Source organism: Lonchura striata, chromosome 3, assembly GCF_050655825.1.
Source record: "Lonchura striata isolate lonStrDom1 chromosome 3, ASM5065582v1, whole genome shotgun sequence".
Taxonomy (NCBI): Eukaryota; Metazoa; Chordata; class Aves; order Passeriformes; family Estrildidae; genus Lonchura; species Lonchura striata.
Window position 1 is genome coordinate 110,368,493 of NC_140705.1, and position 106,009 is coordinate 110,474,501.

The following is a 106,009-nucleotide window of genomic DNA, read 5'->3' on the forward strand; positions in this document are numbered from 1 at the left end:
AAATCTTTTCCATGTCTCTGTTGGCCTCTCAGGTCAGGTTGATTGCAAGCTCATGGACGGACACGTGCGTGGTGCCCTGGCATTAACAGCGGCACTGGGCTGGGCCAGGTGTGTGTTGGTCTGCCCAGGTGGTGCAAACCAGGGGTCCAAAGGCAGTCTGACCCGTGCTGGAGGCTCTGCCAGATCTGCTGGGCTGCAGAGCCCCAGCACTGTGCTCCAAGTCTCCAGAAACAACAGCGGTCCGGGCAAAGCCACTGCACATCTGCACCAGCGACAGCTCTGCAGCTGGAAAACTTGGCCAAGTCATCGGAGCATCCCAGATCCAGACTTGAGTTGGTGGGGAAGACGTGGATATGGTCTAGCACAAGCTGGTAGTAACAAAACATGGTTAGTTGAGAAGGAGGGTAAGCATAGGGATCACCCCTTATTTTTTATGGAAACCAGATTTTGTAAATACTTGCAAGGTCATATGAAGGCACCACTAGCTCGTGGAGCCAGTTAAATTGACAGCAGATGGATGAAAGGCACAAGGAACTCCAGGATCACTTCAGAGGGAAGATAGGTATTTTCAGGGAGAAAGCTCTGCTTCTTACTTAACAATGTGGGGGGGAACAACATTCTCAGGTTTCTCTGGGAGAGAGATGAGAGGGCCGTTGGTCACAATTCTTGAAATATAAAACACATCCCTGCCCTTTGTGGATTAGTAAATTATGGTGCTATTGAGAAATGCTACTACACTATTAATACAGAACATAGCACATAAAGTGTCAGGGAAGAGGAAAAATTATTCTAATAAATGAAATGACGCACAAAGTTTCAAGTCCTACCACTCATAATTTGCCAAGACTGAAAACTGAGGGAGCCAAATAACTTCTGATAGGACCTACCAGGTGCATCATAGGATGAGTCCTGGAGCACAGATTGAGATAGTCTGTTCTCTCAAGTAACAGTCTTTATTAAAAACAAAGTCTGTCCTATTTCATAATAAATTATGATCCATTCAGAGCTGGGCTGCTTATTTTATTTTCTGTTTATCTCCTTTCCAGGGACTAAAATTGTACATTAAATGCCTTTGTGTAGTAGACTTTAGCAAGGTGATGGAGGTTACTATGGCCAAACTCAGCTCTGTCATTTAAGTATAGAACTCTTCATCTTAGAACAAGACCCAAGGAAGGGTTTGTGGCTCACATTCCCAGGCACAGGGCAATGGTTAGGAGAAGCTGTTGTTATGTTTCTTATGTTACAACAGAAAAGACATATTGGAACACTCAACCAAAGACATGGGGAGGGATTGAAACAAGCATAACTGAACAGGGAAACTGAAACAAGGAACCAGTCAAGTCATCCAACTTATTTTTAACCCCCGATCAATCAGCAGATAACGGATTACAGCACGGCTTGAGTCAAGTTGGTGGGAATTAATCAAGCTGGCACAGCCGCTGTGAAAGATGTGTGGAGCAGTGCCCTGGGGCAGCCATAAATGGATTGAATTGTACTTTTGATGTTTAAAAGGATGAGTGGGCCTGGCTTCACATTGCCCGGACAGCTGCTGAGCAGCAAAATTCCTCTAACAGAACCCACAGTGATGCATATGGGTTATAGGACAATATAGCAAAAACCAGAACCATACACACATCCATGAATCCCCACAGCCCTGCATTAGTTACCAGCTGCTTTTCTCCCCTCCTGCTGTGCAGGCTGGTTAGCACTGTCAACACAAGGCATTCTTTGGAAAAATGCTGGTGAGCTCGGGGAGCTGTTCCAGATACAGCCATCACAGTGAGGTTGTAGGGCTGGTTGCAATGAGTTGCTGATGCACCTGACACATCTGAGTGAGGTCACACCAGATGAAGGCAGGAAAGGGGGAAGTTACCTTGTCCTGTTGGAGAATCTGCCCTGCCTCAATGGCAAGGCTTTATTTAATGTCACGATGTCATATTTGTGGTGGTGGGAAGACAGTGAGGGAGAGCTGAGTGATGGCCCAGGGAGCTGCCTGCTCTGAGGAGCCACTGGTGCTCCCCCAGGCCTTCTCTTTCTCCCCTCCTTCGTTCTCCAGCAGGACTTGCCTGGAACTGCCCAGCAGCCAGCATGGCTCTCAGCAGTTTGGCTTTGGTTTACACTCAGCAGCAGATTCACACACTCATCCATCTCTGCAGAAATCATGTTCAGGCTGGACAGACCATGCAGAAACCTGGTACCTGCTGTTCCTAGCAGAGGCAGGAAGCTGCCAGGGCAGGGAGCCTGTTCATAACCCAGCCAGGCACAGCTGCTCTGCAGCTCCGCCGTCACCCACAGCACCATGCAGCACTACACAAGGGACAGTGGCATGGCTCTTGGTCACTCAGAGGAGGAAACCTGAAAAACAGATATGGACAAACTCAAATTTCTTCATGTTCACTGCATCCACCTGCAAGGCACCAGCATGGCCATATCCCTCCCCTCCAAACACACAGAGCCCAGCATGCTGAGGAGGGAGAACATCAGCAGGAAGACCACCAGAGTAAACATGAGACAGCAGGAAGACCACCAGAGTAAACATTCCCCAGCAAACTGGAGTGAGTGTGTGTTGCCACCTAGCTCCATGGCATTTCTGTGCCAGCTGAAAGAGTATGTTTTTTTCTATCACCAATTTCCCTTCTTTACCTTTGTAACTTGTAATGGAAAAATGCGTGGGCAGTTTCCATTATGCCTGTGCTGTTTCAGACAAATTAAGGGGTTGGCTAAGAAATCACTGGTTTCATATTTCATAAAGAAAACACACACATGCATATATTTAAATGTCTATGTAAATTAATTTAGGATATCCTCTAGTCATGTGCTGTACAGCAGTTTGCTGCTGAGCAGTGCCTGCAGGAAGGGTCCCAGAGCAGAGGATTTCCTTGCCTCCTGCACAGGCTATGAGGCTATTTTTGCACTTGTACAGGGGGAAGAAGGGCCAGGAGGCTAAAATGGCAGCAGTCATTCTTCAGCTCTGCCTCTTACTTTATGAGTGGCAGGTTTATTCATTTTTCCTTTTCAGCTGCACTGCGAAAGCCACAGAGGCCTTTTATGACTGTGCTAATTTTCTATCAGTTCAGGGAGTTATAAAGTTTTTCTTTATTTATTGTCTATCACAAAAAGGATCTGGGGGGGATTTTTAAACATACAGAGAACACAATTATATAAGGGGTTCAGAATGTTATATTCTGGAAGTGATAGCAATATTGCACAGGTCAGACTGGCCAAACTGAACACAGCTAAGCGTGGGTGGCTCTAGTCTTCAGAGAAGTGCTTAGATAATATTTCCTTTTTAAAACTGGGCAAACAGTATTACATGTGTTAAATGTCAGAGCTTGCTGTTTATTATGGGTCTGACCAATGCTTTGCTTAAAGTGGAACAGTGCTTCACTTATGGATTTCAGGAGGACTCTGGTAAGACTCTGAAACATGCCTGAAGCAAGAGACGGCATGTGCACACCATGGTGGTGGATACAGGATGTGAGTCAGAAAGTTTGGAGAGCAGAGAAGGATTGGGAACCATTTCCCAGTCCAGGCACCATATTCCAGGCTAGCTCCTGCCTCTGCACAGCTGTGCTTGACCCATTTGCTGTGCTTAGCCCATTCCTTTGTCCCCAGCTGCAAGCTGCACTCATTCTCCTTTCCACACTTCCCAGGGGCAGCTCTTGAGAGGATGTTGCCCAGCCATGGAACATAGAACATGGACACAGCTGGCCTTGGAAAAGCCCCATCAGCCTCAGTAGGGCTCACTGAGCCAGGTAAGGAAATGGAAGAAGTGCAAATGAACTGGACCATGCAGACACAGGGATTCCTGTATCTCACAGTTTCTGGCAGTGTTTACCATCAAGCACTCAACAGGGAGCACCTTCTAATCACAGTGCAGCCCAGCTTCATACACCGTCCTGCTTGCCAAAAATGAGGGCAAATCTTAAGCAGCATTCCAGCACTGCTGCAGTTCCTGTTACCCCAAAAAGGATGGGGGATCCAGCCTGGCATATCTCCATCCAGGAGTCAGCTCCCACCAGGAGGCAGAAGCACAGCTCCATCTCATGTGCAAATGTCCCAGCTATTCCAGTACGACCAGTAAATGACAACTTGGAGAACAGCAAGGTCTGCCACTACTGCCTGCATCAGTAACCACATCTGAACACCCTGAATTCAATGCCTCAGTTCTCCTACACATCTCTTATCATACAGCCTGCCTGGGAAACACCAAGAAAGGGTGTGGAAAAAGGAGGAGCCTCTTTGAGTTGAGAGGATGCAGTAACAGGAATGGGAAGAATCTCAGGTGTGGAGAGGAGAGTACAGTGCACTGAATTACAATGTGGCCTCATTAAGGGTGATCCCAATTTAAATCAGCATGTGGATAATGATATCCTGAAGGAGGGTGATCTCAGAGAGGGGCAAGTCAAAAGGAACAAAGCAAGTTTTGAAAAGGAGCTAAGCAAAGAAAACAGAATGTCTATGTCCAAAGCAGGCTAAGGATTTCCCTGGCCTGGCTATCCACTGACAGAGCCATTCCCCAGATATTTCACCATGTGTTAAATCACCACTAGGTACACAATCCCAGAAAAGCCAAATTAAAAGGTGCAGCTGGTAGGTGTAAGGGAAGGAAACATTCCTGAGCCATTTTCCTGAATAAAAGCACCCATGGCCACGTGTTCAGAGAGGCCGTGGCACAGCGGTGGCTGCACCACAGCTTCCAGCTGCCCACAACAGCTCCGTGGAGGTGGTTAACCTTGACAAATAACTGTGTTTTGCCCTTGCCCATAGTGGCACAGCTCTCAGTACTTCTGTAATTTAGTGTGGCTTTTGCTCAAAAGGTCAACCCCCCTCCTCTGACCCCCGTAGCAGCCACCCAGGCCAGCGGGTTTGCCCTGCTCCCAGCACCACTGGCAGCACAGCAGAGCACTGGCTTGGGTCTCTTTTCCCACAAGAAAAGGGGGACATGGCCTCCTCTTCCAGCACACAGACAGAAGCCACTGGAGCAGCACAGGCTGGAGGTGGGGGAGGAAGCTGAGTCAACCTCAAACACAACCGCATCCATCATTGCTGGGGTGGGGGGGAAGGCTGGGCTGTTTCTGCTGCCGGTGGCATTGCCCCATGGATTCAGTCTGTGAGCCAGAGGGAAAGCAGTGGCACGCTCCGTGTCTGACCATGCAGCACTGATGGGGAGGAGGAAGGTGGGAAGCTCTGAGAGCTCGGCACTTTTAGATCCAGCTATATACAAGAGCCAGCACTGCCTTTCTGAATCTCAGTCCTGGGATGGAAGCAGCACCCAGACAGGCACACGGGGAGCTGGGGCTGAAGGAACACATGGAAGCAGAGCCCAGCTTTGATGTCTAAGTCACTGTCAGGGTGTGTTTGGTCTGCATTTGAAAGGAGGTGAGGCCAGACAATTCCAGCTTTAGAAGAGAAAATCTACAAGGCTAGGGAATCTCACAGGACTATCTGCTCCAGCTGACACTTCCAGGCTGGCAATTCTACCATGAGCTCAAGAAGCAGTCTTGAACAGAGCTTGAACAGGATAGAGCAAATTTAATAGAAACTGTGATATCTTTTCCTTCTCAAGAATATCCACCTACTTCTCCCACAGATTGCCTTCTGCAAAACTTCCCAATGCTTTCAGCAGATGTAGAGCTGCTCTCCAACATCTTCAAATCCAGAGCCCTCTACAGAGAATCATGGCTTGGGTTGGAAGGGAGCTCAAAACTCATCTAGTTCCACCCACCCTGCCATGGGCAGGGACAACTTCCACTGCACCAGGTTGCTCAGAGCTCCATCTAACCCAACCTTGAAAGGTTCAGTAGCAGCAAAACCTAGAAGGGAAACAGCAGCAATATGACTTCCCCATAGCTTAGTCACCACCATGTCACTGCACCCCCAAAAATGCCAGGAGCTGCCAGCCCCTTCTGAACCATCAATCCCAGCTTTCCTGCCCACTGGCTGAGTTTTTCAGGTCAGGCCAGGTGTGGACTTCAATGAAAAGGCTTGAAAGACTTCTCTAGGAGACACTCATCCAATATGTTTGCTGCTAGCCCTGGGACACAGAGGACAAGTGGCAGCCCCTCTCCTACCATGAACTTGCCCTGTGTTGGCTTTTCAAAGGCCTCACTGCATCCCTGAGCTCTCAGGTCTGGCAGCACAGCTTAGCACCACCAGCATGGCCCACCACTGGCCACTGCATTGCCCTTATTCCAAAACACTTCTTATGTCAATTTTTTTTTCTTTTTTTAATGGAAAGAGAGACAAAGTCCGGCCCCCCTGTATGAAGATAATTTGTCTCTTCTGGGTAAGTTCCAGCACGAGGAGTGTACTTTATACATATGGGCTCACTTTCATGTTTGATTGCTGGACTAAGAGCATATTGTTGTCCAGCTCAGGGGAGGGAGGAAAAAAAGCAAAAACCACAGAAATCAGGAAAGCATTAGGTAGACTTAGCTCAGAATACATCTTCTGACGAAATGGAGAGCAGTGCTTTTTCATATAATTAGACCATCTGCTGGAAGTCAAACAGAACAAATGGTGATGCTTTCGGCGCTGTGGGAGCTGTGCAGTCCCCAGGAGATGATCACACCTTCCCCACAGCATTGGCTGTCACCCCTGAACAGGTTGTGAATGGAGACTGTGGTTTAGGAAACCCTCAGAAGCTCTTTCACTGCATTGCAGTTCCAAATGCCATTCCTCAGTCACAGAATCACAGACTTCAGAGATGATCCAGTTCCACCCCCTTTGCCATGGACAGGGACACCACGCTCAGAACAAGGTTGCTCAGGCCCCCATCCACCCTGGCCAGTCAATGAAGGAAGACAAAATGTGAAAACAAACCCTGATTGATTAAAAAATGTTTGAACATTATCTTCAAATTTGCATAAGGTGAGCAAAACGCTGCATTTGGCAGTAAAGGGACAGTGGCACAACCAGCAGGAAAGCAGATCCAGTGAGTGGGACTGTACTAAACACTGGAGGGAAAACACTCTGTACTGACACATAGCATCAAAGAGTAAATTATTCTGCCCTTCAGGTAATGTTTCTTTCAACAACAGCCTTTTCTCTAATGGGAGTGGCACGAATAGCATTGAAACAGGCAGGCACAGCAAAGGGAACTTGAGCCTGACACCCATATTTCTGCTCAGTGCAAGCAGTGGAGATAGAAAAGGATCAGAGCCTTCAACCCCCAAAGCCAACAGCAAGGCTCAAATCATCCGTAGCCCAATCTGGTTTTTCAGGAATCAACTCTTTACCAAGAAGAAACAAGTAAACATTTTCCATCCTCTTCTCTTCCTAGACATTAAGCAAGAGTAACTTGTAAATTGCTTCCAGCAACTTCGAGACAGCAAGGGAACAAACAACTATCAACAGGCATTACACTCATTGCTTCACACGAAAACAATTACGAGGCTGAAGGGATCCTGACAGGCAATTGGAAAACAGTTCTTTTTATGCTAAATTTACTGTATTTTAGTCCAATTTTCCATGATTTAAAGTGTGCGATGCAATAAAGAGCTGGAATGCCTTCTTTTGTCACAATATTTCACACCCAAGGCCTCAAAGCACTTTTGTGAATCAACCTCTGCAATAGTTTTGCAAAGCCAATGATTTAGGAAGCAATGAACTGGAAATAAAGGGCAGTTTCCACAGCTGTTGGTGGTCACAGAGGAGCCTATAAAAAACCAAAGCAGTGTCCCAATATCTGGGCTCCCTGATCCCGTGCCCTCCTTGGGCAGACGTCTGCTGACAGCCCACCAAGATCTCCTCACCTGGAGCTGGATCTCCTGCCCTGGCTGCATTGCATCCCAGCAATGAAAGAAATGTGGAAAGAAAGGTGAGATGGGTCCATTGAGGGAGGAAAACATGGGAAGTGAAACACTGCACATTGTACAGTATTCTTCCTGGGAAGAAAACAGTGTCCATTGTCTTGGCATCACTGCTGAGGAGACCACAGCTAACTGGGACCATTTGAGGGTCCCAGTTCAATTTCCCTGGACAAGCTGCCCCGCTGCAAAAGCCAGTTGTAACCAGCACCAACTACCAGGGGTAGACAAAGGCTTAAAGCCTCAGCAGACAGGAGGATGTGCTGGTTTTGGGGTATCCCACACACATATGGGTGAGATTTTTTTGCACTTCCGTGGAGAGGAACTTGCCTGTAGCCATAGGCCATGGTTACTCAGATTCCTTAGATTATCAGCACATAGTCAAATGTTTTCAGGGTTAAGCTGTTAGCTTTACTATATGCCTAGAGCAGAGCCCTTCCTGAGATCATTCACAGAATCCTGGAATCGTTAAGATGGGAAAAGACCTCCAAGATCAAGTCCAATCTTCAGCTGAATACCTCCATGTCCATCGCCATTGGCAGGATTTCTGGTCAACATGGGGAAGGAGTTGAGGCCTTTCTACTAACACAGACTTTCTCAATATGTTAAAACCAAAATCAGTGATGTACTGAGGGTTCTTATGAGCCACAATCAGCCCCTACACAGTGGGACAGGACAGGCTTAATCAGCAGGATCACAACCATACCTTGGTGTGGTTCTCCATACTCAGAATGTTTCTACGCCACTATTACAAAACATCTCTAAGTCCCTCTTGGGGATCTCAACTCAACAAATATTCATTACCTAATTTCCCCATAGCTTTTAAAGCCTGATAGTAATATTAGTAAAATTCATGGTGTCAAGAGAATTAACCTGGCTAAAGTCAGAGAGGAAGGGCTGTGGCAAAACTGGGACCTGATTGAAAATCCCTTTTCCCATAGGACTTCGTCTTTACTTCCAAAAGCATAAGCACTACTATGAATGATCACTAAAACACAAGTGGTATTAATGCTGATGTTTCTGAAGATTCCAGTAATTGAGTCTCATGTCCACCAGTGGTTTAGACAGAAACTGAGCAGCCAATAAGGCGTGTGAGGCAAAAACCAGTTTGTGCCCATGTTAAACACTGTACACACCTCAAAGCAGCACACAGACAAATCCTTCAAAGAACCAGGAATGGGTGGATGCAGATAGTGCACGTGGTGCAGGATTTGCCTCTCTGCAATGTGCCATTCACAGATGTCACATTGTCCTGCATCCAGGAGGGCTTTGTTCTCTGGAGTGAAACCTCAGCCTTCAGTTTGTTAAATGCAATTGCAGAAGCTGAAAGGGTGAGGCACACATATGATAAAAGCACACAGGACATGTATTCCATCACAGGGGATTGCTTAGGTCCAGCAAAGCCCTTTGGATGGGCACAGGTTGGGACACAGCCCCAGCCACCACCTCCCACCTGGTGCCAGACAGCGCTCAGGCACACAGTCTGTCCTCCAGCCCCTTTTAAAAGATAAATTTGGAAGTGGGAAAGAGAGGGGAAGGGCAATGAGTGCTTCTAAAGCTCCCTCAAGAGAAGCTACCTGTTGCAGAAGATAGATAAATATGATTATCCATAAATAATACAGCCAGGATGAGAACAGTTCTCCCAGCTAGCCGGACAACGCCCCTGCCTACGGATGGGTCCAGGGGTCAAGTGGATTGTTCCATCTCATCCCCAAAAGATGTATGGTTCACCCTGCACCTGTACCCTCCCCTAAAACATCAAGTGCCTGTAACCCCATTGGCCCAAGCCTTGTTCCAACCCACATTGAAGCTCCTTGAAAAGGGGGCTTCGAGGGGCCACGTGGCCTCTTGGAACTTCCTCCCCTCTCTTGGAACTTCCTCCCCTCTCTTGGAGCTTCCCCTCTCCTTGAGCATCCTTTTGTCTCTCCCCCACCTCCTTAAGCCTCGCCATGTCTGGCAGCACGAGGCAGAACCTTTCTGCACCCCCAATGAACCTCTTTCCCCAAGAGCAAACTTCAGAGATCTCTTGCCTCAATCCATCCACACCATGCCAGAGCCAGCAATTTTCTACAGCTGCCAGCACAGGACACCTTTAGCCTGCAAACAGTGCTGACAGCAGGATGCAGAGCCCACGGAAGCAAGGGCTGCAGCACGTCCTGGCTCCAGCTGGGCAGTGTTTTCCTGACCCCTCTGCTCAGCAGACTGAAAAGTCTTCCCTGGGATTAAACACCTGCCCAACCATGAGAGCCACAGCGGGACAGGAGGCTGCTGGCCAGCACAGGTTCCTGCCTCTCTTCTGCACTGGGCTGATCAGCTGCCTCATGCTTGGGAAAAACAAGGATGCCTATGGAGCAGCACCAGGGGAGGGAAAAGGGGGAGCAAACACCTGCAGGCGCTGCTTCTGCTGCTGTGGCTGAGATGTCTTGACCTCAGAGAGAAACCTGCTGTATCCCCACAGGGTCTGGAAGGGAAAAAAAGCTACAACTTAAAATCAGCTTCCAGGGTCAGCTGTTCCTTTACATCACCATTGCTCACAAGTTTCCGTCCCACAGCTGTGACCACCTTTCGTGATGTAGGTAGACACTCAGAAAAGCAAGCAGAGGTCAGATCCCCTTTGTTCTCCTCACGCAGACTGTCTCTTTTCCTTACCCCCTGCCTCCAGCCAGATGTGCTCACTGCCTCTCTCCTGCCAGCTTTTGCGTTCACCCTGGTGTTCATTCAGCAATTCAATTCAGGAAGCTGATCCAGCTGAAATCCTCAGCAAGGAAAAAAAAAAGAGGCTTCCAAGCACTGCCTTTGAACACACACACAAGAAAACCTTCCTAATTTGCTTCAAAAAAAAAAAAAAAAGAAAGAAAGTGATTGAAGTGTCTTCATTAAAATTTCCTTTTATGTTGAAGAGAAGTGCCATAAAAATACCAACCTTCTAACACCATAAATTGAGTTGTAGAGGAGATGATGCCTTTACCAAAAGAGGCTGTATGGAATTCATCACTGGTTCAGTCTTTTAAAATAAATCAGCTGGCAAAGTTGTGACGTGACCTACTTAATTTGCTGTCTTGAAAGTTGATGAGCATTTAAAATTTGTTCCCAAAGCCTGGAAAATGAGAGAAGGGGGGAAATGCAGGCACCATGTCCAAACCCCTGAGTTGAGATGCTGCCTTCTTTCGGACACTACAGGAATCAGTGGCTGCAGCAGCACTGCCTGGGAGAGGAAAGCTTTGCTCCAGTGGCCCTCTCAAGGAAATCCAGTCATTGTCCTGACTTAAAGCTGTTTCTAGAAGAGATTTGTTATCTTGAGAACTTTCCAATAATGGAAAATTTACACCTGAGCAAGCCATCTTCCACACCACTGAGTTTTTGCAGAAGCCTCCTTCCTTTCTGCCTCCAAGGCCCCCTTTTCTAGAGGTGACAGACACAGTGACCAACACCTTCCCTCTCTCCATGCACTGGTGGAGCTGGAGACTGTCACTGTCCCACGCCCTTAATCTTGCAGCTCCTTGCACTTTCTCTCTTGCTGTCTTCTCACTTCCCCATTTTTATTCCCTTTCCACAAAATGTGCAGCCCAAACCTTTCTCTGCCAGGGTTCACTTTTGTGGACATGTTTTTGTCCCAATGCAGCACAGCTCCAACACACTCCTGCACGTGTGTCAGGTTCAGTTCAAGCTCTCATGCTGTCAACCCACCCTTTGGAAAACTATCCACAACTCGCTCAGAATCCATTTGCCTCTGTTACTATTGTCATAGCCTAAGACTACACAGACTTCCATATTAAAAACAACAAAAAAAATAATCAAACACAATACCCGTCTCTCAAAAATCCCAAATCCTCCCACTCTTTCCCAGGTGAGACACTGAAAAACTCCCCTGATGCCACCAGAATCACAGCACTGCACCAAAAATGTGTCTCAAGGGCTCCAGAAAACCAAAGATTTGGCAAATAGGTCTTGGTGCTTTGACTAAAGATCCTTAACAGGTTTATAAGTATGTTTGGTAATTTTATTTGTAGGGAGAGAAATCAATTACATCTACCTGGTTGTATTTATAGCAGCTTAAACTCCTTTAAGATTTCATTTATTCTCCGATTTGATAAGATTGTGGCCCTTTAATAAGCTGAAGTATTCATATCCTTATGACAATCTGGCACTGGAATTGTTTACTTTAGCACTGCAGATTGCACAAGAGACATGAAAGGTTTCAGCGTAGCTGGAAAGTCACTTTTGATGAAATCACCCATCGCTGCAGGGGCTGCATTCTTTACAGTCTGTGCATACTGATGATATGTGTCTTTGGATGCATTTTGGCAACCCCATGCCATTTTCAGAAATCCATCTGGGACACAGGAACAAAGCAAATTATACTAACATGAGGAAGACAGAGCTGGCACAGCTACTGGGTGGAATTTCTTTAAGGAAGCTCAATCACTTATTAATTTTGCTGGCAGGAAAAGAGAGGAAAATGATTGTTCCTGTTCTCAATGAACTTTGTGATATTGTTAAATCCCTCAGACAACATATAATTCATGGCAAAGCTGTGGCAGAATTCCTTTGCGCTTATCCACAGTGTGGCTCTCCCCCAAAACACAGATCTCTGCCCTCATTTCATACACAAAAATTGCCCAGATGAACAATAGCTCTAACTTTAGAGAAAAATCAGAACACTTGCCCTTATTTTTTTTTTTTTTTTTTTTTGCTTCAAAACTGCCAAAATTTATTATTATTATTCCAGCAGTGGAAAAAATGCATCTTTTCTTGCAGTAAAACACAGAAGCAGACTCTATGCTGTGATATGGACTGGGAAGTGACTTTTGAAGAGTTTTCCGGGTAATGGCTTGAGCTTTGCCTTGGAAACCCTGGAAGGGAAAGCCCAAATTATGCCCCATACCTGGCAGTGCCAATGGCATCCAGCAGTGCTCTCAAAGCAGCACGAGGGCACATCCCTGAGCCCAGAGCAGAGTGAGGAGCTGGCACTTACTCCAGCTCTGACCACCAACCCAGCCTAAATCTCCTCCATAGGTGCTGGTGGATATTTCAGTTGTACCAGCCATGGATGTAGCCCCAGACTGCAAAATCATAATTAATACTTATCCCAGCTTTGCATTTCTTTTGGAGAAGGGCCGTGAATCACTGAAGTGGAGCCTGGTAGAGGAAATCCTCAGCCACAACAAAAAATGTTTCATGCTTTATCTCCCCCCTCAAGTATTTTAGCAGGAGACGATTTTCCTCCCAGTGACAACAATAACTGCGCTCACTGAGGAAAAATATGTGGAACAGGAAGACCTACATTCCTTGTGTGAAAAATAAGAGTGGTCTGTGCCAACTGCATTTTTCAGGAACAGCTCATCCACATGAAAAAATGGCTGCTGTGATAGTGTCCTGAACAGTGGGGCAATGGTAATATGTTACATAACTGAGAGATGGGAAAAGTAGAGGGAAAAACAAGGCTTGGTCTTTGTTTATTCCTAATATTCCATTATTAATATGTCCCTTTGACTCACATTTGAATGACTGCATCTTCCCCACTCTCTGCTCCCTCTGCTTTGTGTAGCAACTGTACCTTGTTCCTAATTTCACCATTCTCAGAAATTTTATTACACTGTTTTTAAGAATATTCCTCTAAGAAATCCTGATGTATTGGGGTCTTCAGGGCATGGATTTGGAAAGCTCATGCTTCAGTCATTTAGGTATAAACTTAACTTAATCTGTATGTCCCTAAATTCATTCAGTTCCCCCAAAGGGTATGGCTTAAGTGCAGCCTGGTAGTCCAGACAACTGTATTGTGATGATGATAATGATGATGATGATGATGACAAATTATTTTCATTGTTGTTAGTGTTACTACTGTTGTTGTTAGTTTTATTTTGATTATTATTTTTAAAAGAGAGCTCAAAAGGGGGAATAAAGATCTAGGGAATATTTCTTAACCCAAGATTAGCTCAATTGGTTGGAGTATGGTGCTCATAATATGAGGGTTGTGAGTTCAATCCCACTTAAGAATTGGACTCCATAATCCTTGTGGGTCCCCTCCAGCTGAGAATATTTTGTGAATCTGTGGACCTCTTCTAAATGAGGAAGAATGACAAGGACATCAGCCTCACATATGAGCTAAGGCAGCGCACGTTACAAAATTGGGTATTTAAAACACGAGGAGAACACAATTCCTACCTTCTGTCTGAGCACCGTCGTCTTCAGAGCAGGACCTCATGGACGTTTCCCAGTTCCAGACTCCCTGATGGCACCAATGCAGGTGCTTGTCCCACATCCAGAGGGTTTGCCCAAGTCACCCATGGCCATGACAGCAAAGGCAGTGTCTCCTCTAAATAAGGGTGCTTGTGACTCATTCCCATCGTGACAGATCTGCAGGAAACACAGGGCAAAGTCAAAGGCAGAAGAAGAAACTTTGCTGATGTGTGAAGGAGGAGTGGCAGCACAGGGGCTCAGAGGGGGCATCAGCACCAGCTGAAGGAGCAGAGGCTGAGCTGTGCCAGTCCTCAGCTCCCTTTCAGCCATTAAAATGAGTGAAGAGCAAGACTGGATAAACATCAGCCAAAAGAAACCTTGGAGGCAGTCAGAAGGCTACTGCTCCATACAATATAGACCATGTTTCCAAATTCCAAATACAAATATTACACTTGGCAGAGACACTCCTTTGCTTTGCTGTGCGAGAGGTATAAATAGCTGGGCTGGTATTAAAGCATTAAATGAGGGGTTTTTTGGTTGGGTTGGTTTTTTTTTTGTTAGTTTTTTTTTTTTGGTTGCAAAATATAAAAATGGTCCTAGCTCTTCATGGAACAAACACACACTATATTCCTGTGCCTGAATTTTTGTTGCTAATTACAGAAAATACCACGTAACCAAAAAACAATGTCCAAGAGCCAGACATGAAAAACACATCTTTCCTCTATGAAGTCATTTTTTTCAGAAAGCTGTCTGGAGGAGGGCATCTGGATCACCATAGAATTGACATGTGTGCATACATGCTTAAGTGGCCTCACAGAACAGCAGTTTCTGCTCACGCTGCAGTGTGGAAAGCCCCATGTCCCAACTGAGGAAGAGTGAGTGAGACAGAAGTTTAGAGTTGATCCTGGTTTAGGGTGTTGGTCACAAGTGCTTTGGCTGATCCTGGATTCCCTAATTATTTCCTGATTACAGACACAAGATTACGCTTTGTACTGCGTACAGTGATAATTATGGGCATGAGGCAAATCCCAGCAACCATTCAAGCCTCTCTATCTCAAGATGAGAAGATACTTGAAGGCTAAAAGGCACTTTCATTTGTTCTTTGATAAATCTGAGTGTGCATAAATATGAGAGCACTGCAGGGCCCTCACTAGGCAAATCCCCACTGCTTCTTTATCACAAATATCTAGCTGGCTTAACCAATAACTACCCGAATGGATAAAAGAGTTACTTTTAAGGATAGATGCAGATTGAACTATCTGACATGGATATAACATGAAACTACTGTCTTAGATAAACCAGAGATGAGAGTTCAAATACTGTTTAGCAAAGAAAAGGGTTATCAACTTCAGACAGCACAGAAGGCTGTCTATTCCCACTGAACTCAATACTTATTTCCATTAAAAAAAAAAAACTTACTAAATATTCCCAAGATTTTTCCAAGTGTTACAAGACCACCAAACCAATAGAGCAGACATTGACTGAAAATGTGAGATTAGTGATTAATAATCACAACTTCAGCAGCCCACAGAAAATGAATAATGCTTATTGTTCAGTTGCAGGGATGTTAAAGGGAATGGCACAAAAAATCCTTTGTTTAATAAAAGATATTTTGCTTGTGAGTGGACATGGGAGATGTGATTATTTAATGTGTCATGCTGAACCTTTCCATTCATTCATTCCACCTCAGCAGTCAGGTGAGAGAAACCAAGGAGGGTCTCACCTCACAAATGCTTTGAGGCTCAGATGTTGGAACAGCATCAGATCAAATGCTGCTGCTGATTACCAGTAAAAAGTACAAAAAGTACAAAATCACTTTCTCCTCTAATCCCTCATGGTTTTGCTGATGGCCAGACCCACTCATCAGAAGCAGATGACTATGCACTGCATTACATCTTTATAAATAGCTTGGTGACTATTCTTCTGGTTATTTCCCTTTGTACTACTCTAGGTAAAAATATTGGTCACCACTATTGTGACCAATATATGTAGGGAAAAATACTCCTACCACCAGTGGCTGGTGGAACAGAATAAGAATGACTTTCAAAGCCCCACAAAAATATTGGTAATTTTAGCTCCTGACACCAGTGCATTTCAGGAAGTGTCCAACCAGTAACATCATCCTACAGCACTGCAGCCAATCTCAGTTGAAAGACTTCTGCTTATCTCACGATCAATAGTTCTTGAGCTCATTTTCAGTTCACATTTTTGGCTGTGAGAAGTAGCTTGTTTTTCAGCCAGCATGCTAATCCCCAGAAAACATGCTTAGAAAGAGCTGAGTTAGACGTATACAGCTCTGGACTCATTTTCTACAAAAACAGCATCCCTCAAAACAAAGGTGTGGGACAAAACAAACACACTGCAAACTAGAGAGGAGCCATTCCCTGTGTTTGCCTGCTGCCATTACTCATTTGGAAAAAAGTGTATTTTTAACAACACAGAATTAGTACAGGGTGGTGAACCCTAAGCTGTCATTAGAGGCTGCCAAATGAGCCAGTGTCCCTTGTGCTGGTGAATAAACAAGGGTGTATGAGGGCTGAACAAACAAATAAACAGAGCAGGGAAGGGTGGCTTTTTGGACTCCAGCACAGGTCAGTGGTGTGGGAGTGAAGTGAAACCCTGAGCTATTTTGTCTCTGCTTTCACACCAGACACTGGTACGGGTGCCTGGAGTCCCCGTCTGGACTGGTGAGATCAGCTCAGTTTCCTGTTACTCTGTGGTTAAATCCATCAGAACTTCGTTCCACTCATAGAGGAGCCCCTTGCTACTGAAGAAGCACAACATGGAGGAAATTCAGCTGCTGGATGAATTCATCTGGTCAGTGAGATTCCTTTACAAACCAGGTAGATGCCAGTCCATCAGAGCTGCACAATGTATGAGCAGAGTTTTATACTTCTTAACATGTATTGCTTGCATGGAGCAACATCACAGCAGGAGCTGGGCCTGGGAACCCTCCTGTGCCACCTCCTGTGCATGGTCAGACAAACCTGGGTGAGTCACATCAGTGTAAAATTGACATGCAGACCACTCTGTATGAATGGTTTGAGCTCTGTGCTTGCCCATGCATGGTGACTTCAAACATTCTCAAATATTCTCTTCTCAATAACTTCCCTGGGAAATCAAATGCGAACCAGACTTGTGACACCTCTCTGATGGTGGCCTTGCCAGCTGAGCTCAGAGGAACTTCCCTGCATTCATAGAAGAAATAAAAATATCGTCCTTCAGTTCCTTTCCCCAACCTGCCCACAAAAGCTTAGCAGAATTTCTGCTAAAATTAAAATCTTACTCATGCATAAAGGAGGAAAAAAAAGGAGACTGAGAAAAACACTATGTACACAGATTTGGCAAACACCAGTCTTGGTTTCTGTGTGGGGATTAGAACAGCCCTGCCAGGATAAGTCCCTTTCTGGGCAATTTTACAGATACATTTATGCTAGTTGTGCTTCTGCTACAGGTTTTGCTTTCCCATTTACACAATACTCCACAACTTCTTACTCCATCTTCACCATGAATCCAAAATTGTCCATTTACTTTGAAGCCTTACTGACTCAAATCCTACTTCCTCTCCTTGGCTAAGGTAGTTCTGTTAAGAAAAGGTAACACCTTAAAGATGATTTCACTTTGCTTTTTGTGCTTACTATGGACTGAAGAGATTAAAGTTCTCTTCTCATTTTTTAAAGTGTAAAAACATTACTGTGTTAAACATATCTGTCAAAAGCAATAACTGCTTTCACTTGAATATTGTTACCATTGTTGACACTCTGAGGTTTCTCTCCCTCACTTCTCTGTGTAAAATCAACAGGTGAAAGCAGCCCATAGCCTTCTTCCAGCACCAAGTGTATCCACTGCCAAGAAAAAGATGTGGGACTCACGTTCCCCCGTGTTTGCAGTGGCTGCTCCCTTGCAGGTGGCCATGCACAGGCAGCCACCCCTGCACCTCTGAGTGATGCAGGCTGTGTCTGACCTGAGATTCTGCCTGAGATCTGTTATGCAGTTTGAAAGTTTCCCTGCACAACTCACAGGCATCATTCAACCAAAGCCAAACACTTGCTTCTGCACCAGGGACACGAGTTCATTTAGGTTATTGGGGTTTAGCAGCCTATCAAAAAGTTCCCAAGGTTTTTGCATTTTGCAGAGGTGGACGATGCTGTGGAAACCTGGGTGAGGTTTCACAGCTGAGTGAGGGATGGGCATGCCCCTGGGATGCCCGACAGTCCCTCATATTCTCTGTCCTTCTCTCCATCCCTGGGTGCCACATGGCTCCAAACTTCAGCATGTTCACAAATCAGTGACATTTCTAGGGAAGAGCACACAGAGCATGAGGCAGCCATGATTTAGCTGGTGAGAAAGTAATAATTTATATTAACATTTGAAGCAGGTCATTAAATATGACCCACTCACTGCAAACCCCATGCTGAGCAAGATATTTTCTTGTAAATTATTTACGAGCAAGCTTTTCATACTTTTGCCTTGTAGGTTTTCCATAACTGCAGGCTCACTTACATTTCCCAAGCCCTGGTAGCAGTTCTTCTTCAAACTGTGAAGACATCTGAAGGCTGCTGCAAATTGGTTGGGACAACTCAGCAAGGAAGAATAATAATTTGGGGCTTTTTGTGGCTTTCTCTGTCCCAGTTCTGTGATAAGGTGTATGAGAAATCCTGGAGATTTTTCTTGGGGCACCCAGGTAACCTCTGGTTGACTTTCCCTTTCTGACACTGCTTGATCTCAGGGGATGGACTTCCCACCTGCCAAGGAAGGGATGCTACTCTTCTCTCAGCTCTCAGCTCCATGACCAGCATGATGCTGAGCCTGCAGGTGGGTTCCTGCCTGCAAGTGGACCATTGTGTCTGCTACATTCCAGGGCCTGGAACAGCACAGGGATTTCTGCTGAGGCTGCTGCTCTTCCCAGGGTGGCAGTACCTGCACTCCAGCTAGGGAAACTCAAATCATGCCAGAGCAGAAGCATGGGCAGCAGGTCAGGGGAGGTGATTCTGTCCCCACTACTCTTCTCTGGTGAGACCATCCCTGGAGTGCTGCATCCAAGTCTGGGATCCTCAGCACAGGAAGGTCACAAACTTGTTGGAGCAGATCCAGGTGAGGGCCTTGAAGATAATCAGAGAGAACTTGGCACCTGGGCTGAGAAAACAAGCTGAGAGAGGTGGGCTTGTTCAGCCTGGAGAAGAGAAATATCCAGGGAAGCCTTCAAGTCCCTTCCAGTATCTAAAGAGGGCTTTTTAAAAAGATGGGGATAAATTTTGTAGCAGGTCCTGCTGCAATAGGACAAAGTATATTTTAAACTGAAGGAGGGTTGATTTAGAGCTGGTATTAGGAAGACATTTTTTTACAGTGGGGATGGTGAAACAGAGGCATAAGGTGCCCAGAGAAGCTGTGGATGCTCCATCCCTGGAAACATTTAAGGTCATGTTGGGTGGGGTTTTGAGCAACCTGATGTAGTGGAAGATATTCCTACTCACTGCAGAAGGGTTGGACTAGCTGGCCTTTAAAGGTTCTTCCAACCCAAACCATTCCATGATCCTGTGATAATGGAGCACACAGAGTGGTGATCCTTAGTGGGGAAACTCCACATCCTGCTTGCACGGCGTCCTCTGGGAGTGGCCATTTCCAACATGAATCTGCAGAACACCTTTCAGTGCAGAGAAATCTGGGAAACTGAAACAGTCACTGCACTGTTCATATCCTACTTTCTCCATCTTGAATTAAGTAATACTCATGTCCTTCTGAGAGGCATTTATAGTTTTGCAACCTCACATCATCCAATCCAAACTCCCACTGAAATCCATGGAAGCAATCTATCTTGTGTTTAGTCAGCTTCCAGCCAGACTTCAGTCTTGGAAGGACAATCACAGCTGAAGACAAAGAAAGAAGTTACACAGTTCTGTTTGATTTTGCCTTTTAAGTATAATTTTTAATCTGTGTAACTAGAACGGTTCCTTCACTAATGAGGCTGGATCATATTGCATGCTGCTTTTGATAGCACGAGAAACAAAATATTTGCTTTTATTTAGCTGGCAGATTGCTTTCTCCTTTCATGGAAGGGAAAAAAGCTTCTATCAAAAAATCAGAATATTTACTCTCATCATAAAGAATACTGATTTCTGATATTCTGAACATCTGATGCACCTTAAAGAAGGAGATCCTTATAAAATCAAATAATAAGCATCATTAAAGGATAAATTAATATTTAGATAAAATATAGAGAGAATCTATATAAAATGTACATATTATATATATATATAATATAAATAATAAAATTAACAAAGCCCCATTCTAATTTTAGGACCTGCCACATATGAGGTACCAATATTGAAAATATTCAGTGTTTGATGTCAAGCGAGTCCATACCTACACCACTAGTAGACGGAAGAAGACAACACTTGCAGAAAGGCAGATTTTTTTTTTTTTTAAGCATATAAACCATACAAGGGAAAAATATTTGCTTGTGAGCATGTTTGTAACTTCCGTTGTTTGAATTGCTCCGGCTTTTGGACGATTTCAGGCAAGTGAAGCCGCCCTGGTTGATGCCACCCTCAGTCCTGCCTGGTGCCATCCGTGCAGCCACAGAGCCGAGCCCGGCGTGTCTGGAGCCGCCAGGGAGATGAGTGATGTGCTGTTGCCCAGCTTTGTGTCCCTGAGAGCAGAAAGGAGTACGTGTTGAATTTCAGCCTCCCCGAGCAGCACGGGCTCTGCGCACACCGCTTTACTCCCAGCTCGCCCCCGGGGCAGGGTGGGCACAGCCTGGCTCCCCAGCTCCTGGCTGGCACCCAAAACCTGGCGCGATGGCTTCACCCGGCACATTCCCGGCAGCCCGGGGGGAACAACTCTGCGAGGGGTTCATACGAGGAGATACATCAGGGTGATGCTCTGCCCAGCTCGGAGCGAGCCCTGCTCACACCTTGGCTGCCAAACTTGCAGCGCCGGGGCAGGAGAGGGAATGGAGCCGCAAGATGCGGTGCTGCTACGCGTGTGAGTTCCGCTGCTGAAAGCTGTCCCTGCCTGTGGTACCCTCCTGTGGCCCCGCCTGACATAGCAGCAGCTGATGCTCCGTGCCCTCCGAACTGGGGAATCGGGGAGCGGCTTGGCTCGGGAGGAACCTTTGCAGGTCGTCTGATCCGATCCAAACCCCCTGCAAGGAGCAGGAACATCTTCAACCACACCAGGCCGCTCAGAGCATCAGAGCATCCCTGGATCCCCATCCAGCCTCCAGGGAGGAGGAACCCACCTGTGCCAGTGTTCCAGCACAAACCTTCATCCCTGTGACTGCCCCGCCTTGCAGTACCTCATCCTTAGTGATCGCCATCCCTTGTGTTCGTCCAGAGCAACCTCCAAGCCACCCACAGTGCTGCTTCCTCCCCAGCAACTTGGTGCTTGGCCCCTGGTTTTGGAGCACAGCCCTCTGTGAGCAGGGAGCTCCCAAGGGTCTGGACATGCCATGGCACGGGGCACAGCAGCTCCTGGCTCTGTTGCTCACCGGAGGATGTCCAGAGGAGTGGAGCCATCCTTTCCGTAGCTCCCAGCCTGGGTGCTGTGTAGGGATGGCTCCTGCCTCTTGTCTCTTGGGATCCAGCTGCTCCTGCAGCTCCCTCCGGCTGTGTGTGAGCATGGGCAGGACTCAGAGCTCCCACAGTCACCGCCACTTTCTCTGCTTCCAGCAAGCACAGCCCCTGTCAGCCCTTGGCAGGCAGCTGCTGCTGCGCCTGGTGTGGCAAGGTTGGGCTGGAAAACCAAAAGAAATGGTGTGGGGCACTCAGTCCTCATCACTGCCCAAATTTGCAGCATGCTCAGCAGGCTCTTGGGCACTCCTGATTTTGAAGGATGCTGAAGATGCAGGGGAGCCCAGGGATGCAGGATTTTTCCTGACTGGTTTGAGATCCCAGCAAGTGGTGCCCCATACCCCGTCTATCATCTCCTATTCCAAGCAAAAAGGCTATTCTTGCTGAAGGGGGGAGGAGGAGAAGGATTGTTATGTTTTAGCCTTTTTCCGACCTGGCAAAGCAATGCCGACAGATGGAGCTGCACGGAGCAGAGACCGCTCGCTTTGGCAGAGCACAGGGGAAGCGGCAGCCGAGCATGGAATTCGAATTATTAAGCATAATGAGAGATGAATCATCTCCAAGCAGGAGACAAACTTTATTTACTATGCTTGAGTGAAAAATAAGTCTGTCAACAAAGCTATAGCCCAGAATGGGGGAATCCCAGGATTTCTCCATCCCTTCATGTGAGGATGTGCTGTCCCAGGAGAGAAGAAGGGCTCACCACAGCCCTTCAGCAGACGCTGAAGCCTCAAAGTCCTGAGCTGAACTCACATCATCACCCACCAGAACTTCACATCAAAAGGATATATCGTGCAGGGCTTCTTCCTTCCCCAGGCTAATCCCAGACTTCAAAGCCTGGACACAACAGCATGGCACAGATCTCCTTGGGATCTCTCCTGAGATCAAAGTTCTCAGCTGAGCCCTCTTGCCTAACCCGAGGCCAAAAGCACAATATGAAGACTCCTTAGCTCACCAGCAGCCAGGGAATCAGGGATGCAGGAGCAGCAGGCTATCAGGAGGACAGAAAAAGGAAAGAGTTAACAGCAGGTGACCCTTTTTGGATTTGTATGCACAGACAGTGAATTTGAGAGCTGCATTGTTTCACCAAGAAATAAACTTAACTTGTTTAGCTAAACTTGTAAACTTAAAAGTCCACTGTCAAGTTAGTGCAGTTTTTTTTTTCCCCAGTCAAGATGGACTAAAACAAAATGTTCTTGGTATCCTCACAGGCAAAAGGTGTTGCAGCCTGTCTGCATAGGAGATAGAAATAATTAGAATATTTAAGATGAGGAGCAGATGCCAGCTCTCATTTGAAAGAATTTTTCCTTTTTGGTATTTTCAGGTAAGGAGAATTAGTTGCAGGAAGGGAAAAGGGCTTGTGTCTTCTTTCCAGCCACATGAAATGTTTCAGCAAAGAAGAAGCAAAAGCTTATGTGGTCTTTCTCTTACAAGCCCTGTTCAAAAAAGTCATTGTATCTACTTTTATGTCATGAATAGAGGATTTTTTCATGGCAATATTACATAAACATTGTATTGGTCTTTGGAAAAGGACTGCATGAAGCAACATCTTTGATGGAGAATTCTCAGGGCAGAAAAAATAAACTCACCAGAAAGTACAAAAAGCAGGGATGACTCCTTTGCCCCTTCACCAGCTCCCTTGTTGCCAGCAGAGATGCAGTGCCTTCTACAGGTAATATTCAGTGTAAGACTGGCAATACATTACTGTGCAGGTGATTTTTACCAGTTGTGAACAATCTGAGAAGGGAAAAATCTAAGAAATTAAATAGGCAAAACACTGGTGAAAATAAATAGAAATAAAAATTTAAAACTTTTGTACCAGCTTGAAAGGCTCTCATCTGTGAATGAAGCTGTTCTGTAATCACTGGATCAAACAATTCCTGGTTACTTCCACATTTGTGCCAATGGAGTTCACAGCAACCTACATTTTAGCCCTAACTGGGAAAAAAAAAATCTGTACAAAGGCTTTTTTGGGCAAGGATCCTCGAGGGACTCCTCAGTCTCCTTTCAATTCAGGAACTTGATGTATTTCCTTGTTCTTTCTAGCCACACACATTCATTTCACAGGGGAAATGTTAATAGTATTCAAGTGATGGTGCTGCAGAAAGAGAGAATAAAGTTGAAAAGAGTGGAGAGAACAGGACATGAAGTGGACATGAATAAAGACAACACATGTGCATGCAATTCAGGAGACCTGGAAGAACCTGCACCTAGGATTTCCAACACACTGACTAGCCAGCCATCATTATTATTAAAAAACTCTTTAAAATGTAGTTTTTGGAGTCTCTGACTTTTTTAAAATGGAAACTTCAAGCATTTTCCCAGGCAAATTATTCTGCTGATTCTTGGCAGTGATGGAGAAGGGACAACAGCATCAGAGTGATGGATACAGACTTTAGTACTCCATTACCCTGAGAAAGAATCACCAAACTGTGGCACTCAGGAAACATCCTGGAGACATTGTGACCTGTCCTCGGGGCAGGGCTTGGGCAAGGTGAGAGGTACAACTCAGTTTGGGGGGAAAACAAAATCAACAGGTCTTGTTTTCTTCATTTCCTTGCCAGGAGGGGTAGAAGGAAGGCTTGAACCACTTTGTGTGTGCCATTTGTGAGACTACCTAATATGGGCTCATTCTATTGCAGTGAAATGGATGAAGGATTGGAATTTGAACTACTTTGAAGACAAAGCACAGGGGAGTGTTGAAAGCCTATCCATTTCTTCAGACACCTGAATGCATTTGGGTTGTCATTCTCTGCAGGGTTAGTTCCTATTGGCTACCCAGCTGGGCTTGGCATCCTCACAGAAGTAAAAGCATCTTTGGTTTAAATTAATTTGTGTGACTTTAGAGATACCTAAAGTGAAAATGCTTTAGCAAAGCAAAAGCAAATGCATCTTAGTTTCAAATCTGAAAACAAAACAGAAAAGTACCAAAAGAAGCAAACAGCATTAGCTCATACCTGACCTTAAAACACTGTCACACTTTGCAGAACAGGATAATTCATTTGCCTTCTGCCCCTTGTGTATTAACAGTGAACTTTTTGCCTGGTTTCTGTTCATCATTTTTAGTTGGGTGTTTCCTTGTTTTTTGAGTTCTTTCCTAATTCAGGTTCCTCCCTAATGCTGGTCAGGATTCTTGAAACTTATCTGGGAATAACTATTTTGATATGCAAATAGAATACTCAAAATATGGGTTTTTTTCTATCCATTAAACCTTTTTCCTGAAGAATTAATGGAATTGCAGTCATCTAATTGCAACAGATTGCAAATCATCTATCATAGCACATTCTCTCTTGTGACACGGCATTGTCTTTTGGCTGGAGTTTACTCTTAGCTGCAAAAAGCAGCAGTATTTTCAAGTATGGACAATTTGATGTCAACTTTAAACCAATTCTCAAGCTGACAGGACCAGGAGATCTCCAACGTAGAATTGCATTGTGTGGCTGTTATCAGTCACAACTCATATTTTAAGGAAAAAATTCTAAAAACTAAGTTCAGTAAGATTTCTATCACAGGTACAGTACACACAGAAGATGTTGCAATCCAGGCTGGCTTTGTGGCTTATTGGAACTTACCTGGGACACAGTGGTTTGCCACAGGTGAGTTGTACCATGGGAATCCTTGCCTAAGGTTGTGCTCTGATGGGTTGCTGTTGCTACCGTTCACTCACACGTACCTGAAGTGAAACCCTGTGAATTATGAAACAGTACTGAGAGCCCTTTAGCTCCTTTTAGCACAGTCATTGCTTGGCTACAGCAGATTATTTGTGTGGTTTGGTTCTTCCATTTGGCTTGCTGGAGCCCTACACACCCAATAGATATTCCCAGATAATCTAAAAATTAAGTATGAGTCATCAAAACATCTCACACAACCTCATTTCTGAAGCCTTCAGTATTGGCATTAAGGGACTCATAAAGTTTGAGTCCTCTAAGATAAACCTTCAAGGATGACACCCTGGCTCCACTGAAGCTGATGGCTGAGCTCCAAGTGACCTCACTGGGGACATGATCTTACCTCAGACATTTGCCTTCGTGTGATGCTTTCTGAAAATGGCATTTCACTTTGAAAGGCTTTTTGTTTCAGAAAGATGAGCTTAGCTGGTCTCTATGCCTTAGTGGATATTTGCAGCAATACAGCATCATCACTGAGAGCTCGGAGGTAAGGCAGGGTACAATGGTTTAGGCACAAGGCAAAGGGAAAGCAGGTCCAATACCTGCTGCTCGTGCTAACACACTTTATTTGCTTCATTAGGCAGACAGGAGTGGGTAACAAGACACATCTGTTGTGTTTATAAATTTAAATTCCTATCAAGTGATGCTAACGGTCTTCATGGGGATTTAAGCCCCAGGTTATGTGGAATGTGTACAATCTAACCTGTGTCACTGTAAAATCTACAATAAAAGTCGGTGTACAAGTCCTCCTTATCTCTGTGCTATCTCCCAAGAGAGTGAATAATCAAGCACAGGGCTCTTACAGTAGCAAAATCTCCCATGAGCTTTCCTGTAAAAAATGAGCAAAAAGAAGAGAGGTAAGTTTTATTTATCAATAATGATGTCTTTAGACCCACCACCCGAGTCCTTTCCATATAAAATCTCAACACAATTTCCTGCAAGTTACAGGTTCTCAGCATTTCTTGGCAGATCTGGCCTCTGGTATGAGGCAGCAGCCTTTTCCCAACCCTCCTGCAAGGAATCTACAAAACCTCTGCTGACACTACATGGAGGCCAAAAGACACAGAAATTGTGTTTGTCTTCACTTTGCTGTAAACCAAAACAAATCTTTCATGTGAAAACCAAGTGTAAGGGAGCAATTCATACTCTGTCTCTTCAAATATCCCTTGGAAGATGAGCCCTAATAGCAAGTGAATGATTATCAATTCCTTGAAAACCCAAGTTTCTTGGTTACTGTCTTTTATTTTTTTTTTTCCTTTAAAATAATTGTTTTCCCTCTACCACTTTCCATTGATTTCCGCTCTCCTCTGTTGAATTTATTCTGTATTCTCTGCTAACAAGAGCCTTTATTTCCCTACCCAGCTACAGTATAAACTTTCCCTTCAACTCTTCAATTCACTCCTAAACTTCCTCCTATCAAGCAAGCTGACCTGAAAACCAGGTTATTTGCCTAAGTCATATTTTAATATGAAAAACTGACTCTCTACTAAGAGAATGGGATGTCAGCCACCCAGAATTACATTGATCCAAACTCTGTTAGAGTGGCAAACCTTCTGAGAATGAGGAGATAGTGCTCAGTTATTTGCACACACAACGCTGTAAAAACTGGCCATGCAATTCAGTGTCTTTCAACAGATAAATCCTGCTATGACTGAATGACAGAACTCTTGATATACCTCACTGCCTCAAAGTAAACAACCCAGTAACTGGAAGAAAAAGAAATCGTTAAATTGCAAGCCTTCACTTTAACAAGCATGTTTAAGTCTCATAACACACTTGAGAGCTTCCCATCTAATCCTGCACTGTTGTATTGTGTTATTTGGTCTGTTCCTGTTTTCCCCCTACATTCATGGTTTCACACTAAGTTGCCTCCCCTTCCCAAAGCGTCAATCCCATCCCCACTCCTCCCAAATCCCTGGAAACTTTTACCATTTGCCGCTGTGAAATATTACACCAATTCCTTTGGCTACTTTTTCTATATTCTGCTTTTAATTCACATTTTGAGTAACAACAGCAGTTATCCCAACCTTGCTAGTAACCCTAGATGTATTACCAGCTTTGTTTTCTTTTAGGCTTCCTTCTTTCCACAGCACCTTCTATATTGTCCTTCACACGTGAATGGCTGCAGTTCCTCTAAACCAAGTCCTCTCATCCTCCACCTCAGTCAAATCTCTCATATGCCACAGCATTTCCAGAGCTTAATTCAGAAGCAAAAAAGCATAGTCTTCATTTGTACAGAACTGCAAAGAGTTATTTAAAAAAACCCAACCCAACCAACCAAAAAAAAAAAAAAACAAATCCCCACAACTGGAATTCAAATCACCTCTTAAGTTTTTTTAGTGTAACAAACCTGTCTTCCATAACTTGCTCAGCTGGAGCCCTTTGAAATCACTCATTGCAGGCTCGTGCTGTTAAGGCACAGGAGCAAAGTAAGACAAAAATGGGTTATGTGTCAGGTTTGGTTTAGCCTATTAGAAGCTTTAAGCAAGAAAATTTATTATGGCTGAAGACTGACTAGGACTACTCTGGCACCAACCTGTCTGCTAATCCTTTAGGACATGTAATTGTGTCTTTGAGTATAAAATTGACAGCATTCCAATTTTATTTCTATGTATTTCACTTGCTCACCCTTCCTTTATAATTTCAGCAGATATTGCTGTCCACTGTGTAATTTCCTCCTGGGTTGTATCTGCTTATGCCAGTAGCAATGGTTACTTATTACACACTTAATGGGCTTACAGAACACATCATTGCAGTGTCCCTCCTCGCTATTTATATTTCATAAGCCTCTTTTAAGCTCAAAATATAACTAGTAGCATAATTAGTTGCATAATTAGTGTAATCTATTTCATTGGTTTAAGTGGGAGTTTGATAGGAAATTCTGCTCCTGTCAGTCTTCAGAATTACTGATACCAAAATTCATACATGCCCAGATGGTTTTCTTCTCATAAACTCTGCACCAAAAATAAGAAAAAAAAAAAAATTGATTGGAGCACTGTATAGATATAAAAACAAAGTAAAAACAAACCACAAAAATCCTATGCTGGAATCCAAACCTCCAAAAAGAGAGATTAAGCAAGTAAGGGCAAGAAAGCATTTATGAATTTACATTTTACAAGCTTATGGCATGAAAGAGTGAATTTATGCCAAAATTTCTATATGATGTCAGTACAGAAAAGCACTTTCAGAATAAAAGCAGGCTAACGCTGTTCCTTTAGCTTTTCAAACAACAAGGCCATTTTCAAATTTGGCTATGTACAAACCCATATACATGATCTTCAATTTTTCACTCACTTCACACAGTGAAGGGTCCTTCATTTTCTCAGACCATGATTGTACCACTGAGGATCCAACCTCAAGCATTGTATTTCAGCACAAACTATTTCAAGACAGGCACATTCCTCGTTGTTGTTGTGCAATCTGGAAAGCTGCTGTTTTATATTATTTACAGAACTGAACTGAAATATCTTCAACTACAGGGCTACACTGAGGTCAGAATTAAAAAACCATACACAGATGACAGTATCTCGATGTATGCTGTAGTATAATAGTGAAAATTAACTCAGGCTATTAAAAAAAATTTTATTATTTTCCATGAAAGATTGGTACTACAATCAATATAACCATTTAATCAGTCAAGTATGTCTGTTATAGGCAGGCACAATATTACAAAACAGGCAAGTACAATGCCTGATTAAGCGAATACAGTCTGAATATCTATTCATCCACTATTTCTGAAAACAGAATTATCAAATATCCACCAGGGAAAAGGATGAACTATTTTAGTTTCTCTTTGGCATACTTATCAGGACAATGAATCAATTACAAAAGTCTTCTATTGCTGCCAGTGCTGAGAAGGAAAAAGGACTGAGTGGAAGGTTTTACATCAGAACTTGCTTTTAGGACTTGGGCAACCTGGCTCCCATAGCCAAACTGGTGACAAATGACAGTTCAGCTGCCAACGCTTCACGAGGCAGACAAGGATTTTGTTGTTTTACATTGCAGATTTGTTCAAGGTATCAAAAAGAGTTACAGTAAATTTATGCACAGTACATACATATTACACACAGTTATATAAATACCCATGCTGCAGCTGGACATGAGGAAGTTGCTTTACCAACACGAAAGCTCAGTATCAGACCTCCCACCAGCCACTTGATACACATTGCACTTCTCATCCAGTAATATGTTCATTTCTGTACCTCTCTTAAAAATAGATTTAAAGCAGAAGTGAAGAATAATATTGAATCTTTCCATAAACTTTGTTTTCTTATTTACACTGTAATATTCCATTATACATAAAGACTGCGTAACGATACGTTATCTTCATATAGCTTTTTGCAATACATACAGCTTTGAGCTATTAACATCTGGGTTTGGGAACACAGATATGACCTATAAGACTATTCAAAAACAATTTGAGCCTTAATTTTGCTCTAGTTTGTTTCACTGAAACCATTCTTTGAACAAAAAAAAAAAATCCTCCTTACTGGAGAGGAAAAAAACAACTCATGTTTAAATCACCTCTGGATTTCCTTAAACTGCTAAGAAACTTAGAAACCACAATAATTTTTTGCATAATTATAAAGCCACTTCAAAGGCCTTTTAAATTTAGAATATGAATGACAATTGTGACCATATCTTTAAATCATTTTTTCTTAACTTTTGGTTATCTTTCAACACAGAAAAATGAAAATGCAATCACTAATCATACATGATCTTTGCACAACTGGGGAGCGTTCCTATTTTATTCATGGGACAAATGAACATGCACATAACCCCCATTCACAGAGTGAGAACATAAACTACAGCAGCACTTGTCTCAAGTTGTGGTGCATATGGTTGCAATACAGAGTATAAAACAAAAGCAGAATTTCCAACATCTGTTAAAACACAAAAAAACCCCTTATTGTACAAAGAGTCATTCACATTCTCTGCAATGAAGTGAAGAATCAGCTGCTTTCTGGACTCTCCAGCCTGCAAACTCCTCCTTCTATTGCCACGGACTGTCCTGCCACAGCTCCAGGAGGAAGTCTTGAAATGTGAGTCTGTGGAAAAGTCAAGAGAATATTATGGACTGTGAAAAGGCAAAGTTATGCAGGACAAAGTAAGTTTGTAAGTATTGAACAATTAAGCTACTCCCTCACTGAAGTCTGAGGACAAACTACAAAGCAACTTGAAAAGCAACTGAGATTCTTTTTCTATTTTGTTTGCATTAATGCTTAACACATGAAGAGAAAGACCACGACAGATGCATAGAAAAGGCAAATTGGATGAATCAATGCTCTGAAAGTAGAAAGAACTATCCAGAGTGAAGACAAAAGAAAATACTTATGGCATTTCATGGTTTATAGGTCTATTTCTTAGGGCGACTCAGAAGTCTTTACTGCTGCATACAGAAATATACCTTTGAGAAACCCCAGACAGAATTAAATACTTGACAAACTAACACTTCACAGGATCAGGCAACTGCAATGATCATTATGCAAATAAGACATTTCTCTGCAAAAAATACCTACACATCCACCTAAAAAACTCCAAAGACTTCCTGTTGTCAGGAATTGGTATCTCATTACCAAATAAATCAACCCAAAAAACAATTGTGTTTAAGCCAATAAGCATCTTTTCCAAGATACACAAGACCCCAAACCACTATACACCAGCACCTGAAGACTCCCATTTACAGAAACACTGAAACCACATATAACAAAGCATTTCTTAAAGCCTTTACTTGTATCCTGTTTATTTGCACTTTCTATGATGGAGCAAATACAGATCTGGTTTACACTGAGTACTTTTTATTACTTTCACCAACGGCTGCCTTGTGCAGAACAAAAATGAGACAGCTCTAAGATGATAATGTTTAAGATGTTACTTAATAAGTAATTTGAAAGAGTAACATTCATGTCAAGACAACTATAGAAAAGTCCCAAATGAATTCTTACATTTATATCTCCCTTGTTCTTAACCATAAGAACAAGCTCCAGTAAATAAAAAGGAACATCAAAGAACACTGAATATTTTTAAATGAACCACAGAACTTATTTGTAAAGTTCGCTACATTTTTATATCCCAACATCACATTTTACATTAAGTCCAGATTGTATAGTCAATTAGGTTTAGATTCTAGAAACTTAAGAAATAAAAAGGCAAACAAAAAAGAACACTGGAAAGGTTTTAATTGAACTCAATTAGTGTGCCACATGAATGAATGAACCTACACCTGGAAGAAATTGTGCCTGGGACCAGAATAAAAAGGAAAATAAGTATTTTTTCTGAGTTAATCCTCCACCCAACTCCACAGAAGCCTCTCTCTGAGGAAAATGTATGTCAAAGAATGGTAGATTAAGAATGATGAGTTACCCATATCTTCAGCTTCACATATAGGCATTTTACAGTCCCAGGACTATTCTGATTTGCTTTGCCTTCCCAGAGAAAAGCAAGGTTGGTGAGGGTCCCATAGGAGATGAGGAACCAACATCTGGGACACCAGTCAGCCACCACAGATTTTTGCTGCAGCTTAGAAGAGGAACCTCTTGCCCACAGTTCCACAGAAAAAAGGTAAATGCTGGAAGAAACATTTGATCTTTTGCTTCCTACCCCTCTATAAAGTCCAACTAACCAACCCCTCAGTGCTGATTCTTGCTCTGTGTTCCTGACATCCAAACCCACAGTGTTTCCCTCTTTCCCTCCTAACCAAACCAACATCATGGACCTACCAATCCCCCAACCACAGTGCTGCAGACACTGGAATGTTCCTCTCTCCCAGTGCTTTTTGACACACACTGTGAAGTTCCCTACTACTCACAAAACCAATAGCTCTTTCTGGAATACATGGAATACAACTACTACAGGAACAATGTATATGGTTTCATCTTTTTGACTTATATTACATCATGTCTCATAGACAAGGATCCTGAAACAACCTTGAGACCAAGGAATACGAAAAACATTTTCTTCTCAAGAACTAGTCTCCTTCTATTCACATAAAAGTATCAGTTTGTCACAACAACTTAGAGAATTTTTCTTTCATTAAAAGCATAAATACAATGTAAAATGAGCATATAAAATTTCAGCCAAGAGACAGACAGTGCTGCATGAGAAAGCTGAAATCAATCAAACGCTGCCAAGAGGACAGAGTACAACTACCAGATGGCAGTACATTCAGTTCTTAAGCAAACCTAGGGAGTACTTCATGTGTTTAGCACTCTTATTACACACTCAGGATATGCTCTAGATGGAATAATTTATAAAATAAACTTTTTCCATTCATTACACTATAGAGATGAAATATAATGAAAGACCAAATATACCATATCCTTAAGGAAATTGCTTTCTACAGCTTTGCTCCCTGAAAAAAAGATTACCACCAAGCTCACATACTCTTTAGAAATTTGGAGCCTTGTAACTGGGTACATACTTCCACCACCAGAACCATCTGACCACACATTCTGAATTTCTTTTCTAAGCAGTAAGAGCCCATTTTGGCAGCAACTCTGCTGCTCTGTCTCCTGGTAATTCTCTCCTCCACCATGGTTTGTATGTATATGTATGGAAGGAGAAGGTGCCACACTAAATACTGGCAACTGCTGTTCTTGGAAAATGCCATGTGCATCTTGGTTGGTGAAACCTTAGTAAAGAAAAAAAATGGGGAAAAAATGGAAAGAGAGGCTCCAGAATATTGTCCTTGTTGGGAAACAACAGAAAAATACAGTGATGATGTAATTCTGGTCTCACTGCACTGAAAATAATGATTTTACATACAGGTTGCTTAGGAAGTTAACAGTTTTCCAAGGCTCAAATTCACTCTGTGGGTAAGTATATTACTATAAATTATTAAGTATATTACTATAAATTATTTATGTATCTAATTAAATCACTCATACCTGTATCAAGACAGCCTAAAGACACATACCAATCAATCACCTAATCAGCTCAGCATCCCAGGGTTTTGTAGAGGTATTCTAAAACCCTGCCATGAATCTTCAAGTGTGATTTGTATCATTGTGAATTGCAGGTGCAAGGGTTATTGCATTTATATATACCTGCACACACAGTCCCATCTTCCCTACCCCACTCTGTCAGCCAAACCCAGGGCGAGTTCCAGAACTACTGGCTTTATGCAAGAACCCAAAAAGTGAACTTATCTTCTCATATCAGAGCCAGTTAACTTCCATGAAGGTCTATGACCCAAACATTTTAACCAGTATTAATCACTGAAGGTTATTTCCAACAAACAGAAAAACCTTATTTTTATGAGGGAACTGGATGGTCCACTGTATGCAAAGAATACTTTTCAAATTAAAATTTCTGACTGATTCTCCAGTCTTCAGACAAGTGTGAAGATTAAAGAAAGTAAGTAGAACAGTGACATATACTTCTCCTGTCTCATGAAGTTAAAAGACTGTCTCTGTAGTCTGAAATGAATGACTGAATTATTTGACTTCATATTTCTGCTCACTAAACAGGCTTAGTAAATTTTTCCACTAATTTTCAAATTAGAATTAAGATTCTTCCAAGATGTGTTTCTTCACACGATGAGCACTGGAAAACTGCCCTTCTCCTGCCAAAGGTCATTCACAGACCTTCCACTCACAAAGTCAAATACAGAAGCTCATCCTCAGAAAACCAACAACAATCACTGCAATCAGTATTTGTCACATGTATCACTTCAAACATAGAGGGAAGGGCTTCGGCTAAATTTTACAATATCAGTAAAGGCGAATAAATCTGATTATGACAGCTTACATCTCCACAGGCAAAGTGAGTTGTAGATGGTCTCCCTGTCCACCATGTTTATGTTTGCTCATTCTGGCAGATGAAATTAACTGTCAGAGATAAAAGTTTCTTTTTGAACATTGCAACCACAATGTTTGGTGTGGACAGCACTTGCTGCCTATGGATGTTTTCAAACACAGTAATGTGCAACACTCTCCACTAATGCTGGACTACGTCTTGCAAAGCAATGTGAATTTGGTTCATTTGAGAGTGGAAAGAATGGCTTTGCATTATTAAAACCTGCCATAACATAAAGCCTACCAGTTCATGTTATCATAACTGAATAGCTGCCAAAAAGAGATTCAAACTGGCAACTGAATTGGATTATATTCAGTACTGCAACTGGGCTTTTTAAATTTGCCATCTAAGTCATCCAGCTGTTAGAAGAACTAAAACCTATGAGTCTGCACTACTGCTAAAAAATATTGCAACATTTACAGTAAGTGCCAAAGTTTACAACATTTAGAGAGATCATATAGCAGCTTTATAAACACTAAGAAACACAGCAAGCTGATAAATTATTTCAAATACTTACACAAAATAAATGACCAAAACTACATTTTGCTGGTATTGGAACTGGATCTTGCACTGGGAAGAAAGGACTTTGACTTCAAATACTATAGAAAATAAAGTGAGGAATTACCTATCTTCAAGCAGAAACATCAGCCACCAGCAACTACTCTCAACCACCATGATAAGACACTGGTCAGATTCAGGAAAAAGTATCCCAGCCACTAACATTTTCTACATGCAGAATACTGCAGGATTTGAATAAACAAATACTCTGCAGACTCTGCCTGAGATTAAAGGGCTTCTGTCTGACTATGCACAGATACACAACATTAAATCAAGGAAAGCCTGCCTACCCATAGGCAGAACCTTCAAGAGATGTCATTGGTGTGAGAACTCACATTGCAGGCATACACTGCACTCTCATTTGAGACTGAAGAACTTATTTTCCTTTGAAGCATCCTCCACTGAGTAAGCAGACATGGAGCAAGAAGATATGAAGTCTTTGTAACCAAGAAGAGTCAATCAATTTTTGCAACCAAACCACTAACACCCTTCCTTCCCATTCCTCATTTTAATCTAAAATCACATTATGGGTGAACAGAACATAACCCAATCAGTTCAGGAAAATAGGAAATGATAACTGAACTCTGATGGAGTAATGCTAAAGAAGTCAGAGCCCCAGTAACAGGGTGACCTTCTTAGCTGATGCTATGAACAGTTGTTAGATTATGGATCCATAAAGAAATCCAAGCATCTGGAAGGTTGTTCTGAAGACCAACTAGTATCTCAGAAAGAGAAGAAAAGTTGGGCTGGAAAAAGAAATAATCGCTTAAATTCATATCAAGTAATTAACGAGTCAACAACACAATAACAAAAAAAAAATCTCCTCAGTTCATGCAGTTATTTAATCTTCCAGTCTTTCAATCTAGAGGCCATAACATTTGTGGCTGCAGCAGTTACTGCTACAAAAGGATACAGAGAGAATCCACAAACGAGTATTTTCTATCTGCTTCTATATATTCTCACAGCTGCAGCCAGAGACTTCCACTGCAGCCCAGAATATCCCAACAGCCTCTTGAGTGGATAGAAAGAGTTGAGCATCAGCTACTGTGACAATTCTGCCATCACAGAGGTGGTGATACAAGACCTCTGCTTCAAGAGATCTTGAGAAGCCCATTCAACTTCCAAAGAACAGGGCTGATGTTGAAACAATCTGTCACAGTATTGCTCAGGAAGGTTGGGCTCCAGAAACTCCTAAACCTTGTCTGCCCCTTAAGCTCATGATAACTGAGGCTCCCAAGCACCAGCCTGGGTTAGGTGCAGCACCAGGTGGTGCAGGTTAGTTCAAGAAGTATAGGAAAGAGCCAAAATGCTGAGATGAAAAGATTGTGTCCTTCCACATCCAATTTGTGACAAATGCTGACACCAAGTGATTACGAAGCTGCTTGTGCTGAGAAGGATGACAAGAAAAAGAAAGAAAAGCACAGTCAAACCAGCTAAGATCAGCCTTGATTAGCCACTGGAACATCCACTGTGCAGGTGCTGGAGATGACTCTCCCAGAGTGGAGGAGCTGAAATTGTTCCAGCATCCAGAAGGAGCTGATAGGACACACAGAGATGACTGTGTCAGCAATAAGGTGTGAGCTTAGTTCATCTGGCAAGGCTATGCAGGATTTTTAAAGCAACATTCACCTAAACACTTTAATCCAACAGAAAATGGTGACTTTTCCAGGCAACTGGTTTAAAACAAACAAACAGACAAACAAAAAGCACCACTGGATACCTTTACAGAAAGTATGCTTCAAATCAAACCACTATTAGTGCACAGCTCTTGTCTTGCAGGCTCAGCCATTTGGTGCTGGTGAGCTAACATTCAGGCAGCCTGATCTGAAGGTGAGTGGCCAGCTGCAGGACCCAGTCTTGCCTAAACTGGGAGCAAACAAACCCCTCAAGGTGCAAGGGTACTTCCAAACCACACTTGGAGAGCTCATGCTGCCAGAAGCACCGGCAGATCACGGTGTACAAACCACTTCAAGTCTGATTCCACTTTCCTGTCCCAGTCCTCTTTTAAGGAGTTGCTGACAGATAACTGGTTGTCTCTATGCCTGGAGCACACCAGTGTCTGCAGGTGAGGTGCATCCACCCTGTGTTTGCCTTGTAAGAAAGACATCCTGTGTCTCCACAGTTTCCATCTGGTGTTCAGAACCACCATTTGCTAGGCCCTATTATGAATTACATTAACCTCCCATGCCCAAAGAATCACACTAAGACAGAAAAGCAGGCTCCTTTTGTCTTTGGTATGCACCCCTTTTTATTATTCTAATACTAGTCTAGTAAAAAATTGAACCAGTTCAAAATCAGGCACTATGACAACCCCTGCATTTAAGAACAAAACTCGAGTCCTAGACCGAAGGTCTTTACCACCCTAGAAAAACAGGAAAGCAAATGTTTCCTTACAAGCTGCTGCCTAATCATTTTGCTATGGTCCTCATAAACAAGTGATATTCTATACTTTTATGAACTCTTATCCCATTATTCTTTCATGGCAAGCACTCAAAATTAACTGTAGCAAAACAGTCACTCTATTAAAGAACAGATTTTTTTTTTCACTTGCAATACATTGTGTTCTATTTCAAGCCCAGTTTTCCATCTATAACTTAGTCCTAGTTGTAGCAGAAGAAAATTCCAGCTTTTATGACAGAAGACTTTTTTTGATCAATAGAAGTCAGCAGCAAAAGCGTTTGTGGTTTTTCTCTGGAAAGCATTCGTGGCCACAGACTCAAAGAAGGAAGAAAGAGAGGGGGATTAACTCTTCAGTGAAGGTCAAAAACATAATTTAAAAGTGATCCAAGAAGAGCAGCTGTGTCTGTCAGCACAATCAGGATTACCAGCTGGAGAATTAACCAGCAGTATGAAAACAATGCACACCAGATGTCACATGTTGCAACTGTGAGCAGGAAAGCAACTCTGGGCATGGCACTGTCATGTTGATACTCATTACCAGAGAGATTTCATATTTAGCATTTATTTATTAATTAGACACTACCAGGAAGAAACAATAACATTTTGAGTTTCACATTGTAAGTCAGAGACAGGTGTACACACTGGAAACACTTAATATCCTTTATTCTCAGTTATTCTTTCACTGCAAACACAAGACAACAATTTTAAAGCTAACTAGCAAATTCTAGAACATCTGTGGCTGAACTTGCTTTAATTTCACTCAATCTGAGCTTTTAAGTTCAGTTTGGACTTTTTTTCCAACTAAATCTGAAACAAATATTAAGAAAAGAACTAAAACCACACTCTCTTCCATGTAGAGCTATCAGGAAAGAATTGTACCTAATTTATTCAAAAGTGAGGCAAATTCTTCACTTACACATCTACTAGCACTTCCTTCATTACCTGCTTGTTATCTTCCTTGTCTTTCTAGAACATTCTTGTCTTTTTTTTCTGCACATTTTACATCTTGAAGATGAACTCATCCATTCCAGTGCTTGAAACAGAGTTTTATACCAGTTTTTGCTATGTAAAATATCTGATGTTAATTTTCTTCTTTTGAATATTCTTGTATTACCTTGGTCACATCCCCCTTTGCATTAATGTCTACAGAAACCATTATGGTCTCTGCTTGCAGCTTCTCCCATGTTCATTCCTGTTCTTCAAACCTCTCTCCAAAATGCTCCAGTTACTACACTACAGTGCCCTTCTTTTTCTCCCTTCCATGCTCTTTTCCTTAAAATGAATGGCTCATCTACTTGGTTAATCCCTACTCCTTGATCATGAGATTTTCCAGGTTTTTTTTTCCAGAATTTTCCAGTTTTCATTGTTAAGTTCAAATTTAATGTAATATTAATTAATTCATATATAAAAATTATATTATATAATATATAATTATATTATATAATAAATTCAAATTTATGTAATAAATTCAAATGTAACATAATAAATTCAAATTTAATGTAATAAATTCAAATTTAATGTAATATTTCTCCCATTAAAAATCAATTATAAGGCCCCAAGAAACTGAAAATATGGATGGTTATATTTGAATTATGTATTACAGACGGTATTCTAGGACCTTGTTTGAAGTTTGTTTTATATCTTCCTTGATGGTGCAATTGCTTTATCCAAAGGAAGACACACCCACAGAAAAATAAAGTACCAGCATAACTGAATCAAGATTAATAAAGTTATTCAAATTCAAATACTGTCAGCAGAAGGAATGGACATGTGTTTGTGGCACCTTATCCTGACAAGGAATATATACTAGTATAGTGTTGTTAACTGCTGCAATTAAAAAAATTAGAAATGCCCAATCAATTGATACATTTAACTGCTTATGCAACCATTACTTCTTCTGTTCTCTTAGAGAAAGAAATTTCTTATATATTTCATTATCATTAATTCAAATTCTCCTTATCTTCTGCAGTCATCCTGCTGTATTACAGCCTATTCCTCCATGGCTTACCTTAGCTTTGCCATCCTGTGCAGACATGTATCCAACACACATGCTCTCTGTTGTATGGCTCCACAGAAATTCCACTATAAAGGAAAATGCACGAAGTTAAAATAAGGCCTTGGTTTAAAATACAAGATGCAACTTAACAAGACTGTGTCTCGAGGAACAAATATAGCAAGGAAAAAAAAACAAAGAACAAAAACTACTTACCAGAGCTATCAAACAAACAAGATTTTCCTGAGTATTAGTAGTCACATACTGCACAACTATTACCCAGAGTAAGAATGTTACTTCAATGATATGGAGCTTCCAAGATAAGACACACATCAACACCAACTGCAGTTAAAAACTGGACCAACTTCTAAAGCAGTGGCCTGTTCCACTCATCAGTAAAAGCTGACAGAACTTGTATTTGCCTGCCTTGAAGCCAGAAAAAAGCACCCTGCAACAGCATAAAGCCAGATGGTCTACTTTCAACAGGTAAAGGGGGATTTGTGGCTTAGCTGCTCAAGCAGGATACAGGCAAACATGCAGAAATAGTCATGTCTGCAATATGGGAATTGCAGATATAGATCAGGCAGGAAAGACATCTGGTAAAAGCAAAATTATCCTGCAGAGAAAGGAGGAGAGGTGTATGATGGAAACAGAGTAACATGCACAATAAGAAAGATTTCTGGCAAAATTAGAGAAAGTCCTGGATTCAAAAGTATGCTGAACTACAACAGGAGATGCAAACATCCCCTTTTTTTGTGGAGAGTGTGAGGAGCACTAAAGGTAAGAAAAGAAAGAAAGATGAGGAAAAAACTCCTAGCAATGCACTCCCAGGTCTGATTACCTGGATTTCCAGCACCAGATACACAACATCAGCTCTCAGGTACTGCACTCACAGCTAATGCAGAATATCAGTGCATGCTGATAGTGATAATGATTAACAAAACTAATCACTGCTCACAAGTATTGTTAATACCTGTTAATCCAGTAAGGTGTTGTCCTGAAGTTTGAAAGTGTTGTGATTTATGACCTGTTTAACAGCCTGTTCCAATAATCTTTAATTGCCTGATACATATGCAGGTATCTTTATGTACACAAACAGACTCCTACTCAGCTGCAACACAAAATTCAGACAAAGAGCACATTCAGCTCTCTGTCAGTGGAGCTTTTTAAATTGCCACACTGTTTTCTTCCTGCTCTCTGTCATGGTAATTTTTCTTTGTATTCATAAAGGTCATAATTTGGAAGGGGGGAAAGAAAAAAAATAGCTGATCATAATTCAAGATATTTCACAGAATTCTGTAAAAGGCTTAAAAAAGTGCACTGAAGCACAAATTCTTTCTCTGGATTATGGGAGGTGTCTTACATGAATCACACAAGATGCCTTGAACAGACATTTCCAAATATTTCTTTTGAGAGTGACTTTCACAAACTGCAAAACAAGCATCACTAGATGGGTTTAAAACCTTTACTCATTCCTATTCCTCACGTTCCTTTAATGTGGCTGATGAAGGTCACAGCCTGCTGAGCAGCCTCATCCTTTGAACCACATCTCCTTGCAAAGCAATTAAACCAGAGCAGGAGATCAAATGTTAGATGATCCCAGCAAGACTTGAAGATTCTGACAGATATGCAGATGCCATCATAAAAGAAAAATTAACTCCATTGAGGTGTGTGCTCTGCTCCCCCATAACAGATTCATGACTGATACCACCAAAGGTGAACCAAAGGCTTTCACAGAGTGAAATATATCCAGCACAATGTGTGTTTGAGGCACCCAACCTCTCCATGGCACCCCAAAATGCTTTTTCACTGTCAGTTAAAGTATTTTTAAAGACAAATTTAATCCCATCTTTCAATTTTGAGAAGTTGAGAAACAGTTCAGAAAAAATACTCTCAAAATATTGTATCTTTGCCTTTGAAAACTACCAAAAGTAGCCTGTACTAGCACAAACCTTAGCTATTGTTAGCCATTATAGGTAGTGAACTATATTGAAAACTCTAAATTACATGTGAAATATCTTCAGATAAGTATACTTTCAACCATTTAATAAGTCACTTCCTTGCCATTTTTTTCAACATTAAAAAGAAAGAAATAAAGATGATTCCAGTAACAAAGACATGAGAGTTCTTTATACACAAAGTTTCTCAGTATTAACCAACTTATTTTCAGTCCAAACAACACAAATACTACATGTGTTTAATTGTGTATTATCTCTGCATTCATTATAAGGTAGGAAATTTCCATGGTAAGAAAAAAAAACTATGTTACAACTAATCCCAGTGTTATTTCAGTGGAAAGAAAACCAAAAATCAATGGACAAATAGTCTTTACTTATGATGTACAATATATGGGGATTTTATAAATTAATTTCTGAGGAAAAAATGCCAAATCTTCATTAATATAATATGTTCTCTTATATAAATTACAAGCATTAAATGAATAGAAAAAATTCTCTCACTTCCAAATATCGGGAATTGAAGCTTACAATGACCTTGTTTGTTCTTACTTAACCAGACTTATTTTTTTATGTTCTTAACTCTTTTTTTTAAGGACAGAATTTATGTTGCAGGATGCTGTTGCACTAGATAATGTCACAGTTGGGTAAACAATAATAAAGCAGAGTATTATACAAAGGAAAAACACTTAAACTCTGGTAACATTGGACAGGTCAATGTGACCCAATAAATATGCACATCTAAGGAGCACCACAGGAAAGGTGATGGCACAAGTGTCATCCTGAAGTAATTCATATACCCCCAGTCCCAAATTCCTTCCCTCAGAGAGGCCTTAATGTCTCAGGGTTGTATTTCCACCCTGTTCTGCTCATAGTCTACAGCCTTCAGCTCCCATCTATTTCTCCCACACAAACCATGTGACAGTTTTCCATAATACACTTTTCTGCCATAAAGCAGCAAGAGAGAGATTGTGTTTCCAGGGCAGAAATAGGGATGAAGGGATGTAAAGCCCTTTTGGAACCAGAAGCTGCTGGTAGAGGCAAAGTCCAGGTGATTTCAGTATGAGCAGCAGAAAGTCATGTTTGGTGCAAATGCAAATAGTAACTGTGACTTATCTAAACCGATTTTCCTGGCCATTACCAAGAATAAACAATCATAAACAACTTTCCTTACAAATTTTAAATGAATTCTCCAAATTCACACATTTTCTTCTGCGAAAAGGAGGAATAGACAACTTTTTAGAAAGCATTTTTCACAAACAAGCTACTGAGAAGCAGTAAACAGCTACATGCATTACTGCCAGCTATAAATGCAAACTTTCCTATGAGGAACACATCCCACCTCACCACAAGCAACTATTATATCTATGCCATAGGTTTAGAAGGATCCCAAATAATCTTCTGAATGACAATTCTGCTTAGAAATAATGAGTCAGAAAGAATGCTCTTTTCTGAAGTTCTGTTAATACTAGCCTTTTTCGTTCCTTATTTCACTTTATAGAATTTTATTGTTTCAATTCCTTTTTGTTTTCTGTGTGGCTTTCAATCAGGCACAGAGATTTCATTTCACCCTTCGTTCTGAGTTAGCATCCAGCTGAATTAAAAATGAGTAAGAATTGCTTACCTAGTAAAGTTGGCTTTTCCTGTGAGGATTCAGGCTCAGCTGAGCACCTGCAGGAGCGGAGAACTATCACACCTCCGAGCACACCATCTTCATTGGCTAGAAAAGGTGAGCCTGGGCAAAAGCATTGGGGAGAATTACTTGCAATAAGAAGAGTTTCTTGGGCATTTTGTTTTTTAATTTGATTTTCTGCCTTTTCCCTTTAATCTCGAAAGACTGACAGATCAAGCAGTGCGTTTACAAAAGCATAAGATCTCTTCTTCCCTAGAGTTTCAAAAGAATAATTTTCTAGAACGTTAATCTACTAATTCACCAGCAATCCAAAAAATGAAGAGCTACATGCAAAAGAACAAAAACATTTAAAATTGCATTTGTGAGTGCAAACCTCAAATGTAATTTGGATGGATCAAGGAAAATATAATAATAAAAAATGGAGTGTCAAGTTGAAAAAAAATTGTGACTCAATATTTACCTCTTTCTGTTCTACAGGTTATATGAAGACAATCCAAAAAAATCAAGATAATTTGGGTCATTTTTACAGTTTCTTAATTTTTGCCAATATAAAACCCTTTGTACAGAGGCATCATCAAACTGCTGTAGTGTCTGCCTTGCTGTTTGATGAATACTAAAAGAAAAGCCTAAGCACATCCTTTTTACAGTGGCTCCTCTGTTGTTAATTTAAGAAATAAGATACAAAAGTCTTCTATCAGAAGCTGGAAATGCTTTAAAGGTAGCTGAGCCAAGCCTAAGTATTTTTTCTCTGGTTTGCAATTTGAAATAAGATTCCTATTGCTTTAAATGTGGAAACAATGATATAATTTACATACAATTTAAAATGTCTTGAGCCACAAAATTAATCAAGAACATTAATCAAGAAAGGTGCCTTCTTGCACTTAGGCCCATAGACATCCTAGTTACATATATGCATTATACTGTCATTTAAAACTGAACACACAATGGCAACAGCCATTTACTGTAATTCTTTTCAATTCTTTCTTTTAAATAAATTAGTGTATAGACACTGCAATTTGCCAGCCACTAGAACTTTAGAGCAGATCTATTCATCAGCCTCCTTTAACTTGCCCACAGCTATTTGTATGATTAAAATTACTCCTTTAATTCAAATAACAACAAAACAGCCCAATAAAAACCAACTTTGAGCATTACCATAAGGAAAACTAAAAGTTTTATTGTGTTTTCTCCAAACATTAGAGCAGCCACTTTGAAGAATGATACAAGGTGGCCACTGCAATAGATGCCCACATTGCAGGAAAATAATAAATGCAGTATGCTTAATAAACAGTAGTATCTTATTTGATCTACTGCAAACAGATTATTATCTTTAAAGGGCCACTTGCTTTGTGAAAGAACTATTACTAGTTATACCTGGTAATACACCTCCTGTATTACTCATTGACTTCAACCAAGTCCCTGTGAAACAAGAATCCATGATAAAGTAGTAGATAAAACGGGAAAATATGTTTGGTTAAAATAGAAACACAAGGGTTGGATAGTTGTGAAGAGTTTTACCACCCAAGTCAAAATCAGGCACTTCAAAGACAATGAACCTGATCTGCAGACCTAATCCTACACTAAACTGCACAAATTATTTAGGCTCTAAGCCATAGTGAAAAGTCTAAGCTCTCTAAGCTGAGGCAAAGAGACAGAAAAAGTTCTGGTTTCTTTCTAATAAGCAGTTTCTCCTTCCCTTTTAAGAGCTGTGAAAGATTCTTCCAAGGTTCTAGTGAAAATTATTAATTACCTCTTTAATTAGAATGGCTAAAAATATTCTACTTCATCAGAACACAGCCACCAAACTGTGTTCACAGCAGACAGCATATTCAAAGCCATAGTAAAACACCAGGACTGTAGGAATGCACATACACCAGACAGCAATTACTGATTTTAGAACTGGTTTCACTGAAGTCTTGTTCTAGAAATATTTCCATTAGTTTAATCATTTATTTTAGGGATTTTCTCTCAAACTCTGAAAAAAATAGATGAAAGGGAAGTCTGTAAATAAGCTAATTACATATTTCATCATTTTCCCAGTATTTTTGTTAACTATGCCATCACGACTGATCAAACTGTCAGTAATCTGAGTAACTTGTATATGGTCTTTTGAAATTTCACAAGGCTTAGCAGTGTATTTCTTTCCATGTAGAGACTGCAGCAGAACACGTAACACTGCACTTCCATCAAAAAACTTCCATTTTTACAGGAATTTCTTTGCAAGAACAAAATATTAATCTTCTGTGAAACACAGAACAAAAAAAAAACAATCAATCAATCAAAGCAAGTGTTTGTTGGAAAAGGGGTTTAAATAAGAATTTAAAATTTGAGCTTCAAGCACATAAGACAGTCTTATAACTTCATCCAAAAAGATGCTCAACCTCTACATGAACAACTGAGAGCTTCAAATCTGTCAGTATAAATAGCATTTATTTATTGCCATTAAACATGGTGTACATTATGTTGCCCTAAGTACGTCCACAATTGTTTTCTGAACAAATTACTTCAACAATTATGCACCACAGAAGCTTTATTACCAGTCCACAAAACTCACAGCCTTTGAAGACCATTCAAAAGTTGGAAAATGGTATTAATTCAGCCTTTGCTGAAGTACACTGCCACCCTACTGCAACTAGAAAACTCCAGAAGAGGATTAACTTAATAGCACTGCACCTGATAAAAGTGTGAGAAAAATCTTAACTTCAGCACCAATAAAACATAATAAATTGGCAAGACACTGACTTCTTTAAGAATGACACAGGTGGGGCCCTTGGACTAAGAAGAAATGTTGGTGATGCCACATGAAACCAGGTCACACTGCACTAACTTTGCAACACTGCTATTGGCATGACAGAGTACTACTGGTGTGAGATTAATAAAATTACTTAAAGTGACTTTTAGCAGGTAATTTGAATGAAGTATTGAACCAAATGTCTTAAAAAATTGTGTTATGCAAACAAAGCAAGGATGATGGGAGGCATTATCTCTCCTACACACAAAAACATAGCCTTGCTTGCTCTTTTGATCTTCTACACCACTTCATCATCTCCTGCAGAATGAGCATTATTCAGGAATGGTGGGAGAAGCCTGTAAAAGAACATATCCCTTGTTTCCATCTCCAAACACAAGCAGCAAATGAAGACACAGACACTTCCAAGGGCCACCCTGCTTCCCTGTTTCTGTTGAAGACTGCCATTCCCAGAAACATCAGATGCAAACTGTGTGACTACACCCTCACCCATCCCAGATGCCTTCAGCAGCAAGTTCAGCTAAATCATCTCAGTGCAAAATCAGCAACAATACAGTGTATGCCTCCAATTCACTGCCTAAATTGTGGAGAATAAACCTCTGAGAAGTGCCAAAAATTAGTTGCCCTCACTAATAGTATTACAATATTCTATGTTACAGTAAATTTGGGCTGTTTCTCTGCTCTTAAAAATCAGACCCTAAGCCAAATTAAATACACGCTGAAAAGCATATTGTTTAAAAGTTACTTATTTTGCAATTAAAGCAATTTTTTTTAAATGTTAAAAGAGGGACTCAAATATAATACCTAGGATCTTTCTAGATATGTGGACCTACTGATGACAATTACAATTATGCTAAAGAGTATATTTTAACAAACTAGACAGTGCAAATGAGTAGGTCTATGATAAGTAAAATTCCAGACAGCTGAATGCTATGCATCCATCACTGAATCTGTAAAAATAATGGTACAAAAGCAGTATTATACTTTATTTCTAAAGAGAATCCATGTACCATGCACACAAAGTAATTTGACTGTTCTCAAAACACTGTGAATTCAAAGGTTAGGATATTTCATCAATTTAGTTCTAAAACTCATTTTTGTTACAGACAACCCATTCAGAAAAAGAATAACAGAGAGCAGAATTTTGTGAAACATAACAATATAGGTAATGACTTTTTTCTTTATACATTTAATTAGTATTTTAAGAGGAGAAGAGAAAGTGGAACTAAAATACTACCATGTATATTAAAGGCAGAATGGTTTCCCATTAGAAGGAAAAAGTGATCTGGCTCCCACCTCCTACACCATTTTTGCTCTCTCTGTGCATTTCAGAAATACAGGTTTTCCTCTACAAATTCAAAATTTAGTTAGAATAAAACCAAAATATGCCTAGTACCCAAAAACATTGTTTTCCACTGCGATAAAATAGAATTGCTGGACAAATCTTTGATCTAATAGCTTGCTAATGACAAAATTACAAAAACCTGGGGCTTTAAATATCATTTTAAGTCTCATGAAGTTCAGTATTCCTTTCCCAGTTACCCTGGCATACCACTGAGGAATGTGGGATGAAAAATCCAAAGTAAAACTCCAACTGCAGCATTAACTAATAATGCTAGCACTGACTGGCCACAGCATAGAGAAGTGGTGGGATGAAGCTCAACTACTTTGTTATTGCTATGCTACATAGAGAAAGCATTATTACATTTTTATTTATGTATTTTGTATGTTATTAACCTGTAGTAATGGTCCCTCAAAAACAAGCAAGCAGGTCATGACAGCTACTCCACATTCCCTGATCCCATGAAGTTCTGGCAGAGCAGCCAGGGCTGAACATGAGCACCCAGGTTCAGCTGCTGATCAGGGGCAGACCTGAGAGATTTCACAAGTGCTAAAGCAAATAATGGCCTCAACATTCAGCCTTGCTCTGGAGGAGCTACACTTACAAGTGAAGAACACTTTTTCTTCAGCATCTCTTGTAAATTAAGGCTCTTGCATGACAAAGATTGTTTCCTCTAGATCATGGGTAGGAAGTTGTTCACTTCTGATCCTGTTCTCCATTTGTAGTTACTGCATAGAACCATTCTAAGCACAGATTCAACACAAAGCTGTAAATGAAGTGTTTTATTTACACTTACCCAGCTGAAGGATGAACCAGCTGCTCATCAGATGTTCTACATTTACACTCTTCCATAGCAGAGAAGCCATTGCCAGTTCAGTTGTTTATGTCAGCTTTCAAAGGATCAGAACTTGGGTCTAGACACTGACTGTGCTGTGGTGTAACCAATTAAGTGCTTCAGCACCCCCCAATTTTAATAGAGGGCAGTTAAACAATTCTAAACCTGCTTGTGCACTGTGAGAGTGAAACTCTGACTTTTTCAAGTCTACAGATCACCTTGACCACTGGACTGTCAGCTTGTGTACAGAATGTGGTGGAAATGAAGCTGTTTGCCACTCTGCTTCTGCTGTGTATCCCACTAAACTCCAAATATAATAAGCACTAAATGAAGCCTGCTTTTAATTTTATGCACCATTATTTGGTGAACATTTTAGCACAAGCTGTCTCAAGTCAGAGGAATTTATATTTCATGATACATTAAGTTACAACATCTATATTGAATTTTTAAAGATGCTGCATGAGAAAACAACTGCACTTTAAAACTTTACAGGTAAGATTTTAAGAAATTAAATCACTGAAGATACCACAGGCCAATAAGATCCCAATGCTTTTGACATGGAGAAGCATAGGGAGGACCTATACAAAACCTTGTGGAACATCACCATGTTGTGCTGATGAAACTTCAGGATCACTTCATTCTCTCTGGAAATCTTTTTCTCTGTGTCATGGAGAAGCATAATAATGCTTCCATAGTTTGTTTCCCCTGCTAGAAAACCACAAAGGATACTACAAAGCTTAGAGTGATGCAGCACCAAAGGAAACTATAATGTACTATAAAGTAACTATAACACTGTGCTATGCCAGTCTTGTTACTGTTGAAGTACAAGGCTTTTTCCTCCCCAGCAAGCATAACTCATCTTCAGGAAGTTCATTTTCTATGATTCCTAGCTGTCCAAAGTCCTGATCAGAAATAGAGGATTTTGACACTAAATTTCTAGAAGAGAAAGTGTCAGCATTACTCTTTTGCTATTACCTTTCTGCAGACTTTGCTCAACTGAAGCACAGTTTAAAAATGCAAGAATAGAGAAACATACCTCTGCTAAGGAAAGAACAAATACCAGATTCCAACTATGTCTTTCAGCTCATTATTTCTAGTATTTCATAAGAAGTTCTAAAGTACCATTGGTAATGCTGCCATTTTTAAAAGCCCAGATTTCCTGCCAATGAGATGACACAAATATTTACTCTAAGTCTACACTGGAGTCTACAAACACAAACTTGGCTGCATTTGAAAGGAATGATGAGTAACAAAATCCTCCGTTCTTCTCTTTGGAAGGTACTTGTGTTTACAGAACACCATTCTTTAATTGTGAACCAAGCCTTCTGCTCTCTGACTAAAGATATGGTGCTCATTCCACTTACAAAAAGTCTATATTTCATTTCTCTCACCTCTGATCCAACCATCACTTGTGCATTCTCCACAGTAAGCTGGCTCTGAGAAAGGATGAGCGAAGCACATCTGACATCAGTTTGTTCATCACCTGCTGTTTAAACAGCACTCAGTGTCTAAACCAGGCATTCCCTAGCTGGAAGGAATCCCAGGACTCTGCAGAGACTCAGAGTCCTGTAAACAGGAAGCACCAATCTGGTGGCAGCTGCCAAAATCAGCTGTTCATTCCTCTGATACAAGTAACACACATTTTGACTTCTGATAAAACATTCTAGCTCAGCTTTGTTAAAGGCTGGGTTTTTTTCCAATGCCTTGATCCATTATAATTCTGGTGACAGCTTGAAAGACCACAAAGCAGGGCTCTAAGGAAGGCAAGGGAAACATCCATGCCATCAGCAAGAAATCTATTGCCCTGTTTTATCCTGATGTTTCACAATAAGAAATTCTGCACCATACCACACATCCTGTGCTATCAACTAACACATCACTTATGAAAAGTCACAGCAAAAAAACCTATTTAGTATAAACCTACCATTTTTAAGTGTGATGCATGTTTTTAACTGTTGCACTGTATTTGCCATGTCTAACTTTGCATTCCATCTGCAGAATTGCCAAGATCACCAGAATTTCTCTACCAGCTACAAACTCAATACTACCTCACATGTAACCAGCAGGATGTATCTGGATTTTGATGTTTTCCTCCATCAGTCTTCATTCACAGGACAGCTGAGCACAAACTAGATTTTATGTTTTCTAAACCAAGCACTTCACCTACACAAAAACCAAAGGTGGCAGTATCTTTTTGCCCCACATCAGCACTGCCCTGAGTATAACTGAGCAGATACTACACAGTCTTGCTGTCAGGCAGCAGAAGCTGCAGTGGTAAGTTTCTGAAAATACAAGCCAGACTTGTCCTGAATTAAAACTTTAAAAAGAAATTACAAACCATTTATATTAATGTTATATAAACTTTTTTTTTTCAAATTTTCTTTTCATGGAGAGCATTAATTTAATCCTCTCACTCTTTTCTTTCTGCTGTTTAGCTGGGTTTAGTGTTTTCCCAAGGCAATAACACATCACACTGATATCCTGGTACCTCTGTCTGTGCAGCTACTCTTTCTCTGCAATTGACAGTTCAGCTGTAACAAATTCTTCAGCAACATTTAATATGCCTTTATCTCCAACAGAAACATTTTCACATTTCCACTAAAGAACACAATGCATATATCACATAGGAGCCAGTTAACATTTAATATGCAAAGTGGTGGCAAAATACGTTTGCATTAAACAAGCAAAATGAGAATTGCATTTTTTGGTAACCATTACCAAACCTAACAAAGAAAACCCATAAAACTCAAAGCAACTCAAAGAAGGCACCTTTAACTAAAACAATTTAAATTTTGGGCTTTTATCAGCCAGTCACTGTGAATTACTTCATCAGTAGCTTTCCATCTTGTATGCGTACATTTATTAATATGACATCGCACAAGGCTACATAAAATTTGGGCTTGCTTTTAGCACTCTTAGAACAAATAGCAGAATAAATTTTAAGAGCATGGACTAGAGATCTGACTTTCCTGAAGTTAGGCCACTCCCATACAACATCTGCAAAGCAGGTTACAAATTAGCCAAGCTATCACAACATCCTTCCTAAACACTTCTTTTGGGTACACAAACTCCTAATTTTGTGCCACTATTGCGCTGGAATGAGTGATTAAATACAAAAGAACTACATTTTTGCTGCTTGGATTAGAATCTTTTTGGGGAACACACAGAGTGTTCTGCACTCTAACAAGACCTAGAAATGACCACAGTACAGCAGCAGATTATCAAGTTCAGTTTTCCAAAGCAAAGGTGACTTCCCTTCAAAAAAGTCAAATGTCAGAAGCAGAATCTAACGTGGATTCAACACTTCAAAAAAAAAAAAAAATCAAGAAGTTGCAATGCACTGCTTGCCAAGACCAAGGGCATTAGTCCCTGGGACCCCAAAAGGTGTGTATATGCCCCTTTTCAGTTCTAATTAAAGTATCACAAAACGAGCTTTGGAAACACAGTGTACAAGAATTATGTTGTCCAGAAGAAATTTTCATGACAAAAATTTTCTGTGGATCCTAAAGCTTGAAAAATTTTAAAGAGTTATGAAAACACTGCAAGTCAACATATATGCCAGAAGCTTCACTGAAATTTTCAAAGGGGCAAGAATTTATGGTTATTTTAAAATCCACTTTCATATTTTGCTTATGATTTGAGGAAAGAAAACAAGATCTATATTTATAAGAAATTGAAGATCTATTACACAATTTTCTTAAATCAAATTAATTTTTTTTAACAAAGTATATTTCACTTTTTTAAGAATAAATATATGTATGTGTATCATATATATGTAAATAGCAAACCAGAATCTGTCTGCCCAAAGCATTTAATTAGAACATGAAATAGTTTTGAGGTCAACTATTTTTAAAAGGGTTAACATGATGAATAATTTTTACTAATGGTCCTAAACCATCAATTCTAAAGCGTGCAACTGTACACCACAGCCCATGATTCAGACAGGAAATTCTTTCTTCAAACCTCTCTGGGTATTCTATGACTCACATAACAATTGAGGTATTTCCAAGGGTTTGCCTTTAAATTTCGTAATATATTCTTCTGTAGTTTAACATTTTTCAGATGTAACACAAGACTAAATCAGAAGCCAAGTGCAACACAAAGCTTCAACAAAAATCACAAGAGTAAGTACCTTTGATAGAGTTACTTGCATTTTCAACTAACTTGCATTTAGGCAATTTGGGCCATATACTTACCAATAAACTTGTTTTGCATAGTCTCTAGGAGAGCTTGGTGGGCATCCTCTGTTTGCAAAGCACAAGAACATTCTCTGGCCAGTATGGTCCGGACAAGGTGCTCGCCACAACCTAAAGAAATATTAAGATTGGGAATAGTCAAAATACAGATATCACTTTGAAGAAACCCGGTAATTAATTTATATCATCATGTTAATTTGGCTGAGATGATGCAAAATAATGACAGTTTCTTCACAGCGATGCAAATGACAAGTTTCTGCCACACGTATTTGTTTTTTAAAAAGGTTGACATGAAGTCACTCAAAAATTCAATTAAGTCAGTGGTTTTCTCACAACTTTCTCGAAATTTCGACTCCACAAAGCCATAAACCAAACAAAAATTAAGTGCAGAAAGAAGAAACAAGCAACACTGTCTTTAACTTAGCATCTTTATCCAGATACAATCCTCTTACTAATCACTCTCTCAGGAAAGATGCTTGCATGCAACATTTCAAACCAAGAACAACCTCAGTGACACAGTAACTTCTTTTGCATGGCAAAATCTTCTATGTAGTCCATCTGATTCAGCCTTTTTGCAACAAAGGAATACATTAATTCAGCCATGCTTTTTTGCCAGAGTGGCTGGTCAATCTAATACAAATTCCTTTAATTTTTAAAGGTTTGTCCTTAAGAAACTAAAAATCTTCTAGAAAGAATCACTTACTGCCTCAGTGCTTTCTGTACATATCCTCTGAAACCTATTTTTGGCGAAACAAGCAGGTCATTGCTGCTACTCTTGTTCTGTAGGAACACTTTCACACCTGCTATCTTTTCTCCTACACACTTTCCCCTTCCTGTACTGTGCTTTGGGACATACAGCTGCAGCCAAATGGCACCGTGAGTGTTTACTGGACCAGCTGGGATTGTTGGACAGAAAATTCATGGCTGATACCTTCTCCATATAGACCAAGGTCATTACACTGCTTATGCCTCCTGTTTGTTGACATTTTTCCTGACTGGCAGGGAAGCAGATAAAGCAGCTAGAAGAGGTTTAACCAAGAGCCAGGCGAACTGTGTTATCCCATTAGGAAAGAAAAAAACCACAACTAATGTTGAGTTGCAATGTAACAATGATCTCAAATCATCTATCTGTGACTACATTTTGATCAGATTTGTAACTTATCAGGACTGCATTAGACACCAGAATACACAGAAAGACGTCAGATACAATCCATTCACAATTATATATAAATATTTCTAGCATATTTCTCATTAAATACAACAAGATGAAGCAAGCACTGGAATCATAAATTAAAAAAAAATGCTATAATACAGTTTGACTTATTCGCTCAGGTACAGAATACATAAATACACCTACACAGCCTCCAGAAACAAATTTATGGCTGGAAACAATCTAGTTGCTTCCAAGTGTCAGGGAGGTGGAGCTGGTAAGACATCAGACCTAGGCTGGCTTCAGACAAAGGCAGTTCAGTCTCCACAGGTAACTCATACTTTACTGGAAGCACAAATCCAGAACAGACATACTGGCTGAAGCCAGCCTAGATGTGGCATAAATTAAAATTTAATTATTAAACCCAACCCAAAGTGGCTCCAGTGCAGCCTGCTGAGTCTCTCATCACTGTGCATATGCTGAGATTAGAGCATTGACTGGTGTGGGTACAACAGGGCACAAACACGTTGGCAGGTCCAGCATTGTGTATTGCAACAACTCACAGACTGGTTTCTAGTTCTTCTCACCATTTTAAACCCTGACATGGCAACCTACTCAAAGAATCTCCCTCTCTGGCTACTTGACACACAATTATACCCTTCCCATTAAATGCACAGTGGGTTTCCACTGTTCTTCAAAGACTGCTAATAGAGAAGGAAAAAAAATTACCCCCCTCATTTTCAAAATTAAACAACACCCTCTGGAGCACTATGGATGCACTAGATGTCAGAGAATCAGCCCAGAGATCAGATTGCTGAAAAACTGTGTACACATTTCCCAAAATCCTGCTATGTTCAATCTTCACAAAAATAACTTGGTCTTCAGTTATGCATCCCTGCTAATGGGAAGTGTCTCCTGATCAATACAATTCAGCTAAACTGAGTTGTTCCAAGTGAGACACTTTGGCATTGAATCCACATACAATTGGCACAACTGAAACACAAAAAATTCTTTGTATAGCAAACAGTCTGAGTAAAATCCAGTAACAAATTTAGAGGAAAATGAAAGAGCAAAAATACTACAACAGTTACACAGACAAGGGAAGTAATTCTTGAGAGCACAAGGGAAAAAGTGTTTAAATCAAGACTGTCAAGCTCTCAATGAGAGAAGTGTCCTGGTCAGGAGATAATCTTCAGGAGGCTCATGAAATACAGCAACCTCAGCAACTGCTTACAGATTTGTCTATTCATTTGCCTCATTATACTCACACTCTGAAGCTTCTGTCCACAATAGAACTGTGAGTTATCTACTATTTATTCCAAAGTGGTAGATGAAGAGTATGAAAAAACCCCACAAGCTATATTTTACCCACAGATCACAACATGGACATAATTTTTTTAAAACTAGGAAACTTTAATCACTATGAAGCTTTGCTGTAAAGAATAAAACTAAACAGGCATATGCTCTGGCCAAAACTGAGAAAGCTGTTTTTTTTCTTAAAAAACCCATTAGTACCTTTAAAATATAACATGTAACACCTTTAAATATAACTATATGAATAAGAAGCAGGGGACTTAGAAGAGGAATCAAACAAATGAGACACAGAAATCAGTGAGCCTATGTATGTTCAATGCATCAAGTAATAAAAACAGATGTTACTACTTCACAATTTTCAAGTATTTCCTAAATTGGAATTAAAAAAAAATGGCCATTTTTTAGCATGACATATAATATTATTTCCCCCCTGAGAGAATTACTTTATTGAAAAGTTCCCATAATATCAAGTCTGCTTCAAAAAAAATTCAGAGAGAGAAAACTCAGTATGGGTTAAGAAAAGTTGCAGCCCATGTCCCCATCAAGGATCAACCACAAGGAAAGCAGCTTTGAAATTCTACTAACACATCACATATCTCTACATCCCCACAGATAAAGTCATTCCTTTTTGTTATATTTATGTCAACCTGTAAGGCAACAGACTTACAGACTGCTGCTGGCAGCATATGTGAAAATCTTTCAGCACATCGCTTGCTGGCAGTCTGCAGGGACAGATAACTAAGGAAAACAATTCCCCCATTTGCAAAAGAAAAATTTGTTACTGGAGTTTTTGATGTAGGAACATCTATTTTTGAGGAAATAAAAAAAAAAACAAACCCAGCTGAGCAGTGTGTCACATACTTTGACCAGATACAGGCTGAGAAAAAGAATTACACTTTCTATTATCTCAAGTCAGAACCACATTTCTTGCAGGTTTAGCAGATTTGTAGGTCTGTATAGCCTTGAACTGTAGATAATACTAGGACTAGGCACAAAATTAACATATACATTACTAGAGCAATCAAAACTGATTTATGACTTACAATATAAACTCGTGGGTACAAATTTATAGATCCAGTCACTTTAGTCTAATTGCCAGCAGTAGTCAACTTCCAAAAAAGTTGTATTAACGTGACTCAAGACAGCAATTCCAGTGAAAACTACTTAAACACATTTCCAAATCATGCAGACAAGTCAAAAATGTAATTCTGATTAATTTGCTTAACTATCTCACATCATACTACATTTAACTGCAAGTGTTAATACATTTGGCATTTCTTCCACTAAATAGTACTACCAAGTACAACCAATCCAAGAGGGACTCTCACTAAGTTTTTCAATTCTACATTGAAGTCTCAAATACATTGTTTTAGTAACTTTCCTGTAAACACAGTTAAAATCATTTTACTATCCTTTCCCAATTATGATGATGACTTCTTCAGTATTCTGAAGCTCATTCTATGTCAGAGATGAATATTTTGCAATGACAGACAAATGCTTCCCTAAGATTTCATACATGAGTGACTCAAATGCAGATGACTACCTTGAAAAATTTACTGGGTTAAATTAGAGCTTCACATTGAAATAACTTTCATATAGTAAACAAATTATTTTCCTAACACAGTAATATTCTGCAAACACTATGTTGTCTACTTGCAGCTCCTCTGCTGTCAAAAAAACTACTGCTGGAGCTGCTGTAGTCCATGTTTGCAGGGCTAAGTACAATTAACTGCCTTCCTTTAGGATTGCTTCTGGCAAAGGCAAAAACGCTTCTACAGAAAACAAAGAGTTTATAGAGAATATTTAGATAAATCATGCCTGACAAACTTGGTGACCTTCTACAATGAGGTTACAGCATTGGAGGGTAAGGGAAGCGCCAAATCACAAGGAGAGGCTGGAGGAGAACAGATTGAGAGCAGCCCTGAGGAGGACTTCGGGTTTTCTGGTGGACAAGATGCTCAACATGACCTGAGAGTGTGTGCTCACAGCCCAGAGAACCAGCCACATCCCAGGCTACATCCAAAGCCCCATGGGCAGCAGAGGAGGGAGGGGACTCTGCCCCACTGCCCAGCTTAAGTGAGAGCCCACCTGCAGTGCTGCATCCAAGACAAGAGCCTATAGTAACAGGACAAGGGGGAATGTCTTTACAGCAAGGGAGGGTAGATTTAGATTAAATATCAGGAAGAAATGCTTTACTATGAAGGTGGTGAGATACTGGAACTGGTTGCCCAGGGAAGTTCTGAATGTGCCATCCCTGGAAGTGTTCATGGGCAAGCTCAATGGAGCCCTGAGCAACTAGTTCTAGTGGAAGGGGTGCCTGCCCATGGCAGGAACTTTAAGGTCTGATCTTTAGGGTCCCTCCCAACCCAAGCCACTCAAAGATCCTACAAAAAAATAAACAGAAATAGACAGATATTTTGACGCAAGTTTCTAGCTTCCTAGATTAAGGGGAGAGAATATACAAATGCCTAAATGCTCCAGGCACTGATAGCAACAGATTCCTATGACAAGGGAAGGAGAGGAGAATGAGGCTTAATAGCCACAACACCGTTACTTTGTAAATGAACTACAAACCCAAATGAAACTCTAAAGGATCCCAGAAAACCTGTCTTCAACCAGAAGCTTCTATTCCTGTCTGAAAATGATTTGAAGATCATACACAAAATCACTTAAGATCATACAGAAACACCAACACTGATTTTCAGAGACACGTATCTTGGATCATGGCACAATACAGTTTTGATGCAGTGCTTCTTTCAAAGTGCCAGGCAGACCTACAGTGAAACAGAACTTCCCTTTTCTGTGGGTATTGAAAAGTGTAATTTCTGATAATAATACACATTTACCTCCAATTCAAATACTCCTCATTGATTACTGCAAGAATTACACAAGAACGGTCTAGGAATCTACAACCTTTCTTTTCATAGTCTCTTTTTCTTATGTTATCCTACTCTAATTTAGCTGTTCTGGATGTATTAGTAAATCCCTCAAGTTACTACTTCAGCAGTAATTTTGCTAGTTACCCAATGCACAACTTCCATAACAACCATGTTACTAGGGGGAAGGAGGAGCTGTGATGTTTTTGTTTTATTTTTTAAGATTGTTAACATCTTCAACTTTTAGGTACTATATTAGACACTATCTTACATTGCATATAATTCTGAAAAAAAGGTAAGAAATCCCAGCTGTAACATTTAAATGTTAATCTTCCTGTTAACCGAGTCACAGGTTATACAAACCTTAACTTGCTACAGACTCGGATCTTTCATTTGAGCTTCATGCAAGAAACTGAGGATTAAATCTCTAGGTTTTTCCTCAGCATACTGACTTCTCAAGAAGATTTCTAATGCTTGAAGTAACCACAAGAGGAGAAAGAACACAACACAATATAAGCTGAACATCCCCTACAATGCGTGCTCTGCATCTTATAATGCTCCTCCGATGGAACCAAGATGGCAAAGGAAAGGAAGGCCTTGTGCAAAGCGAGAATGTCAGAGAGAAATTGTTTTTCTGCTTCTTTTGATGGGAGATGCTTTCAAGTCAGGAAATTAGAAACAGGTGTGCCAGAGGGCACACACACATCCATGCACCACACTGAAAAACACGCGTTTCCAATTTTCAGACATGAAAGCGGCTCCTGTTGAATGGAAGGAGAAATGAAAATCGAGTTTGCTTTCCGCAAGCCACAAGCAGGGAGCTTATGGAGCTTTGACAGGCTGCAGGAGCCTGTCTAGCTATGAAACACACAGTACCTCAACACAAAGTTGTCGAGTTGGAACTTGTTTTAAAAGACTACAGAATGGAAACTTGCATTACTCATATACAGTCAAGAATGGAAAAATTCATCTAGTTTACTCCACTGCCAAAGTATGACTTTTTGCTTTACAGAAGCTAAAGACAGAAGTTACAGGTTATCTGTATTTTATCATCTATTCTACACAGCAGAGTCTTAACCTGGCCCTGTTGTTTCTGTCCTGTTAAGCTTTGATGTTATTTTCAGTTCAATAGTAGTCCCTAAAGTATCAGCTAACAAGTTAAAGAACTACTATTTCTGCTCTATTTCCTGGACAACTTCTAGTTATGCCTAATGGAAACACTGTGAAACCTGTATTTCAGTAAGCTCTGCTCTTCATTTCCAGCATCTCTAGAAAGATCTGACTAAAACCTTGCATGGCAGTGATTTAAAAAAAAAACAAAATACAGTACAATAAAAATATTTAGTTGGCAAGACACTGATACAAATAAATACATATTGAAAAAAATGTAATGCATAATTCTCAAAAGACAAAATGCTGCAGTCTAGCAGAATGCACTACAGTGTTGTATTAAAGTAACAATTTTAGGGGTTTTTTTCTCCTATCAGCTGCTGTATCTTGTCTTCATACTAGCAGGGGGAATTTTTAAATTACTGACCTGCTGCCAGAAAAAACACCTGCAAACAAAGTTCTGTCCAATTCCTAAAGCATTGATCCTAGAGGGCTCAGTGGAGCACATTCCTCCTGCAGACAGAATATCCTTAGATGATTTATCAACTAAGAAAATGCAATGGAAATTTTCCAAAAGGTTGAACCTTTAGTAAATTTGGGCAGGTTTCAAAGATAACAAAAGAAATTCAACATGCAGACACACTCATATCTAAAGCACCTTCTCTAAGGAAAGGAAGGAAAACATGTCTCTAAGTTTTTAATATGGGAAAAATAAACTAAAATCACTCCAAAAAAACAACTCATTGAGGTTTTCTACAATTTTACAGGTAAGAAAAAAAAATTGTTAGATAGATAAGGATTCATTCATTTGGCACTGTACATTCTAAATAGTGGTAAATGGCAAATAATTGATTTTAAAAGCGTTTTGTTAGAGTTACTATGAACAAAAAGAAATTCAGATGTATCTCCAAGAGAGGTTAGAATGAATTAAAAACGTAGGTCCCTTAAAGGGGATATACTTCTTACATTCTTCACTACATTTAAATATTTTGAAAGATTAATTTCAGTTAGGCTGTAAAGAAGGAAGCAAACACTTTTGCTTAGGCCTTCCTCAGAATCTTTGCTGCTAGTGATCTCTGTAAAACACACTATACCTTCTCTAAATTACATCACTTCTGTCATGTAAAACTCACAGGGAAGAAAGTATGACAGTAACTTACGTGTTTGCTAACTAAAGGTATAAAACCTCTTACTCTCAAATCCCACAAAAGTGTTTAAGACATAGAAAGGGAATTCAGTCTGCCACCATCTTCAATTCTATCCTTGCACCTATTTCAAGCCACTTGCACAAGGCACAGCACAGGACAGCACCAAGTGTCCAGGGCAGGGCTGGTGCTGCACAGCTGCTGGCCCTGCTTACAAAACACTGCTCAGCCAGCCCTGGGACTCCTGCAGGAAGCTACAGCTTCCACAAGCCTGTGCACCTTCAAGCTAATAGATATTATAACATCAAGTCCAATTGGAATTTCAAGAGGCATCTCTGATCATTGTATCCATCGAGTTCTGCTTCCCAGCAAGCCTTCCAAAGGCAATTCAAACAACCATTCTCAGCTGTGAACACTGCAGTACTGTGTTTAACTGATTAGCTTCTCAGTGCTACCATTCCCACAAATAATTTCTCAAGCTTCAAGCTTCCTCTCTCTTCTCCCAGACTTCTCTGGTGGTGCTGAGTTAGCTCACAGGCCACAGCACTGAGTCCTCCCAGCTGCATCTGGACACATGGGCTGAATGAACTCTTGACAGAAACATTCACTTCATAGCTAAACACTGATCTGTCTGGAGATAGACCTCCCCTTCCTCCAGCCTACCCTCTGCTTCATGGTAACAATTACATAACTCTTCTCCATTTGCTTCATTAAATTACCTCTTATTCCCCAAATCTTACAGGACCAGACTGATTTTGAGAGATAATACATGTGTCTACAAAGAGATTAATTGTATCATATCATCTATCTCACATAGTGTAGCTCAAACAATCTGTACAGGATATAAGATTTACATATGAAATTCCTCTGGGCATTGGACTCAGGACAGGCCACACAGACAATGCTGCACTTGTGTGTTCCAGAAGGGCTGACAACACATGCAAGTTTGAAGCAAGCTTTGTCATCACTTGGAAAAACTGTGGATGCCCCATTGCTGGAAGTGTTCGAGGCCAGGCTCAGTGAAGCTTTGAGCAAGCTGGTCCATAGGAGAAGGTATCCCTGCCCAGGGCAGAGGGGCTCCATCCATCCTTCCAATCCAAACTATTTCATGATTCTACAACACAGCACTGGCCAGGTATTCATTCAAAGGATCCCAACACAGCCATTACTGCCTTCAGCAAAAAGGAATCACAAAGCCAAAGCTATGCATTACAAGTCAATTTATTTGCATTAAAGCTTCCCTGAAAAGTATTTACTCTGTAGATTTGCACATCACTATAGTTTGTTTGCAAAAGGAGTTTTCAAGTAGGAATCTACAGATCAGTGGCTTCCATAAGGAGACCAAAATGCTGGCTGACAAACAATTTAACAACTACAGCAATCTCTGCACAGGTGTCATTCCTATCCCATCCTATTCCACATACCCATCCCACACTGCCTGCAAAACACCCATAAAACACACAATGGACTGCAAAGAACGACAAATGTGAACACAATTTGAGCAGCAAAAGGTGAGGCAAGGAAAATTAAACCTATATATTCCCTTATTGATGTCGATATCAAAAACAAGAGAAACCTCCTTGAGCAGGGGGTTGGACTAGACCTCCAGATGCTCCTTTCACACTAAACAATTCTGTGATTCTTCAAAACACAGTGTGCTATTTGTCCTTCATGGAATGATGTATTGTGTACACAAATGTATACCCAACACAGCTTTTAAAGAATTTTGATCTAATCTCTAAAATGCATTTATGAGAACAGAGGCCACTGCTTTTGTCATGAGACCTTAACAGTTTTCTAGGATCTTGGTGAATTCACCAACACAAGAAACTGGCAAGGAAGTTTACATAGAATAAATACATGTTTGTACATGTATTCCTGAAACACTGCTGTTTTCTCTATCTGATTTTCATTCCATTCCAGAATGGATTCTGTGCAGGAGAGAAGAGCAAGACATCACTACAAGACTTCTCCCAGACAGAATCCTCACCTACACCTCGTAAATAAATCTGGTATTTCCAGAAATCTGACATCCCTTGTACCTTCCCAACTCAACTATCAATGCAATTCTGGCTCAGTCCTGAAACCAAATTACGTTCATTAGCATCCTTTATTTTCTGAATGCCTTCAACGTATGTCAAGCTTCTACTCCTTCTTTAGGATCATAAATTAGGTCATATTTTAAATTTCCCTAGGATAACCTATGTGACTTTCTTGTATCAAATACTCTCTTCAAATAAATTTTAGTAAAAGCTGGAGATTTTGCAGCTTTGTGTCACAGACTTTCTGTGTTTTGTAAATAATGCAGGACCTTCTATCTTCAGAAATGCAATATTTGCTGGCCTCAATGGCTGGTACCTAGACACAAAACACACCCATCCTTTGTATGCTTTCCATTTCCTGCTGTTGTTAAGATGGAAGAAATACAGGACATCATTTTCAGTCTCTACACTTCCACTCAAAAATTCCACTTGTGTATAATTTTCAAAATGTCCTGCATTAGCTGTTACTGTAATTTTATATTTATAGTTATTGCTAAGGTTGTGCATATGCAAAGAGAATTAGTATTTCTCAATTTATCTCCTGGGAAAAATACAGCCTGACTCTTACACCAGCAGTATTACTTTTGGCAGTTAGTGAATTGAATATTCACAATATTCCAACTGGGCAGGAGATTCAGTGTCACACTTGATATTATTTTGAATGAGAAGAATATGCACAAAGTCTTTGATTCTTATTATGCTCAGGAAAAAACAGGAATTTTTTTCTTTAAGTACAGCCAAAAAATGAACTATTGCTTCTCCTGTGGCTGGGTTTTGTTCACAAATGTTTTCCCTCCAAATAATACCCATCTTCCTGTTTTTACATTTGTATACCAGCAAAAAAAAAACCACCCACTAAAGAGTTCCAAGCAGCCTAACAAGTGTTCTGGCCCCTTTTTGTGGAGAGATGGTGGGGGTGCTTAAAAGGAAGCCTGTTTTGTTTGTGTCTGTGTGCACACATGCATGGAAAAGCTTTTAAATACCACAGATTTGGCTTCTACTACATTGATCCAAAACACAGTTTATCTGTTAATTACATTTATACTAAATAAAGGCCATTGGTCATTCTCATCTCATTTACCAAGTTTCACTCTGTCTCCACCATTCCTGCACGGAATGGTCCTTGCATTGTTATTAGTTAAGTTGCCCAGGTATCTTGGGTGTGCCCCCAACACAAGTGCAGCATTCTTTGAGATTCTTGAATTTTAATACTGGTTTGGACATACTTAAATTCCTGTAATGTTTATCCTTCAGCGGCCAATAAAGTCCCATAATCATTCGTTCCCAACCAAAATATTAATTTTAATATAATGCAGAGTTTATACATCAAAATGTCTCCAAAAGTTGATGGGAAAGAAAAATCAGAAAGGCTTTACTTGTTTACATAGAAACTGAATTTTAGACTGAGAATCACAGAATAAACCTTGGATTTAGGGCCCCTTAAACTCACAGTCATTCCTCACAGCCATTCACCATGTCCCCCACTGTGTTTTTAGAAAGTCTCCACCTTTTGATTTCAGTTGTCCTGGGCCCTGTCAAACTACAAACATAAAATATGAGTTTTACAATATGCTGTATTTTGTAAACCTTGAAGTAATTTTTGAAAAGTCAAAAAAAAAAAAAAAAACCCCACAAAAAAAAAAAAACCACCAAAGACACTGTGTTCAAACTACATGGTCAAGTGACTGTTAGAGGTATGAAATTACCATGCAAAAAGTTGAAGTCATGCCCAAACAAGTACAGAACCACCACCTTTGGCACATTCAGCATAATAACATTATAAAAACAGCCAAAACTATTTAAGAAACAACTTGCTAAAAAGGCCTAAGAGCTAATACCAAATCCTTTCCTGAACAGGCAAAAGCAGGAAGCCTCCCAGCAGCTACAGGGCCAACAGAAAATCCAGGATTGTCTTCAAATAATACACAACCATTGAAAGAAAGCTACAGGAACTTGCAATTACTTTTAAGTACTTGTGTGGTGACATCTTCCCCCAGTCTGCCTTTTTTTTAATGAGGCAAGTACTGAAAGATATTGAAGCTTCAATTGGAGGATTTTAGAAGAAAATTAATAAAAGTTCAAGAATAAAGCCTACTATATTATTAACTGTGGCATTTAAACTAAAACTTCCTTTTACAAAGAAGTTTCTACAAAGGTAATCACTTTGAATACATTCATGCTTGAATATAAAGCCTGATATAACAAACTCTCAAGGTTTAACTTTCTATTCTCAGTGATCACTAAAAAGAAGTTTAAAAGTGTAAATCAGCACAAAAGAGAAACCTTTTATTTTCCAAAGAATTATTCAACTAAAATTTTTTTGTTTAACATACACTAATACAAAATAATTTTGAGGACACTTTTGATAAATCTTATGAGACATTTGAGTTTAACTTTTTATTCAAGATTTTTTTTTTTTATTCCAAATGTGATTTGATGAGTCAGCTATTCTCTGAAGTCATGTAACAATAAACATAAAATATTACTCAATGCCCACAGTAACCACTGTCTAATTTTATTCTTTTATTTCTCCTCCCCACAAAATGGAAAAAATTCCCTGTAGAAACTATTATATTTGTGACAAATTTATGACTCAAAGAAAAATTAAAATAAATAGATATGTGAAATTAAAACAACAAAATGCTATATTGTGAAAACCACAGAAATTTAAACTGATTGTAGGTTTCTTTTATGTACATCTTTTAAATACATTTACACACAGGTGTAAATGTCTGAATGTAAAATGAAACAAAATGAATGTGCACGTACACACTTTTTATTTATATATAACATGCAAGTTACATTTGTTGCTGATTTTTAAAAAAAAATGTTAACACAAAACCCATTTGGAAACCTACAAGAGGAGGGCATAATCACTACTACAAATACAGTCTAGTCTGGGTTTAGTTACATCAAGGGACAGTGGTGATATTCTGCTAAGAAGCACTGTTCATCTTGGAGCTTTTTAAATCAAGGCATCTTCTAGAATTTAGACAGTACATTTATTTTCTAAATATTTAACAATGCTATAACTTAATGCATTATTATCTTCCTTGGAAATGGCAGTTTCACCTGAATATTTGCAGATGTTTATACCCCCATTCCCATCTCTTCTTGTGATCCAGACAAGCTCTAAGTTTCATTATTTCAACTTTTCCTACAGCTTAATTTTCCATCCCTTTACTCCTTAATTAAATTCATGGTTCAAATCATTGGATGTTCATATTTTAAATAAGAGTCAGGCATCAATATATTTTAGAACTGCACTAAACATAAAGTACATTATAAAATAAAACATTATGAGCTTCTTAAATGGAAAAAAGAATGGTATTGATTACAGAGGAGTTCTCACTTCCTGTAAACATTTCTATCTCCCTCCCTCTCACAGACATACACATACTTTAAAGGAAAAAACAGAAACAAGAGTTTAATTAAACACCACTAGTCTGAATTTCAAATCCATGAATGAACAGATGGCCACGCTCCAAAGTCTGCCAGCAGCCACTCCAATTAACTGGGACTGGCATCAGGGGAATGTCATGGAAGCTAGAAGTTCTGAACCAAACAAATATCCATATATATGTGTATTTGTGACAGTTATAAATAGTATAACACTGAAGGATTTAGCACTATACAAAAGTGGTACCAGCAAAAAGAGAGGAGGCTACTATTTCAGGCCATCATTAAATCTGGCCATCTCCTGTGAGTGCACCAGGATGCTTGTCAGTACTGACACAAACTTCAAATCCAGCTGACTTTGCAAAGAACAGCTTTAAAGAAGTAAATAAAGTTGTCCACTTCAGCTCTTCCACAATCTCTAATATTGAACTTGTGCTCAATTAATTAATTAAAACACGGTCCCAAATACTTAAATATATTCAGTTATGTCAGTAAGCATTTATTAAACTAAAATCAATATGGTGTCCCTTGAGTAAAAATGTCTTCTGACACTCCTGCATTCAGTAAAACCATCCCCTGAATAAGCACCAAAAAGGACATCTGCTTTTCCTGACATTAAACTTAAGGGTGAACATCTACCTAAATTTTCAACAGTACACAACAGACATGAATACAGAGGAAATAAAAGCAATACAGGATATTCCTGATGCTCTTCAGCCTCTATCAAATTTTAACTCTGCAATCTGTCACCTTGCTCCCCCTCCTATTTCTGCAGCAGGACTCCAACTCTGCACTGCCCATGGGATACAGGTGACATTACCTAAATCTGAACTCTGCACATTTTCTTCACCTCTCCCTATACTGAATGCTGACAACTCTGACCCCTGAGCAGTGGGCAACACCATACATTTTGCAACCTGAAATAAGCACTTAAGAAAGAGTGTTACAAGTAGTTTTTCTGATTGAGGCTGTTCACACAACCAGGGGGAGAAAAAAAAAAAGTAAAAGCAACTCCTACATAATTTCACCTTAAGACTTTTGTGTTCTGTAAGGCATCAAATGAACACAATACATTTGTGTGTCGAGGACCCTAAGCTTTCCAAAGAGAACAGAAGTTCTCCTAATTCTTACATCACTTCCACAATTGCTGAATAAATATTTCCTGATACATCTTATTCCAGTATTTTGGTTTTGCCTTTTCCCTTCCCTTTCAGAAGGAAAAGAGAGATGAAGAAAAAATTCTCTTAATTACTCATCTGAAATAGTAATTAAATACTTTTGAGGAAAAAAATGCTGCATGTAATATTTTTGTATCCAAAGGACCCCCTGATTATCTCAGTCCTTTACACAAAGCTTCCATTCCCAGAGGTATTCTGCATTTAATACAATACTTGCCTAATTAGCACTTCTTCACAGGAGGACAGGTTCCCTAATACTTAACAAATACAGCACATCTTTTCAGTGCAATACAAAACACGATAAAAATTCCTATGGTTGCTAATTAACTAAAAAGGGCAATATAAGCAACCAACAAGAGATCAATTCATGGATTTAAATACAATACTGGCACTAATAAATGATACAAATTAAATGATACTAATAAACAAATGATACAAATTTCGAATAGAGTCTGGAAATTATGCTGGTATTTCAAATTTGGAACTAATTACAGAGAAAGACAGCAACTTCATTAATATTTATAAAAGTAATAAATACCTGAAGTACTCACAGCAGTGGAATAAGGATTATGAGCTCCTGTATTTTCAGCCCAGCAGCCACAACCATAAAGAGCTGCCTAAGGAAAAAAGCACATTGTTCATAAATATTAAGTGTATAAGATTTTTGCTTTATTCTATTTCCTTAAAAAAAAATGAAAACAGCATAACAACCTCAAACCAACAATAACAAAAAAAGAAACATGAGAAAAATCCAAGTATTAACACAAAAGATGACTAAGAATATCATAACCATATTGCAATTCCACTCCATTTTGCCACATCCTTTTGCTGTTCTTGAGATCTGAGTGTTTGTCACAGATACAGTATTCTAGCCTAGCTTAACAGAAAATGGGGGTAAAGATATAACCCTGTTCATATGAAGTCTCTTTCACTCTGCTATTCAAAAAACAAACAAACCAAAAAATCTACCTACATTTCAAAAAAGAACTGCTTTTTGGACAGTGCAAAATGTCAACCAAAACTACAGCTGTACAGCAATGGAGTACAAAATCTCTAATGCACCTCAAAATTCCCTAGCAATATGGTGACACATCATAAATATATTATTATTATCATTAACAATAAATAGAACTATACACAATTTATAAGCATAATCATAATTATATATAACACATCATAAATACCAGATAAGTTATTTTATTACTTTTGTCACTTTCTCCAATTCACAAGATCATTTAAAAATTAATTAGGACAGCTTCCCTAAATATTGAGAGAAATCTTATTTTAAGACTCTATTTAAAAGATGATTTAAGGATGTATTTAAGCCCAAGAAGTTAACTTAATGATTTCTCTGTCAAAAGGTAACTAACTACAGAACATCTTACCTATCACTGTTTTATTACAATGATGGAGGACACTGAAAACATTTACATATCAATTCAATGAAAATGCCTTCAGCATTTAACAGGAAGGGAGAACAGAAGTTTGCTGTCACAGCTTTTGCTTGACACCACACCTGCTTGTGACACTGAACAATCATTCCAACAACAACAAAAAAATGTACAATAATCACCTGACCAACTCTTCCAGGATGCTTCAGTGCTAAACCTCCACTGGAGACAGCAGCAGCAACATTTCCTTCTTGGTCAACAACAACTGCACCAACTGTATCCAAGGTTCCTGAGTCATTCTCCTGCAGGACACACACAAAAAAAAAAAAAATCCTAGCAAAAATAGTATATTAAAGTCAGATCATACTCCTTAGGAGTGTGCAAATGAGAGGCCTAGCAACCAAATGGATTTGTTATCATGCACTTGTACCCACTGCCATAAATCTTCCCAAAGTGCTGCTTTGCCTCAGACAAGACCTTAATAAAACTTCCCCAGTAACAAGAAGGCAATAAACATCTCAGAACTAATCCAATCCTTAGATCACCTGCTTTTACTCACAGAAGTGCCAGAAGTCATTTTTTCTTAGTGGTTGCCACTTGTCCACTAAGAAATGATTCAGTAACTGATGCCACATCAAAAGGCCTTTCCTAAAAGGCCCAAAAAAGCATTTTCAGAGGCTCTGATCTCTGAAGATGTGCGATTTTAAAAAAGTGAAATTAAAAAAAATCAAAACAACAACAAAAACCAACCCCCCCAAACAAAAAAACCCAAAGTACCCCCCCAAAAAAACAAAGCACCACCAAAAAAAAAAAAAAAAAAAAAAAGCAGCAGCTCTTTACCATGTAAAGAGAAAATACTGATATTCTGAGCAAGACAATAAATAGAAGCCTCAAGAAACAAATCTCCCCTAGGACAGATTCTGCCAGTCTTGTTCTCAGTTCAGGAATCTTTAGTGAGTAAAGCAGTTTTACTCTTTGTTTCTGTAACTAGAAGATAACTAGCAAAGTGTCCTTACTTCCATGACTTCTGAGTAGATTTACTCTGCCCAGGAGCAGGGGTCTTCCTTTATATCCTTCCCCCATTCCTTAATACACTACATTAAGTCGCTCTTAGAGAAGGAAGTTTTCCCCTCTCTGCCTAGGCTTAGCCTAGATTCCCCTCTCTGCAGAACTCAGGGCAGGGCACTCAGACTTCATGCTCCACCACACACACAGCATGCAGTGTACAGAAAACAAAACCAATAAACAAAATTGATCCATCATCCATCACGTACTCCAGAGATGTGCACTGTTGCTACACAAGCCTCAAGCCCCTTACATAGACTTACCCAGTGAAATAATGCCAAAGTTCTTTAAGATTTTCATATAAATGTGAATTTTTTGCACTAGAATTCAGAGGGAGGAATTAAGGAAAAAAAAAAACAAAAAACAAAACCTAACTATTCAACTTCAAATTTTCAAGTTCCCATCATCAATTAAAATTCCCTTGGGCATACTATGTCACTTAACAAGCATGGTTTCCAGTACTGTAACTCTTGATGATACTCTGCCCACACTTAATTTAAGAGAAAACACTTGGGTTCATTCTGGGTCAGTCTCAAAAGGAAAAATATGCAGTACAACACTACCATGTGCCACAATACTTCTCAAGCAACTGGAACTCTTAGGCAGGAGATTCATCCTTGGCTTTCACCCAGAGAAACAGTAAGTTTCTTCTCTGCACCTACACCTCTATCCTCCCTGGTAAGTTCTGCACTCAGATGTTGGCACTGACCATATTCAATATTAAAACAAAAGGATGGATGTCCTAACAATAAAGCAGAATAACTGCATAAAGACAGAGAGGGGTGAGAAGCTGGAGATCCACAGTTTCAACTGGTACTGGGAAGAAGGGTAAGCTGAAAAACGAGAGGAAGGATCAGGAAGGGTAGGAAAAGTAGAAACAAAAGGAGTTCTGATGCTGGGAGCAAAGGGGATAAGAAAAGAGCCATCTTCCTTCCAAGTTCTAAAGATGAAAGAAAATGAAGGAACCTTTTATTAACATCTCATGTGCAAATGTATTTCCCAACTCCCAGAACTCCCAGACACACCCTGAGCTAATACTAACCCAGTTCAAACAATACCACTCAGTGGATTGAAAAGACCTTAACCAGCAGAGCAGGCTGCTCACAGGACATGGAGATTTCCACCCTTGGAGGTTTCCAAGACCAGGCTGGACAAAGCTCTTTCCAGCATTAATTCTCTTAAGATTTCTCTTTAGAGGAGAACTACTATGATACAGGTGCTGCTGTCTACCCCCTGCCCCCTTTTATTGAAGGAAATTATACTGACAACAAAACTCCTAATTAATAAACAACTACAGATATAAAAATCTAGTCAAAGAAAATCTTATAGAAGTTACTTTAAATGAGGTAATGTTTTCTAAGGGAAACATTTCTAAGGGAAGATTGAGGTGGCCCACACAACCTTTCTGAAGGAAATCAGTATCTCTGAAGCAAAGGAATTCTGTATTTTTCTTCTCAGTAATATAAGTTTTGAGAGGGGGAGAAGGGACTGGTTTGTGACCAAAAAAAAAAAAAGACACTGATACAGAGATGATGCTGTATTTATCCTTATTCAGCAAACTGAAAACCAGTGATGTTCTAGTCCACATCCAAGGGGAAAAATACATTGTTAGTATCTTCTACATAAATGAACTGTACTGGCAACCCTGATTTCTGGACCAGTAAATAAAGAGCTCATCACAATTTAACAAAGGAACTTTCTTTACATCTCCCTATAGGAAAGCATCACGTGCCTGAGGAGTCACTGCAAGACTGCTGAAAAGACTTCCAGTGTCACACATTTCATCTCTACAAATCCCATGAATGTTGAAAAGCAGAGGATCCTGTCAAGCTAGTGTCAGGACAATAAAAACAAGTATGATAAATACTACAATTCAAAAACTCTAAAATAAGACCAAATTTTATACAGGTCCAATAGGGACTAATCAAGATCCTGTTTGCTCGTCCTTACCTTTCTATTGATTAATTTATTTAGCTACTTAAATTTTAAAATTTTGCAGGTTCCAAAGGAAACTTGGTGAAATCCGTTACCAAATTCTGTATCTGAGTTCAGATACTAAATGATACTTGTCCACTCCAAAGGCAGTTTGGGGATTTTAGCAATGCAGTATTGCAACCTAAATATCTATTACTTAATATTTTGCAAGTAAGAAATTGAAAGTCAGTGTTGTAAGTCAGACCTCACATTACTTAATTTGCACCTTGCAGCAGGAAAGGAAATTAGCTTATTAAACCATGGTCCAAATACTCGGATATTTGCTAAGAACATGCACACAAAACTGAAAGATGCTCACCTGCACAAATGCAGAGTTCTATCAAGCATTTTTTAAAACCCTCCTTCCCTCCTGCACATAAAAAAATTGTAAATATTCATCACTACAAGCCCCTAAGGAAGCAATTAGCAGATTAGGAGAGCTCTACTCAGTGCCCACTGAAAGATTCTACACACAGGGCCTTTTCCCTCTCCACTTGAGATAGTTCTGAAATGCCATGGAAAGTAATTACTACTAAATCTCATATCTGAGTATAACTGACAAAATACAAAATTAATCAGATTGAAGCTACTAACATTTCTATGCTATTACCCAACTATCCAATTACACAAAGCTTGATGAGCAATCCCAGCCTTCCCAGTTCAACAGTTGTTTTGTATGTAAATAAGAACATTTTGTTTGATTTTCATGTGCAAGATGAGAAAATTATTCCATACTGTATTTCCACAGATAAAGCCAAAACAAAACAACATAACATAACTAGAATGGGTAAAAATTATTTAGGTTTATTTTCCCATACTAAATGGATTTTGAAGCATACTTTTGAAAAGTGTAAGGTTTTATTATCAAAGACCATTTGCACACAAATATGAGATGGAACATTCATTTCATTTTTAAGGAAATTTCCAAACTGCAACACTAAATAAGACAGACACTAGGATTGCCATAGTTGACTGCTACCCTTACAATTACCTGCACATAGACAAAAATATTTTCTAAATATGTTCAGTCTTAATACAGTAACAGAAGCACATGGAAGTGTTGACTCCACACATATAATTCCAACTGGTGCATACATATGTCAGTACCTATGTTGAACTAGATAAAAACCAAGCCAGTTTTAATAAAATTCAACCTAAATAATGTTATTTCTAGAGCTAAATAACTAGGCTATAAAATACTAACCTACAAACACTAATCTGTCCCAAAAAAATCATGTGTACTAGGGGTTCTTAGTGTCACTTATTCAAACCAAGAAGAGGATAATTTTTTACAGATATGCTGAGATCACTTGTAAAAGTTTGTAATAGCAAAAGACAAAGTAAAATCAGGATTTCAAGCCAAACTCTGCTAAGCTATTTTCAAAGACAATTTCCTCTGGTAAATGACAGACTAACAGTAAGCAGAAATATATTTACTTCTGATATTTACTGGTGCTTGAGGGGAGAATTTGAGAATGGCATCTGGCTGAATGAACACATCATAGACACTCCCCCATGAAAATGTTTAGTTAATTTTTGTTTGTGTGTGAATTATTTCTTAGCTATGTAAATCAGTAAAACTCTCCAACTAAAAAAAGACTAAATCTTTACACCTTCAAAATTTGGTGAAGTTATGAATGGATTTTCCTGTATGCAAATGCATAACCCTCTGCAAATGCTACATTGGGTGAACAAAGAAAAACACAGAAAAAACTCAATTTATCAGGTAATAAAATTCCTTTAGTAAGTTACACTGCCACATTTTTCCATACAAACTTTGACGAATTTAAACAGCCTCATTCTTTTTAAGGTTGGTATAATCACATTTTTATTGAAAACTAATTTTTAAACCTGTACTTTTCTTTTTAGCTGGCGATATTTATCAGTAGCTCAAACTTCCAAGTAATTTTAGTCTGTTTTGGTAGCAATACTGCATCTTCACACTGGCTTATTAGCTCTGATCCCATTTAACTCCACTTTTGCCAACATCTTTTTTACCTTGCTCTCCCCACAGCCTGCAGCACTGACAACAGAGGCACACGTGCTCAGCTGCAGCACAGAGTTAAAGGGGGTGAGTCAAACCAGATAATAAAACAGCTCTGAAGTGCTGCTGAAAGGAATGGTCTGCAGCTCCAGAGAAGCACAGCTGATAAAAAAGTTACATGAGCATTTAGCAATTAAAATAACTTTGACAAGAAGATTAACTTCTAATTACTCAAGTATTTTAAAAAGTTAATTTAAAACCTTTTATGAGAGCACAGCTTTGACAGTGTGAGTTTTAGGGCAACAAATCACATGCCACATGAAAATGTCCTTGCTAAATGACCCTTTTCTACTGACCCTTTAGTAGAAATGGGTCATTTAGCAAAGACTTTGATGACCATAGAAGGGTCATCAAGTAGAGTATATCTGGGGAGACATACTCTTTTTTTTCTCTTTTAGAATTTGATTTTTCATTCCTATTTCATTTTGAAAAATTACTTTGAAAACCTTACTTCCTGCAAGGCTGCAATTATATCCTACACTCTGTGGATAGCACAAGAATTCCATATGGAGAACGTGGGTTGGTTTTCATCCCTGCAGCCAGAGGACAAAGCTCTGGCTGAGGTCTGGATAACTGGGTGGATGTGGAAAACTGCTAGGCTGGATACAAGGAGGAACTGAATGTATTAAACAGCAATGTGAGAAACTAATAGATCTGCAGTTAGTGCTGTGAGGAGTGGCCAGATTCATTGGGTACCTGGATGGGAACACCAGGGACCTTTTGGGGATCCAAGTGCAGCAAGGCCAGCAGCAGCACCTGGGGAACTAAATCAGCAATGCTGCCAAAAAATGAGATTGCAAATATCAGAAATAGCAAACAACCATACTGAAACCAGCAAGTTGTTAGTGGATTACTCACTAATCCACTCTATCTGAAGTGCTCTATCTGATCATCTCCTTTACCTACCACCACTGGCCTCTGGGAATCTCCCACAAGTGCTGCACAGGACTCTGGAGCCCTTGAAAATCCAAACTGCAGGTTGGTAAGCTCATGCACTGGCTTATGTTTCAAGCATTGACTTGCCCCTTATGACATGAACAGCAATAGGGCACAGGGAGCCCTCCTCCCCCAGCTACACTTTCACACTCCCAGTTTCACAAGGAGGTAACTGAAGTTCTGGGAACAGGAAAAGTTCCAAAATGAACAACTAGCTTCCATGGCTCCCCCATCCTTAATTTCTTCACAAGTCTTAGCTCCTTGAAAAAGTAAAAATTAGTATCCTGCTAGAGAAACACCTTATCTAAGAACACAGACGTAAATTACCTATTTATCACTGTTTGCCTTTGCAGACTACAGAGAATAGACTTTTGCTAACAATTCTCTGGGATTTATACCTTATTTATATCAATATGTGTAACCACACAGTAGTCAGACAGCTCAGCAAAGCAAAGAGAAATGGCCAATCCAAAGGCCCACAGGCCCCAAATAAAGCACAGGAATTTAATTTCATGAGCCATACTTTGGTATTCAACATTAAACATAAATACTGTGAATGACATTCTCACAGGTTACCAAAGCTCTACATTTAAACTAAAAATGAGGGGAACAGAGGGAATCCCTGGTAGTTTTGTAGCACAAGTAATATGGGCCAGGTCAATGCCAGATGCATGCACAGATGCACATGTTTACCTACCTGGTATTTCAAATTTCACCAATTCCAGTTCCATAAAGCAATGTGCTCAGGATACATTAAAAAGTGGGAAACAGTGACAGAGATCCCAAGCTAAAGAAAACGTTTTGGCAAATAGAATAAATAGTAGAAAATATTTTGGTAAATCTGTATTTACATTTGTCATATTTCCAGTTCAAAATGAGCAAAATATTTTTATTAGCACAAACAAGATATAAAGTGATGGTTTGGTTTTCAAACAGCAAGGCAGAAGGTTTTAACTACACTAAGTTTTTATTATATCATCTAAACATTAAGATGGACAAGGAGAACAGGCTTCTGAGGTACATCAGTCTTATCATATAAGACATGAAGCTTATTAGCAATCAGCTGTTAAGTTTAGGATGACACAAGAATTTGAAACAAGAGCTAACCTTTTCATTTGATTGTCTTCTTTTCTTTAGTTGAATGAGATCTGTTTCCACCTTTTCGGCCAACTCCAGCTTCCTCTTGTTCCTCTTAAAAGCTGCTAAACTAAACCCTATAAAAATAGTTCAAAAGCATGTAACTAAGTAAAATTTACTTATTTTAAGCAAATATTGATAAGTCTACATTTTGAAGGACACATCCCCCACTTCTTAAATGATGCAAAAAGCATCAATAAAAAGCCAAAAACTAAGTATTCAAGTTTCAGTAAAAGTTGTTCACATCTTTTCCTAAGTTTAAAAGTTCTACTATTGTTCAGCAATCGTGAAGAGTAAAATATCTGGTAGAAACACAGCATGAACACATGGAAGCTGGTTTAAATATCTTTGGCAATGAAGCAGCACTGCACAGAAGAGACCAGAATAAGTGGCTTGTGTTAAAATTGGTTTTGACTGCTGACAAGAAAATAGATACCATGTGAGCTCATTCTGATAGCCATAAAATTAGGTTACTATTTTATTACCTTAATCACATATCTGTATGTTTACCCATATATTTAAAGCCACACATAAGTCTAGCAGTAGTTTATGCTCCATAATCCAACACAGTGTAAAGACCACCTAGGTCTCAAGAAGACAAACACCTACTTTCTACATCTAAGCCCTACATTCAGAAAGGAAGTGCTCTATAAAAAATAAAATTGTTATGCTTAAGAGACTAAAATGACATGTTCCCATTTTAGAAGTTTCAGTTCATGAACAAATTGCAGATATTGACATATTTAGTTTAAATTAGTTTTGACTCAATATCATCCCCAGGCTGTTTTAACATCTTCTGTAAAATGTAAAGAGGTAGGGAGAAAATGTCTTTTGTCACTTGTTTAACCACACTAAATCAAGCTATTGGGAGAACAGAGCAATTTGAATCTCTTACTTATACAAGTAAGTCACAAATTCAATGGAAACTAAAAAGCACAGGTTTTTCTATAAAGTTCAAAAAAATGTCATTTTAAATGAAATTCTGAACATAGTTACATCAGTATTATTCAGAAGACTGGAACAGCTACATGAAGTCTAGTAATAAACTCAATGTTGCAGAGCCAATAGAACCCAGAGCTTTAATTTACAATTCTCACAAATTATACAGACAGTGAGCATGTTACTTTGTAATTTCTTCACACAGTTGTCAAAATTCACCTAGCAAACTTTTTTAATCATGTTTTTAAGTATATAAAACTGGACCTTAATGTCCACACAGTTAGTTGTTCAAGTATATAACTCAAAAAGTAGTGAGAAAGCTGGCATTTCTCTCCAAAAACCTAATGAATACCAGTTCTTTAAAAATGCAAACCCATATTAATCAGCCATCACCAAGAAAGGAATTCATTCTACTATATAGAGCTGATTAATGCAGCTACTTTGGACAACACATTTCTATGTTTGAAATGAGGATGAAGAGGTAAAACCTGAATACTTGATAAGAAGGAGAGACAAACAATCATTTTAGTCAAGTACTAACTGGCAGTGGGGAGAAACAAACTAATAATTTCTAACAGATCAAGAACTTCATTAACAGAAGTGCCCCAAAATAAAACTAAGCCAGCACATTGTTTTAAAGAGAATTTTTAAACAGGAGAACTTGTAAGTTGCTGTAAGTTCACCAAGCACAGCAAATACCTGTGGGCAGAGCCACAAGGGGTGAGTAAGAAAAGCCTTGGTGTTCCTCAAGAGCAGGCATTACACAGGGATAAATATGCCTAAGCCTGTTACCTGCTGCTGCCACTCACTACCTCCTGCCAAGCTGGAAAAAACGTGGATCTAGAGAGGCAAAAGGGTGCAGGAGCCCACACATGCCAACCTGAACATGTTCCCTGCACTTCAGAACCAAATGTCAGCAGTGTCCTGAAAGCTTCTGCAGTATTTGCACATTCAGCAACCCAAACACACGCACAAAGATCTCATCAAATGCACAGAACACATGGACTAATTCCCAGCTGCACTAAGTGCTGCTGTATGTATGGCAGCATCTCCACTCCACCTATATATTGGTAGAATATTTATCCTGCCATTTTTCCACAACGTACAAAATTCTCCAAGCTTGAGAGATGTTTCATTCACTTAAGACCACAATCCCTAGTTAAGCAATTAATTTTCAGAGGTTATCCTGTGCTTTAAGATTGTCTTTTCAAAACAAGGAAAAGCCTGAAGACTTACTCTGAATGATATGCTAACAATAACTTCTTATCTGCATTGTTAATTCAAGATTGTATTGATAAGTTGAGAAATACAGGGCAGAAAAAAACATCATTATGAGGAAAGAAGTACACATCTCTGGGGCTATGTCAGACAGACAGATGAAGACACCTTTCTAGCAGCATTTAATGATGTAGGTTGGAAGGGATATTAGGAGGTTGTGGAGTCCTACCTCCAAAAAACCCCAAATGCAATTTAAAAGGATTTGTTAGATTCTGAGTACTTTCAACAATGGAGATTTCACAACTCCTGTCAGCTTCTGTATCAGTATCTGATCAACCTCAGGTTTAAATAAATAAGGTATTAACTCATACTCCTCAGTTTTGTTCAGTTTACCACAAAACCTCATACCTTTCATACCTGTGAGGGAACATCAGAATAGTCAGACATCCCCTAGAAGGGAAGTTCTTGTGCTCAGGCTACATTGAACTTCAAAATAGTTATTAGGATTAACTTTTAGATGAAAAGATTTTGTTTTAGCAAGGACTTATGAATAACAGCCCTTTGTTATTTAAGAAAAATAATTACTATCAGTAATTATCAATTCCTCCTAGCAAGATAAGCAAGCTAATACCTCGAAACTGACCAAATAACCATGAAATAAAGGACCAGGTTACACTCAAAACCTGGCAATTTTTTCCTTTGATAGTTTTATGGCCAACTTCAGTTAAAAAAAAAAAAGTCATGATTCTTAGTTGAATCTTAAATTTGGTTTTTTTCTCCCCAGAGTAAGGGAATAAAGACTAAAGCAAGTGACAAGCTGCCTGCACTCAGTTTATTCCTGCTTTTGTGATGTTCTATTTATGTAAAACCACTATAAATGCCATTAAAATGAACAGTACTCTCATTGCTTCGTCTTGGTCTATTACTGACAAAAGAAACTGAGGAACACAAGCGAGCTCCAAACTGCACACACAAAAGGTGTTTTATGAAAGTTTTCTGAAAACACCCTCTAAGGTTGATCCTTGACAAAGAACATACTAAAACATTCCATGAACTAAAATATAGTCTAGGATTCAAACATGCTTGGTTAACAACACACACACAACATGGAAGAACACCCAACAACAAGTTTATTTTGCAAATATGCATTACAGACAGAAAGAAAACACCTAGACACAATTTGAGTTCATAGTTCACATTAAATCTAAAACAAAACCTCAACTTTGTGGTGCAAGGACACTACAAAATTTCATTTGTCCTTAATGACAGTATAAAAACCACTCTCACCTTCTCCAACCAGACAGTGCATTCCAAGCTTGAGAAAAGGAAAGGGTCACAACACAGTGATGAAGACAGGCATGTTTTCCTAAAACAAATGCAATATAGCTACATCAGCCTGATGTTGCCTGGATCAAGGAGGAAGAGAAGAGCAAGAGAAGCAAAGCTTACAGACTGGGAAGAAAGCTAGGAAGAGGGGTAAGGGAGCTGATGGAATTTTAGCTTGAAAAAGTTTTGGATCACAGCTCAGTGGTACTGTCGCTGAAATGTATGGAAAGGTATTTAGTAAAATGTCCTTTGATTTTGCTCAAGAACTTAAAAGTTTAGATGCAATTCAAACAAGTACTTTCAGATAAATCCCTGGCAATTACTACCCTACCCATGTAACAACATGTGCACTCCCCATCATGCTTAGAAGAAATGAGAATTGAGTCTTGGGAGCCACAGAGTACAACCAGCCCTGTTGTTCTGCTCCATCATTTATGCACCGAGTGGCATAAATAAAACCACCTCCGAGCTGCTGGGAGAGGAAGGGAAGAAAAGAAAAAATGTCCCACAGGTTTATAAAATTACTGTTAAAATGTCATTTAAAATGTCTTGTTAAAATGTCAGTTTCTCAGGCCTAAAGACTCAATGAGTGACAGCCGTAGCACATCGGAACCAAAGTATTACAAATCAATCCAACCTCATTTACAGTATTTATCACACATCCCTGCCTCGCAGCATGGGATGCATCTTCTGGAACAAATAACCTTCAAGGACCTGGAAACACCTTCTTAATCATCCACATTCCTCCTTCAGCCCCCAAGGTACCAACACGAGCAGCTCACGTGTACTCTGCAATTTGGGCGCAACTGTGCCAGACAGGGGAAGCTCTGGTGGGACACTTGGTCACAGCAGAGGAGAGACAAATTTCCCTGGGAGAAGGTTCAGTGGCTGAGCACAGAACAGTAGAAGCAGCTCCTGCTCAACACCACTCGCCTGCAGGAGAGGTTGGGCATCAGTGGATGTGGTATCAGAACATGCACTTGATAATATTTATCTGTAAATGCAGAAGAAAAGTCTCACAGGCTCATCTTGTTCAAAGCTAAGACTGATTGTTCTGATGTTCCTGGATACCCTGCTGAGAAAAGGCCACAAGATCTCCATTACCTAATTAATTAGCCCAAGATTCATCTCCTAAACTATCACTGCTAGCCAATAAGTACACCTTTTTTACATGCTTTTTTCATCATTATCACCACCTAACAAGGAGATGAGAAAGTAATTCTCAGCAAGCAGGTCAGAGACTAATGATGAAGAGATTCATTTGTGCCACTTGTTTGCCATAAAACTTCCAGTCCTTTACTCACCTCCTGTACTCTGATCATTCCCTTAACTCCTTTAACCATTATACTACGTACAAGTAAAAATTTAATCAAAAATCTCGACAGTTCTATTAGATGATACAATGATTAAGAAAATGAAGCACAACTGTATTTCCCATTCTACACAGCTCTTCAAAAGTTTCTCAGTCACTTTTCATAGCCCATTAGATATTCAGAGACCACAGGCAGATTAAAAGCAGATTTGTCCTATACATGGAGTCCTTGAAACTACTGAATTGTTCATACAGACTTAAATACAACACTAAGACACCTTTTCATTTGTTAAATAATGGCACAATTGATACATATCTACTTGTTCATTCCAGCCCTATGTACCTTAAACAGGCCTGCAGAAGACAGGCTGTTTATTAGAATACACTGTTAATTTCTTGACCAAAGTTAATGCAAAACATTTTTACTACAAAGTCTATGTTTCTTTAAAATCCCCATGCTTTTATAAGCCATATGTATTCCCTTATTTACTTTCAGCAAGGTTGAAAATTTAGATAATGGCTATGTGAACAACTTCATTATCAAATAGAGGAAGGAAATATAAATTTTTAACATAAATCAAGTTTTAAATAAATAAATCAAGTTCAGAACAATATTCAAACTCTCCTGGTTACAGTGGTGGAACGGCAAGCTGGGAACACAAACCCCAAATATTAACTTTCAATCAGACACATTACAAATTACTATGCAACTAAATATTATGCAACCTATAAGTGTTCAGCAATCCTTGTTTAAAATCAAACTATAAATTGAAAATACTAAAAAAACTCCAAGAATGTTTAAAAATCTTTGAAGTAGAGCAAGAGCTCTGACCAATCATATAGCACCCCCTGGCAGACTCTGCTTAGAGTCAGCTGGCAGAAGCTTTCTGCACTTTATCTTTCTATTCCATATGAAAGTAGAATGCAACTATTGGAGAAGAGAATTAAAAAGGAATATACTAACAAATTAGTTAACCCACAGGAATTCAAATGATCTTGTGAAGAATTCTGTTGAGAAGTTGCTAAAATAAATGACACAAATTAAAACAGAAAGACAAAAATAAATTTCTTTTTAATAAAGCTACTTTAAATGACAGATTAACACCACTTAGGCTTGTGTTGGGACTAAAAGACTAACTTCCATGTTGCCATACTTTGCCAGAAACAGCAAAATGAATGGGGGGAAATGGCACTTGGCTAAATCATATTTAAAGAATAACCTTCATCTCCCCCTTAAAAACAAAGGAAACATGGTCTGAGCCACTGCCTCATAGCAGAGTTCCAGCAATACAGCAAATGTTTTTTTTCTAATACAATAATAAGTAATGAGAGAACTGGGAGTGAGGTGAGATTTGGGGTTTTGGAGGACAGGCAGGCAATACTGGTGGTCAGGGAGACATACAGTGTCACTAGATATAGCACAGTCTGCACTATACTCAACCAAAAAAGACTCTCCCTCATTAAAAAAATCCAAGCAGCCATAAGATAAACAAGAATTTCCTTGCATGCACACAGTTAATATAAAAAAAAGTAACAAAGTACAAGTAAAGAAATGGTCTGTTACAAATAGAATTTCAAACCAACCCATAGCAGCCCTGTGTCTGTTGAACAAGATGTGATTTTACTGATGACCACCCAAAGTTATTCAAGGTAATTCGAGAATTTGACTGAAGAAGGATTCTGATCAGGATTCTGACAATGAAGTAGCAGCTTTTACTCAGCAAGCCTCAAAATAATGACAGTGAGGTAATGTAGTTGTGAAGGTTTACTGCACTGTTCACTTTCCATGTATACAGGAGTCACTAACAAATCCAGAATGTAGAGTCTGGAATAATGTAAGGGATAGGGGAAGGGAATCAAATACTTGCTGTGTTCTTACATCCTTCCTTAAGCATCTTATTTATGGCTATTCTTGAACTGCAGTTCACAAGTTATGTGGATCCACTGCCACTATTTTTGTTCTTATATAACATTATTAATCACTAAGGTGCTTACAGTCACTTCCACATTGTTAGAGTTACAAGTTTGCTGCATGAGTAGGTGCTTTCCTTCTCTTTCCCTCTGAAGATTTAACATTGTAAGCAAATGCAAGATGCTATCTTACAAAGTGTTATCTTTGTCAAAGATAATTTATATCTATTATAGGCTGAGTTGATAATTTCAGATAGAAGTGTTTTGGTTATTCCTACTGCAGGCACAAATAATGGCAGCTGAGGATGTACCTCAAATTTATGTTGCATATTTAAAGTGCCCTTTTAACATTTTTAAGAGACTGCAATGTACAGTAATTCAGCACTTCTAAATTTTAAATACACCTTAAAACTTAGATTACACTGCCAAAGCAGTCTCTGTAGCACAGAGCAACAAAGCACTGGGATAAGTCAGTATGGGCTCTGTACTGGCAGCCTCTAGTCTGGGCAGGGATTAATAAATTCAGCTTCCTTGCAGACTGTGGGCAATACAGACAGATCACATTTCAGGTGTTTGGGTTGTTTTTTTTTTTTAAACCACCCACTCTGTACACTGGAAAGTCACCAGGTTTCTGCAAATGGTAGAAATCCCATTTCCTCACACACTTGACAAACCGAAGAAGTTGAAGCACATGAACCAAAACAAAACCTTGATGCAATTCAACAATGAACATGGTTTAAAACAGACTTCCAGTTTGGTGCTTCCATACTTGGATAGTTCTGAGAGAACCATGGAGTGTGACCACAAAGCAGATCGTGACCCTTTCTTTGACACTGACCACAGGGATGCTCCACCCGTGCAAACCAACCTCCCAATCCCCAGCCTTCCTGACAGCAGCTGCAACATTACTCTTCTCATTACTCTTCTCATCCCAGGTCCAAGAAAAAGGAGACAGAATAAGACAATTCAAGAATCTATTTTCCATGTGCAGCACAGAGAAGCCAAAACATGCACCTGCTTTGGCGCATATGGAGACCATGCATAGTTCTCCCTGCCAATATTTAATGCAAGTGCACATCTAAATTTGGATTAGAGGTTTTTGGAGGGGATTTCTGTTTGGTTTTTTGAAAATAAGTTACTAAACATATTTTCCTGATGTTTAGCAATTCTTTCAGTTCTTTCTTTTACAGAGATATTCAGAAGCTATGCAATGTCTACTTAATTTACCCCCAGCTCTCCATGCAAACTTTACCACAGCAATGGTAGCAGGCACAATCAAAAAAATCTCCCTTTTTTGGAAGATTGGTACAGTATTTAACAAAACAGCTGACTTCAGATGAAATCTCTTTGTGGTTGCTTGGAAACAAATTCTATTTGATTGTTTCTTAAGCAGATCCAACTTTCCTTTCCATGGTAACATTGGATGAATTTATTTTGGCTTCTTATATGCTATCTGTGAGAGAGTTTCCCATTTCTTTTCATTTGTAACAATCCCATGTTGTCACATATGTTGTTAATGGTCATCTTCCAATCCCACTGACCAGAGGTCAATGAAGTACAAGATTTACTTTGCTAAGGACTGGGACAGGAATCAGTATAACATTTCCTGGAACTGATTCTTCAGGTTCTTGTTTACTCTTGCATTGGTTTTTGTTTGTTTGTTTGTTTTTTTAAGGAAAAAAAACTCAGATATACTACCATTAATAACTATAATGCAAAATTAACTTGTCAGTCCTGGATGTTTCAACTGTTTTAATGCAAATTGTTTTGATAAACAGAAATATGCCGAATGTACTGTGGAGACAAAATGCAAGAAGTAGTCTATTGGAGCAGGATTGTGAAATTACATTGGATGGGATTATTCTTCTAATGTTTCTCCAATATAAATTCACAGTATGGATTAGGCAAACCAAACTAACAGTGGCCATCCCTGCTAGTGTGTATATTTATTCTGACTTGGGTACACTGTAGCTAGCAAATGTATCATCGGGCAATTAATGTCACAATCAAAATACACTGGTACTAGAAACAGTTGAAATCTGTGCATGCAAACAAAATTAGTCAGGGCACCTTCTTTGTGAAGTATCTCCTGCATGTAAGCAGCAACTACCTTCCTAAAAAGAGAAAAAAAAAAAGCAACCCTCCTCCCCGCCAAGAAAACTTCTAAGCATTAAGTGTTTCTACTCTTTCTAGAGCCACAGAAATAAAGGTGTTCTGCTCAACTCAGCACAATAGATGTTCTGCAAATGCTATTTTGGACAGCAGATAGAGCAAAGGTTTCAGTCATATGGAGCTAGAGATCAAAACTTTCTGTTCAAAATGAAATGTGTCGTGAATGCGTATGAAAATCAGTGCAATCAAACAAAACAGTGCCACTGCTTCAGGGGTTACACTTCAGCACTGAGTATCAACAATTCTGAGCTGCAGTTTCTAGATATTTCTCTACATTTAAAATTAGAACCAATAAAAGGCTTAATGGGAGCCCTGGGTTTCAACCTCTGATCTAGGGGTAAGATATTTGAAGTAGTAGTACTCTTTACTGTAAAGTAAACATTCCTAATCTTCTGTGTTCTCCTTCTTTGGGTAAAAACTTCTGGTTTTTGTCCTGCATAACCTCAACAGGCAGCACAGGGCATGTTCTCACCTAAAACAAACTACAGACTGGTAGTTATGGCACTTTCCAAAAGGCTGAAGAAGAGAAGGAAGAAAACCACATCTTCCTTTCCATGGGTAAGTGCACTCATTTTTAGCCTAGTTCAGATGATGTTTTAATATAAAATAAAAAAACAGTGATTATGTTAAGATAATAAGCTTTTATATTAGATAAGATCAATATACAGTATAATCCAAGTCTGTTTACCAGATTGGGTTATTATCAGATTAGGTGAAGTGAAGCCTCATGTTGAAAAAAAAAAAAGGCAAATTACTTTGACAGTATGTTTAGACAAGAGCAGTTCTGGACAAAGACCCAGGGATGAGTGTAACTACACAATCTTAGAGACAAACTGGCACCTGCTGAATTTTGATATATGGCTAGTTGGTGCTGTTAGGGTCCAAGATGGATCACAACTGGAGACTTGTAGGACTGAGCTTTTAAAGAGCCTACATTTTGGTGAAAAATAAGTCCATCATTGAATTTAGTCCTAGAATCACAGATTCACTTAAATTAGATGTTGCTAAAATACAGCTAAAGAGTTTACAATTTTTTTTCTATTTAGAAACTTATTAGAAAATTAGTAAACTTAGAACAACCCTTATAGACCATAACACGATAAGCTAGTTGAATGTTAAGAACAATGAAGTGATGTACACCTCAAAAGATGAGGCACCATTTAAAGTTACTCTGTCCTGTTCTTCCTACTGACACCACCAGTTTACTCACTTGTAGCCATGATACCTGGAGGACATGCTGGTATCCCGTGATCAACTGCCCATCTGTAAGCTCCTTCACCAACTAAAAAGCTAGGAGACACAGAAGAGGGAGTTTAAACAAAACCATATAACAAATCCCCCTTTGCTTGCAATTATTTTTTTTCTATTTGGTTTGGTCAATTTTAAATCATAAACTGTCTATATTTCACAGGACCGTCTGCTATTAATTACATTTGGCAACCTTACGTAGTTTCTTTAAAAGATTATGCAGCTCTGACATTAAATTTATTACCGGACAAAACCAAGTGCTATTAAGTTTGAAATTCAATACAAAATCAGCATCAGCTTGCAACTGCAGCTAAAACAGGACAGAGCTGTCTCAAATCTTGCTCTCTACATCAACTTAGCAAGATTCTGAAGACTAAAAATATGGGATGGGAAAGGTGAGAATGGTAAGGTATTTCCAGTAAAGCCAGCCAGTGTCAAAGGAATACCAAGCAGTATTTGGAGAAGTACAACACAAGCTAAAAACTAACTTTATTTAGAATGATTAAGGTCTATTTCATGGAGCTTTATCAATCATTTGCAAATGAGACTAGCCCATTAAATTTTAAATATACTTGTAAAAATACTCCAGAGATCTAAGAAGCTGTTCTCTAGTCAGTACTGAACACTTTACCATAGTGAGACAGTACAGAGAGCTGTGACAACAAACAAGAGCAAAAAATATACACACACATGGAACTTCCAGGATAGAAGAAAAAGCAAACCTCATGTTGTTTCCCCTTAGAGAAATTAATCTTACTGCCAAAAACAGGGTATGTAGTAGCTGGAAATGAGACACTTTCATAAAGCTGCTGTGCAACACAATAAAGGACAACTACTTCCAATCTTATTTCAAAAGTGGACAATGAAGTTAAGAATAACACAACTGCCTAATGGACACAAGAAGCAAAGACTAAGAATTTTCAGCAAACTGGAAAACATTTTACTGAAATACCAGAGTTAAGAAGATGAGTCTGAAGAAGTTATTCCAGATACTAAGTAGTCCCTTGGGCCATGCAGTTCTCAGTTTCTGAGAACACTATTGATACAGAAAATTTGTTAGCATTAATGCTGCTGAAGTTTTCTTTACAGTGCTACATCCAACATCTGCAGCTTTCATTATACAGTATTTTGTGGTGGTATTTTTTATCTTCTATATGATTTAACAAATCCAAGAGGTATGCTCAGTCTTTCTTTATTAAAGCCTCATGAAAGGTCGATCTAAATGAGAATTTGAATTGTTAAATGTACATTTCTTACCATTGTTAGTGCAGCTTCAGGTAAGAATTATTCTCATTGCAAGATACTGTAGGATAAGTTATTGGGTACTTTGGCAGAACTCAAGCATCTACTGTTAGATAAGTTAGTGCTCAAGAAATAACCTGACTGACACATAACATAATAAACCTTTCAATATTAACATTAAAAAAATATGAAAACTGTAGCCAAACCAAATTTAGTAGTATTCTTCATTGTATAAAAGAAGGTAGTTTTGGTCTTTATCAAACAATACATTTTTGGGGAGTAAATAAGCACTTCTTTTTCAATAAAATAATTTACACAGAGAGAAAGGTTAGGTGGGAAAAGCATCAAACTCAACATTGAGAGTTCAATATATGGTAACTCAAGCACAGGTCAGTCAGAAATACTGAGTTTTACAAGCAGTTTCACAGCTGCCTTTTTAATACTTAAAGTCAGAAAATGTCACCAGTATTTTATGAGGAATGGAAAAAAGCACCCAAGAGTGTCACCTAACTTATGCGATGTGACTTTTAGTTTGTTCACGTTTCTGTCCTTAATCCTTAGATTCCTTTCCCTCCTAGAACACATACCATTTTAGTTCCAAAGTCTTTAAATCAGAGTAGAAAACTAATTGAGGCTCCATATCACTGCAGAGATCCTCCTTTTAAAAACTGTTTAAAAACCTTTTTAAAACTGTTCCATTCAGATCTTTGAAGGACACCGTAATCACAGCAAAGTTAAAATAAACTGTTTACAAGACAAATAGCATCAGGACCTCAATGCTTTGTTGTCTGCATATAAAAACAAAACTACCACCAAGCTTGATTTACTGGGGGAGAAGGAAGAAGAAATAAAGCCAGTGCATTATAGAAAGCAGTCAAAACAACCCCAAGTTTCCAAAGCCTTCGGGCTAATTCAAAATACAATTTTCCAAATGGAGGGGAAAAACAAATACAAAGGATTAATGAGTTCATTAATACAAACAAAGGATTAATGAGTTTATTCTCTGCTACTCTGAAAGTTGGGTCTGCACAGACAGGACATGAAGATCTTTCTTGCAAATATATCAGAGTACTCTGCAGCTCTTACAGGCTCAGAACACAGATGATGAAAACATCCTCCCAGAAAGGAGGTGGTGCTCAGATGTGCTTTCCAGTTCCAGGCACACTAGGCCATATTAATAGAAAATATAAGTAAAGGCCTCTAAAATGATCTTCTTAGGCAATTTTCTCCAAGAACATGATTATGCTGTGTTGAATACTCCAAACATGGACATTTAATATGGGCTGTAGGGAAACAGGATGCTCCAAGCTAAACAGAAGTGTCACAAAGTTTGGTTCATAAGGTGATCCACATTGTAATAAATACACTTGGTAACATTTTATCATAAACTGTAGCAATCACTCTGAAATCAGTGTTACAAAGAAGAAATTGTTCTGAAGAAATACAGAGCAGAGATAAAAGGTGGTGTGTGCTCATTCACTCTGGGAGCTTTGGCTATGCACTGCCCTACTAATTACACAATGTTTGTATCCTGCACATAATAGTGCAAAGCTGTGAAGCAATTACAAATCTCTGTATATCCCAAGAACCTAAGAAGGAATTCTATCCCCTATCATCATTATTGAGAAAGGGATATGGACATGGACTTAATTTCACTACTACTACAGAGTTCTAAGAATGGAAACATTTAGGTGCATTTGTGCTGTCCTGCAAATCTTACCAACATACATTTAAGAACAGACAGATATAAAGAAGTTTCTTTCCTTCGGTCAAAGTTTCACAACAGGAAATAGAAAATCTTCATGCTTATTACCACAAAACATCTAATCTATTACTCTGTGATCCAAGACCCCTTCCAAAGGCTCATCCAGTTTGTAATCATGCAATTACTAAAGTACTTTCTTTTGTAAAAGTTATACAAGGAACAGGAATATCTTATGTGACATAATGAAATATTTACAAGTATTTTCTGTTCCTTCATCCGAGAAAATCCTGGCAGAACAGGATTTCTCCATCCCAGTAAGTTTACTGGGTAAGCTCTCTGAGTAACTTAATTCAAACTCATTTGAATTTCTTCTACGGAAAATCAGAAATATACCCTTTGAATTAGTTTTGAACTGCCACTATGAAAATGTATGCTGCACAGGGGTAAACAGCCCAAGCAAACTATCACCACTGATATTTCACAGCAAAAAACTCCCTAATACCACTTTTACTAACCTCACAGCTCCTGAATTTTTTTCTGTTTGGTCACGCACCAAACATTTTTGGCAGAAAACATTAAGCTAGTTTAGACCATGCTACAAAAAGAGCCTCTACCATAAGTTTCTTTAAGCAGGTTTTTGGGCTAAGCAGAATCTGGAAGATTCCTGATACACTATGTGCCAACGAGAACCAAGATGAAAATCGTGTATCTTTACAATTAAAAATCACTTACTAGAATCCTGACATTTCCTAGGAATGCCAAAATATGGCTATTCTCTTGCCATTCTAAGTATTCCCAGCTTTGGCAGGAATATTTTTGCAGTCCCAGATGTGTCATGCCAACCCCAGTCAGGAAGGCAAGACATGAAATCCTCCATAGCACCACCTTCAATGTACATGAACTCTCATTCTGACCTTGGCATAGAAGCACCCACCACAGCAAGCTCAAAGCATAACCCATCGTATCCCACTAGTATAGACTCCTTCCAGTCTATAAAAATCTTAATTTTAAGATGTGCATTCAAAATCCAGAAGGGGGAAAAGAGGAAATGAAAATATTTGTCAGGTAACCCAAGTGCCTTGGTTCCAAAAACAGCTCATCTCTCATCTCAAGATTTGAGCTTTAAAAACATCTGCTAGTTTTGCACAGTCCTCAAAAGATTTAGCCTTGCCCTTGTAGGGCAAGAGGATATAGCTCCTTTTCCACTCAGTATTTTTAAAACAGCATCATAAAGTAGGTCACAAAATCACAGCATAATATCAAAGTGCTCTTCCTTACAATAATTCTAGAACACTGATGATATAAGTAAAACAATCTCAAGCGCTTGCTCCTGTAGCTGATTTCCATAATACTTCTGGAACACAAAAAAAACACATTTCACACTCATTTCACATTTCAATGTACCTCAGCAAAGCCTCATTTTCTCCTGACAGCTAAGGAAATGAGCAGCTAACAGCTATTGAATATAAAGTTCCTATTCTTTAGTAAACCTCCCCACAATTACTCTGTTCTTTATCCATTAAAGTGTTTAAAATGCAAAATTTGCCTGTTGATGGTTTGATTTCAAGGTGGCTTTTTTTGATCTATGAAATTTTTTTGCACATGACAGAACATTGAAATCCTCACCATTTAAATATGAATACTGCACCATCTAGCTAAAAGCTACTTGGCTAAATTCAGAGAATACTACAGTAAGGAAAGTAAAATTTGTAAATCTAGTACTCACATTTTTTTTAAACTACATAAATGCTGGTTTAATACTTTTGCAAATACCGACCACTAGTTGGCAAAGGGCAGCAAATTCTACCACAGGTATGATAACTGATGATAGCAGTCAATTAATATGAATAAATTATTCAAGTTCTCTACCTGTCAATTTAAACTGCTAATGAAAATAAGGTGGTTTTAAGAGCAATCAATTCTGACACATTTCTTGGATTCTTTCCAAAGTAAGGCAATAACATTTTGAGTTATTCTGTGTTTAATACTTACCTCTTCCATTTAAGTTTTATAATGAGCGACTGCTTGTTCTCACTTTTGTTGTAAATATTATTAAATTTATCTTTAAAATAAGAGGAAGTTACTAAATGCTGCACATTTCCACAAAGCCACAAAGGCAGTAAAATATGATTTTTTTCTATACTTATTAAAAACTGCTTGTTGGTTTTTGTTAAAGGTAGATAGAGGCAAAGACAGTAGAATTTCCATGTAATCTTGATGGGTTTGATTTTTCAAAAGGCTACAGAAACAAACATAAGAAGTAAGTATGACAACTGGAAATAATCAGACAGACAGAAACTATCACAAAATGATGTTGCCATCTATATCTAATACTTCCTTCCACTGACTGCCTAAGAAGTTTCAAGATCAGAGAACAAAGCTTATCTTCTTTTTAAAGACCCACTATCACCGGTATGTAAAACAGCACCAGCCTTCCTGGGTGAGATAAAACCTTCAAATATTGCATCCATGCAGTAGAGACCAAAGAGCGAAGGAAAGTCAAGCAGAACAAAGCAATTACCAGGGTGGAATTCTGCCAGCAGAGAGTTTCCCCTTCTGCCCTTCACACAACAATCTATTTGCAACCGAAACTGGATTCTTGATTCCTAAAAAAAAAAAAAAATTAGCAAAAAAAAAAAAAAGGAACAAAACATTAAAAATATTTTCCTCTCATAGCACTATACAGTTCATTTTGGCAGTGGAACTCAGATTCCTTTAATTTCCAAGGTTTTTAAGAGACACCTTATGTTTCAATGTAGTAACAACATTTCAGTTTTCCCTTCACATGCTGTTGGTAGTGACAAAGCCTTCCAGTCGACATCTCCTCCACTTTTTTTTAAAAGCTATATTGAAATAGGAGGAGTGATCACCTACCACAGAAATCTCATGTAAAATCCATTGTATTTAAGGGTCAAAGATGTTTATAAGCGTTAATTTTTCTAGCTGGAATTTTTATTTGGATCTATCTGGCCAGAACAGAAATTATAGAACTCAGATGTCTCACACTCTCAGTTTCCTCCTTCCCCATGGTTGGAAGGATACACTTTGTAACAAATAAGGCTTGAAACACTTAATTTTACTATTTATTTTAGATTTATGTCTACATGAGGAAGCTATTACCACAGTTTAGAACTATTCTAGGATAAAGAATAAAGCTTGAAATCTTGTCAGAAAAGCTATTCAATAGTAACAGCTAAGGCAGTTCATATACTTAGAATGAAACCTTAACAATCCCTGTTTGGGACCTTATATTTGTTTTATACTGAAAGCTAAAACTAGGAAAAAAGAGAGAAACACATTAGCTCTCATATTAAATGAGTCCCATATGCAAATAAATTACCTGAGCACAAAACCAAATAAAAAGCCTAATTTAAATACTTGTAATATTTTTAACAACTGAATGTTATTACACTATCATTCCTCAAATTCATCTCAGCAAACTGAGTCCCACTGCAAATACTGTGTGCTATGTCAAAGGATTATCAGTGAACTAATAAGACAACATGTTACACCAAGAAATTAACATAAACCAGCATTTCAGGGAGCAGGACTGCCTCCTCCTTTTTTAAAGGAGCAGAATTTATTTAAACACAACAGAATTTACAATAAGTCTCCCTTCAAATCAGTAATAAAAACCCCGAAATTGATCTTTGCACTTAAATCAGCAGTTAGCTTTATAATTAACATACCACTCAGTGCTCCAACAGCTCCAAAATTCAATGACTTTCCATCCATTATACTGGCATCACATTCTATCTCACCCAGCAGGTTTAGGTTAGATCCCAATCCTGCATTTGTAAAAGGAGAATCCTAAAAATAAGAATAGAACACTATAAGGCCACATCCATAACAGATAGATCAAACCTCTGTATAAGTGATCTGATGGCACTGATCTTGGTGCAATGCATTTTCTTATTTTAGTAGCTTAATCTTGCACAACAAAAACAAAGGCAAATTGAACAGAGCATCTAAAATTACTACAGTGGACAGCTTTCACCTCTGTAGGGTGTGATATATCTCAAATGTAATAATGCACTAATATAAAAACCAATTGCCTAACAATTAATTTCTATACAAGCAAAAGCCTTGCAATACAAGTGAAAATCTCTCCCTCCCCCAAAGTACACACCTCCTTGTTCCTTAACCCATGAAGTAACATTTAAGTAACATCTTATAATCACTGCACAGACCAGTCTATCTTTGAAACTCCTAAGTATGACACTACAGCAAAACAGAACTGCCCTTTTTCTGAACATTCTAAGCCCACAACTGCAGCTCCACATGCAGAAATGATGAACTGGCATCACTGAAAATCCACTTTGTAAAATTCCTATTTGACCAGTGGCACAGGGACTGTGGTCTGGAAGCTTCTTGACTAAAAACCAATTCCTATTTCATAGAAACTATGGAATAACATTTTAACAAGATCACAAAGCTAACTCCTTTTTTGTTAACAACTTCTGTTGCTTTTAATAAACCCAAGGTTGTCAAAGAGCAAGTTCTGCATGCTAGAACTAAACCCCATTTTTATCCTTCATTTCATCAGAGCATCCCCATAACTTCAAAACCACAAAATTTCAAAGTAGCACAGTTCAGCAGTCTCACTGCCAGTTCAGTACAAGCCCCTCTTCTATATGAAAGGAATATAGGACAAAGAAATAATAGCTAAATCAAATTTCAGAGAGATGCTGCATGCTTTCAGAGTTTCCTATGTTTAAATTACATCAGTGTAACAACCTGATGCAACGAGGAACAATGTTTGTCTAGACCAGTGTGTCTTTTACAACGTGCCCAAAACCCTCTAACTTTAAAGAATCCAAGTGTGCACTGTAGAAGTATGACATCTCATTTCACTGATGAGTAATAAAAGCTGAACCAGGAAACAAATTACTGGAAACAGCTCAAAGTTTTGTCTTACTTTTAAAATTAACTGGATGGGTTTTGAACATTCTAATCTACAATGAATTTAAAGAAATAAGAGGTGAGCACATAGAAATGAAAAATAAATCTGATGTCAGTTAAGCTTTTATTAACTTTCAAAACAGCAAGTAGTGAGTAAATTCAAAATCTGTTCTGCAAGATGTTGATTCAAATTTACAGAGACATGTAAAGAGTTCTCAGTGTTTGAGTCACCAAAACACTATCTTTCTGAAGAATCATGAATACAAGATCCCTGGCTAATACATAATCATGAAACTGGCCTTTATTTTCTGCTTTTTCCTTCTGAAGCAGCACAAGATTTTATCCTATTTTATCCCATACCACAATACTTCTTCCAATTCACTGTGTATATTCATTTTGTTGTTTATTTTGACAGCAACACCTCACAGCACATAAGTAAATTTGAAAATATTTTCGGATAATGAAACATTTACAGTGTAGAATGCACAAACAATTTTCTGTAGAAAGTGGATGGGTGGGGGAAAATATGTTTAGAAACAGCTGACAGCCTTAAAAAGGCAGAAGATGCAGAGTAGCTGCTGGTTTAACTTGCTTCATTGCTCCTCAGGCTCTACAAATATGAAGAAAACTAAATCAGTGAAGTTTAGGAAAAAAGGGAGCAGAGAAGTGGTGGAAGGAATTGAAAGCAAACAGTGACAGGTACTTGGAAAACACAGTAAAACCAGGAATGCTTAGCATGACCAATACTTGCTCCTAGTGCTGTCCAAGTCCTCTCCCCCTGGATAATCAGAGTGCAAAGACCTGCGAGTCTGGAGACAATTCTCTAATATTCTCTTCCAAATACATTCACTCAGTGCATTATACTTAAAAGAATTAGCAAAGAGGAAAACTATTGTGCTCCACAGATTTTTCGCTGCCACAAAACAGAAACAGCTTTTATCCTAAGAGTACATGTCATGGCCAAATAAAGGGAGTAAGAAGGACACACCAGAACAAGTCCTGGTAACACTGTCCAGAATTCCTCTGCACTCAAGGCACAAAGGTCTCTACCATCTGGTAAAGGCAATAATCAAAAGAGGCCAAGGAAAAAATACAGGATACAGAGCTCACTTTATTTCACAGGATCTATAAGTGCTGCATGCTTTGGCATAGCACCTTCACTGGCACAACCTCAAGGATGCACCAAGACACAATTTAGAACAAAGGGAACATCACCTACTTCCCCCTATAGAATATTTATTAGAACACTAAACTATTTTTGATAATAAGAACTCCACACCAAATTGCAGATGTCTCTTTGGTGGGGTAACTCTCATATTAGGACTCAGAATCTTATCAGTAACAACATGAGTAACTTCTCCAGTAAAAAGAAATAAAGACAAAATTTCAATAATCTGTTTAAATTTTCTATGGAGTTTCAATTAGCTTTAGAATCAGATTACATTCAATTAAGAAAAAAGGCTCAGAATTCTAAGAGGAAGATGGTTTAACTTCACGCATCTGAAAGGTAATCTGAAAACAGCTTTAGAGAGACTGGGTGTGAACATATGGAATTTTTTGTATCTACCTGCATTTCTCTGAAGTGAGATAAATGCCTTTGAAACAAGGTAGGGGAAAACATACCTATTTAAAAAAAATGGAAATAAGACATTCACACCTACTTCTATGAATAGGCAAAGATATGAACTACACCACACAAATACAATCTCTATTTCAAAACATGAATCTCTGCAAAGTTTGACCAAAAGATTTTAAGAGTCTGATATGTAAGTGGAAGAATATAATGTATAAACATAGAGGTGTATTTTGAAATGAAAACTCAAAACTTACAAGAAATGCAGAAACATTTAAACAGAAGAATGAATGCCTTTAAAGAGGCAAGAAACAAACTGACCTAAGTGAAATTCTTTTCATACCCTCAGACAGAAAAGTGCAGCACTGCAAGATCTGACTACCATAAAATGGGGATGAACCCAACCAAAGCATGTGTCCAGGAAAAGGGAGGACAGGAAAAGAGAAAAAGGTATCTTCAGGAATATATTTTTATTTAAAACCACAGCAGCTATCAGATTTTGTGTTTCTAAGGAAACTGAAAAAGTAAGCAAACCAAGCCTTAGCTTTGCACGTTAACAGCAAGCCTTGCCACCATAGAACACTAAGAAGAGAGAAAAGACAAAAAAAAGGCTATTCAAAGCATTTTAACAAAATGTAACTCTTCAGTTATGTGACAAACACTAGACTTCCTGGCAATGACTCCACAAAGTGTCTCTAACTTACCATGTAAAGCTGTAGCAAAGGAGGTAAGAGAAAGCTTTAAGACGTGAAATAAGAGTTTTGTTTTCCCAAGTTACCCATCTTGCAAAAACTCTCAAGCTTCTGAGGGCATCATTTTTATTTACAGAATCCTTTTTACTTCAAAATGTATTTGCAATTGTCCTGGCAGCAAATACAGGCATCCTGGAATTTCTAGCTGTGGTCAAAGTTGGAATGCTTGAAGATGTTACTCAGCTCTGTAACACATCTAGGCAAACAGTTAAAATGCTCAGATTTCAGTGAACATGAAAGAACATTCCATCCATCTTTGATACAGCCTTGGCCATGGCTGATTTGTACCTTTTAAAGCAAATTCAACACACACTGATTTTAGAAGTTATTTTTCTGTGAGAGTTTCATGACAATCAATATTCTACAAGGATGAGTCACATCCCTTTCAATTACACGAGCAAAAATGTTTTTAGACAACACTTTTGTCACAAATTACTGTCAGTCACTCTGCAGCAAAGCATCATAGTAATGTTTTTCACTGGAATTAATAACTGCCAGTTCATTACCCATTAGAATTTCATCTATGGTGACTGCCTTAAAATGACAAGGATGCTTCTCCTTGAAAGAGAAATCCGTGGGACTAAGACTGTATATTCAAAGGTCTTAACTATTAGGAAAATAATAATAATTAAAAAAAAAAAAAAACCAATTCCTCAAGAAAAAGGTTTTTTCACTGCAAAATTCTGCTGACAACCATAGAAACACACTGCTTGAATATAACGGATCCAAAACATTCTTTGCATGGATCTACAACATGCAAAATAAACTGAGCAATTTCAGTAGCAAGGAGACTGGAACCCAAAATGTGACATCTACTTCCCCATCAATCATATTAACTCCCAATTTAAATGATGTTCACAAAGAATGTTCTACTGAAGTCAGATAAAGAAACAAGTAATCTACATAAATATTAATAAAGGATTACACTAAACTTAGAAACAATTTGAAATCTTCATCACTCTTTACAACTACTGTATGTTCCTAGTACTTGACAGTAGACTTCATTAAGTGTTCCATAGTAAAGGAAAACTTTGAAATTACATAATTTTCTCACAGCCAGACATGAATGCAATCAACCTGTGGTTTTGCTGAAAACAGCACATTTTAAGTGGGTTGTATGAGGTCTCCTCCCCCCACCAAAAAAACCTGTTTAATAATTTCACTGTGTTTCAAGAAAAATCCAGGCATCATATGGTGGCTGATAGCAAGGGTGCAAAAATTAAGAGTACTGCAATAATGTCTTTGTGGAAGTAAACAATGAGTCTTACAAAATACCTTGCCCAGACCATTTTGTTACCAAAGGCTGACAGAGGTAACACGTGCATTTGTTTCTCTGCAATACAGAGTTCTTAAACCACAAAACATACCTGCCTTAATGACCTTATCAAATACAGCTGATGCTTATGAAGACCAGCACGGATGTTTTAACAATATTCTCTGTCAGTCTTGTTCCTTTGCAAAAGAAATCCACCTTTTCCTCTAGTTAATTATTACTATTATTGTATTCACAGAACACCATTTCACTTGAGTCACACAGTCCAACAAAGAAAGGTTATTTTTTCTGCACTTAGAGCCTGAAAAAATAAAACACAGACAGCATACCACAAGCAAACTGTCTGCTTGATCATAAAAGATCAAGAGCAACTCTTGTGCCTCAACAACTCTTTGAAGTGATGCCTTTTGGATGAGCTGCAATCCTGTATAACAGGAGTTCTGTAATTGAGTGGAACTGAGGAAAAACATTCATCTCTTGCAATATTTCCATGAAAAGATATTTTGCCTTGCAAAGATTACAAATTTTGGAATACAGCATTAGAAGTCTGAGAGAACTGTAAAAGTGATTAAATATTTACACATAAACTCATAGCAATGTGACCTACAGAAACCAAAATATCAAGAAGTTACAGTCAGTATATTTATAATGAAATCTGTTATCATTTAATACAATATTCTGTTGTTCTGCATCTTCATTTGTGTTACAGGGATACAAGAAGACAGTTTCACACAGATTTGTTATTTATTTGTCAACTTCAAATGCTACAACACATTGTTCATGCTAGTATAATATAAATATTATAATATACACAAAAGAGTGACAGCTCACTAGAGAAACCGTCAACACAAACCTGCATTTTTGCTCATAAAATTAATGAGAAAAACTATTCTGATTGCTTTGTTGACTTACCACGTGTAGTTTGCTTCCCATAGAGCACCAGAAAAACCACCAGTACTAAACCAGAAGATGCAGCTCCAGAAATGACAGAGATGTCTGGAGATGCTGCTCAAAATGAGGTATGAGTAGATACAAACTGTTCCATATTTTGGAAGCTGGCAGTCTAACACTTGGGAGTTTCTCACACCAGATCCAAAAATCTGCCACTGCAAACCACACCATTTTCTGGTTTGGGTACAAATTTGACTTTCCCTCAATGTAATTGCATAACTAACTACTTTAATGTAAAGAAGGCCAAATCCCACACCCAGTACTCCCTATTCCAGTAACAGACAGAACCTTCAATTAAGAGATTATATAAATCACTTAATGAATAAATTAAAGTAAATAATTACATTAATGACTGCACTACAACCTGAACAAAATAACATTTAATCTTAAAAACAGGAAAAAGGAAAAAAACATTTTGTACAACAGAACATAAAAATACTACCTAAGACAATTGCCAAACCAAAAAGTGGAATGACAGCAGGCATTAGTACAGTAGTAGCAAGATAGATAAGGAGAAAAAGGATTCTGATTGGAGTAATTAGAAGAAAACTTTTTAATCTTAGAGCCATAACTTGTTCTACAGAAGCTGCTTCAGAGTATTTAAATCTACTAAAGTAAAAGTCTCTTGGGGATAACAAAAACATATAAACTATTTACCCCAGACACAGCTGCAAAGAGATCTACAACTGTTCGGTCAAGCTTTTCAAAATATGTTTTTCTCTGTAGCTCAGGAACACAATAAAAATCACAACTCAAAGTAGATTTTTATTTTTGCTTTCCACTGAGGAGGGAGCTGACACACAAACCAGTTTCATGGAGTGAGAGCAGCCTCAGTGAGCTTAGGGAAGTGCATCGTAAATAATTCCATGAGAGAGACACCCACTGCTTTCTGTGAGCCATACTCTAATGTGTAAGATAACACATGAAAGCATATTTGAACAGCTCACTGAGACCCACAGGAGTGCTAAAAGCCAAGGCACTTGCCAAGTTCACAGTGTGACTGAAGCCTTGGCTACCACTCAGCATGTCTAACACATACTGAAGTATGCACTTACTGCCTGCCTTACACTATCCCCATCAAGTACATTAATGAACACTTTCCCAACATCTGGATAAGCAAATCCACTGCTAATCCTCTTGGAATACTACCATAAATTCCAAGTGCAGGAAATTATTTTTACAGCACAACACCTACCTTGCTTTCCTTTTTTTTTAACTAATAAAGTTGGAGAGGAAGAAGCAATTACTACTTACAGGAGAAGAGGAATACCTGTTTCCATCATTACTGTCATAAAGGATTACTGGATCTGGGACAATGACCAAACTGCTTCATTTACCACCCAGAAATGTTTAGCTTTACTCACGTCTATATTATTTCATGGGGACCTTCACTGAAGGCAGATGCTATAAAAACCTCATCACTTCAAAAAGACACTTTTCCAAAAACCTCACCAGCAGCTGCTCACCAAGATGTTCTAGCTTAATTAACAAGTACTGTTTTGAAATAAAAACATTACTTGCCCAATTCCTCTACACATATTTTGTCATAATAATCAAAACCAGTAGGATATAGTTTCTCTCTCTAAGAAGCAGAGCCAGAACAACCTGTCTGTAGCTCAGCAAGCCAGAAATTCAGTTCCTTACAAAGTGTTCAGTAAATCTTCAATTACTGCATTTATTCTTAAAGGGTAAAGACTATCTGATAAGGCACACCTAAAATGACAACCAAATTGCACCAACTAGAAAACGTTAATTCAGTTTGCATATTTATAAAGTACTTTACACCAAAATATAGCGGAAAAGCAAAAGATAAAAGTAGTGTAGCACAAAAACAAAAATCCACTGAGATTGCCCATTTAACACCCCCTACAGAAAGGTCTGGCAAGATTTACCCAAGAGTTATATTTACTACTAGTCAGAAATTCATACCTCTAATTCTATAAGTGCTGCAGTCACTGCATCTGTTGCAAGAGCACCAGCCTGTAGCTTTTCAATTGCCTGTAAAACACAAGTTGTAGCTGATGATTAGGAAATTCTATTATTCTGTGACTGAGCCCTACATTTTTCTATTCCTGTATAAAATAAAATCTTCACCAAATTATTTTAAAATCTAAGAGTGTAAGAACAAGAAGCACTGGAAAAAGTCAGTATGAATCATATGAGGGCAGATCTGAAGGTATGATTTTACTATTATGACATTGTGACACTGTATTTAGTAGCAGATTTCTGCATAGTCAAATTTCTATCAAAATAACTTCTTATACTTCATGTCCTCAAACACCAAATGTCAGTCAACAAGTTTCAACTTTCCCTTCCAAGCTCCAACACGAATTTCTAGTACCACATATAGCAATTACCATAAAATTGAAGATAACTTCTCAACTTCATCTAAAAACCAATACAAATCACCTAAAATAATGTTACCTTCAAATAGCATACAGACACAACAATTGTAGAGCCTAACAGTATTTATTATATCCATACTGAACGAGATCTTACAATCAAGCTTTCTCAGGGAACCCCAGAAAATAACTCTGGCTGCAAGACAAACCTGAAACTGTTTATTCTTCACAGAAGTTATTGATGTTGGCTACTCAGCTCAAGAGTAGCTACACAGAATCTCAAATTGGACTTGAATTCAACAGCAGATCTCATATGACCAGCTGGAAAATTACTTTCACCAAGGCTAAAAAAGCCAGTGTTAAATTTGGATAATTTGCGAGGCCTCTCATTGCAAAATTAGATTGGTATTACGATTGAGCAACAAACTGTAACACAAAGTGATAATTATCAGAGACCAATTCTGAAACTCTTTTAAAAATCCTGCCAAGCTCCTTCTCCCTGCACTAAAAATTTTAGAGAGAGGTCTTCCAGCTACTCATTCAATACTTAAAAGACAGGACTTTCCAGCTCCAAAGCAAAGTTCTTGGAAGAGATGAAAACATATTAATTTCAAGGGAAATGAAAATCTTGCCATTTCTCCGTTTCCAACTTTGATTTTTTTTTAGTTTTGTTTTTCCTGTTCCTACCTCCCTGCCTATTAAGAGGGTAAGAGCTATCAAGAATATAATAATTACAGAAATCCCTGCATTCACAGAGCAACCTGGATGCTAGAGTTTAAATAAATTCCAAAAAGTGGATGTGGAAGAAATCTGTATATAGATATCATACTTAGCTCCAGAAAGCCTGGAGAAGTGCAGGAAGCTGTAGGAATACTCCTTATAGGTACCACTGTGACCTTCTCTTGTTCTCCCACTGTTCATTTGGTGTCTGCTATTTGCCAGCACTGATGAGAATGTTGCTGCATCTCATGGCCTGCACTGTCCTGCCTCTGTATCATCTTAAGTGTTTCTGCTCTGGTTTCCCTCATTTCCTTCTATAAAAACATACAGCCCAAGCAGCTAAATCCAGATATTTCTTGTGTTACCCAGTACAGGACTGTGGAGCTGGTGACATGTACCTTCTGGCAGGCTCTTTTGCACACATGCTTGTACTCTTTAGCTTTGGATTCAGAATGATAACCTGCACCTGCAATTGAAACAGAAGGAAAATACATTATACTACCTGGCAAACTACAGCCTGCAGTTCACACAGAGATTTAAGACACAGGCAGATACACTTTTCCTTATTCTGGATTACACTGGCATTTCCTATCAATGATTGACAACTTTATGCATTCAAACACAGAATCAAACACACTCAGTAAAATACAGGATACAGATGATATAGCCAGAAGCATGCAGGTATAAATATCAGCATCAATCTCTTCCTAGAAAAACGTTCCAAGAGATTCCAGTTTCACTCATTCTTGGAGGATTTCCAGTATAGCTTTTTTCTATACTGTCCATTATTGGGCAAAACTCTCAGTTTTAAGTCAAACTCTGATTTTCTTTTTTTCCACAATTCTGCTCATTTTCTCATGTTTATGCTATGTTTTTAAAACTTGTTACTCCTAACTTAGAACAAGGAGTTCCTTCAAATGAAACTCATACAGATTTTTCACCTTTTTTCTTATTCTCAGTCTTTATCCTGCTGTATTGAACCATTCTGCCTTATTTTGAAGCCACTGCCCCTACTTCCACACCTGAAAAGTTTATCAGTGCCACCATTCAACTAAATGCAGCATCAGAAAAACAAGAGTGGCACATATTTAAAATCTAATTCTGTTTTACCAGGTTTTGCATCTAAAACCATGCTTGTATTTACCACAACTTCCCTTCGCTCACCTTTAGAAATATTATTTTTGAGAAAGTCTAAAATAAGCTTTAACACTAATACCAAAGTGACCCAGCAAAGGGTCACTATATTGAGCAATTTCATTTGCCCTTAAAATAGAATACCAAGGTCATCAAACATCAACCCAGAATAAATGATTTAAGGTTTGGGGCTGTTTTTTTAATCTTAATGATTTTATAAAGCAAGTAACATGTTGGCTTTTCAAATGTTTTAGGCATGACCAGGCCACTTTCCTCTATTTCACCTCATGTACTCACACAGATGCTCAATATACACCCAGATATAAGCATTGTCACCTTCATGATTCATAGTATTTAATAAAGAACCTATGAAAGAAGAATTTATGAGCAAGATACACATAATACGTAATTTCTGCATCAGATCTGAGTAGAGGAGGCCTTCATTACATGTGGAAAGAATAAACAGTAACTCACTTAAATATGAACAAGATCAAAAAAACAGATTCAGAAGGAAAAAAGAGCTCTGCAAAAAACAGCCTAAGCAGATTTCAGAAGGTCTTAGCTGGACTGTCCTCATGGACAAGCTAGACAAGAAACCATCAGCAATGAAAGAAAGGACTGTATTTGATCCTTCCATAGATAAAGAAACAGACTGAAATATCTCACTCATTTTGTAGGTTTGCCAAGCTTAGCAGACAACTACAGAATACAACATTTTATAATCATTTACCTTTAGGAAGGAGAAGAAAAATATCATCCAGAACACCCAAATAACAACACTATGATTAAGACTTTCCTGTGCAACTTCCAATCAGACTCCTCATTCTGAGACTTGAACACAGAGTTAATGTCACTTTATTAGCACATTAGTAGTCCAAAGCCACTATAAAATTTTTGTTGCTAACTAGTTTGATATCAAAATATGCACTATTTCCATTCCAGCTGTTCTGCTTCCACATCTTACCTGCATGGACAAGCACAAATCCCACTCGTTTCCCTCTTTGGGTTTGCTTTGTTTCGGGCTCTTTGACGACCACTTTTACAGCTGTAACCTGAGATGATTTGGAAGGTAACACTTCTACTGAGCTTATCCCCTTCTCCATGATCATACATTAGGATCACCATCTTCTACTGGGAAGGAGCACACTTCCATTCAAAAATAAACTCTGGAGAGAAATCATCCTAAAACCAGATCACATATATATATATGTTAGACACTGACTTCAAGAGATGAATTTCACACAAATAACCTCAGAAAGAACTTTTAGGAGAGAAGTTTAAACCAAGGAGAACACACCTCTCCAAAGCAGGGTTTCCAAGTTCTGCCTCTTCCCTAGCCAACAGCACTAATGAGACGTAAAATAATCAAAGTCCATGCTGCAAGCTGAAAGAAGCCTTTTCACTACAATATAACTTGAACCTCATGATCTTGCCATACACTGGAAGCAACTGTTAATGTAAGTTTTGCTTTCCATGGTGCCCTGTTTTCCAACAATACAACTAATTTCTCTGCTCATCACATCTAACTGGCACATGACTAACCCTTTAAAACACCACACATTTTCCTTTCTATGCAAAAAAAGCCTGTTTAAGATCCTATAATGAACTCCTATTCTTCTATACTGTTTCATCCCATCTCCTTATAATTCCCCACTAATGTGCAGCAGGAAAAGAAAAAATAAATTAACTTTTTTTTAATGACAAATTATTTCTAAAACAAAACCAAGTAAGCCTAAAACAGTCAAACAATGTTTGTCTGGGTAAGAAGAGCTACTATGATTACTAGTGAACCTCCACATCCTTAAGTCAAGCTCGAATAATTAATAACTTTATTGGCTTTGATGGTTACCCTTAAGATGCTAAGGAAATTAATGCTTATAGAAAGCTAATGGAAATATTGTCAGTATTACCTACTACATGAAATAAAAAAAATAACAATACAGAATGATGTATTTATCAGGAGTTGCCAAAGTGTCTGTATTTACTGCTGCTCTTATCCACAGCTTACTACATATTAATCCTGACAAAACCATTTGTCTACTTCAGAAGGTAAAACAGAGACATTTCACACACTGAATTACTTAAGGAAGTGAAAAGCATGTAGTGCTAATGCAGAAATGGAGAAAAACTCTGTAATACATTAAGATAGTTTATATATTAAGAACTAGATGAATGTGAAGGTCTCTTCCAATCCAAACCATTCTCTGACTCTACATCTCTACATTCCAGTATAACATCTATCAATCCTACCATCTCAAAAAGGACTTTATAACCCAAGAACACTGGAAAGCGAACAGAAAAATGAGATGTTTAACGCATAAGACTTAAACCACTGACTCCTCAAATGCCAATTGGCTTACTCCAGCAATTAAATACCACTCCATTTAAATGGCCCAAGCTATGTAAATGATGTCAAGCAAGATTCAGCAGTGCCACAGAACAAACCAGCTGGTTTGCCACAACTATTCTTTTGATAAGAAGAATCAGCACAGCACTGGAGGAAGTTATTTATCTACCACAATTTCTTCCTAAATACTAAACATACCTAGTAATCTTCATACAGTTATAAATTTACTTTTTAAAATAAAATATGAACTTGTTGTTATAATTATATATGTCCAATACAAAATGAAAGGCCACTACAATACATAGGCTCTACAGAGAGAAAGTGTTTACGGATTATATCCGATTGTAATGGACACTTGAGAACATTTCAGAGCTAAGATTAAAGTATTCATCACTGCATTTACTTCCTTTCTACCAATAGTAAAGATGGCTCCCGCGACCATCGGTTCTCTTTGCTGCATCTTGCTACACCCTCCAGAAAGTCACTCCTACAACAAGGGCACAGCACAGACTTCAGTAAAGAAACAGAGGAGCAAGTAAGGAATTGAAACTGTCACGGGAATGGAAGAAATAGTGGGGTAGTAGGAAAAGCAGTAATGATGATAAAATGGCTTTTGTAAATTAAGCCAATGATGTCACTTGAAGACTTACTAACAGTGTAACTGCAGGCTGGAAATCCTCTTTAGGCCTTTGCACAGAGGTGGGTCTAAGGATGTGTTTATATTTATAGAGAACATACAGGCAACCCAACCTATCTCTCGTTTGCTTCCATTTGTAACACTTCCTCCAAATCAACTCAATTTTCTCAAACACCTCCCATCTCAAACTGTTCTTCAAGTCCTTTTACATTTCATTCACAAACCTGCTGCTTCCACTTGTTAAGCTCCCACTGGACCCAACTTTTCCCTTTCAATCCTCTTTTAGGATTTATCACTTCTCCCTGCTGGGCTGTCACGCTCGCACCACTCTTGACTCGATTCCTCCTTGCTACACATTTCCCGTGCAGCGGCAGGCACGGTGGAAGAGCACACACCAGGACCAGGAACCAGAACGCTTTCACCGAAACAGCCAAGGAACGCCCTGAGCGCCCGGCAGCAGCGGCCCGGCCTCCTGCCCGGGCGCGGGGCGGGCGCAGCCCCGCTCCCGCCGGGGCGCGGCCGGCAGCGAGCGGAGCGCGGGGCGGGCCGGGCCGCCGCCGCGCCCCCGCCCCGACCGCCGCGGCCCGGCCCCGCTCCCAGCGCCGCGGGCAGGGCGCGCACGGGAGAGGCCGTGCCGGGCAGCGGCGGCCCGGGGCAGCCCCGCCGCACTCACCCTGCGCCGCCGCCATCCGGGACCGCCCGCTCGTTGCCGCGGTGAGCGGAGGCGGCCCGCCCCCGCCCCGCGCCCATTGGCCGGGCCGCGCCCGCCGGCGGATGTGGCGCCGCTGCTGAGCGGCGTTCCGCGGGGCCAATGGCGCGGGGCGGGCGCGGCGGGGCCGGCCGGGACGGCGGTCCCCGGGACGGCGATCCCCGGGAGGGCGATCCCCGGGACGGCGATCCCCGGGACGGCGGTCCCCGGGACGGCGGTCCCCGGGACGGCGGTCCCCGGGAGAGGGATCCCCGGGACGGCGATCTCTAGGAGAGCGATCCCCGGGAGGGCGATCCCCGGGAGAGCGATCCCCGGGAGGGCGATCCCCGGGAGGGCGATCCCCGGGATGGGACAGCGACCCCCGGGATGGGACAGCGCTCCCCGGGATGGGACAGGGATCCCCGGGATGGGACAGCGCTCCCCGGGACGGCGATCCCCGGGAGAGGGATCCCCGGGAGAGCGATCCCCGGGAGAGGGATCCCCGGGACGGCGATCTCTAGGAGAGCGATCCCCGGGAGGGCGATCCCCGGGAGAGCGATCTCTAGGAGAGCGATCCCCGGGACGGCGATCCCCGGGATGGGACGGCGATCCCCGCCGCGGTCCGGCCGCACGGTCGGAGCCAGGCTCGGCCTCCGGGCACAGCGGCACAGCCCCCCGGTGCCATCGGTGTGTCAAGGGGATGGATAGTAACCTCCAGTGTTGTTGCCGTGAGCCCCAGGGCAATATACCTGTATCTCGTATCAATATGCGTGTGTATCGTATCACATATAATCAATATTATAGAATATGTGATGTATCTCTATATCTATGCAATATACATATATACCTATATCTCACATCAATATGCGTGTGTATCATACCAATACAAAATCAATATAGGAATCATAGAATATGTGATGTATCTCTATGCAATATACATATATATCATATATATAATACAATATGCAGTGTACAAATATATAAATATGCTACATACCCATATATCATATCAATACACATATTTCTATCAATATGCAGATATAGTTTAGCAATATACATACATATCATCCAACATGCAATACAACTATATATCAGCATACAATGTAGATATGTCATGCAATATGCATATTAATATACATAGATATGCAATTATATGTGTATATGTATAT

At 39.2% G+C, this 106,009-nt stretch overlaps 1 protein-coding gene across 3 annotated transcripts; it reads right to left on the bottom strand.

Moving 5' to 3' along the window:
- Nucleotides 1–28,792: 28,792 nt before the first annotated feature.
- TASP1 (taspase 1) lies at nucleotides 28,793–104,865 on the bottom strand. Of its 3 annotated transcripts, none has more exons than XM_085576109.1 (14): nucleotides 104,826–104,865; nucleotides 102,133–102,350; nucleotides 100,433–100,500; nucleotides 98,902–98,970; nucleotides 91,211–91,331; nucleotides 90,043–90,127; nucleotides 84,552–84,616; nucleotides 74,419–74,525; nucleotides 67,475–67,594; nucleotides 66,440–66,518; nucleotides 51,688–51,798; nucleotides 42,557–42,667; nucleotides 38,993–39,066; nucleotides 28,793–30,278 (listed from the first exon to the last, which is right to left on the bottom strand). In XM_085576109.1, the coding sequence occupies exons 2-14, from the start codon at nucleotides 102,275–102,277 to the stop codon at nucleotides 30,183–30,185; spliced, it is 1,251 nt and encodes a 416-aa protein (XP_085432235.1). In that variant the 5' UTR covers nucleotides 102,278–102,350; nucleotides 104,826–104,865; the 3' UTR covers nucleotides 28,793–30,182. The 3 variants fall into 3 exon arrangements, with proteins under 3 accessions (XP_085432235.1, XP_077637981.1, XP_021383503.1); XM_077781855.2 differs by having other exon boundaries at nucleotides 84,537–84,616; XM_021527828.2 differs by lacking the exon at nucleotides 104,826–104,865 and adding an exon at nucleotides 104,377–104,653 and having other exon boundaries at nucleotides 84,537–84,616.
- Nucleotides 104,866–106,009: the final 1,144 nt, after the last annotated feature.

Coding starts and splice junctions, on each gene's coding strand:
- TASP1 (XM_077781855.2), bottom strand. CDS start 102,277: ATGATCATGGAGAAGGGGATAAGCTCAGTAGAAGTGTTACCTTCCAAA. Junction 91,332..98,901: donor CAGCACTTATAGAATTAGAG/GTATGAATTTCT, acceptor TCTTATTTTTAG/GATTCTCCTTTTACAAATGC. Junction 84,617..90,042: donor GCTGGCAGAATTCCACCCTG/GTAATTGCTTTG, acceptor TGTGTCTCCTAG/CTTTTTAGTTGGTGAAGGAG.